We start from the raw sequence: 131,623 nt of genomic DNA, 5'->3' as shown, positions 1-131,623 counted from the left end.
GCTCGAACTGGTTTCTTTTTATTTGTAGAATGCTGAGAGATTTTATCAGGAATGGGTATTGATTCACCTACATCTACTTTCTCTACATCTATAAAGATGATCATGTATTTCAATTTTTTTTCTTTTTAGTTTTTTAATATGATGACTTACATTGAATAGGTATAAAAGGTTAAACCAACCTTGGTTTGTTGGGATTTATTATCATTTTAATACGTGGCAGATTAATTCTGCTAAAATTTGGCTTAGGAATTTTGCAACTACGTGTATGAAAGATATTGTTATGTAATTTGCTTTTTGTGTAAAGGCTTTGTCTGGTTTAGTTTTGGAGAATTCCTCCCCTGTGTTAATTTTCTGGAAGGTTTTGTGTGGAATTGGTACTATTTGTTCATTACGTGTTTGGTACAGTTTATCATCACTGAGGTCATCTGGACATGGGCTTTCTTTTTTTTTTTTTTATAGTTTTTTAACTATAGATTCAGTTTCTTTAATGGATGTAATGCCATCCAAATGATTCTTTCTTGCGGGTGGTTTGTTGGTTAGTGTCTTTCAAGGAATTTGTCCACTGTATCTAAATGTTTAATTTTTTGGTCTAACATTTTTCTTTATATTTTCTTCTTATCATTTTATTTTATTTTTTAATGTTTATTTACTTTGAGAGAGGGAGAGAGCCCGCGCACATGTGTGCCCAAGTGGGAAGGGGCAGAAAGAGAGGGGGGAAAGAGAGACTCTCAAGCAGGCTTTGTGCTGTCAGCACGAGTCCGATAGGGGCTTGATCTCACAAACTGTGAGGTCATGACCTGAGCCGAAATAAAGAGTCAAGAATCGGATGCTTAACCAACTGAGCCACCCACACTATCCTTTTTTAATATCTCTAGAATGTATATTAATGCAATCTCATTCCTGAAATTCTTAATTTTTTGTCCATTTTTTAGAATAAGTTTGGTTTAGAAGAAAAAGTTCATTTTTCTTCTTGCTGAAAATATGTTTTTTTCATTGAATTTGGTTGTGTTTTTTTTTAAAGTCTATTACTTTTTTGTTTTATATTTTATTAACTTCTACTTCAACTGATTTTTTTTTTCCTTTCTTGTGCTTAATTACATTTCAATTTGTCCTTCTTTTTGTAGTTGAAGATGAAATCTCAGTTCATTGATTTCAGATCTTTTTTTCTTTTTAAATATAGGCGTGTGGTGCTACGCATTTCCCCTTAAGCACTGCTCTATTGGTATGCAACAAATTCTGATCCCCCCCTAACCCCCCCCATATTCTCTCAGTTCAAAATGCTTCCTAATTTCCCTTTAATTTCTGTTGTCTCGTACCCTTCTTGGGAGCCTCCTGGATGAAATCTGAAGTTGCCCCCACACCCGTCAGAGGGCAAGGGGAGACCAAAGAAAGAGGCAGGCCGTTCTAGGTCAATAGGTGGCAGGTTCGATAAGCAAAGGAAACTTACATACAACTCTTGTCTCGGGTGGCAGCAAGACTGGTTAATTTCCCACCCACCCTCCCAATGTTAAAAATTTATGCAGGGGACTTAACTAGGCTCAACCATGTATGTAGTGTAGGTGTTTTCATCACCACATCACTATCTCAAGGCTATGTCCTTGGAGCAGCTCTCGGGAGCAGGAGAGCCAAGCAGAACCCACATTTGAAGGACTGGGGAAGGAATGAGGAAACTCTGATTGCCAATCCAGCTCACGGGGCTAATTGGAGGTCATGTCTTTTTGATGACCTTCCCCAAAACTCCACCCTTCATGACTGGCTCTTACAATCTCATGTGCCCCCCTCTTCCACAATGTGCCCTGAGCAGTCAACAAAGAGTTTCACCAGTATGGAGGCAGCTCCTTGGGTGGCCAGCTGGCTGCATTGGAGGCAGATGCTATAGCAATAATCCTGGCACACGTAAGAGAAAACATAGATTAAGACAATGATTCCAGGGTGCTTGGGTGGCTCAGTCGGTTAGGCACCCGATTCTTGATTTCAGCTCAGGTCATGATCCCATGGTTTGTGAGATCGAGCCCCTCATCAGGGTCTGCATCGACAGCGTGGAGCCTGCTTGGGATTCTCTCTTTCCCTCTCTTCCCCTGCCCCACTCACGCTCGCTCTCTATCTCAAAATAAATGAAAACATTCAAAAAAATCTTAAAAACAAAACAATGCTTTCAAAAATCAGTGACACATTTTTCTACCAAGAGACTCAATGATCCAAACCATTGATTTATTAAGTCCCCTGAGCTGGGGGGAGAGATCACTCAGGTTATTTACTTGTGTTGTTTTGTGACTTAATAAAGATGATACATTAGCAGATTTATTAGGTATGGACACATAGCATTCTGTTTGGATAATGACGTAGGTGCCTCCGTGAGAGGCAGTAATAATGTCTAAGGCCATTCTATTTTGGAAGATAGCTCTTCTCATTAGAGTCTTGTTGGGTGAGTTTAGCAAGGGCTTCTATATGTGCTATAACATCCTCTAAAACAATGCGGGAACAAAGACAGCAGCCAAACGTTGAACCAAAAAACAGAATGTGCCCACCTGGCCTTGAGGAGAGGGAGGTTGGCAGTTTTAGGAACTTGACCTGGTTGTACATATCATGTATGTTCACTGGGGAAGGCAGTGCTGTCAGACCTGAGGAGAAGGACTGGGGACAGGACCCATATCTTCTCTCTTCCGATGGTGCACATTCCATTCCGTGTATAGTGCATTTCAACAGGTCCATCTTGCAGCAAGACAACAGAATTTCAGTGGAGATTGAATAGTTTCCCCTCACCCAGACGGTGCAAACTAACCCACCCATCTTGGGGGAATGTCCCATTGCAAATTCCAGTAGATCATTTTTTTTTTTCCCCAGTAACGATCAGGAGCTTTGTGCTCTCAACAGCATGGAACATTGATCCTGAGTGAGAGTCAGGTCACGGCTGTTTCCCAAGACCTCCAGCAGGGAGGATTTGTGCCTCAGCAGGGGTCCTCAGTCTGGCATGTGAGCAACGGGCCCTTGAGGTTGATCATTCAAATGTATCAAAGCCTGGGATAGTACTTTAGTCGATCCAGTCAAGATGGTTTTACCTCTTAATAATTTAATTTGCTGCTTACCCGTTTATAGAGGCGATGGGACACCCAATGTCAGTTCTTTTGTCCAGTCTTATACATCATGACCTTTGACTTGTGACCCCTCACCACTGTCTATGGTACTCAGCTTCTCTCAAACCTTAATGGTAGCAGCCTGGTTTGCACAGTGACACGGGAAAGTTTGGGTTAGGTCAGACGCAGGGTCCGCACAAACCATGGCATATTTAGAACCCTCACTCAGAGAAAAAGGGCCAATATAATCAATTTGCCAATCCATTACTGGCTGGGAACTTCAGTGGAAGGTCCCAGATTCTTTTGGCAGTTGTCTTGGGCATTGCTTAGAGCACACAGGGCATACTATTACCGCATTTAACCAAGTCACTGTACTTCAAGGGCAGTCCAGCGTCCTTGGCGATATGCTATCCCCCCAGGCACTATGGTGGTCCCTGTTTCTACGCACCCAATCAGCTGTCATCTATTGAAAGGTCAGTAGATAGGGCTTGTAACTAGGCTAGAGCTTCACTTTCTGACTGCCAGGGAGGGTTAGGCATTATGAGCTGGGACGTAGGAGACAGTGTGTAGAAGGCAGCGAGGACTGCTTCAGGCTCTTGCAGAAGGACCCAGATGTCTATCTGCATATCCTCTCCTTGCAAGGGCTTATTTATGACCAGCCGCCCCTTGGCTTCCCGTTGTCCAAGCCATAGGGGTTAATCCCTCTAGAACAGCCCAACTGTCAGAGCAAAGGGTTAATGCCCAGGACTCATGAGTGATCACTAAGACAGACTGCTTTGAACTTAGCCCACTGGCTGCTCTACTGGCTGCTGTGTGAGAGGCTCCAGAGCTGGGACCAAGATCCTAGGGGCCTCTTCCCTTCTGTCGTGTCTCTTCCACAGTGCTCAACCCGTCCTTTCTGGAGTCATGCACACATGAAACTCGAATGGTAGCCCTGCTTGAGAGCTGCCCAAAGCTTTCGTTTGTTCAACTAGAACTTCTGCCTCTCATGCTGCTCTGATCCCCAGTCCCATACGCACTTTCTGTACCAGGAAGTATAAGGAATGGCGGCACGGTGTCGGGTGGAGAACAAAAGTCCCCCAGAATCCCATAATCCGTAGAAAGGCTTGTACCCTAAAAAGCACAGCTTTTGGGATAACATGGGTTTCACCCAACCAGGCAACACCCAAAACCTTACAGTAGGGCCTAGGCCTTGGATTTTCTGTAGATCCATTACCCATCTTCTTCTCCATTACAGATGTTCCAGCAAAGCCAGCAGGGCGCCCTGGGGCAGAGACAAGTCTCCCCATGTTAACATTGCATCATCCACGTAATGGGCCCATTATACTGATGTGGGGAAGGAGAACAGGGACAGGTCGCAGCTACCATCCCATGACATATGGTGGGGCTATGTCGGTGACCTTGGGGAAGTACTTGAAAGGGTCATCACTGTCCCTCTTACACGTAGGCACATTTACCTTAATTATCAGATACCTGTGCTCATCAAAGACTTTTCCGTAAATCTCCTTGAAGATAAAGCACTTTTAAGGGATTTTTTTTTTTTTTTGGCCAAAGCATCAGAGTAAAACAATAAGCAATAACTAATAACTATCTGCAAATGACAAAAGACTTAAAAATGGCCTTGGCTCAAGATTTGATGGGAGTATATCATAGTGAAATTGACAAGGCAATTTGGTTATTTCTATGACACACATTTTACAATTGTGATTGGTAACATTATGCCCGGACATTATCAGATATTAGGAATGTTATGTAAATATATCCTAAAGAAAGTTTAGCATCACTTCTTATTTGACGGTGTTTCTCATGAAATTTAACATAGACAAAAAGTCATATAGTTGTAAAAAAAAAACAAAAAACAAAAAAAACTTGTCTCTTTTAATAGAGAAGACTCAGTTTCTTAAGTAATAAAAAACCTAGTAAAGACAAAACACAGAATCTTTATTTTCTAGGCAAATTACAATAAACATAAAGGAAAACCTTTGTCTACAATTTATTATTAAGATCAAGCTAATAATCTAAGGAAACTTTGTCCTCATAATGGAGAGAAAACTAAATTTTCATTTTATTACAATGTACTTTTGATATCAAAACTCTCCTTTAAAAAAAAAACAAACCCTCACATAAATCCTTTCCAATCTTAGCTTGACTGTAAGTAAAATTCTTTTCTCAACATTCCTCTTCCACAAACCTTTGGAACTTTCTACATCCATTCAGGTTTCATTCCAAAACTCCAGCCATGAATCGGGTACCCACTGCCATGACTAAAGTTTTCACTGATACTTGGGATCTTTTGGAGACCATAGACTAGATTTGGGGCAAGGTCATGTCTACAGCATGGTGTATTATTTTCCAAATTTTTTAATTTTTAAAATTAATTACATAATTTATTAATTTATTTAATGTTTATTTCTTTTTTGAGAGAGAGACAAGGTGTGAGCAGGGGACGGGCACAGAGAGAGAGAGAGACACAGAATCAGAAGCAGGCTTCAGGCTCTGAGCCGTCAGGTCAGAATCCAACGGCTGGGCTTGAATTCACAGACTGAGATCATGACCTGAGCCGAAGGTAGATGCTTAACTGACTGAGCCACTCAGGCGCCCCATTGTGTATTTTTTTTTTAAGTTTATTTATTTATTTATTTTGAGAGAGACAGAGACAGAGAGAGCGTGTGCAAGTCGGGGAGGGGCAGAGAGAGAGAGAGAGAGAGGGAGAGAGAGAATCCCAAGCAGGCTGCATGGGCCTGATGCCTATGACGGTCTCCATCTCAGGACCATGAGATCATGACCTGAGCCGAAATCAAGAGTCAGAGGCTTAAAGGACTGAGCCACCAAGGTGCCCTCCAGGGATTCCACCTCTCAATCAGGCTCTGCCACAAATGCCCGGATCTTCATCAGTGGCAGCGTGCACCCTCCTAGCTTTGCACCCAGCACCCTAGGGTCTCCAACGGACTACCCTGCTCTCCCGCCCTGTCTGCCAGCCTTGAAACTAGCAGACTGGTGGACGCCCCCACATCCCTCTCTAACCTCAGCTCTTCTCACCTTCTAAGCCGAGCTTCGGTCTCTGGTTGGGCCTGGGGGCCAGTGAGTTGCCCACAGTAGAGGCCAGCCCACCGCGGCAACGATGTGCTTCCCTCCTCCCTCACAGTGTGCCCTGTGCGGCTTCACCAAGTGCATTATAGCAACCTGTGTTTTTGGGGTGTCCCTGGAGTCACGCGGTGGTCCACAAGCATCTAACACGGGGGCCACTCCTCCCCACCGAGAGGTTAATAACCAACTCAGGATTTCCCTCAAGGATCCGCTTTTCCTAACTTAAGAGGCTTGTGTGGACCGCCCCTCCCCACATAGAAGTCAATGGCCAAGGTGGGATTTCTCCTGAGGATCCCTCTTTCCCATGGCTAGTTTCTTCAGTCTCTCAGCTGGCTTGCCAGAGGTTGGTTCACAAACCTCCCGGCAGTTTCCTGGGTGTAACCAGCCCCACACTCACAGGGGAGGGCAGAGACGGATGAAGGAAAGAGGCAGGCCTTTCCAGATCCGTAGGTGGCAGGTTTAAGAAGCAAAGGGAGGGGCGCCTGGGTGGCGCAGTCGGCTAAGCGTCCGACTTCAGCCAGGTCACGATCTCGCGGTCCGTGGGTTCGAGCCCCGCATCAGGCTCTGGGCTGATGGCTCGGAGCCTGGAGCCTGTTTCCGATTCTGTGTCTCCCTCTCTCTCTGCCCCTCCCCCGTTCATGCTCTGTCTCTCTCTGTCCCAAAAATAAATAAACGTTGAAAAAAAAAATTAAAAAAAAAAAAAAAGAAGCAAAGGGAACTTAGATGCGAAATGTGGCTTGGGTGGCCCAAAGACAGTGAATTCCCACACCCACCCATTTCGAAATGTACGGAGACGCCTTCACCGGGTTCAGTCACCTACGCTATGCAGGTGTTCTCAACACCACATCACTATCTCAAGCCTTTGTCCTTGGAGCAACCGTTGGGAGTGGGAAAGGCAGGAGGAACCCCCATTCTGAAAACAGAGGAAGGGGTGAGGAGCCTCCCAGGGGTTAGCTCACAGGCCAGTTGGCAGTTCCTTTTTTTTTAGTAACCTTGCCCAACAACTTCTTCCTTGATCTATTTGGTGATGTAGAAGCGTGTTATTCAGTTTGCAACTGAAACTGAATATTTGGGGATTTTGCAGAGGTCATTGGGCTATAGGTTTTCAATTTAATTCCACTGTGAGCAGAGAACAGACTTTTTGTGACTTGCTCTTTTGATTTTATTGAGACTTAAATTTTTCACGAATACTTAAGGAGAATGCATATTTTTTTATTTTATTTAAGTAATCTCTACACCCAAAGTGGGGCTTGAACTCATGACCCCAAGAGCATGAGTCACATGCTCCTCTAACTGAGCCAGCCAGGCACCCCCATGGAGAATCGGTATTCTGCTGTTGTTAAATGGAAGGTTCCAAAAATGTCCATCAGATGAAAGTGATCGATAAGTTGGTTCAAGCCTACTATATCCTTGATGATTTTGGGGGAGTCTATTAGGCTATCAATTATTGAAAGAGAAATATCTAAAATTCTGATGGTGATTATAGTTTTGTCTCCTTCTCTTATAGTTCTATCAGTTTCTGCTTCATATAATAGAGGCATAAAAATTGTGGATTGTTGGGGCGCCTGGGTGGCTCGGTCGGTTAAGCATCCGGCTTCGGCTCAGGTCATATCTCGCGGTCCGTGAGTTCGAGCTCTGCGTCGGGCTCTGTGCTGACAGCTCAGAGCCTGGAGCCTGCTTCAGATTTTGTGTCCCTTTCTCTCTCTGCCCTTCCCCTGTTCATGCTCTGTCTCTCTCTGTCTCAGAAATAAATAAACGTTTAAAAAAAAATTAAAACAAAAATTGTGGATTGTTATTCCCTCTTGAAAAATCAACCCTAAATTAGTATGAAATGCACTTTTTTATCTCTGTTAATAATGTTTGCTATGTATCCATTTGTCTGAAATTAATATAACCATATAGTCACTCCTGGTTGTCTCTGAGTAATGTTAACATATATCCTTTTCAATCCTTTCACATTTAGCATATATATTTTTATACTTAGAATGTGTTTCTTTTATGTAACATTTAGTTGAGTCTTGCTATTTTATATGATTTGACAATTTCAGTCTTTTGGGCATTTAAACCGTTTACATTTAATGTGATTTTGATATAATTAGATATAAATATTGTTGATGTTTGTTTTCGATTTGTCTCAAATTACCTTTGCTCCCTTTTTTCTTTTCCTGCCTCCTTTTGTGTTAATTAACTATCTCATTTTATCTTCCCTGTTGGCTTATCAGCTATTTCTCTTGATTTTGTTACTTTTATAGTTCTTGCAGGATTTATAATACACATCATAACTTATTGTAGTCTACCTTGAAGTGATATTATACAACTTCATGTAAAGGAAAAGAAAGTTACTGCTATATACTTTCATTTCTCTTCTCCCAGACATCATGCTAATGTTACCATACATTTTATTTACACATATATATTGTAAACACCAAAATACATAGTTATTTTTTAAGTTTATTTATTTATTTTGAGAGAGAGAGAGAGAGAGTCTTAGTGAGGGGAGGGGCAGAGAGACGGGAAGGAGAGAATCCCAAGCAGGCTCCACACTACCAGCACGAGTCCGATGTGGGGCTCGATCTCACGAACACTGTGAGATCATGACCTGAGCCAAAATCAAGAGTCAGATGCTTAACTGACGGAGCCACCCAGGCGCCCCACATAGTTATTCTTTTTGCTTAAAGTGTAAAGGGGCGCCTGGGTGGCACAGTCGGTTAAGTGTCCGACTTCAGCCAGGTCACGATCTCGCGGTCCGTGAGTTCGAGCCCCGCGTCGGGCTCTGGGCTGATGGCTCAGAGCCTGGAGCCTGTTTCCGATTCTGTGTCTCCCTCTCTCTCTGCCCCTCCCCCGTTCATGCTCTGTCTCTCTCTGTCCCAAAAATAAATAAAAATGTTAAAAAAAAAAGAAAGTGTAAATTATCTTTTCAAGTCATTTAAATAGTTAAAAATCTGCATACTTACCCATATACTTCCTATTTCTGATGCTCTTTCTTTTTTTCTAGATTCACATTATCATCATGTGATATTTTAATTTGCACTGAAGGATTTCCTTTATCATTTCCTATGGAGAAGGTCTGCCTGCCTGTCAGGAATTCTTTCTGTTTTTTGACCAAGCTTGGCAAAATTTAAGCTACCTAGCTATTATTTCTTCAAATGTTTTTTCTGCTTCACCTTTCTGAAATAAATAAATTTTAAAAAATAAAGTTATTTCCTCTTCATGTTTCATGTTTGATAGTTTCTATTGTCGTATCTTCAAGTCCACTAATCTCTTCTGCTGAGTTTCTGTCATTAGAATCTTTCAGTGTGGTTTTCATTGCACACGTCATAGTTTTCATTTCTAGAAGTGTGCTGTGTTGTTGTCGTTTTAAAGAGTTTATTTTTTTTTATTATATGAAATTTATTGTCAAATTGGTTTCCATACAACACCCAGTGCTCATCCCAAAAGATGCCCTCTTCCATGCCCATCACCTACCCTCCCCTCCCTCCCACCCCCCATCAACCTTCAGTTTCTTCTCAGTTTTTAAGAGTCTTTAAAGAGTTTATTTTTAAGGAACCTCTACACCCAACTTGGGACTTGAACTCACAACCCCAAGATCAAGAAGCACAGGCTCTCCTGCCTGAGCCAGCCAGGCACCCCTGGTATTGTTTTTAAAAAAATATCTTCCATGTCTTTACGCAGCTTTTAAAATATATGAATGTATTAAGAACATATTAACTGTTTTGTGTCTGCATCTTTTCATTCTAACCTCTGAGTTGGTTTTACTTATTTTTCTCCTCGTGACCTCATCTCCCATGAGGGTCATGTATTTCTGACTCCCGGCATGACTGTTAATCTTTGATTGAAAGCCAGACATCGTTCATGTTACCTAAGCCGATGCTACATATTTTTGCATGCCTGTGAACATTCCTGCATTTTATCGTGAGATGCATTTGAGTTAGATAGAAACAGTGTGATGTTTCTGGTTGTTTTATGATTGTCAGGCCGTACCAAGGAAGTTCTCAGGCTGGCGTTAACTATTCTCCAAAAAGAAGGGAAGCTTTTCTGAGTATTCTTCCCAACAGTCTCTGAACTGTGCTCTTTTCCAGACTTGCTCTTGAAAAGGGGCATTATTGCCTGTGCTGAGTGAACCTTGGGTGTTGTTTCCCTGTCCTTCTTGGATGGCTCTTACCCCACTTCTCCGGTAGTTCCCTCACAGCCTCTGATCTGTCCCCTGCTGACTGCCCACCGAGGACCCTCTGTGAGCAGATAGCTGGGGTTTTCTCCCTGTGCGGTTCTCATCTCTTTTGCACACTTCTCTGAACTCCTGCTGCCTTTGTCTTTCTCAATTCAAGTGTTTTCCGGTCCCCTCCTCAGTTCCCTTTCCCTGTGTGTGGCCTGCAAATTGTAAACAGGACAGGCTGGGGCAATCACAGAGCTCACCTTGTTTGTTTTTTCCATCTCCCAAGGATCAGGGTGGTTGGTTGTTTGATAAACAATGTTTTGAAAACTGCTGCTTTATGTATTTGCCAGCTTTTTGTTTGTTTCCGGTTCAAAGGTAAATCCATCTCGGTCTTCAGCAAAAGTCCAAGAGAAGGATTTTATAATTAAGTACTTAAGTTTTTCTTTCTGTCAGACCTACTGATAGCTCTGAACAAAGAGGGGCTGAGCTAAAAGAATCCCTAGGAAAAACATTCTAGTCCAAGCCTGGAAGATGAGCTTTTTGCTTCTGGGTTGGTATAGTTTCTATTCCAAGCTGATGACAGCACTGTCTTTGTTAGCCAAGATGACGGTGCCTATGAGTCACTGTCCAGTCACACTTGTCTATTTCTGTCCCCAGTTCTTACAGACATTGGTGACTTGTCTTCCTAAACCTTAGACTCAGAGGCAATTGACCTAATCTGATCAATCTTGGGGATCTCCCGCTCTCTCTCTTAGTTTAGGTATTGTTTCTTGTTCTTATCCTTGTTATTTCCTTAAATTACTTTCAGCAATAAAGTTATTGTTAAACCGCTAGAACTTTTGGTCTACAGCCTATTTACATATACCCTGAAAGCAAAGGTTGGATTTTACATTCTTAAGGGTTTACATTCTTAAAGGGTTATTTACATTCTTAAGGGTTTACATTCTTAAAGGGTTATTTAACAAAGTATGCGGCAGTTGGTGGCAGTTGTGTTGATCATACATCATACATCAAGGGCAAGATAACTATTTTCAGAGGTTTGTCTTCAAGACACCTTCTTGTTGTGGCACAAAGTCTCAAATATTTACTCTCATTCTTTTTTTTTTTTTAATGTTTATTCATTCTTGAGAGAGAGAGAGAGAGAGAGAGAGAGAGAGAGGACACAAGTCGGGGAGGGGCAGAGAGAGGGAGACACAGAATTCCCAAGCAGGCTCCAGGCTCCGAGCTGTCAGCACAGAGCCCGCTTGGGGGGATCAAACTCACAAGCTGTGAGACCATGACCTGAGCCAAAGTCAGACACTTAAGAGCCACCCAGACACCCCTACTTTCATTCTTTTTTTTTTTTAATTTTTTTTTCAACGTTTATTTATTTTTGGGACAGAGAGAGACAGAGCATGAACGGGGGAGGGGCAGAGAGAGAGGGAGACACAGAATCGGAAACAGGCTCCAGGCTCTGAGCCATCAGCCCAGAGCCTGACGCGGGGCTCGAACTCACGGACCGCGAGATCGTGACCTGGCTGAAGTCGGACGCTTAACCGACTGCGCCACCCAGGCGCCCCGCCCCTACTTTCATTCTTTGCAGGAAAAAGTTTGCTGATCCCTGATGTAAATAATTTATGGTTTATGCTATGTTTGTTTCTCATTAAAGATGGGCACAAGGACTCTGAATTTGGACTACCTGAGTTCGAATCCCAGTCTATTATTATACCTGTTGTTTAAGATACATTACTTAAGGGGTGCCTGGGTGGCTCAGTCGGTTAAGCGTCCGACTTCGGCTCAGGTCATGATCTCGCAGTCCGTGGGTTTGAGCCCCACGTTCGGATCTGTGCTGACAGCTCAGAGCCTGGAGCCTGTTTCAGATTCTGTGTCTCCCTCTCTCTGTGACTCTCCCCCGTTCATGCTCTGTCTCTCTCTGTCTCTAAATAAACGTTAAAAAAAATTTTTTTAAATAAAAAAAAATAAAAAAGATACGTTGCTTAATATCTTATTATTTTGATTTCCTTAATTGAAATTCTTCACTGGGTATCTTATTACCTCAATTTTCTTAATTGAAAGATATGAATAATACTAGTAGCTCATAGATCTTCGTTTCACATCTAATAGGTCACAGAGAATTTAATGGAATAAAGTTTATATAATACTTTATATAGTGCCCAAGATTTGGCAAGAGTTCAAGAAATGTTAGTTATTAATACTATTTATGTTATCATTTTCTTCCTGTCTTTACAAAGCCCCACAAGAGTTTCTGTGTTTCAGGGGCACCTGGATGGCTCAGTGAGTTGTGTCCCACTTCGGCTCAAGTCATGATCTCACGGTTTGTGAGTTTGAGCCCCGCGTTGGGCTCTGTGCTCACAGCTCGGAGCCTGGAGCCTGCTTTGGATTCTGTGTCTCCCTCCCTCTCTGCCTCTCCCCCACTTGTGCTCTGTCTCCCTCTCTCTCTCAAAATAAATAAAATGTAAAAAAAAAAAAAAATTAAAAAAAAGAGTTTCTGTGTTTCATAGTAGATTCTCAACCCGTTGCAACAAATTGACCAAGTAACTTAAAGACCTTCCTAACCTAGGTTGAATTGTGTTTGCAAACACTGCTTAGAATTCGTTGCTGCTGTCGAAATCCTGTGCTGTGGAATGCACCCTGACTTGGCATTTGTTTCCTTAACCACAGCAAAATTATCGTTCAGCATTTCTTCATTTCTACTTTGTAGAGATTTTCTGAGTTAATTAGGGCTCTCTGCAAGGCAGTTGGGTCAGTGTGGGAATAGACGGTATATAAGCAGATATTATTTCAAATATTGGATTACCTTAGAGTATTTCACAGAATTAGGCTGCGCTGGTTTGAAACCATGAGCAGAATATGCACGCTGCCCTGAATTTATCATTCAAGTTTCAAGATTTTCAACCTTAGCAAGTAAAATGAGGAAATTTTAAGTATCAAATCTTCATACCTTAGTGTCTCCAAGGGCACCTTTTTCTCACCTCCGTTTACTCCCAACCTCTGCCTCTCCGTGATCATTCATGATCACCCTACAGTGTGCACCCCGCAGTAGTAACCTGTCAAGGATGCCATGGACCAGAAAATGGATGGGCCACAGGTTTTCTGAGAGCAAATTTTAAAAATGAGACAGAAGTAAGTGGTTCTAAGCGTTTGCGCAGTTGGGGAACTCAGAATTCTAGGTAGGACTGTTAGCCATTTGGCTTGTACCTGGACCATGGGAAAATCCAAGTGGCTTTGAAAATTATTCAATTAGCCCTTGGTTGGAACACGTTTAAACTTAATGGTCCATGTTATATATCAGTAAACAGTTACATGTCTCAGTTCTAACTTTTTACTCCAGTCAGAGCACAGCTGACAGATGATTTATCATTCTACCATTAGAGAGGAAACAATCCAATAATCGTATTAATTATTTAAGTTCGATAAAGCACACTATAAGACTGACGGCAAAAATATACCTCAATATTGTTCATAAAGGTCAAACGACCAGCCTTTGCTAAGGTCTTTTCTGAGATGCTTGGATAGCACCAAGTCTTTTACTCGTTTACAATAAATTCCAAACGTTAAAAAAAAATTAAATGAGCACTTTTTTTCTGAATATTATGACCATCATAGTAAGCATGCGTATTACATTTTGGAAATGTATATAGGAAATAATGTAGGGTGCCTACTGTGCGATTTTAAAATAGGTGATTACATAGTTCAGTAACTTAGGTACCAAAATAATACTATCAGGATATTCTGCTTTCTCCACACTATTCTAATTTACTTTTACAGAGAGATGGGTATTAAATATTTTTCTCACTTACTTTTGTGTGTGTGTGTGATCACTCATTCGTTGAGCAACTCTCTCTCGAATGCCCCTTTCGTTGGCCCTTTCGTCTCGAGTGCCACTCATTCGTTGAGCAACTCTCTCTCGAGTGCCCCTTTAATACTAAAGGGGTAAACAGTAGTGAATATACACAGAGCCTGTTCTCATGGTGTTTATACTCTAGTGTGGAGGAAGAAAGTCAAAAATTAAATTTAAAATAGCTATGTGGGTACAATTTTATTTACTTACTTAATGTGAGCAAGTAGTACTCTAGGCATTGGGAATAAGTAGTTAAGACAAGATTCCTGTCTTCTGGGAACTTACGGTGGCAGAAATTAAAAGTTAAAAATTAAAGAAACATATGTGATAATACTATAGACGCCTTTAAGGATTTTTATTATGAACCTTCAGTTTTAGAGTCAGAAGTGGATTAAAATGGATTAACTTCCTCTAACTTGTCTTGAAATTCCTAAGAAAAGCAGTAGATGGCACCATCGCCTCGTTCACTCCTGCCTGATTTTGCCAATGTTCTTGATTAATTTTACACTGAATTCCCTCAGATCACACAACCCAGCGAATCTGTTTTCTTGTTTCATTATCCTGGACTTCTCTTATTCACCATCCAAGGATCCCAAGAGAGAGTAAAACCCATCATCATTGTACTGGTGAGGAAACAAACACAGGAAAAAAAAAATTAAACAATATATGTAAATAATCACAACAAACAAACATAGAAAAAAAATTAAACAATATATGTAAATCATTATTCAGTCAATCAGTAACGGAATCAGGAGCAGCCAGGCAACACGATGCATCCGTCACATAGAACATGAACTTTGAATCTAGAAGTCCTGCCGATAACTTAGAGATTGTTTTCGCCCTATGCAATTCAATTGCCCTATCTTGGGCTGTTTCCTCTCTTTAACAAAATGAATGGGATATACCAGGCGAACAGCTTCCTGCTATTTTGTTGGTTCAATTGCTTTTCTTCTAAGTGAAATCATGTATGAAATAACTACATATAAAACAAGCAGAATTAGAGATGCTCTGGGTGTTTCAGTACCAGGGCAGTCTAGCAATTTTCTCGTTTCACCTGTCCTGTATCACATTTTGCTTCCACATTCTTTCTTCCTGTTAAAGATGGTGCTAAATTTAAGGATACAGGAGAGAAAGGAAATACAGCCAACACGCTCATGTTCGGCCAAAACGTAGAGCAACAAAAGTAAACGCAGTGGAGAAAGAAGAGTCGCTACGGGTGGAAGAAAGAGGGACAGCGCCACAGGTGACCTAAAACAGATGCATAAACATACCAAAACCACTTCCCGTTTGAAACTGACACCCTCTACCCTTTGCTTGCCTCTGCTCTCCAAAGGAAACTTAAAGACAACTCGGTTGTGATTAGGGACTAGAAATTAGAATTACCGATAGTTTGGTTCTTTCATAAGGTGTATAATTGCCTGTTTTCTCTTTTTTCCCCCCAATTAGGCACTATAGCAGACAATGGATACAGAATACCTATAAAGACAGAATTCTTGTCTTTTGGGCGTTTATAAACCAAACCAGACAATAGAACTGGATAATTTTAGGCTATAATATATGCGATATATTATATATCATCTATATCTATCTATCTATAGATACTTATATCTATAGATATATATATATCATCTATATCTATATATCATATATATTACATATATTATTACTTTTAAAGGTTTTTAATTAATTATTTAATACATTAATTAAATTAAATACATTGACCCAATACATTGCTAATGTACAGTGAATCAGAAGTTGGGGTAGGTTCTTGGGACATATCAGTGAACAAGACAAACAAGATTCTTGACTCCTGGAGTTTGTAAAACCTGTGCACGGGATGAGTCTAATTATAAACAGATGAGTGATATTCAAATAGTGTGAAGTGCTTTGAAGAAAACAAACAAAACTCTATGATGTGATTCAGAATGCTGGGAAAGCACCCTGGTTGTATTCGGTTTCAGATTCAGCAATCAGGGAAGACTGCCCAGAGAGAATGGTGTTTGAACTGAGAACCGATTATCAAGAAAAATCCCGCATTCAAAGTTCTGAAGGCCAAGCAGTTGGCGACAGCGTAAATGCAGAGTCTCTAAGACAGGAACAAATTGGTGTGTTTGGGTGATAAAAGAGGTCAGTGTTCGAGACCGTGAACAGTGAAGGGGAGATGGTTAGGAAATAAAATTAGGAAGACAGTCTAGCGTCTGATTATCTAAATCCTCACGGGGCCGGGAGAGAGAGCCAAGCAGGCAATATGGGGGTAGTGGATCATCTGCAGAGAACTAAAAAAAAAAAATATTAAAAGTCAGTCTGAGGGGCGCCTGGGTGGCTCAGTCGGTTAAGTGTCCGACTTCCGCTCAGGTCATGATCTCGCCGTCTGTGAGTTCGAGCCCCGCGTGGGGCTCTGGGCTGACAGCTCAGAGCCTGGAGCCTACTTCCGATGCTGTGTCTTCTTCTCTCTCTGCCCCTCCCTGCTCATACTCTGTCTCTCTCTCAAAAAAAAAAAAAAAAAAAAAAAAAAAACTTAAAAAAAAAGTCAGTCTGCTTTTTATCATCACTAGCGACACCAAACAATGCCAATGATCAAATATTCCCTGAAAATATCTTTTGCTGCCCAAAGTTTTGAACAATTTTCGTGATTATTGTTTAGTTTTAAAACTCTGTTTAGCTACTTATGTACGCAGTCAATTTTTTTTTATATAAAATTTTTTTTTCAACGTTTATTTATTTTTGGGACAGAGAGAGACAGAGCATGAACGGGGGAGGGGCAGAGAGAGAGGGAGACACAGAATCAGAAACAGCCTCCAGGCTTCGAGCCATCAGCCCAGAGCCTGACGCGGGGCTCGAACTCACGGACCGCGAGATCGTGACCTGGCTGAAGTCGGACGCTTAACCGACTGCGCCACCCAGGCGCCCCCGCAGTCAATTTTTAGTATTCATGGTAGTTGATGAGGGAGCATAATGCAAGCTGAGGGCAAAGTACAAACTAGCACTCCCCTGCCCCCTCCCCCCCACCCCCATTCAATGTGTGTGATATTCCTCACACACTCCTGACTACCCAAGAACAAAGGAAAGGGGTTTTAAGTGCTTGCCATGGCGATGGGGGAAACTAAGGCAAATGAAAAATTAAATTCCCTTATTGCCTACAACCCATTGATAAATCCTTCAAACAGGTAAAGTGATCTCCCTCTAGGAGCTCAGCTGCTCTGCTAGGGGCAAAAGGGAATCTTGGCTTAACATTGTCCTCACCCTCCAGGATCTTGTAAGTGTACTTTAAAATATAAAAATTCCTTTGAAACTTCCTGTATCTCAACTCCCCCAAGATACATGCTGGCCATCTTAAGCCGTGTTTATGGCCCCCGGTTATGCATCTGAAGAGTCTCATGATTGAGGTTTTACTAAATGGTAACAAAAGGCGGTTTTTAACAACACCTAGCCCCTCAAGGTCCTGGAAATCTGGCTTCCAAAATTCTTTAAAGACTTAACTGTCCCTAAACCCCTTCCAACCTGAGGGTATATAATCAGTTACCTGTCACAACCCCAGTGGAGCTCTTTCTGTCCACGGGTCACATCCCTGTGCTTTAATAAAATCACCTTTTTGCACCAACGACGTCTTCACGATTTTTTTTCTTGGCCGTCAGCTCTGAACCCCACCATCACCCCAAAATCCCATCAGTTGTTACGTTCTACGAAGTCACGGAGAACACTGACTATTGCTTCAAGAGGAAATACAGGGTTAGGCTCCTGGAAGCATCTGGTCACAACATTTTCTTGTCAACCGAAGAATACAGAACTTTGTTTTATATGTTTCTGTTAAAAAACACCTCAGCAAACATATAATGTTGATACATTAACATTGAACTCCTAGTCCGCAACACTGTAACTCATGCTCGAGCAAAGCTTATCTAATACACATAAGGCACATCACAGCCTTCGTGATCTTAGGGACACTAGACAGAACTTCAGCGCTCTGTTTGAGGACATTGCAAACCGTGGAGTAACCAACAAAAAGTGCAAAAAGAAAAAAAAAAGAAAAAGAAAAAGCGCTAAATGGATTGTAAAAAGGACACTCTTCTAGGGCATGAGGGCCAGAACGAAAAGGCAGTGTCGCTTTGTTCAAATTCATTTGGTATCAGGCATGTTGGAGGTAGGGGCTTCCCGGGCAGGCTGCTCCCACACGGGCCACTTTGGCATAAAGATTATTTTCAGTTAAAAGCAATCAAAACCCAGCAGATGCAGGAAAAACTATGCCTCCCCCACAACCGCCTACATTTACATTGGAAAGAAGATCCTGAAACAGGAAGAGAAGAATTAACAGACTCCTCTTTCCAGAAGGAGCTTAGGGGCATAATAAGGCAGCCTTCTTTTTCCAAACATCCCCTTTCACCTTCCTGCCAATGGCCTTCCTCCCCTTTGTACCTTCAGACCCCTCCCCCTCTCCTTAGCTCAAATAAGCTTCATATGCTGCCGCTTTTGTCTTCTGAGTCTCACGTCCGGTAGGTACACCTGTTAAATGTGATTTTCGCCTTTTAGTCTGTCTCACGTCGGTTTGATTCTAAGTCTAGAAGGACCATAGGGCCGAGGAAGTCTTCCTCCCCAACAGGGTGGATCAGATTTGTCACTGTTCTGCTCATGCCGGTGAATCATCATGAAAGAGCCATAATTATTGACTTGGAATTGCAATGACGTGTTAGTAAGTAGGCACATTTGCAATTCTGGAATCCACGAATAATGAGGATCAACTGTATCTGTGTATATATATCTATATTTATCTCTCTATGCACTTCAGATTTGCAGGTTTATACCTTTTCCTTCAGTAAATGTATTCTACATGGAAGTTAATTCACAGGATTCCTCGTTAACACTGACACATGCTGTTGTAGACCAATCTGGAATGGTTTGGAATTGCTCAAGTTCACTCAGAGTACCTCTTGGTTTACGTTGCTTGCAGTTACTCATTATGGAATGTTTTGGGGTTTAAACTATAGATTTGAAATCGACATCAATTGCATTGCCCAGTGATTATAAAGTCAAAAAAAAAAAAAAGCCCAAAACACAAAAAACAGAATTTGAACTACTTCTATTGTCCTTCTATGTGACAGTTTGCAATTATTATTTGTACTTATACAATTGTTCAACCTGCAGAGAAATTTGAAAGTTTCTAAAACTGATCCTGAAAAAACAAAGACACGGACAATACTACATTTTCTCGAAAAATTGTGAAACAGGATTTTTATAAATCTTTGCCACACACATCCTATGTGTAAGTCTTTTTCCTATTTATATACCTGTTGCTTCGGTGAAAAATTTTTCAAAATTAAAATGAACAAAAAAAAGATGGTCTTAAGTCAATCTTGAACAAAAATGAGTTGATTATGTCTGTATACAGTCCACTTAACACGAACATGTAATAACGATTAATTTTGACAATGTCATTGACAAATTTGGAGAAGATAAGGGAGCCAAAGAGAAATTATAACATTATTTATTACAGTGACATACCTATATATAGGTATAAATTCCTCTCCTTTTCCAAAAAAAAAAAAGGCATTAATATAATGGAAAGGATTTTATTGATTTAATTGAGTAGTTTGTACAATATTTATTTTTATTTTCATAGACCTATTTAAATACATATTTTAATTTCGATTGGCATTATTTTATTTGCAACTTCCAACGAAATATATTCCCTACCTGCATTTGTTTTCCGACCATTATTATCATTCGTTCCATTTCATGATTATTACTGAAAACTATATTGTTGTATAGAGGAAAGGAAAGTAAACAAAATAAAGCAAAGGAAAAAATAACAGTCTGGGTGTTAAATATGCTGGGTACAGCATTGCTCAAGGACACAAGGATAGCGAGTAAAACTGTTATAAACATCTCACAATTAGAAAATGACACAGAAATGCATTTTTTCCTTGGGGAGACTGGGAAATTTCAAAAAAAAAATTTCTTTTTCAACGTTTATTTATTTTTGGGACAGAGAGAGACAGAGCATGAACGGGGGAGGGGCAGAGAGAGAGGGAGACACAGAATCGGAAACAGGCTCCAGGCTCTGAGCCATCAGCCCAGAGCCTGACCCGGGGCTCGAACTCACAGACCGCGAGATCGTGACCTGGCTGAAGTCGGACGCTCAACCGACTGCGCCACCCAGGCGCCCCGAGACTGGGAAATTTCAAATACAAGTGCCATAGCAGAGTGATATATATGCACATTATGTATACTTCTCCCTATTAAAATGGAAGAAAAGAAGGTGACTCAGTCAGTTAAGAGTCCAACTTCGGCTCAGGTCATGATCTCACAGCTTGTGGGTTCGAGCCCCGCGTCATGCTCTGTGCTGACAGCTCAGAGCCTGGAGCCTGCTTCGAATTCTGTGTCTCATTCTCTCTCGGCCCCTCCCCTGCTCCTGCTCTGTCTCTGTCTCTCAAAATAAACATTAAAAATGGAAGAAAAGAGGGGCAAAGTAGGAGGGGTAGTAGACGTTCCATGTCGAATGTGAACAATGTAGCAAATTGAAACCATGAAGCTGTGGGAGCAATAAGGTAGCAGGAGCCTGAACAGAATCAGAAAAGAGAAGGTGGACTGGGAAAAAGTGGTGAAAGGCACATTTAACCATGAAGGATTTGCTGATTTTAAAGAGAAGCTTTGGTTTAATTTAAAAAAAATTATGCCCTCTAAGAAAGGATCCTATGTCAACTACCTCATTTGTAGTAAGCCTGAAATTAAAACTGGGAAGAGTGCTGGGAATAAAGCAAAGGAGTTTTTGTGGGCCGCCCAAACCAGAGGTGCTTGAACAACGTAAGTGATTTTTCTCCCCTTTATTCTCCAAATACAATGTGAAACCAGTTGGGAGGGGGCCTCATGCCTCTTTGTATCCAGGCATGGATACAAAAGAGAATACGGTACAAAAGAGAATACGGTACAAAAGAGAATACGGTAACCGTTCAGTAGATGTTTAACTGCTTAATGGATAGAAGGGGGGGGGGGGGAGAAAGGGGGGTGGGGAGAGGAAGGAGGAGACCCAAGCTAGCATTCAAATTAGAGATGAAATTTTCAAAGTTTTTTTGGAAATTTGTGAAATGGGGAAGGCACTTGGGAGAGTTGCTATCTCCTGACGATTTATTTATTTATTTTTTTACAACGGTTTTAAATGAATGCTTAGTTTGTTTTAAATAATCTCGTTTTCTATTTAATCCAGTTAGTCATCTATTTACCTATTTATCTATTCATATGCATTTCTTTCTATAAGTTTTCCAAAAAGTCACACTGAACACATGCCTGGGGCTTTTCCTGTTTTGCTGGCCTGACACTCATTCTAGTAAACCCAGCAAAATAGGTATTTGATTAGGAAGGATATTTTTCGAGCTTTCTTTTTTTTAAGTTTATTTATTTTTGAGGGACAGAGAATGCATGTGCATGGGTGTGCCCACACAAGTGGGGAAGGGACAGAGAGGACAGAGAGAGAATCCCAAGCAGGCTCTGAGATGTCAAAAGTCAGATGCTTAATAGACTGAGCTACCCAGGCACCTCTATTTTTTGAGCTTCAATTCTGGGAGTGAACACTACTGTTTACAACAGCTAAATAAATATAGAGAGAAATGAAAATTCGGACAGGCTAATTCAGGTATTCTGAATTCAGTGCCTTAAGTAATTAACTAATTCATTAATCTGACTCTTGATTCAACTAATTGTATTTTTGTTCGTATTTATTTACTTTTTAAAGTTTCTTTGTTTTGAGAGAGAAAGTGAGAGATGGTGTGCATGAGGGGGAATGGGAATGGCAGAGAGAGAGGGAGAGAGAGAATCCCAAGTCGGCTCTGTGCTGTCAGACCAGAGCCCGATGCAGGGCTCGAACTCACAAACCGGGGGATCGTGACCTGAGCCGAAATCAAGAGCAGGACGCTCAACCGAATGAGCCACACAGGCGACCCCCTCAACTAATTGTATTTCGAGTTTATAAACTGTGTTTCATTTTTAAGGATGGTTTGGGTTTTTGCCTGTTGCTTACTTTAATGTGTAACCAGGGGTGTTTTTCTCTGAATACATAGATTCTTCTCCTAACCCCCTCCTGTCCCTTGAAATACTGAGAGTTTTTTTTTTCTTTTTTCTAGTGTGTCAATGGTTTGTGTAATTACTGTTCAGTTGTTTTAATCCCAGACAAAAAGAGATGACTAAAGTTTCCATTTATGGAAAAATCGCTTTGACAGCTTAGAAAGCCCAACTGTTTTTGTAGGATTGTGATTAAATAGAGGAAGGAACTTCTAGAAAATAAAAGTTATTACACAAAGTTCTCCCAATGGGGGGGGGGCCTGAGTCCACAGCAGAAAGCTAGTTTTTGTTATTGCCTGGAAGGTGCGACCCTCATTACTGTCCTGTTTAGTCAGTTGACCTTTCTTCTAGATGCTCATTCTGTGAAAAACCCCCTGTTGTCCAAAGGCTGCATGATAAGACCTGGAACACTGATGGACATTGAGATTGGGATCCACACTACTACTTTGCAATGTGTCTACAAAGAGTTTTTCACTGACCCTTGGAAAGGAAATCTACTACCCGAAACTATTTCTTCGAGAACCTGAGAGCCATCTCTTTGAAAGGCAGACATTCAGGGAGTTAGGGAGATAAGTCTCACTCTCCCAGTCCCTGTGGGAGGATAAGGGTCTAGCTTCAGTGGGGGCACCACCTTGCTTTAACATGTGCCACTGCCACCTGTCATAGAGATAGGAGAAGTTTATTTCTCTTCTAGATAAGCACTAAGAAACAAATCTTCACTCGGATTAACATCCGGATTAACACAGATTAACATCCGGATTCACACAGATTAACGGTCTTTCTGTTAGCACACCTTTAAAAAGTCTTCAGTCTTTTGTTTTGGGGAAGTTGAGTTCCTTCATGCTGGTCCCTCTTTTTTTTTTTTTTTCAACGTTTATTTATTTATAGGACAGAGAGAGACAGAGCATGAACGGGGGAGGGGCAGAGAGAGAGGGAGACACAGAATCGGAAACAGGCTCCAGGCTCTGAGCCATCAGCCCAGAGCCTGACGCGGGGCTCGAACTCCCGGACCGCGAGATCGTGACCTGGCTGAAGTCGGATGCTTAACCGACTGTGCCACCCAGGCGCCCCTGGTCCCTCTTTTCTATTGTAACAGTGTTACTGAATGAAATCTGTCCTCACTGCCTTAATGAGCGTCCGGCTTCATTTCTCTTTGCTGTAGTTGGATGTCTCCTTTATTCTGCTTGCCTCAAAGTCTTGTGAGTGGATTGGGTAACTGTCTAGTGTCCAGTAATGATAAGTGTTTTCCATATCTCGTTAATTTGGGTATTTTGCATAATATCTCAGTCCCAGAATTCTCCATAAGCCATTACAGTGGTTTCTTCGTATCCTGGGGGACATATATGTTCCAAGATCCCCAGTGGATGCCTGAAACCAAGGATAGTACTGAACCCTGTATATACCGTTCTTTCCCCCTATACATACATACCTATAATAGAGGCCTTGTGACGCAGGGTTAAGCTACTATTGACCTTCTGATGATACATCAGGAGAATCATCTGCTTCCTGACCACAGTTGACTGGGGGTGACTGAAACCATGGAAAACAAAACCACAGATAAGGGGGGACTACGTCCTTGGAATACAAGTGTTTAAAAAGATCATGAGTTAGGCAGCAAGAGTAGACTTTGGTTTGACTCTGCTTCAATATTTTTATTAGCTTCTTAAAACTGAGCAAAGGGCTAACATTTCTATATGTCATTTTCTTCATTTGAAAGTAAAAAAAAAAAAAAAAAAAAAAAGAAAAAAGAAAAAAGAAAAGCATCCCATCCGGACTTGTTGGAACATTGAGATTGACAAAACATGGGCAATGGGTAGTACCTAGTTCATAGTAATTGTTCAATAAATAATTACCACTTCGAATTATCAATCCCTAGCGAATCCTGAAGAGATTATTTTTTTCTCCTCTCTGTTGTTACAACAATTGCTCCTATGGCATCATTTATATACCTATCTGTAGGTTTCCTCTATTAGGCAGTGAGCCGGTTCTTCTTTTTCTTCTTCTTCTTCTTCTTCTTCTTCTTCTTCTTCTTCTTCTTTCTTCTCCTTCTCCTTCTCCTTCTCCTTTTCTTCTTCTTCTTCTTCTTCTTCTTCTTCTGAAGGGCACTATGCTTTTTGAGTAAAATTTATTTAATTAATTAATTTTAGAGAGAGATTGTTCTCGCACATGAGTGGGGGAGGGGCGGATGGAGAGAAAGAGACGTGGAATCCAGGGAGAAAGAATCCCAAGGAGGCTCCACTCTCTCAGCACGGAGCCCCACGCGGGGCTCAATCCCACAGCCCAGGGATCATGCCCTGAGCCGAAATCGAGAGCAGATGCTCAACGAGTTGAGCCACTCAGGTGCCCCAGGCCATGAGCTTCTTCACATTAATCCTCTATCCTTGTATCCCCGGCTCCTGCCAGTTGAAAAGTTGCACATTTGATAAATGTTTAGTGAATGAGCAAACACATGAATAAATGAATGCATGTATGAATTCGTATTTCATTTTTCTTATATTTGGCCTGAAACAAAGATTTATCTATTGTGTTGCGTTGTCATTTTCTTAAGAGTCATCAATTTTAGAAACAGAAACTAAAGGTACAAATGGGAACTCAACACAGCATGGTTTTCATTCCCTGCCTTTGACTATCTGATTGGACTATTCAAGCTCAACTTGTTAAAACTCAGTAAGTGCCTATCCCACATGATTTGACTCATACATCCTCTTTTGTCCTCGGGCAGTTGTCTTAAGAAAAGAGGAAGGAGCTCTCAAATGCTGTGTCAATTCAGGGACTCAGTAGAACAATGGAATACCGTTCTGAGGTAGAAAATTTGGATGAAGATGGTTATACTCGTTTAGACTTCAGCTCTCAAGGCGTCACTGGGAGACATGCGGTCTCAGAGAAAGGTATTTTTTCTTTCTGCCTTCATCATTCTTGTTGTCATCAACTAAAACACTTACGTGGGGAAAATTTGAAAGATTTGTGATTTGTAGGAGGAAAACCTTTTAAAAGGTTCTCAGACATCACTGAGGATATTTGAAAGTGTACTAAGCCTTTCCTCATGGCAAATATTAGGTGACTATTAGTATTTAAAATAATTATTATGATGACAGAAGATACCTACAATGTCTCCGTTCTGTAGAAATAGACACTTCGGCACTAAGGAACTGTACATAAGTGTGATGAATGCAAAGATGAAGAAATTTTAGTGGGAGTGTCTTGTTGCTTGATTGTCAGAAAGGAGTAAATTGTAGAATGGAGGTCATGGAAACTTCGAGAAGTATATGTCAACAACATCAGAATATTGAAGAGAAGAAAGAGAAGAATAAAAAGATGGAAGATAGACAAGAAAAAAATCCAAATATTTGATTTAGTGGTAAAGGCAAGTTGGAAGTCATAGGGTTTGGAATCATGAATCTGATGTGGTATTTTGTGACAAGAAATTGATTTGGATTTTTTTTTTATCAAAAGTGGGGGGTCTTTGTATACTAGCGTTAGAAAATGTGTGTTAGATGAAAATGTGTGTTAGGTGAAATGTGTGTTAGATGAAAAGATCCTATGAACAGGATATGAGCGTTAAACGTAATATAAAAAGAGTGAAAATGGTGAAAGACATTGAAACATCTCTCTCTTCACAGAATGAACCATTTAGTGTCCTCTATGGTTCTCCTATTATACAATTCTCTGAAACACTTAGACTGCTTATTCTCAGTCAAAGGCAGAGCTATAGTCTTTGTTGCAGTGCATTAACATAAAATAAGTTTCCTGTTATCAAGAGAAGATTTTTGTCACAAGTTTTGACATGAGCATTTGCACTCCTCTGCTTTCTGGTCATTCACCTTGCTCATTTGCTCTTTACCACTTATGCAATTCTTTTCTTGCTCAACTGGTTTAAGAGGACTGGCAAACTGGATGATGTAAGAGGTAGGGAGTCAGGTACAAGTTTCTACGTATTTGTTGACAAACAGTGAGTTATGTATCATGACCTAGTAGTCTCTGGACGAGATGCTTTTATGTGCTAGCCCATTTAGTTCCCACAATGATCCTCTGAGGTATTATTACCCAATTTTTCACAAAGAGAAATGAATAAGCAGAGGGAGTAATTCACCCAAGGTTATGCAACAAATAACTGAAAAGAGAAGGTTGCCCTAAAGGACCCAGGCTATTTCCCCACATTAAGCTGTTTTTTATAAAAATGAGTGGGATTTCAGGGGCGTCTGGCGGGGGCTCAGTCGGTTAAGCATCCAACTTCGGCTCAGGTGAAGATCTCGCCATTGGTGGGTTCGAGCCCCGCGTCCGGCTCTGTGCTGACAGCTCAGAGCCTGGAGCCTGCTTCGGATTCTGTGTCTCCTCCTCTCTCTGACCCTCCCCTGCTCATGCTCTGTCTCTCTCTCTCTCTCTCTCTCTCTCTCTCTCTCTCTCTCAAAAATAAATAAACATTAAAAAAAATTAAAAGAAAACGAGTGGGATTTCAGAAATCCTGATCGTGTCAGGACCTATAGACGTCAACGTGAAACTAAAATTAGGAGTGTACAGATGTCAGGGCATGTGCTGAAATTACAGTTCTGGCATCTGAAGAGGTATGATAAAGGAGAGAGAAAATTCAGATAATCCTAGATGACTAGATTATTTGCGTATAATGGTTCACGTCAGAATGTGCCAGATTTTGATGAACTGTAGAACTGAAGTGCTGTGTGATTTACCCTACTTCTTCATTTAATTTCTGTTCCTTCTGGCTTCCTAGGAACTTGTGCTACGTCTCCTTATTGGCGTCCCATTGCCGTGACCTTGGGAATCCTATGCTTGGTAATACTGGTGACAGCTGTGGTCCTGGGTACCACGGGTAAGTATTTGGTGGGGGGAGGGGGGGGAGAAATTAACAACAACAACGACAACAACAGCAGACATTTGATAAGCATGTATACTGTACCAGACACACTTTTAAGAGCTTGACATGCATAATCTAACGTAATCTGTGTATTAGCACGTGCTGTCTCTCTCTCAAAAATAAACATTAAAAAATTTTTAAAAAGAGACTATAACTATTTTTATGAATCTTATGATTTAAGGAAATTGTTTTGTACCTGATCTTTAATCTAAGTTCCCTTGAATAATATCAGGAATTACCTGAGGCACTTACTAAACAGACATTCTGTGATGGGTGAACGAGTTCTTTTAGATTTTATATCTCACAAATTCTATTGTCAATAACATATTATTGTGCCTTTGGGGTTTTTTCAAGGAGCTCTCATTTTTATTTTTAGTTTTATTTTTTTTTAATTTTTTTTTCAACTTTTTATTTTATTTTTAGTTTTGGGACAGAGAGAGAGAGAGAGCATGAATGGGGGAGGGGCAGAGAGAGAGGGAGACACAGAATCGGAAGCAGGCTCCAGGCTCTGAGCCATCAGCCCAGAGCCTGACGCGGGGCTCGAACTCACAGACCGCGAGATCGTGACCTGGCTGAAGTCGGACGCTTAACCGACTGCGCCACCCAGGCGCCCCTCTCATTTTTAAATAACAGAAAAAGGATAGATTAATTACTATTTCAAATCTGTCATGCTCTAATTGACTCTATTTCATTTGCCTCTTGCTTTCTCTTCCATACTCTTTCTTTACTTGTTTGATTTTTTTCTCGTTTTTACTACGCCTTCATGGAAGTTATTTTTTTTCTTTCCATCTATTTAATCTATCTATCATCTATTCTATTATCTATCTATCTATCTATCTATCTATCTATCATCTATCGTCTATTTATTTATCTATCATCTATCATCACTATCTATCTATTATCTATTATCTATCTATCTTGACCTCTCAATCAGCAATGTGTTCTCTATTTATCATGAATCAAGAATATATCCCTTTGTGTTCCAACAAAAATATGGGTTTGGGAATTATATTTTCAAATATAGTAGAATGACTTTTTTTTTCTGTCACTATAATTGTTGTTGGTATATGAAGCTATTTGGAGACCCAATTCAGAAAGCAACCCATTGAAGAATGACAACTTTCCATCAAGAAATAAAGAGAACTACAGTCAACCCACACAATCATCTTTAGAAGACAGTGTGGCTCCTACCAAGGCTCTCACAACCACAGGCAAGGGCAGAGTTAAAAGATGAGTGGAATCCTTAATCCAGAAAGGTCAATTATTGGTGCTAAGACCTGGAGTAGGGTGGGTAAAGAGACCACTTTTACATGCAGGGATTGTGCATTCAGGGAAAGCACATATCAGTATTATCTCACAATAGTATGCCCCTATCATATATATAATAAAGTGATATAAATATCCCATGCTTTTGGCCAGGCATTGCTAAGTTGGATTTTTTTTTTTTTGAAATCAGTAACTAATTGATCACTTTCTATGTATTTCGATCTATAGATGATGGTATAACTTGATGCAAAGGAAAGAAATGTGTTCTCTCCTCTTTCAGAATTGACATTAAAAATTTTTTTTTAATTTTTTTTTAACGTTTATTTATTTTTGAGACAGAGAGAGACAGAGCATGAACGGGGGAGGGTCAGAGAGAGAGGGAGACACAGAATCTGAAACAGGCTCCAGGCTCTGAGCTGTCAGCACAGAGCCCGATGCGGGGCTCGAACTCACGGACCGCGAGATCATGACCTGAGCCGAAGTCGGACGCTTAACCGACTGAGCCACCCAGGCGCCCCCAGAATTGACATTTTAAAGGAATGTCATTAGAATAGGAAATAGGATGTCAGGAAGAAAGGCAGAGAAAAAGGAAAGAAGGGAAAATGTGCTAAGAATGAAGAGGCTAAATTGAGCACATGCCAAAAAGATAGACCTAACAGATATGTTCTTGAAAACTCCAGTTATATTTGTTTTTCTTTAATCATACAATTTCATTCATTTTATTACAGTTTGATATGCACTTTACCCTTATTTCTAATTGCATCATAATCGACTGTGACAATATTTTGACTTCAATTTTCCATTTCTGGACCCATATCTTCTCACTATTTGTATCACGTAGCTAAAGATAAAAAACAGAGATATTCTATAATATGAATCATTGCTTTTATACTTTTCTGCTTTGGAAAGCTGTATTGTTAATTGGATCTCACACCTCTAAAAGAAGTTAACGTGAAATTACTGTATATCTCAAAGATTGATTTAAGTTGATTTGTTTTAAGAATTATCATGAAGAAAGGGAGGTCTGGACGGAATTTGAAAGAATAGAATACAAATCAAAAGGGAAAGGAGGACTGACTGTTTAAAACACTGTTTATAATTATTCAATTTATATTTAAAGTTTAAATGAATGGAGGATTTTATTATGGTCTCTTATATAAAAATTGTATCTCTATTGAGGTGATTGGGTGGCTCAGTTAAGCATCCAACTCTTAATCTCAACTCAGGTCATGATCTCATGGTTTATAAGATAGAACCTCTCATCAGGCCCTGTGCTGACAGTGCGGAGCCTGCTTGGGATTCTCTCTCTCTCGCTCTCTCTCTCTGCCTCTCTGTCTCTGTCTTTCAAAATAAATAAACAAACTTGCAAAACTCATAGCCCTATAGTTTGAACTGAAAATGAAATATATCACTGGCAATTCATTGATTATTAAGTGTCCACGGGATGAATGGTCGCTTGCACTGAAAGAGTAAATTGGTATGATATGAATGTCATTGTATTTACTTTTTCTTTCCAGGAGTTTTTTCCAACTCTTGTCCTCCTAACTGGATCATACATGAGAACAACTGTTATCTATTTAGGACATCATTAGCTTCCTGGAATAGCAGTAAAAAACAATGCTCTCAACTGCACTCTAATCTCCTGAAGATAGACAGTGAAAAAGAACTGGTAAGTGTAGACTTCAGTTGTAATTATCTGTGGTCTCTACTGAGCAGAAAAATAAAGGTAGATTCCAGATAATGATAATTTTCCCTAAAAGAAAGTCACTTTTCATATCCTCCATAATTATAATAATAGCATATATTAAATGGGTAAAATATATAGTATGTTTATTTATTATTTTATACATATATATATATATAGAGAGAGAGAGAACAAGCATGGGACAGGGACACAGGAAGAGAGAAAATCTTTAAAAAAAATTTTTTTAATGTTTATTTATTTTTGAGAGAGAGTCAGAGCATGAGCAGGGGAGGGGAAGAGAGAGAGGAAGACACAGAATCTGAAGCAGACTCAAGGCTCTAAGCTGCCAGCACAAAGCCCGTTGCGGGGTTCAAACCCACGAACCATGTGATCATGACCCGAGCTGAAGTCGGACGCTCAAACAACTTAGCCACCCAGGTGCCCCGAGACAGAAAATCTTAAACAGACTCCATGCTCAGCCCAACACGGGCTCGATCCCACAACCCTGGGATCATGACCGGAGACAAAATCAAGAGTCAGACAGACAACGAACTGAGCCACCCAAGCGCTCCTATGTGCTTTTTAAAATTAATTAATTCTAAAAGTAAATACGTTTCACTTTAAAACAAATCTGTTCAAGTACACTCCAAGTTTGCCTGACTGTAATAATCAGACCACTCCTCATTTTTGTGGGTTTGGGTTTCAGTTCTTCAAGTTGGTGGAGTAAAATTGAAAATTCCCTCCCTTGTCGGCATTATGATCAAGGAAAAATAGCAGTAATAATAATATGCATTTATAAATCATTTACTCCTTGAAATATCCTGGGAAAGGAAAAGAGGTTTAAAAAGCAACCTTGCAAGTTCAATGCTTACATAGTTTGTAAGAAGAAAGTAACAACTCAACAGCTGCTAAAAGCTAAATATCGCGTATTGGCAATAGATGACATAGGAATTCAGAGACATGCCAGTGTAGATAAAGTTTTACAGAAAAAGTGGGACTTTAAATGCATCATGAATGAAGGGTAGGACTCAGTTGGGCTATGAGTAGGAATTAATAGTCAGGAAACACTCCATACATCTAAACAATCTATAACTTCTACCTTTGCTTTCACTTCCTCTCAATTTTTGTGTTTCTGTCCCACATCACCTAACGGTTGTAGTTCACACGAAAATGAATGGAAGTAGATTATGGCAAGGAAGGAGAAGGACACTGGAAGTTGGTCCGGCTCATAGATGTTTCTCTCATTTGGCAACAATTCAAATGTCGTCATCAAAACTCAAATTACTGGGGCGCCTGGGTGGCTCAGTCGGTTGGACGTCCGACTTCGGCTCAGGTCATGATCTCACGGTCCTTGAGTTCGAGCCCAGCGTCGGGCTCTGTGCTGACAGCTCAGAGCCTGGAGCCTGTTTCGGATTCTGTGTCTCCCTCTCTCTGACCCTCCCCCGTTCATGCTCTGTCTCTCTCTGTCTCAAAAATAAATAAACGTTAAAAAAAATTTAAAAAAACCCTTCAAATTACTTATTCATAAAACACGCCGTGGAACTAAATTATTTTTATAGGTTTTTTTTTTAATCTAACTCTGCAGAGCATTTCTTGACAAAAATCATATCAGTTCATATAGTCAATCTGAGGAGAAGATAGTGGCTTGTCATCCAAGAAAATTGCGGAAGGGCTCTGTCATCTTTGGATTTTGTTGGGCAAGTTGGAAGGAGGCTGTACGATTTTGACGTTACGGATCAGTTCTTCATTGGAAAATTAAACAATAACGACTCTGAAGGAGTGAAATATGCTTCTGGAAACACCCAATGGCATTCAATGGTTGGCACTTTTCTCTAGGTTGATGCCAGCCTGTGCATGCATTCTTTATCAAAGCGATTCAATCTGCTGTCTCTATTTCAACGTCTGTAAGAGTTTTTCCCCATCTATTTTGTCTCTCATCTCTGTCTATTCATTCTCTCTACCACTCTTGGACATGCGTTTGTATTTACGTTTCCCTACAGGAATTCATAATGAAGCAAGCGTCTTCTCAACCCGATAATTCATTTTGGATAGGGCTTTCTCGCCATCATACTGAAGGACCATGGCTCTGGGAGGACGGCTCGAGATTATCTTCTGACTTGTAAGTAACTGGAAAGGCAAAGCTTCGTGCCCTTTCTCAGAAAGCTAAGAGCATGCCAACCAGTTAAGAATCTGATTTGTGGGCCATTGATAAGAAAGAGAGGCAGAAAGAAAAATGATAGCGAGAGACAACCAGTGAATCAGGAAAAAGAAAAGAACACAGTAGAGGAGGACTTTACAGTCAAAAAGAGTTGAGTGGTCATCTAGTGTTACTAACACAAACGTGCCTCAGCTTTCTTATGAGGAGGGCGTTTGCACATGTCGGCAGCTGTCCAGTTAGGGGGAGCTGTCACTGTTAGTATAAAACTCTGGCTACGAGCATGGGCTTTGGAGTTGGCTCTCAGCTTGAGCCAACGCTTGGTCCGCTCACTGTGTGAAATTAGGTAAGTTGCTTAACCCACCTGAGCCCCTTTCTCCTCATCTATAAATGAGAATGAAAATAGTACCTACCTGGTGGGCTTTTAAGGTAAAGAAAGGAGATGAAAGTAACATCACTTAGCACAGTGTCCCGTGCCTAGTAAATACGTGGGCTGTTATCCTTAATTGTAAAAGCAACACATTTTACATTTTACAGAGTTCTTTGACACACAGTTTGCATTTGCTTAGTTATAAGTTCTTCCTTGTTGTGTGTGTATCAGCCAGAATTCTTTAGAAAAAGATCTGTGTAGATCGCCTGTTGGTTCTGAAGAACCCTGACTGATACACGTGACATTGAGGAATAATTTATCCATGGAGATATACTATCGGGAATTGGCTCATGTGATTAGGGAGACCGACAAGTCCCACAGTCTGCCATCTGCAAGCAGGGGACCCAGGAGAGCCTGTGGTCATAAATTCCGTTCAGGTATGGAAGGCTGCTAACAAGGGGAGCTGATGGTATAAAACCTAGTACTCGGGTAGAGACGAGCTACCCTGAGATGTCTCAGTTCACACGGTGAGGCAAGAAAAGGCAAACTCTTCTTCTGTAGGCTTCTTTGTTCTATTTCAGCCCTCAGTGGATTGGATGATGCCCACCCGTATTGGGGTCTGCGATCCGCTTTCACGTATCCACGGATTCAAATGCTAATTTCACCCAGAACCACTTCCACAGATATAATTAGAAATAATGTTAATTTGGGTGTGGCCAGTCAAGTTAATGCAAAAAACTAACTATCACAAAGTGCTGAGGTCTTCTTCACTGTAATTGTCAGTTGGTTTCTTTGTCATATCTGAAGAATATGGAATTATATTTTCCTTTTCAGTTTCTATGATTAGTGTGTGTGTGTGTATGTGTGTGTGTGTGTGTGTGTGTGTGTGTGTGTGTGTATAAGAGAGAGAGAGAGAGAGCAAGCCTGTTTGTTTTCCTATTATTTTCAGGTGTCTTTTCCAATTCAATTTCTCTTTTCAAAGAAAGAAATTTCGGCTTTGTTGATTCCTCTGTGCCTTTAAAAAAATTTCTTTTTAAAAAATTTTTTTAAAATTTTTTTAATGTTTATTTATTTTTGAGACAGACAGAGACAGAGCATGAACGGGGGAGGGTCAGAGAGAGGGAGACACAGAATCTGAAACAGGCTCCAGGCTCTGAGCTGTCAGCACAGAGCCCGACACAGGGCTGGAACCCACAAACCACGAGATCATGACCTGAGCCGAAGTCGACCGCTTAACCGACTGAGCCACCCAGGCGCCCCTAAAAAATTTTTTTATTAATTTCAGTTCTCATCTTTACCACTTCTTTCCATTCAGTTTCTTTGTGTTGAATTTCTCTTCTGTCTCTAATTTCTCATATGAATGCTTGACTTATGAAATCCCTCTTTCTTTTTCTCAAATATGTGCATTTAAGGCTACAATTTAATGTATTTTATTGTCATTGAGTTCAAATACTTTCTAATTTCCATGCCGAGTCCATAGGTCCACAGGTCCGTAGACTTAGAAATGCATTTCTTAATTTATAAATACCTGTGTGTTTCTATAATTATCCCTTTGCTTTGGGTTGCAGCTTAATTCCATTATGGTCAGAGAACATACTCTGTGTGATTGCAGTTCTCTGGTTTTTATCTTTTATCTTCTTTCCCTACAGAGAGAAGTATATTAAAGTCTCCCATTGTGATTCTACTTACCATTCCGTAACCATTTTAGTTGATGCGCCGAAGCTGTATTATTAGGCACATTTAAATTTAGAATTTTTGTACTGTACAGGTGTATGGTCCATCCTATGAATTTTTTCTTTTCTTTCTCTCCTCTTTTTGAATTGTTTAAGATTTTTATTGCTCCATTTTTCTTTGATTTTTTAAAAATGTTTATTTGTTTTTGAGAGAGCGAGAGAGCGAGAGAGAGACCATGAGCAGGGGAGGTCAGTGAGAGGAGGGGGCCAGAGGATCCAAAACAGCTGTGTGCTGACACAAGCAAGCCCGATGTAGGGTTCAGACTCATGCACGGTGAGATCATGACCATGGATCCAAAGTCAGGGCCAAAGTCAGAGGCTCAACCACTAAGCCAGCCAGGCATACCCTACCCCATTTTTTCTTGTAATAATTTAGAATTTACTCTTTCGCTAATTTTTTAGTAGTTGTTCTAAAGATTACAACAAATATCCTTCACTCATCAAAGTCTAATATTAATTGTTTGGTTTATTTTAATAATTTTTTTTAACGTTTATTTATTTTTGAGACAGAGAGAGACAGAGCATGAACGGGGGAGGGGCAGAGAGAGAGGGAGACACAGAATCGGAAGCAGGCTCCAGGCTCTGAGCCATCAGCCCAGAGCCGGACGCGGGGCTCGAACTCCCGGACCGCGAGATCGTGACCTGGCTGAAGTCGGACGCTTAACCGACTGCGCCACCCAGGCGCCCCTGTTTGGTTTATTTTAAATGTGTGTGTGTGTGTGTGTGTGTGTGTGTGTGTGTGTGTGAGAGAGAGAGAGAGGGAGAGAGAGAGAGAGAGATTGAGAGTAAGCAGGGGTGAGGGGCAGACAGAAAGAGAGAATTCCAAGCAGGTTCCATGCCATCAGCACAGACCCTGACACGGGGCTCTATCCCATGACCCCTGAGATCATGACCTGAGCCAAAATCAAGAGTCAGAAGCTCAACCGACTTGAGCCACCCAGGTGCCCCAAATCTTAATTGTTTTTTAATGTTCTTCCCTGGCAATATAAAAAATACTAGAATATTACTTTACTCTGTGTACTCCCTCCTCAATTTACATGCTATTATTTTTGTGGAGTTTATTTAATGCTCTCACATCATTTTCCACATTTTAATATCTCTGCAATTGGCACCTGTCTTACAAATGCTGTCCTTTTATAATCACTGTAGGTCTCAGCTGAAGTTCAAGTCTGTCAAGGATTAGCATTTGTTTCTGCCAGTCAGAGAGAGGCACCACAAACGTGAGATTACTCAAACACTCTACTTGGTTCTTCGTTTTGTTTTGTTTTGTTTTGTTTTTTTAAACTACACTGGTATTACGGATTCAGATAGAACTATGTAAGTGCCAGTTACTTCTGGGCAACTTCTTGGGGAATATAATTTTTTCTTCCCATCTTCCACCTGGTGGCGAGACTGAGACATGCACTTCTGACAGTCTTTCCTGTGCGGTATTTTAATTTTCATTGACTTCTGCACCGAATGAGTCCTTTGTTTTCCAGTTTCTGCAGGGTTCTCTATTAAATTCCCATCTTGGATGGATTTATTTCACAGTATTAGGTCAATAAATGGCCTATCAACAATTGATGACCCTCTTGGATTCAATAAAAAAATATAGCCCTAACAAACAGTAGATTTATATCGTCATCTCCTCTAGATTTTTCCACATATTTATGGTTTGTAATGCTTTTTATTTTCTTCTGCCTCTCCTACCAACCATTTTTCTTACCCTGAAGAATACTCCCTGATTCCTTTTAGAGTGGAAATTTGAGAGTTTAATTCTCTGTGTTTGTCTAAACCTGTTTCTATTTCAATTTTTCCAAAAAAATATTTTCTTTGAGCATAACATTGAAAATTTGTTGTTTGTTTCTCTTGGCCATTCAAAGATATTGCCATGTTTTTCTTTTTTTTTTTTTTTTTTTTTTTTTTTGGTTTGGTGTTTTGAAAGGTCATCTAGTTGAAGGTTAACGTATGTTTAATATCTGATGTCTTCTCAGCTTTGGAAAATTCTCAGCCATACTTGCTTGAAATGTTGCTTCTTCCCTTTCTCTGGGATTCCAGTTATATACATTATAGACCCATTCTCAATATTCTGTATGTCTTCTCTGCTTCTTCCTGGATCTTTCAGCCTTTTTTTTTTCTTTAGATATTTACTTCTCATATATCTTTGAGTTCACTAGTTTTTTTTTTCCCCATCTATGGCTAATCTGGTGTTAAAAACCTCCATTAAATTTTTAATTTTGTGCCGTGAATTTCTCAGTTCTATGATTTCAGTTTGGCTCTTTCTCAAATCTAGTCTGTCACTATTTATAATTCCTGGCTTTCTTCCACGAGGCCTAAATCAAGGCTGTTTCCTGCTTTAGCCTAGTCATTTCTACAAAAGAATTCTCTCAATCCTCCAGCCTCAGGGCCAAGAAGAGATAGATACACAAGATGAAGAGTACCAGTCTGTAGCTGTTATGGTGAGGCTCAGTGATGCCCTTCAAGCTTGACTGATAAACGCCGCCCTTTCAGGAGAACTCTTCTATTTCAGCAAAGAGAACAGGGCCATACACCCACTTACCATGATAATTATCATAATTGTCTATCATGGTATTGTAATACAACTCTGTCTTCAGAATGAATTAAAATACATAATGCTGTTTTCCCTGCCTTTAAATGGGCTCGATATCTATGATTCTTCATTAGTGCTAGGTATTTCTCAATAATAGCTCCTCTGATTGGTCTGTTCACTAAATACACCCAAAGATAATTTCACTAGCCTGTTGTTTCATTTGATAAATATATTTCTAGGTGAGAGGTTGAAAGATCAACAAAGAACTTTCTATGGAATACTGAGTGATTTTTCTTATTTGTCAGGAGCTTTATTTCATTTTATGTAACAGTGTTTTTCTTAAAAAAATTTTTGAGTCATTTTTATGCGTTAATAATGAAGCCTATCCTGTTACCATTTGAAAACTAATGCAATCTAAATTCAAATTTCCTTTTGCAATAACATGGACACTTCAGAAACTCTTTTCACAAGATCCTTGCCAATTTCGTTCAGCGTTGTATAGACAGTAGACAGTGTTTCTTATGTTCTTTCTAATCACCTCTTTGTATTTTAACAGGTTTCAGATCAGAAGCACAGAAATTCAAGAAAACTCATCTCACGATTGCGTGTGGATTCACCTATCAATAATTTATGACCAACTTTGTAGTTTGCCTTCATACAGTATTTGTGAGAAGAAGTTGTCAATAAAATGACGAGGCTGTTGATGTAAAGAACAGAGAGAAGTATGTAACAGCCAGAAGGGCAAAAAGAAAACAGGAAAGAAAGATACTGGAGGTCAGAATAAATGCTAAAAATAATCAAGAGAGCTTAGCCAACTTCAGTCTTAGCTGAGAAATGGTTTGGAGAGTCTGTGATGCTGTACTTTTCAACTGTTTTGGCAGACCAGCCTTACGTTCTAGTTAACAGAGCCCTACATGTGGAGTAGGAACAGCTGAACTTCTAACTCCATTCTACCATTGACTTAGTATTAACCTGGAGTTAGCCACATATCCGTGGTGTTTCAAAAGGCTCTTTATTTCTGGGCCGACCAGACTCATTTTTTTGTCCTTAAAAAGTGCCCCTGGAGTACATGTGGTGCGTTCCCATGATGCTTTCCTCCACTTCTAGCAGTTTGCCAGACACAGGTGGAAGGCAAAATGTATTTCTGAACAGCTGAATGAAGAAATGAGAAAGAACGTCTTCACTACAATCAGAGCTATTCCATCATCTTGTTCATCAATATGGTCACGGTTATGATCAAAAGCATCATGAGGGGCACCTGGGTGGATCAGTCGGTTGAGCGACCAACTGCAGCTCAGGTCATGATCTCACAGTTGGTGGATTCAAGCCCCATGTCAGGCTCTGTGCTGACAGCTCAGAGCCTAGCGCCTGCTTTGGATCCTGTGTCTCCCTTTCTATCGGCGCCTCTCCTACTCGCGCTATGTCTCTCTCTCTCTCTCTCAAAAATAAATAAACATTTAAAAAAAATCCTTTAAAAATTTTTTCTCTGTCCCTGGGGCACGTGGGTGGCTCAGTTGGTTAAGCATCCGACTTCGGCTCAGGTCATGATCTCACAGCTCATGAGTTCGAGCCCCACGTTGGGCTCTGTGCTGACAGCTCAGAGCCTGGAGCCTGCTTTGAATTCTGTGTCTCCTTCTCTTTCTGCTCCTCCCCCACTTGTGCTCGGTCTCCTCTCTCAAGAGTAAATAAAAATGTAACAAAAAAATTGTTTTGTTTTGTTTTTTTTAATTTTTTTTTCAACTTTTATTTATTTTTGGGACAGAGGGAGAGAGAGCATGAACGGGGGAGAGGCAGAGAGAGAGGGAGACACAGAATCGGAAGCAGGCTCCAGGCTCTGAGCCATCAGCCCAGAGCCTGACGCGGGGCTCGAACTCACAGACCGCGAGATCGTGACCTGGCTGAAGTCGGACGCTTAACCGACTACGCCACCCAGGCGCCCCACAAAAAAATTGTTTAAAAAAAGCATGAAAAAGCAGCAACTCAATCTTATTTATTTATTTTTTCGTATAAATAGCTCAGAGAGTACGTCTGCCACATTTCTAATAAGATTTTGTATAATGTGAAGTTGTATGGGAACTGCTCTTACAAGAAAGATTTCTCCTTTTTAAATACTATCAATCAAAAAAGATCTGGTAATGAATATAGAAAAAAAAATCCCATTGCTGTGGTGTTAACATTCTGGAAGGCAAAACGTGTCGTACAATTTTTGATGATTAACATTTGGAAGTTTTTAGCACTTTCTCAATAATGCCTGTAAGAAGGTATTATTGGAACATGTTTCCTCATATGAGGATTTGTCTCTTTTTTTGTCTCTTACATTCTCCCACTGGTGCTATTTTTATTCTCAAAGGGTCTTCCTTTTACTAGTGGAGAGGGAGTTACAACCTTCCCATGGTTATTAACAAGTGAACAGAAATCATGCCAAGTTACTGGATTTTTCACTTTAAAATGTGTAATTGTATGTTATGTGAATCACTGTAATCAAAAATGTTAAAGAAACTTCTGGCTTCCAAATGCTGTGTGTAATAAACACTATCGCAATACGCCCTCTCCCCATCGGAAAATGATAATGATTCTGGCACTGGGGAGAAGGTAGTAGAGTCATTTTAGATTGAAGAATAAATTTGGGTTCTCAAGTATTTAAAAATCTAAGAGAAGACGCTAGAGATTTTTGGTGAAATTTCCTCATGCCTTTTATTTTATTTTATTTTTAATTTTTTTTCAATATTTATTTTTGAGACAGAGACAGAGTGTGAACAGGGGAGGGGCAGAGAGAGAGGGAGACACAGAATCCAAAGCAGGCTCCAGGCTCTGAGCCATCAGCACAGAGCCCGACGCGGGGTTCGAACCCACCAACCGCGAGATCATGACCTGAGCCGCCCCTCCTCGTGCCCTTTAATAGGCAAGCTTGTGTATTGTCAACACATACCAAAAGAAATGTGGCAAGGGCAAAGTTAATTCAGGTTAAGAGTTAAATTAAGGCAGAAGGTGAGATTTGGAAGATTTTGTATTTTAGTTTTGCTTTTGGCTTGATCCGAGCCTCCTGAGTCCCAAGGACAGAGTGAATGATTTGAAGAAATCATAATCATCCAGAAAAATAATTCCGGGTGCTGAATGTCCAGCTGTACTTAGAGCAGACAGGTTAGGCAATGATAAGCTGTGATTTAAAGATAAAAGTGTGACTGTGACACAACTTTGGCATACAGGAAGATGGTTCTAGGTTTTCCAAAGCATACTATACCTGACTCGTTAATACATGGTTATACCACAGTTTACATGGACACGGACGTTGGAATGAACACAAAACATGCACCTGTTGCAAGAGACAGAAAAGGGAGGATGGCTGCTAACTGAACTTAGGTCCAAAGGGTAAATTCAAGGTGGGTAATGATCACACTAGAGGAAACACTTTCCTGTTCGACGACCACCATCTTCTCTGGCCTGAGGCACTGCAGTAATTTTCGGAGTAATCTCCCAGTGTCCACCCTTGCCCTTCTAAGGTCTTTTGCCAACATGGCAGAGTGATTCTTCTAAACTGAAAACAAATCATGTCAAGCCTCTGCTAAAATTCACCTCACTTCCCACGTATCTCAGAGTAAAAATAAATATAGGTAAATCAAAACAAAAAAAGAAAAGACCTTTTCAATGGCCTGTGAGACAATTACCGTGGGCCACTTTACTTCTTTGACCTAATCTACTTTTCTCCTCTTCATTTATTCCATCTAGGACACTGGTTTCTCTCTTGTTTCATAATAACTGGCATGCTTCGAGCTTTCTGTTCCCTTAACCTGAATGATTCTTACCCTAGATAATCTGCAGGATGCACTCTTTCACTTCTTTCAAGGCTCTGCACAAATATCACTTTCTTAATGAGGCTGACGTCAACTGCCTTATTTAAAATTACCAACCCTCCGGGAGCCTGGGTGACTCTGTTGGGTTAAGCATCTGACTCTTGATCTCAGCTCAGGTCATGATCTCGTGGTTTGTGAGATCGAGCCCCACATCGGGCTCTGTGCTGACAGGGCAGAGCCTGCTAGGGATTCTCTCTCCCTCTCTCTCTCAAATAAATAAGTATATAAATAAATAAATAAATAAATAAATAAATAAATAAATAAAATTATCAACCCTCCTTTCTGTATATTCTCAATCTCCCTTACCTTTCAACATATTTTCATAAGTCTTGTCCTAGTCTAATATACTCTATTATTTGCTTACTGTCTTTCTTGTATATCCTCTGTCTTCCTCCTAGAACATAGGCTCCAAAGGGCAGAGCATTTTTTTTTTACAAAACTAGAATCTGAGACTAGCATCTGAATTAAAGTAGGTGTTCAAAAGATATTTTTGTCATTGTTGAAAAACAGTAAATGTTTAAGGACAGGTAGGAGAAATGGTAATGTAGGTTTTGTGGCAAAAAGTATCAAGAATCTACTTGAAACAGTGAATGGAGAACAGTTTTAATTGATATTTCAGGAAAATCATAATTATTAACACCTTCTAACTTTATTTTTTTCAGGTCCCAGCTGTTGCAGTTTCTAATATTTGATCTTCCTGCTTCTTTCTACTGTGTGCTTCACTTACCTCTCCTTTCAAGTTTATTTAAATTAAATTACCGGGCGCCTGGGTGGCGCAGTCGGTTAAGCGTCCGACTTCAGCCAGGTCACGATCTCGCGGTCTGGGAGTTCGAGCCCCGCGTTGGGCTCTGGGCTGATGGCTCAGAGCCTGGAGCCTGTTTCCGATTCTGTGTCTCCCTCTCTCTCTGCCCCTCCCCCGTTCATGCTCTGTCTCTCTCTGTCCCAAAAATAAATAAACGTTGAAAAAAAAAAAGATTTTAAATTAAATTAAACTATTTAAAAAGTTTATCCATTTATTTATTTTGAGAGAGAGCATGAGCAAGGAAGGGGCAGAGAGAGAGGGAGAGAGAGAGAGTCCCAAGTAGGATCTTCACTGTCAGCAGTGTCCAACGCAGGGCTCAATCCCATGAACTGTGAGATCATGAGCTGAGCCAAAATCAAGAGTTGGATGTTTAACCTACTGAGCCACCCAGATGCCCTTCACTTCAAACTTTTTTACTGCCTTAGCTCCTATACCATTTTCTAATACATCAATCCAATGCAAATGACCAAATTAATTTGAGTTTACTACTTTTTTTTTTTTAATTTTTTTTTCAACGTTTTTATTTTATTTTTGGGACAGAGAGAGACAGAGCATGAACGGGGGAGGGGCAGAGAGAGAGGGAGACACAGAATCGGAAACAGGCTCCAGGCTCTGAGCCATCAGCCCAGAGCCTGACGCGGGGCTCGAACTCCCGGACCGCGAGATCGTGACCTGGCTGAAGTCGGACGCTTAACCGACTGCGCCACCCAGGCGCCCCTGGGTTCACTACTTTTTACAAGGCATAATGCAAGAGAAAATGTCTTTACGTTCGTTTTATCTAGAATAACTTGATGAACAATACACGGTTGGAGACACATGATAAATCTAGAATGTGTGTTTCCTAATCCTGCCCTCATAGGGCCTGCCCGACCCCACCCAAGCATCTTCTCCACTTCTTTATATTTATTATGCTTGATTTAACCAAGTTGTCAACTAAAATATAGAAAAGTATTGGTAGAATAATATAATTATATTGTATTGGTTCAGAAAGGATTTTTGGACATTATCTAAAACAGTCTTCTCAGGTTAGGAAATTTAGGCAAAAATTATTACCCGGCTTCCTGGAGTCACATAAAAAATCACATGTAGTTAGCAATAATTGCAAAAGTCCTGACTTCCAGCTAAATGTGTGATTGTTCATGATCATGGTGTACCAAATATGCTATAAAATGTAAAACTGAGCTCATATACTGTAAGAAAAAAAGATGATTGAATTGACAACAGAAGAACCCTTTTTTTAATGTTTAATTATTTTGGGAGAGAAAGAGAGAGAGAGAGAGAGCATGTACATGAGCAAGGAAGGAGCACAGAGGGAGAAAGAGAATCCCAAACAGGTTCTGCACTGATTACTGTTAATCCCCTTCACCTATCACCTACCCACCTCCTGTCTGGTAACCATTTGTTCTCTGTAGTTAAGAGTCTTGTGGTTTGTCTCTTTCTTCCCCCTTTGTTCATTTGTTCTGTTTCTTAAATTCCACATGTGAGTAAAATCATATGGTTTTTGCCTTTCTCTGACTGGCTTATCTCACTTAGCATTATACCTCTAGATCCATCCATGTTGTTGTAAATGGCAAGATTTCATTCTTTTTTTATGCTTGAATAATATTCCATTGTGTGTGTGTGTATGTATATATATACGTGTGTGTGTATATATATACACACACACGTATATATATACATATAATTCAATTCATTCAATACATATATATATACATATAATTCAATTCAATACATATAATTCAATATAATATTCCATTGTGTGTGTGTGTGTATGTATATATATATGTGTGTGTGTATATATTATATATATAATATATACACACATATATATTATATATATAATATATACACACATATATATTATATATATATATAATATATACACACATATATATATACATATATATGTGTGTATATATATACATACATACATATGTATGTACATATACACATATATACATATGTATATATATACATACATATATATATGTATATGTGTGTGTATGTGTATATATATGTGTGTTTGTATATATAGTATATATATAATATATACACACATATATATATTATATATATAATATATATACACACATATATATACATACATATGTATGTACATATACACATACATACATACATATGTATGTACATATACATATATACATATGTATATACATATACATACATATATATATATTATTTTCCATTTATCTACATTTATTCCAAATTTGCCAGCTTCCATAATTTGGCTTTGTAAATAATGCTGCAGAAAACATAGGTGTGTATACGTCCCTTCAATTTAGTGTTTTCATATTCTTTGCGTAAATACCCAGTAGTGTGATTACTGGATCCTAGATTAGTTCTGTTTTTAATATTTTGAGGAACCTCCAGACTCTCTCACAGTGGCTGCACCAATTCATTCCCCAACAGTGCACAAGGGTTCCTTTTTCTCCACATCCTCAACCACACTTATTGTTTCTTGAGTTTTTGATTTTCGTTATTCTGACAGGTATGAAGTGTTCTCTCAGTGTGGTTTTGATTTGCATTTCCCTAATGATGAATGATGTTGAGCATCTTTTCATGTGTCTCTTGGTCATCCGTATGTTTTCCTTGGAGAAATGTCTCTTCATGTCTTCTGCCCATTTTTTAATTGGTTTTTGGGTGTTGAGTTGTATAATTTCTTTCTATATTTTGGATACTAACCCTTTGTTGGATATGTCATTTGCAAATATCTTCTCCCATTCAGTAGGCTGTCTTTTAGTTTTGTTGGTTGTTTCCTTTGCTGGACAGAAGCCTTTTAATTTGATATAGTCCAAGTAGTTTAATTTTGCTTTTGTTTCCTTTGCCTCAAGAGACATATCTAGAAAAACATTGTTATGGCCAATGTCAGAGAAATTTCTGCCTATGATCTCTTCTAGGACTTTTACTGTTTCAAGTTTCACATTTACGTCTTTAAACTATTCTGAGATTTTTTTTTTGTAAAGTTTAAAAAAGTGGTCCAGTTTTGTTCTTTTTCATGTAGCTGTACAGTTTTTCCAAAACCATTTGTTGAAGAAACTGTTTTTTCCCCATTGCTTTTTCTTGCCTCCTTTGTCAAAGATTAATTGACCATATAATTATATGTTATTTTCTGGGCTTTCTATTCTGTTCCACTGATCTATGTGTCTATTTTTGTGTCAGTACCATATTGTTTTGATCTCTATAGCTTTGTAATATATCTTGAAGTCTAAAATTGTGATACCTCTAGTTTTTTCTTCTTTTTCAAGTTTGTATTGGCTAATTGAGTCTTTTGGGCTCCATAAAAATTTTAGGAATGTTTGTTCTAGTTCTATGAAAAAAACTGTTGGCATTTTGATAGGAATTGACTTAAATCTATAAATTTCTTTGGGTAGTATAGACATTTTAATGATATTTGTTCTTCTAATCCATGAGCATGGAATGTCTTTCCATTTGTTATATTGTGTTTTATTTCTTTCATCAGGGTTTTATAATTTTCAGAGTATAGGTCTTTCACCTCTGGTTAAGTTTATTCCTAGGGATTTTATTATTTTTGGTGAAATTGTAAATGGAATTGTTTTCTTAATTTCTCTTTCTGCTACTTCATTTAGTGTACAGAGATGCAACAGATATTTGTACATTGATTTTGTATCCTGCAATGACTGAATTCATTGATCACTTCTAGTAATTTTTGCTGGAGTCTTTAGGGTCATATATATATATATATATATATATACATATATATATATATATATATATATGTATATATATGAACTGTGAGATCATGACCTGAGCTGAAGATGGAGGCTTAACCAACTGAACCACCCACGTGCCCCCATCTTCTTTGATTTCGGATTTTGTTTGAGTCCTCTCTCTAGAGGAGTATCAATTATATTGATCTTTTCAAAGAATCAGCTCCTGCTTTCATTGATCTGTTCTATTGTTTTGTTTTGTTTTTAGTTACTATATCATTCACTTCTGCTCTAATCTTTATTGTTTGTTTCTTTCTGCTGGTTTTGGGTTTTGTGTAGTCTCCTTTCTCTAGTTCCTTTAGGTATAAGTTTGTGTTAGGTTGTTTATTTGAGATTTTTCTTGCTTCTTGATGTAGGCCTGTATTGCTCTAAACTTTCCTCTTAAGACCGATTTTGCTGCATCCCAAAGATTTTAGACTGTTTGTGTTTTCATTTCATTTTGCTCCATGTAATTATTTTTTAATTTTTATTGTATTTTTGAGAAAGAGAGAGACACACACACAGAGCATGAGTGAGGGAGTAGCAGGGGGACAGAAAGGGAGACACAGAATCTAAAACAGGCTCTAGGCTCCCAGCTGTCAGCACGGAGCCTGACACAGAGCTTGAACTCACGAACCACGAGATCGTGACCTGAGCCAAAGTAGGCACTTAACCAACTAAGCCACCTAGGCAACCCCTCTGCATATAATTTTTAATTTCCTTTTTTGCTGTTGACCCCTTCATTGTTTAGTAGTATGTTATTTAACCTCCATGTATATGTGGTTTTTCCATATTTTTCTTTGATTGATTTCTAGTTTCATTACATTCTGGTCAGAAAAGATACATAGTATGACTTTGATCATTTGGAATTTGCTGAGACTTGTGTTATTGTCTAATATGTGATCTATTCTGGAGAAGGCTCTATGTGCATTTGTAAAGAATGTGTATTCTGTTGTTTTAGGATGGAATGTTCTCATATATCTGTTAAATCCATATGGCCCAGTGTGCCATTCAGAGCCACTGTTTCCTAGTTGATTTTCTGTTTAGATGATCTATTAATGTAAGTGGGGGGTCTTAAAGTCCCCTACAATTATTGTATTGCTGTCGATTAGTTCTGCTTGTTCTTAACTGTTTTATTTATTTATTTAGCATTATTAATATTTGTTAACTTGTATTTTTTTTTTTGAGAGAGAGAGAGAGAGAGAGAGAGCGAGCATGAGTGGGAGAGGAGCAGAAAAAGAGGGAGAGAGAATCTCAAGCAAGTTCCATGCCCAGTGTGGAGCCTGACACGGGGCTTCATCTCATGACCTGAGTGGAAATCAAGAGTCAGATTCTTAACTGACTGAGTCCCCCAGGAGCCCTGATTATTAACCATTTTATGTCTTTGGGTGCTCCCCTTTTGTATGCAAAACTATTTACAGTTGTTATATCTTCCTGTTGGATTGTCCCCTTAATAGTCACATAGTGTCCTTCTTTGTTTCTTGTTAAAGCCTCTGTTTTAAAGTCTATTTTGTCTGATATAAATATTGCTACCTTGGCTTTCTTCCATGATACACTTCCATGATAAATATTTCCCCATCCTCTCACTTTCAATCTGCATGTTGTCTTTAGGTCTGAAATGAGTGTCTCATAGGCAGCATATAGATGGGTCCTTTTTTTTTTTTTAATCCATTCTATCACCCTATGTCTCTTGATTGGACTGTTTGGTCCATTTACATTCAATGTAATTCTTTTTTTTTTTGATTTTTAAATGCTTATTTATTTTTGATAGACAGAGTGCGAGCAGGGGAGTGGCACAGAGGGAGACACAGAATCCAAAGCAGGCTCCAGGCTCTGAGCTGTCAGCACAGAGCCCGATGCGGGGTTCAAACTCATGAACCATGAGATGATGACCTAAGCTGAAGTCGGATGCTTAACAAACTGAGCCACCCAGGTGCCCCATTAATTCTTGATCCGTATATATTTATTGCCATTTTGTTACTTGTTTTGCGGTTATTTTTGTAGCTCTCTGATTTTTTATCCTCTTGCTTTCTTCTCACACAGTTTGCTCATTTTCTTTCGTGGTATACTCAGATTCCTTTCTCTTTATTTTTTGCTTATCTATTACTGGTTTTTTATTTGTGCTTATCATTAGGCTTGTATATAACATCTTCTGTCTATGGCAGTCTATGTTAAGTTGATGGTCACTTAAGTTTGAACCCATTCTTTACTCCTTTCCTCCCCACGTTTTAGGTATATAGTGTCATACTTTATATCTTGATTTTGTGACTCCCTTGACTGCATTTTACAGATATACTTCTTTTTACTGTCTGTGCTTCCTGTTTTCTAACTGTTACTTATGGCCTTTCCTTTCTATTCAAAGACTCTGCTTTAACATTTCCTGTAGGGTAGGCTTAGTGATCATGAACTCCTTTAGCCTCTGTTTGCGTGGGAAACTCTTTATCTCTCCTTATATACTGAATAATATCCTGGCCGGATAGAGTATTCTTGGCTGCAGATTTTTTTCTTTCAGCACTTTGAATATATCATGCCACTCCTTTCTGGTCTGCAAAGTTTCTGATGAAAAATCCTCTGATGGCCTCATAGGCTTCCCCTTTTCCTGCTCCTAAAATTCTTTTTCACTACTCTTTGCCGTTTTAATTACTATGTATGTATATATGTATCTTGGTGCGGACCACCTTGGGTTGGTTTTGATGGGGTCTCTGCCTCCTGCAACAGATCTGTTGCCTCCTGCAACAGATATCAATCTGTTTCCTTCCCCAGATTAGGGAAGTTTTCAGCTATTATTTTTACAAATAAATTTTCTGTAAAACCTTCTCTCTCTTCTTCTTCTGGGATCCCTACAATGGAAATGTTATTACACTTGATGGAGTTGCTGAGTTCCCTAAGTCTATTCTCATTTTGCGTGTTTTCCTTCCTCTCTCACCTGCTTAGCTCAGCCGCTCTGCATTATTCTGTCCTCCAGGTCTCTAATTAGTTCTTCTGCTTCCTCTAGGCTGCTATTTATTCCATCTAGTTTATTTTTAGTTTCATTTATTATGCTCTTCATCTCTGATATGTTATTTTTAAACTCTTTAAGGGTCTCACTGATACCCTCCACATTTTTCTGAAGTCCTATGGGTGAAGTTATGATTATTACTTAAATTCTGTCTAAGGCATATTACTTATATCCACTTTGCTTAGATCTCTTGTTGTAGTTTTGTCCTGTTCTTTCATTTTGGACATATTCCTGTCTCCTCACTTTGTCTAATTCTCTCCGTCCGTTTCTGTGTGTTAGGGAAGCCAGCTACATTTCCTTCTCTTGAACCTGGTGCTTCAGGGGTATCTCCTATGTGTGCTGTGTGGGCTTTGCTGTTGAGTCTTGACTGCTTTTCTTTCAGTCCAGTCATCTGCAGTGGTTTTCTTTCCATGTTTGGGGCAGTGTTTTGTCTCTGTGGTGTTAGTGGACCAGTCTGGGGCCACCTTGGGTTCGAGCTGAGTCTGACCAGGCATTTGCCAGAGATGCAATAGTAGCAAATTGCGGGGCACTTTCCCTGTAGTGTCCCCTAAGAAGTTTTCTTTGGTGAGTGGGGCCTACAATCTCACCCGCACACTACAATCTCACCCAGCCCACTGCCGGGGCAGCCTTCTAACTGGCATGTGTGTTTATCTTCCTCTCATCCCAGGGCAGGAGTCACTTTGGAGTGATGCTGGCCCCTATTGGGGCTGCTTGCACACTGTCAGCCTTGGGACCCCAATTTGAATAGGCTATGCCCAAGAGTTTTTTGGAACAGGCATGCCACTGCCACAGACATGGGACTGGCCAGGGTAGGATCCACAGTTTTAGTAAGGCGCATGCTGGTCTGCTTGCAAAATGAGACCTGCCACCACCACCACCTTTACAAAGCCAGATCTGCAAAGCATGTATGGGCAGGGCACACAGTTTCAATAAGGTGCCTGCCAGCCCTCTGTGCGACCCACTGCCACCACTCTGACTGCCAAAACTGGCCCGGGACCCTGCAAAACCTGTGGGGCGGAGGACTGGGCGTTGGCAAGGTTTGCACTGGTCTTCTGGGGGGAGGGGACCTGCAGTGCCAAGACTGAGGCAAGCATAATTGGAAAGGGCAGATCTTCTGAAGCAGCATGGGAAGATGGGGGTGGGGGGGTGGGGGCTGGTGGTGTGTATTAGCAAGTTAGGTAGTGAATCGGCACGGCACTGGGTCCTGCAGGTGGTTGCTGTTTATGTTGAGGGGCGGGGGAGGGAAATGGCACCTGCCAGTTCCTTTGTTTTTGGAGAAGTCCAATAGGGGAACACTTGTAAAGCTAATACTGTCCCTAACTAGCTATATGACTTTACAACAACCACTTCCTTCAGCTCATTGGACTTCAATCTCCTTTTTCTGTAAAATGGAAAAGCACAATCAATGAGATGTTCTCGAAATAGTTTCTGGGCTGACATCCCACGTATATGACATTTCATACTACACAATATGCCCTCGTGGAAGAGGGAGGCCCTGTGGGCTGTTCTCTTTTCATAAAGGCACAGAAGTTAACCTTCATCTAAGTGACTCAGTGAGTGTATGGTAGATAAGAAACAGGTGATACGTATCTCTTCGGCCGATTATTACTCTGCAGAGCCTGAAAGAATCTGTGTGTGATTATAAGGTCTTGCCCCCCCCCCTTTTTTTTGCACTGTACTTACACAGGAAGTATAAATACATGAACAAAAGGGATCCGAGAAGTGCAACCCTTCGAAAATTGTTCAGACGGAGACCGCCCAAATGAAAAACACATGCTATTTCCCCTCTGCCTGAGCAATTTGGCATTCCGCGTACAAGTTCCCAGGAGAGGGGCTGGGCCTCTCCAGGCAGGAACTGGAGCCAGAGGCTTCCCCTGCTACTCGCTGGGATAGAAGAACATCAGGAATGACTTTCAGTGCAGTAGTTCCTGTGGTGCTCGCAGAAGCCACGCGGCTTGGGTGCAATCAAACTGCGGCCCAGCCTCATCCCTGCAGGAATCCAGATGCAGGCCAAGTACAGCAGCACAAGGGACATGCTGGATGACGATGGGGACACCGTCGTGAGTGTGCATTCTCGAGCCTCGTCTCCAAGCCAGCAGCCAGAGGCTGGACGCAAAGGTACTCTGCCTCCCGGAGTGCAAATTGGCAAGACCCTTGGGCGATGCATGGGATGAGCTCTGTCTCTGGGGAATGTGCCACATGAGGGAAAGAGAAAGCGTTTCCATGATTGATAATTACCTGTCACTGTGCACTTTCCACAACTTGCGTGCCTTGTATATGAACGTCTGAAAAACTAAGCTCAGTACGAACAAAGATGTTTATTTTTCTAAGATTCTATCGTGAGCACAGTGGTTTGCAGTTAAGGGTGTATTGTGTTTACCAAGTAGGGATAAGTATACAAAGGTGAGATTGTATGTGGAATTAAAGCAGCATTTCTTCTCTTTCCCGGCTTCCCATGAAGGCCAAATCCAATGCTGTTCTATTTACCATCTGCGATCCGATCTGGGAATTCGCTGGTTTGGGACTCGAGGCTTTAGAAGGAGTTTTCCCAGCAGACACAGCAACCTGGGTATTTTGTCATAATTCTGCATCTTGAAGTTGTGAGGCCTCGGGAGAGTCATGTCAACATCAGGTGTTGGTTTTTATCATCTGTGAGATGACGTGGGATTAAAGTAAATGCTTTCTAAGGTCCCCTTAGCTTAATTCGGTGATTCGATGATCTAAATAGTGGCCTCAGATACAATAACATCCCATTCCCTTCCCTTTTGTTCTACTTACTACCAGAATATTACTGAGATGGTTGAAGTGAATTATAAAAATATTTAATCTTAGTTACATTTCTACCTTAGTTAAGTTTCTACCTTATGCTTCTATTTCCAATAACTCACTTTCTGACATAGCAATAAAAATATTTTTTTTCAGTCCATAGAATTCATATACAGAGAGAAGGATCTTATATCCTGGGCAACTCAGTCAATGTAAGGCGAAATGTGACGAGTTCTAGTGGAAAGACCTCACAGCGTAACACAGAAAGAGGTTCTTTTTTTTTGTTTTTTGTTTTAATATTTACTTATAGGAGACAGAGGGACAGAGTGCAAGCAGGGGAGGGGCAGAGAGAGAGAGAGAGGGAGAGAGATACAGAATCTGAAGCAGACTCCAGGCTCCGAGCTGTCAACACAGAGCCCGATGTGGGGCTCGAACCCACAAAGCGGCAGGATCATGACCGGGGCCGAAGTGGGATGCTTAACCGACGGAGCCACCTGGGCGCCCCAGAGCCAGGTTCCAATATCAGCTGTGCTGCTTACAGACTGGGGTATTGGACAAGTCACTTAAGTATTCTGGGGCCTCAATTCCTTCATTTATAAAATGTTAGCGACAGTAAACACGTATACAGTGAGCGTTGTGTGCCTCAAAGTATTTTAAGCACTTGTGTATATGAAACTTCTATTTTATAGAGTGGCTGGGGTTTAAGGTTGAGAAGTTATGTAAAGTCCTTGGCATACCACAGACATACCTGTGTGTTTCTTTTCAGTATGCCATTCCTTGAGAATTCCTAAGTGTTCTGTTTAACATTTTTGTGTTAGTCTGCATCAGAGAGATTCTTTTTTTTTTTTTTTTTTTTTTTTTTTTGAGACAGAGAGAGACAGAGCATGAACGGGGAGGGTCAGAGAGAGAGGGAGGCACAGAATCTGAAACAGGCTTCAGGCTCTGAGCTGTCAGCACAGAGCCCGACGTGGGGCTCGAACTCACGGACGGCGAGATCATGACCTGAGCCGAAGTCGGAAGCTTAACCGACTGAGCCATCCAGGCGCCCTTGCATCAGAGAGAATCTTAATCAGTGACGGGATCGTAGTATGTCCTTCTCTTTTGGCCACACTCAGGTTTTCTTCACTTCTATAAATCTGGACACATATGTTTTCACCGTTCCCTTCCACTTCTCCTTTATCAGATAACTTTGAGGTTTTCTTCCTTTCCTTTATTAAACCTTTCCATTCAGTTTCTGTTCATTGAATGATCACCACCTGAGACTCACTAATGTGACTGTATCTTATTCTTTTCTTTCTACGACACTATGTACTAAGTTGTAAGAAGATACTGGGGACTTCTAGCCTCCTTGATGTGAAGCAAAGTGACAACTTTGGGATGTCAGTTTCTGTAGCCACCGATTATGAGCCGCACGATCCGATATGTTTTCCTCCAACAAATCCTGTGAAGAATCAGCTTTCACGGCTGTGGTTTTAAGTGGCTTGTGTATAACTTCAGTTTTCATCTTTAACTAGAGCCAGGAACTCACAAAGATCAGTGATCAGCATAATCAGGAACAGGGTGGACAAATAAGTTCTGCCGAGCTAGGGGGTGGAGAGGTAGGTGGGGCAGGATAAAACACTTAGTGAAACATCTGGCAACCTTTCCCTTAGAAGGGGAAACTGAAACAGTAGGAGTAGAGGTTACAAAGAAGTGTCTTGAAGACAAATCTCTGAAAATAGTTATCTTGCCCTTGATGTATGATACTTCGTTTTTACCTTGTGCTGATGCAAATATTTAAAGGGATGTCACGGTTGAAGTTTAATTATTTCTTAGGAAAATGATCTGATATAATTTTACTATTAAAAATAACAGAGCAAAGGAAGGGCATGTGGGTGGCTCGGTTGGTTAAACATCCGACTTCGGCTCAGGTCATGATCTCGTGGCTTGTGAATTCGAACCTGCGTTGGGCTCTGTGCTGACAGCTCAGAGCCTGGAGCCTGCTTTGGATTCTGTGACTCCCTCTCTCTCTGCCCCTCCCAGCTCATGCTCTGTTTCTCTTTCTCTCAAAAATAAACAAACATTAAAAAAAGGAGAAGAAGGAGGAGGAGGAGGAGAAGGGGAAAAATACCAGAGCAAAACTCACTCCGGGAATATTTTGGCGATGCAGAAGATTTAAATTCTTATGATTGGAAAATTAATTTTTTTCTCTAAAATCAATAAAAATAAATTATGTCCACTCGTTTATTTCCTCGATTTTCATTTTTTTCAGTATAAAAGTTATGTTCATCTTAAAAAATGCTAAACAATTCAGAAGATAAAAAGGAAAAGTGAAAGACAATGTCCTCATACCTTCTTTCTAAAAACTTATGTTCAAGGTTACGTTATGCCAGGCATATTGCAAGGTATGCCAAATACGATATTGCAAAGTAATAGCAAATATAATATGATCCCTGTTTATGAGGAAACTTAAAGTTTTGTGTCTTCTTCAATTTCTATCATACACTTTCTATAGTTTTCAGTATCCAGATCTTTTACCTCTTTGGTTAGGTTTATCCCTAGGTATTTTATGGTCTTTGATGCAATTGTGAAGGATGCAATAATGCTGACTTGAAGGAGAACATGCACCTCAATATTTATAGCAGCTCTATCAACCACTATCAACCAATTTGTTGATATTGGCTATCGACCAAAAGCCAAATTATGAAAAGATCCCAAATGTCCATCAACTGTTGAATGGATAAAGCTGTGGTTTATATACAGAATGGAATACTACTTGGCAACAAAAAAGAATGAAGTCTTGCCATTTGCAACGACATGGATGGAACTGAAGGGTATTACATTAGGCAAAATAAATCACTCAGAGAAAGACAGAGGTATTTCACTCGTATGTGGAATGTGAGAAAGCCAACAGACGAACATAGGGGAAGGGGAGGACAAATAAGATAAAAAGAGAGAGGGAGGCACACCATAAGACACTCTTTAAACACAGAGAACAAACTGAGGATTGCTGGAGGGGAGACAGGTGGGAGGATGGGCTAAATGGGTGATGGGCATTAAGGAGGGCACTTGTTGGGATGAGCACTGGGTGTCATATATGAGAGATGAATCACTGGGTTCAGTTTCTGCAGCCAAGACTGAGCTGTATGTTAACTAACTTGAGGAAAGAAAGAAAGAAAGAAAGAAAGAAAGAAAGAAAGAAAGAAAGAAGAAAGAAAGAAAGAAAAAGGAAGGAAGGAAGGAAGGAAGGAAGGAAGGAAGGAAGGAAGGAAGGAAGAAAGTTCCACATCATATGAAAACAAAGCTGGGAGGGTTTAAGGGGTTAGGGGCATGATAGGCAGACAGACACATGACAGAAAAGCCACGGAGGGCATAAGTAACTTTGTGTTTTCAGAGATCTGTAAGCACTGCGTTCTGGCTGACGGCTAGAGTTGGAGAGAGGGGAAGCTGACAAGAGCTAGTATGGAAAGGTTAAAAGGGCCTGTTATGTCATATTGAGGTATTTTCATTCCAATTCAGTACAATAAGCTCACAGAAGGATTTAAACAGGGAGTAACGTAATCAGTTTTGTGTTTTTAGAAAACCATCTAGGCTGCAAAGAGGTAGGTGCATTGCAGGAGTACGAAACTGCACGAGCTAATACCTAGGTAGTTAGCATTAGCTAAGTGTGAGATTAGAAGAACCTAAACTGAAGTAGTGTGAGAATGAGAAGGGGGAATCAGACGCTGAGGAGATAGAGTTTAAAGAGTTGGTGACTGGTTACAAGTGGAAAGACAAGGAAAGAAAGAGCACAGGCTGATTAGGTTCCACCGATGTTCTGTAGATGGTGTTGCCAACAATTGGGGTAGAAACTCCGGGCAGTTGGAGTTGCCCAGACACTTGGATGTGTTGCAAGTGGGGTGCAAGTAAGGATTTTGAGCTACATATGTATGTGAGAATTGTTGACATCTTGGTTAGAATTAAACTTTCTGAGGATGAGCAAGGTCACTGAGAAGGAGAATGGAAAATGAAAAGACAAAAAAACCCGAAGGAATAGAGTTCCGAGGAGAGAATCAGGGGCAGGATGGATGAGACGTTCCAATAAAAGCTACTGATAATGAATGGTAAACAGTGGCAGAGGTGGACCAGCAGAGAGAGAGACATTAAGGAAGCCAACAAACAATAACTTCAAGAGAAATGGAAAAGTCAATGGTGAATTTTAAAAATAATAAATAATAGGGGCGCCTGGGTGGCTCAGTCGGTTGAGTGACCAACTTTGGCTCAGGTCATGATCTCATGGTTTGTGAGTTCGAGCCCCGCGTGGGGCTCTGTGCTGATGGCTTGGAGCCTGGAGCCTGCTTTGGATTCTGTGTCTCCCTCTCTCAGCCCCTCCCCCACTCATGCTCTTTCTGTCTCTCTGTCTCAGAAATAAATAAACACGAAAAAAAAATTTAAATAATAAATATTGCAGAAAATGCAAGCAAAAGGAAGGCTAAAAACAATTTATTGTTTTAGCAATAAGAAGAAAAATAGATTATTGGTAATTTTTAATACCAGGACTTTGGAAGGAACCTAGTTAAATAGGAAAATAAACAATTTGTCATTTTCCTTTTTAAATATTTCTCTCTTTTTGAGGAGTTAGCTGTAAAGAGAAAAGATCAAGTGTCAGATCTGAGGTACTATGAGTTTGCGCAAGTGCATTTGAAAATTATTTATTATTATTATTATTATTTTTAAGAGTCCAGTGAGGCATTTTATTTGCATGAACGTATTCCATCCCTAGAAGAAGAATCCCAGCATTTACCCTCCTGTGTGTTTTCATCATGCTTCCTCTGATAGGCCAACGTTCCAACAGAAGACTATAAACCTATCAAAAGAAACTGAAGACGTATTAGGGTTTAAGAAAAAAACATAAAAACACTTTAATGATACATTTATGTTCTACTTTACCGCTGCTTACGTTCATTACAATATTCTCAAATTTTTCTAGCTTTTTAGCTTCCCTTCCTCAACTAAAGTGTCACTTACGTGCCATGGCATAAATCACATCTCACTGATCCAACAAATCTTTAAGGCATACCTATTTAACATCAAGCAAGATGGTAGGCATGGAAGGCTATTATTATTATTATTTAAGCGAAGTATCGTCGACCCAAAATGTTTCATCGGTTTCAGCTGTGCAACTTAGTGATTTGACAAGTTCACGCTCTGCTCCCCACAAGTGTAGCTGCCATCCATCGCACACGATGCTATTGCAATCGCACTGACTGTGTTTCCCATGCTGTCCCTTCCGTTCCTTGACTTAGTCATTCCATAACTAGACGCCTGTACCTCCCACTCTCTTTCACTCATTTTGTCCACCCCGTCACCTGCCTCCCGTCTGGCAACCGTTTGTTTTCCGTACATTGATGAGGAGAGCCGATTTTTAGGTGCTTGGAGAAGTGGAAGGAGTAATGGGCATCAATTACAAGAAAATGGCAGGTAACGCTATTGAGGATGTGTAGAAGGCCACCAGAGCAGATAGGGATGAACAAGTTCCTGACTGTGTTTACTCATGTGAATATCCTTGAACGAGGTGACGTTTGCTCTTGGCAGAGCAAGATGGGCACTAGTAGTGAGGAAGACGCAGGCAGGGACAAAAGCAGATAGGTAAGAGCTAGCCTGGGGCAGTGTATTAGTGAGTAAAATTAAGAAAGGCAAGAACTCAGAGGGAAAAGGTGAAGTATTACTTTTGGATGGGAATTTAGATCAGGATAAGATCATTGGGGGAATCACCCGCAGAGTCAAACGCAATGAGAAGGTAGATTAATGGGCTGAGACATAGTCTTCAAAGAAAAGGGGCATATGAGGAGGGACCTTTGGCAGATGAAGCTAAAACGTTGGATGGGATCCTGCTACGCAGGGTCTTTTATACCAAGAAGACTTGTTTTTCCTTTAGGAAGAACTTAAACTTGCATTTGGTGGCCGAGTGGGGAAGGTATGATTTAAGGTGGCTATTTCTGAGGTGTTTCACAATAAAGAAGTGAAAAGTAGTAGGTGGTAAAACACTAGAGTCTTTCCATAATTCCATACGGAACTGCCATATAAGGACAAATATTGATGTGGGATCTGTTGGGAGGCTAGGAAGATGATTTTAAAATTTCAGCCAAATTTCATTGGCTCCTTCACTTACTAGCTGTGCAAACTTAAGCAAATTTAGCAACTCCTAGATACTGCAGTTTTTAAAAATCCAAAGGAAGGTTAAAAATAGTGCCCTCTTGGGTAGTTTTTGGACGAGTCAAATGAAATATGACCACATAATACACTCAGTAGTTGTCATCATCAAAAGCTGTGTGTCCTTGGGTAAGGGGACTCGCCCCTCTAGGACTCAGTGACCTGCCTGTAACACGGGGATCATGAGGAGTATCTACTCACAGGGGGTTGTAAGATATGAGATAATGCATAAGGCATTTATCTTAGTAACTCAAGGAGTGTTAGCAATCTTTATGAGTAGCGATGTTATTTTTGAATTGTGTTTCATAAGTGAAACTTCTTAATTAAGATATAAAATTGACTCACCTAAATTTTACTCAAAAACATATGTGTAATCGACTTTCTAATTGCAGTGAGTTAAAAACTCAATGATATTCTGCAAACAGGTTATACATTTTTAGATGCATATTCTTTTGAAATGATAGGAAGAATAACATCCATTTACTTTTAGAGAGAATGAAAATATTAAATAGGATTTGAAATAAAATCATAAGATAATGAAAAACTGCGTTTTCATGAACACTGAAAAATATTCTCAACTCACGGCCCCTCAAATATTCTCCCAGAGGAGATTTATTCTGTGCCCAATGGGAGGAGTAAGGAAACAAAAAGAAGTTGCTAAAAAGACAACATTGGAAATTTGAAAGTCAGATATCTAAGCGGCAATATCTCATGATTAAAAAACTTTAAAAGTAATTTCTGAAAGATGATGCACCTTGCCACCGGTCTAATTCGCCTCCGTTATGTCTGTGAGTCCCGGTAAAGGAGAAGTCTACAAAGTGTGCTGTTAAGCATGATCATGTAATCCTGTCTCTGGCCCTAGTTTGCCATGTGGCTTTGTGCAAATTATTTAGATTCTCTGTGTCTTTTCCAGCTTTTATTATGCTTTTTCTTTCAGAGGCATACTAAAAAACTACATCTGGTAATACAGGTGTCATTTCTTTTAAATTTTTTTTCAACGTTTTTTATTTATTTTTGGGACAGAGAGAGACAGAGCATGAACGGGGGAGGGGCAGAGAGAGAGGGAGACACAGAATCGGAAACAGGCTCCAGGCTCCGAGCCATCAGCCCAGAGCCTGACGCGGGGCTCGAACTCACGGACTGCGAGATCGTGACCTGGCTGAAGTCGGACGCCTAACCGACTGCACCACCCAGGCGCCCCCAGGTGTCATTTCTTATAGGCCCTGGGAATGGAGCCTTTCTTTCAAGGGAAACTCCCCCCTTCTGATGCCTGATGAAAAAAGAGTAACTAACCGGTCAAGGATGCCAACTCTCTTCATCTACAACGTTTCTTATAATTACAAAGGAATTTGCCTTCCAAACTTGACCTCAGCACTGTAGCCTTTCATAATATAGTTATAGTAAAAAGATACAGGAAAGAGGTGTTTGTTTTTTTTTTATATATATATCTCATTATTCTTAAGGATGTTTATACCATTCCTTGCCCTGTCCACACCTTTTTCTAAACATGCCTCAGGGGACAGCACAGGGGTTCTCTTCCAAAAAATAGAACCACGATAAAGCCAAGCCAAACTGAAGCACCTCCCAGGCAGTTGTTTTTTTTTTTTTTCTTATTTCAGGGTGGAGGTGGCCCCTAGAGACAGACCTCATTTTATGATCAAGACACTTGGAATAAAACTCAGGAATATTAAACTTAGAAAAATAGAGGGAAATATAACATCAAAAAAAAAAAAAAAAAGGAAGGAAGAAAAAAAAAGAAGTGGAACTTTCAACTCCAAGGGCTTTCCATTACGGAAGCCCGGTTTCCTGGGAAAAGAGCATACCTCCTGTAGAAACTCCCTAGGGTTGTGTTTTTCTGAGTCTTGAGATAAACAGGAAGAGATTGTGAATACTGAGAGAGGGAGGCAGGGAGAGAGAGGGAAGGAGGGAGGAAGGGAGAAAAGGAGGGAGAGAGAGGAGAGTCAGAGTAGAAAAATTTCCAAATGACCAGGGAAAGATGATTCTTTAGAAGGGAATTTTTATAACCTTGTTCCTTAGCAAAAGATATAGACTCCTGCTTTTGTCTTCTGTCCTAGAGACAATCTTAGGAAAGGTGATGTATTTATTCTTTACATGGATATAATTATTATTAGATAATATTCTAATTTGTTAAGTCCATGCCCTCGCTTTACAGTAAAGGTTTAAGATTCTTCTTTTTTATTCTTTCAGTAGAAGATCAACACCTCTCTTGGGCCCCGATATTATACAAGGAAGAGCAGGTTTCTTAAGGGATAGTTTGGTTGATTTCTATAGTTTTTCTTTCTGTTTACCTTCTTATTATTTATAATTTGGACCAGGGAAATATTAGTCATAAAAAAGGAACAGCATTTAAGAAATAGTTTATGCCTTTCAGAGTGTATTAATATAAATAGGTTTCAGCAGGAGTAGATAGGTATATGACAGATATTTATATATAATCTGCACCTTCCTTCCTTCCTTCCTTCCACATTAATTGAGCTGATTTCACCTGATGTTCTAGGTGCTAGAACTGATGTTTTTCTAGTGACTAAATAGACAATAATCTTCTTCAAAACGGAGCTTACTTTCTATTGGGGTAAGACAGATATAAACCGACAGAAACGAGTAAGATATATAATATATTTGATAGTATTAAGATATATAGAGAAAAATAAAGCCATCATGGTGGTGGGTGCACATATGGGCTAGTACCTCTGGAATCCAGAAATCTCCACTTATTTAAGGTTTTTTTGGCCATAAGGAACTTTAAAAAGACTTAGGGTTTGGAGAGGATGTTGAGCATCAGCTATATTCTGGCTTCTGATAGCGTTCTTTTATGTTCTGTTGATTTGAGATACTCTTAAGTCAATGCCCTGACAGTCCAACAATTTCCAGGAAAATTTAGACCAAATCACATAGGCCAGTTAATCAAAGGAAATGGGGAAGAAAGCACATCTCTCCAATATCTGTTCCTGATTCAGAATCTCACACAAGTCAGTGAATAGAAACCAGTATGGCTAGAAGATGAATTTAGCTGAGTCCACCTTCTGCTGTCAGAAATATGGCTGAAAACGCAATAGATTTTTAAAAATCAACAATGTTTAGGGTGCCTGGGTGGCTCAATCGACTAAGCGTCTGACTCTTGATTTTGGCTTAGGTCATGATCTCCCTGTTGGTGAGTTTAAACCCCCCCTCAGGCTCTGTGCTGACCTTGCTTGGGATTATCTCTCTCTCTCTCTCTCTGCCACTCCCCTGCTTACACTCCGTCTCTCTCAAAATAAATACCTAAACTTAAAAAAGAAATGAACTCCTGGACCTCTTCCAAGGGTGCATCATCTAAATGGAAAGTTGAGGAGCAGGGAGTAGCCTGCCAATTAATTATGCAGGAGCAGAGGCGGAGCTAACACAGGTTAACACAAAGGACAAGTTTGTTTCAAGGTTAAACAGAGGCCACTGTGTGTAGAATCTTTGAATGAGGGGAGAGTAGTTCAGAAAAGAATGAAAGAACTAGGTAGGGTCCGGAAGAACAAGACTCTTGTAGAATTTTATTTTAAGTGCAAAAAAGCTATTGGAAGCTTTTAGGTGGGGAAATAACATAATCCAATTTAATTTTTTTAATTTTTAATTTTTTAGTTTTTTAAATTTTTTATTATTTTTTTCTTAACGTTTATTTATTTTTGAGACAGAGAGAGACAGGGCATGAAATGGGGAGGGTCAGAGAGAGAGGGAGACACAGAATCTGAAACGGGCTCCAGGCTCTGAGCTGTCAGCCCAGAGCCCGACGTGGGGCTCGAATCCACGAACCCGGAGATCATGACCTGAGCCGAAGTCGGATGCTTTAACCAACTGAGCCACCCAGGAACCCATAATTTTTTGTTTGTTTTTAAAGAGCAATCTGAGTCTTCATGAAAAGTCATTTGAATTTTATTCTAACTGTAATGCAATTCAGTGGAAGTTTTCATGGAGGTGATTGTTAGTAGAAAATAAGATTCACAGTTTAAAATATACCAATACCAATGTCAAAACAATTATCTATCTTATTTTGAGAGACAGACAGAGAGAGAGAGGATCCTAAGCAGGCTCTGTCCTGCTAGTGCAAAGCCTGAAGCAGGGCTCACATTAGGACCTGAGCAGAAATCAAGAGTCAGATGCTTGACTGGATGAGCCACCCAGCGCCCCACACATTCGCTAGTTCTACACCATCATTACTACTTATCATTCCCTACTTGGAAATAAGGTGTAACACAAATTACACCTAGAATACACGACCTAGAATACATGACATGGAGGACTGTGTCAAAGAGGAGATGAATTCAGATGTCTTCAACCTTTTTGTTTTAGGACCTGACCTAACATTCCCAATGAAGGGAAACACAGTTTCAAGGAAGCCTCAGCGTTTTATTGAGGGTTTTGCTCTTTCTTTGTTCATTTTAATCACGATGCTAGATGCCACACGTTCGGGGGGTGGGGGGGGGTGGGGGGGTGGGGGGGCAGCGACTTCCTTGTAGGATACCACAGGGGTCATTCCGATCCAGAGCTAGCCTCAGCAGGTGACGGGTTCCCTGTCGACTCAGTAGCTCCTCTGCAATTACCACAAAGCACGACTGTGGGGGTGCAGCATTTATTATTTAACTGTTCTAAATTGAGATAGCTTAGACTCATCCTTGAGCCCCTGATGATCACGTTTCTTGACGGTCCATTTTGACAGGGATACAAATGAAGTGAACGAACACAATCCTTACAGGAAAGGGGCTTTCAACAAAGAAATCCCCGAAAGCAAACAGTAAAATGATCACTTCTCATTAGTCATACGCAGTTTGCTTTTCAGAAGAAACACGATGCCGGAACGTGGGGGGAGGGGGGGGAGGGGCGATGCGTCGCGAAAGTAACAGCACGCTAATTTCACCTCTCCTCTGCTGGTGTGAACAACAGTTCCTCGCTGAGGCAGTTCCATGTCTTTCATAACTCTGATTTTGGCAAAAAGAAGGTTACACAAACCAACTGATAAAAGATACTGGCAATGCGTTGCTCGATGCAGCGCAAAGTAGAACGGGCGGGGGGGGGGGGGGGGGGGGGGGGGAAGGGCGGCGGAACTCAGTGGGGCCGGTGAAGGATTCCCGCTGTGTAAGTGAGGCTTGGCAGTGAGCCTTTTAACAGCATTCCTGAGGATGGAGGGCGTGTTATCTAGTCCCTGGTTACTGTTTTCCTGCAGAAGGGGTTCCTTCCCAGAACCAGCTCTTCTCACTTGCCCGCTGGTGGCAGAGATCCCGAGGAACAAAAAGCGAAATCCTGCCTTTTCCTTTGTTCCCTGCAGGGCACCGGCCTCCCTCTTCAGTTTGGCGTCCAGTGGCCCTGACCCTGCTGACTCTGTGTTTGGTGCTGCTGCTTGGGCTGTTGGCCCTGGGGCTTGTGTGTAAGTCTGCGCTCTGACGTGGGGGGAGGGTCTTGGTTCTAAGGGTTGTCTGGGATGAGAAATACTTTTATGATTTTTTTTTTACTTTAATTCTAACCCTAACCCTAACCCCATGAGTACTTCAGTGTACCTTATTCTCAAGCACCCATGTAAATGATGAGTAGTGAAAGAAACATTAAGATGCAGCAATCGCTTGCCAGCTAGACTTTTACATTCCGTTTGAGATCGAGCAGGGTTTTGTCCGTTTCCATGCCGATATTTAAAATCAGCAATTTTTAATGCATGCATGATTTAACCCTCTTTTATCCTACAAAAGAGTAGAGGCAGTGGTTTTTGCTCTTAGTAGGCATGACTCAGCAGGCTAATACAGAGGGAAGAGATTTCATTGATGTCTACCCCCTCAATATAAGGAGGACAGACTAGGTCCTTAATGACCACAGTATTTTTCAGAAAGCCCAGGAAGTTATAGAATCATTTTGCAAAATCTTGTGAAAACCAAACAAGGAAACATGCGTGTGGAAAAGTCTTGAAATTTCAAACCAGGAAGGACAAGTTCAAAAACTAAAAAAGCGAAGTGGGTGAATTTGCTTCATGAGATTGAGACCCTATAGTAAATGTTTCCTGAGCAGTTGAAGAAGGTGATTCAAGACATCGTAAGTTTTTAAAATTAAAAAAATATATATTTCTCTTTCTACCATGGCCTCCAAAGTTTTAATTCATTTTGATATAATTTGTTTCATGACCGCCATGACTTTTAAGGATATGAAGCAACTTTCATGATTCATGAAGGACTTTTCTACTTAGATTTAGAAATCTGAAATCTGGAGTTTAAGCCTAAGGGTTGGTTGAAATTTTCTAGACAAGAGATATTAAGGATGTTGCTTGTTCTCACTGAGCCCAGTGGGAATCCATAAAACTATGGAAATGATAATAGGACTACTTTAATGACTGAATGAGATAACAATATATGCTGATTGTCCATAGTCAACATACTAATCATTAGATGAGTGGATTTGTGGTTTCAGGTTAAGCAGTGCTATAAGTGTAGGCACAAAATATTTATTGAGTAGTGAATATGGGTGAAGATTTTAGTCCTGAAGTTAGAAACCGTTATTATGATTCTACATTGTCAGATCAAAAGACGGAGTTTGAGAAATTAAACTGCTTGAGACAATGCAATTTATTGTGTACTGCAGTTCAAACTTGAATGCACGCGATATGAAAGCTCAAAGCATGAGATCTTAAACGGTACAATGTTTTTTCTTCCCCATATGTAAAAAGGGGAAGTAGAAATGAAGAAACCAGCTGTCCAGTCTGACTTGGTAACTCGGGTTAGTTTTCCAGTTCTACCAGCTTTCCAACACTCAGCAAGACAGCATTTCTGACAAGGAAGAAAGATTGGCGAATCTCTCCCGACAGCTGCAGTCTCTCCAGACAAAGAACAGGAAGCTTGCAGAAATTCTGCAGCGCGTGGCTGAAAAACTGTGTCGTGAGCTCTATAACAAAACTGGAGGTGAGTCCTGTTCACTAAGCTCCCTCCGCCCTCAGGATATCTGTCATGGTAGAGCTGACTTTCCCAACCATGTACCTGGGAGTCACATAATATTCAGTTTGTTGTCTGGCAAACATAATAAAGAATTTGGGTGCCTCCCATCCCCAGTTACTGGATCATTTAGTTCAGGTACCTCTGTGTTATAATATTAAAAAGATTCTTCAAATTCAGACATTTAAAAAAACATTTTTTTAACGTTTATTTATTTTTGAGACAGAGAGAGACAGAGCATGAACAGGGGAGGGGCAGAGAGAGAGAGGGAGACACAGAATCTGAAACGGGCTCCAGGCTCTGAGCTGTCAGCACAGAGCCCGACGCGGGGCTCGAACTCACGGACCGTGAGATCGTGACCTGAGCCGAAGTCGGACGCTTAACCGACCGAGCCACCCAGGCGCCCCTCAAATTCAGACATTTTAAACAATAAAAACAATTAACGTTGAATAGCCAAGATAATAGTGCACGTAAATAAAATACAGAGTTATTTCTTAATTTACCTTGGCACATAAAGAGCTGAGAGTAGTATACATTTCGTAATGAGTTTATAAATCTTTTCTCACTGAGAAGTTAATGAGCTCGTAACTATAGTTCTCCCATTTTAAGAACCACACTGGCATCAGGTTAAAAATGCTGATAAACGGTATGGGGGCACCTGGGTGGCTCAGTCGGTTAAGTGTCCGACTTCGGCTCAGGTCATGATCTCATGGTTTGTGAGTTCGAGCCCCACGTGGGGCTCTGTGCTGACGGCTCGGAGCCTGGAGCCCGCTTCAGATTCTGTGTCTCCCCTTCTCTCTGCCCCTCCCATGCTCATGCTCTGTCTCTCTGTCTCTCAATAATAAATAAACAATAAAAATTTTTTTTTAATTTTTTTTTTTCAACGTTTATTTATTTTTGGGACAGAGAGAGACAGAGCATGAACGGGGGAGGGGCAGAGAGAGAGGGAGACACAGAATCGGAAACAGGCTCCAGGCTCTGAGCCATCAGCCCAGAGCCTGACGCGGGGCTCGAACTCACGGACCGCAAGATCATGACCTGGCCGAAGTCGGACGCCCAACCGACTGCGCCACCCAGGCGCCCCAACAATAAAAATTTTTTTAAAAATGCTGATAGGCTGAGTCAAATCACAGTCATTTAAATCCACTCTGCCTTGTCTGGGTACCAGAAATCTGCATTGTGGTGATGATGACAATGCCAGTGATAGATGAGCCATGCTTTGATGACCACAAGACCGGAAGCCTCATCTCATTCCCAGGCCTTTTTCTCCTGTCTTTTTTGGGTTTCATCATGCCTAACTCTATTCCAGTTAGTCTTCTCTTCTGTTCTCATTGTGTGAGCACAGGAAGCAACCCACATTTCGAGTCTACTTTTTATTTTTCTTTCAGGGACTTTACATTGGGTTGAAGTCTTCCTCCTCCATACGGGTATCACTTCCCACGCTAACCAGACAGCCAGACTGCGTGGTTAGCCAGTAAATGGCACCCACGTGCACGCCTCCATTTCTCTAGGCGACTCTTTTCCGCATGACTCATGGCCTCACTGGTCACGATTTTCTTTCTTTTGTTTTTCTTTGTTAACTTTCCTGAGGAATAGTTGACAAATGTAGTTGTATGTATTTAAAGTAGATAACGTTACGGTTCGAGGTACACATACATTATGCAATCATACTCAAAGTCAAGATGATCAGTGCGTCTAACCACCTCATAGAGTCTTGATTTTTCCTTCTTGTGCTTCCGACAACCCGCTGTATGTTGTCTTCTATGGTGGGCACTGTGCCTTCGAAAGGTAATCCAAGTTTCTCTGAAACCGGTGGTTTCTGGGATTTACCGCTAGCTGTATAAAAACAAACAGAAAGCTGGATATGCAAGTAAACCATGCCTCCCTTAAATATAAAATCTACCCGCCATCTGTTAACGGTATCCCTTATTGCCATGAAAATGTCCATATAGCTTTGGTTTGATGTTCGTTCTCAGTTTTATTCTGATGCTCTCCATTCCTTTCCCATTATCCATCCATCCATCCATCCACTCTCCCATTCAGCTAAGATTTATTGAGCACTGACTGATGCATGCCATGCAACGTATACACAGATTTCTGCCCTCGTAGACCTCTTGCTCTATTGGGGTGGTGGTAACAAATAGACTTAAAAACATAAAATAAGATGATCAACTTGTCCCAGTGTGCTGGAAACTTTTCCAGCTTTAGTACTGAAAGTCCCACATTTTGGGAAAGCTCAGGTTTCAGGCACACAGGAAAGGGTTGGTCAAACTAAACATAATCTATAAGAAGGTAATCAATCCTATGGAAAATAAAGTAGATAAGGCATGAGGCATCAGGGATTTAGGGATGGTGGGTTGCTAATTAAAGTAGGGAGACCCTGAATTCCTAATTAAGGTGAGGGTATCGGAGCAAAGATTTGAAGCGTTGGGGGAGTTAGCCATGTAGATAATATGGGGAAAGCACCAGCCAAGGAGGTTCTGGAAAGAACCGGAACAGGAAGCGCAGGAGCCCTCAAGTGAATACAACTGCCTGTTCAGGGAATGATAAGGAGCCTGTGTGCCCAGGGCAGAGTGAGGGAGCGGAGAACTAATAGGAGATGTGGTAGTGATTATTTATGGCGTTAGGTGACATGGTAAGGGGTTTGGCCTCTATTTTGGGCAACATAAGGATCCACTGCAGCATCTCCGGCCAAGGAAATATATATCTGACATGAGTTTTAAAGGCTAACTCTGCAAATATGTTGAAAATAGACTGGAGGAAGGAAGAGTGAAAACAGAGAAATGACATCAGAAATGGCTTTTGCAATCATCCAAGAGAGCGATGATGGTTCCTCAAACTAGGATGTTATTAGTGGAGATGAATGAAGGATGGGATAAAATGGGAGGTGAGAGAAATAAAGGAGTCAAGGATACCTCCAGAGATTTTGGACAGTGCAATTAGGGGAGACGTGATCAAGTGAGATGGGGCAGAATTCTGTAGTTACGAGGGGGAAGGTTAGAAACCAAAAGAACACTGTTTTGGGCCTGTTGAATTTGAAGTATCATATGGATATCCAAGTGGAGAGCTGAGTAAGTAGTTTGCTATAAAGTCTGGGCCAGAAATATCCACTAACTTATGAAAAATCTCCCAAATTATTTACTTATTTAAAACTTTGTTTTACCTTAAGAAATATTTCACATATACACACACAAAAAAAATGCAAACAATAACATCATACCCATTAGCATATTGACCATTTACATTGTAACATGTTAACATTTTGACACTGGGTTGTTTTTAAAATAGATATATTTTTATGGAATGATTGAGTTCCCATACCTCCATAAGGATTGTGGTTACAAATATCTGTTCTCAAAAGCCCAAGGCCATGTACCCTCACCAGTGTTAAAACCATGGCTTTCAGGGAGTAGTTCCTACACTTATAACCTCTACCCACATAGTCCTTCTCACCCTTGACCTGTGCACTTACCTTTTCCGACTGTGGGGCCCATCTTAATTTCTGACATGTGGAGATTTACCCTTTGAATTCATACTTTGCTTAGTACTTATGCTTTTTTTTTTCTTAAATTTTATTGACTTTTTTTAGAATGAGAAAAGAGTCCATATCTTATTGGTATATATTGCATTTAAAAAAAAAAAGCCTTTGGGTGCCTGGTTGGCTCAGTCGGTTAAGCATTGGACTCTTGATTTCAGCTCAGGTCATGATCTCATGGTCATGATCTCATGGTCATGAGCTGAGCCCCTCGTGGGGCTCTGTGCAGGGCATGGAACCCGACTGGAATTGTCTCCCTCCCTCTGCCCCTTTCCTGCTTGAACACGTGCATATGCACATGCTCTCTCTATATAAAAAAAAAATTTTTTTTTTACAATTATTCAAGAGAATTTTGAGGAAGAAAAGTATGGAAGCTTCAGTTGTTTCTTAAATACCATGCATAATGAAAAGCTCTTTATGAAACTGAATATTCTCTGTTACATATGGCAAGAAGCAATTCCAATCATTCATTGCTAGGTTCCAAACTCCATGAAAGCAGGTAGTGTCTGTTTTCATTTTTTTTTTTTTTTAGTTTTTTTTTTTTTAACGTTTATTTATTTTTGAGAGCGAGAGAGGGAGACGGAGAGAGAGACAGAGAGAGCACAAGCAGGGGAGGGGCAGAGAGAGAGGGAGACAGAATCGGAGGCGGGCTCCAGGCTCTGAGCTGTCAGCACGGAGCCCAACGCGGGGCTCGAACTCACGGCCCCGGGAGATCATGACCTGAGACGAAGTTGGATGCTTAAGCAACTGAGCCACTCAGACGCCCCTGTTTCAATTCTCACTGGATATTCTCAAATTCCACCGTATATTCAGTACCAGTAACAACTCGTGGCACATAGAGGGTGTTCGGTAAACCTTTGTAGTTATCATCACCTGGGTAACTAAATAAGAGAAAGGGCATCAATTCTCTCTGGAGTCATCACGTACTATATAACTTCAGGAAAGGAAAGAAGGTAGACCTGGCTAGAAAAATAACGTATCAAAATCGGTTTCTTTCCAAGAACACAGATGCAGCCCTTGTCCAGAAAAATGGAAATGGCATGGGGACAAATGCTACCGATTCTGTAGAGACAGCAAGAGTTGGCAAGGCTGTGAATATTTCTGCATTGCAGAGAACGCCACCATGCTGAAGATAAACACGCAGGAAGTGCTGGTAAGATCCTGAGGCTTAGTCGGCGTGTGAATTGTTTGTAAAAGGAGGTCTTTCAAAGCGCCGTATAGGAAGAATCTAAGGAGTCAATGCAATGACCGTTATGTATTTATCATTGGTTTAGCGGAGGTCTCGGCCCAGAGTAAGTAGTTTATCCACAAAGGATTATTTAATTGAAATAAAAGGCCACCTCACTATGCAAACTCTTAACATCCCTCTGGTTACACCCGAATTCCTACCTACTTTCTGAAATCTGTGATGAATAGAACTCTGCACTGTCTCTTATCCACTAAAATAATATTTGTATCCTTTCTTGACAGCTCAATTTAAGCAGAAAGGGAGGTAACTTTATTTGACTAAGACAATGTGTCCTACCATAAGCCCATCTAATTTTTCTTATTCTGTTTGTTTCCCCCACCTCTTGTACATACTGAGGACTCAGGTATATAATTGAACTGTATTATATATAATGGTAGGCAATATCGTGAAAGTTATACAGTGATTTTTCTCTCATGCTTCATATCCTTGTATATATTTAAATCATTTCCATGTGATTTATATTCAGAACTTTTAATTTGAGGGATCTACCCTTCAGTCGGAAGTATTTCAACTACACTTCTTTCGATAGGCCTACTCGATGACTATTACTTAGTGATAGTTTCGCATACACTGCCAATAATCTTTTCTTGAACAAACATGTGCCATTAACTAACTGAAGGGTTGAAGACATAAAAAAATGTGTGTGTCCTTAAGGAACTCATAATATAGTGGAAAAGAAGGACATAAAAATGGATAATTATCACAAATTTATATAATTTCTATGCTATCAAGAGTGAGACTAGATAGAAGGAAGTGAATAACTTAAAAACATTTCAGTATAGGGGTGCCTGGGTGGCTCAGTTGGTTGAGCGTCTGACTTCGGCTCAGGTCATGATCTTGCGATTTGTGAGTTTGAGCCCCACATCGGGCTCTGTGCTGACGGCTCAGAGCCTGGAGCCTGCTTCAGATTCTGTGTCTCCCTCTCTGCCCCTTCCCATGCTCATGCTCTGTCTCTCTCTGTTTCTCAATAATAAATAAATGTTAAAAAAATAAAAAAATTTCAATATAGATATTAGGGAAGAAATATATATGAGTATATATGTATATATAAATACTATACAAAAATATAAATAGACATACACATATGAAAAATTTCTCTGCCCTTCCTTGTCTGAGACATAAATCATCTTTCCAAATTTTCTCTTACATCTTTTTGCATTAAATTATATTCATTAGTCTTTTCTCCTTCTGGGTCAGTCCCTGTATAAAGGTTATTTTTCCCATGTTTACACTTGTCCTTCCATATTCTTCCATTTCCCAGAATTACTCCCCATCTCTTTGTAAATCTGCCTCTCATTTTTTTATATAAGCCTTAGTATTTGTGACTTGCAAATAATGGGTCATTTATAAATCTTGGTTGATGCGATTCATGGTTTCAGAATATCAGTATATATTCCATAATTATTTTTTTTTAATTTTTTTTTAACGTTTATTTTTGAGACAGAGAGAGACAGAGCATGAATGGGGGAAGGTCAGAGAGAGGGAGACACAGAATCCGAAACAGGCTCCAGGCTCCGAGCTGTCAGCACATAGCCTGACGCGGGGCTCAAACTCACAGACCGTGAGATCATGACCTGAGCCGAAGTCGGCCGCTTAACCGACTGAACCACCCAGGCGCCCCTATTCCATAATTATTAAGACAAGATCAATTCTTTAACTTGGCCAAATTGACCTCCCCGCAGACACTTTTTCTCTCAAGGGCACTATCACCTATGTGGGGCAGGACTCATGTGTTGTTCTTGTATTAAAAGTGTTGGCTGGCCCTACACATCTCTGTGTATAGGGTGTAACATCTCTAAAGCTAAAGATTTTCTTGTGTGCCTTTCACAGGAGTTTGCCATGCCTCAGAGCTACTCTGAGTTTTTCTACTCTTATTGGACAGGGCTATCCCGCAATGGCAGCAGACAGGCGTGGCTATGGACCGATGGAACCCCGTATTCCTCTGAACTGTAAGCCTTCAGACCATTTTGTGGGAAAAGCATTTAATAGAGAGGGTTTGCTTGCGTCACAGGGTCCAACAATTGGGTTCAATCAGCATTAGTCGAACATCTGCTTTGCACTGGGTGCGGAGTTTGTAAGAGGATGGACCAAGACGTTCAAAAATAAAACATAGTGCTTGCTTTTCAATGGCTTATAAACCAGTGAAGGAGACCTACAAACTGTTAGTGAAACAGTGGGGGCAGTTCCCCGTCTGGATGCTTTCAGAGTGTTTATCTCAGGGCCTGAAGTCCCTTGGAGTTATCGATACCCGGAGACAATATAAGACCTCAGATTTCTTGGCTTTCTGGGTAGTGTAATAGGGAGCGCATATTTATTTATTTATTTAATTTTATTTTTCATTTAATTAAATTAATTTATGTTTTTAATATGAAATTTATTGTCAAATGGGTTTCTATACAACACCCAGGGGAGCACATCTTTAAAAGTACAGTTTCTGAGACTAGATTTGCTGACGTTGTAAGAGTAATATTATCAAAAATTACTTTTACTTATGTGAGCACTTAGATAGGATTGTCGTGGTATCTTCTGAAACAGGTAAATGTAATACCTATCCCCAAATATATTACAGTCTAAAGCCACGTTCGGACAGATACCTTTCCTCTCTCTATATCGTACAGGATATCTTCTCCCAGGAGGTAGGACGTAATCAGTGTAATCATTTTTTTTTTTTTAATTTTACAGTTAATTAAACTGAGTCGCAGATGATTTCTCAGATGGTGGTAAAATCATAGGATAAATTTGATGGATTGTAGCATGCATCCTAGTTTTAATTAGAAACAGCTTTTGTTGCTTTAGATAAACGGATGCTTCCAAGAATGAGTATGGAAATTGAGGGGCTGAAAGTAAGAGCTTGGTGACCCCGTCTTCGCAGTAAATTCATTCTGCGTGTCTATTCTACAATTTTGTCAAGCGAGGGATACTCCCTATGTACTCTCTGGGTATTTAACATTTCACTTTAGAAGTAAACTATGATTCAATTAACCTTTTTTTTTTTTTTCTTTCTTCAAGGTTTGAGATTAGAATAGATTTCACCAGCCTAAGAAGCAGGGACTGTGTGACCATCCTCAATGGGAAGGCTTTCTCAAAGGACTGCAAAGAGTTGAGGCGGTGTGCGTGTGAAAGAAGGGCTGCAGCAGTGAAGCCTGAGAGCCTCCATTAGCCTCTCTGAGCCATTACGTGGCGGTGATTGACTCTTCCGCCATAAAGGTGATGTCAAGCTCCCTTCAGGGAAATTGAAGATCAGAACAAAAGTCAATTTCTTTATGGGCACCTGTAATAATTTGGTTTCAGTTCCTTTTTTTCTCCTATTGGAGCCGTGTTTGTACAACAAAGCAGCAAAATGATTTGAGCCAAGCAAGGTCATTGCAAAGGATATTCGAGACGTTGGGAAATGGGAAAAAAGGAGGAAAGGCAGTTTCTCTGACAGGTACAAGAAGCACTTGCCTGTTTCCTGCTCAAGATCGCCAGCATTTCTGAGCTTGGGTTCATGCAAATGTTTATGAGTCACAAAGAAGTCCTATCTGCATACCACCCACCGGTCGCAGACTTTCGTAAAGTTGTAATCTACCTTCTTGACCTAGAGATGCTTTCCAGCGTTCTTCCTTCTCATCATCTAATATCATCTGCCTTTTTCCATGTCTTCCTTAATATTTGGAGAAGTGAGAAACTTACAGAAGTAGAGGAAATAAAGGTGTGTAACATTCTTTACTCCAAAGGTCAAGTAGACCATGAGAAATTAGCAGTCATTTTCTATACAACGTTCTTAAATACAGAACTAATTCTTTCTGTTTCTGTTTGCTTCAGTCCGTACTTTTCCCTTCCTACTCTCTCAATAAAGCCCCCATCTGCCATGTCTAGGGCTTGCTTCCCACTGGGATAACTCTCTTTATTAGAATCTTAACTTCTTATGAACATACCTCCCCCTGTTCACTTAAGACTCCAACAATTATCTCCTTTCCTGAGGAATTTCTTCCAAGAAAGAAATATTCTCAGCTCAGTTTTGTATCCCAGTTACTGCCCCGATCCTCCCTTCAGAGAGATTGAAGACCAGAACAAATGTCAGTCTCTTTATGTGAATCTAATCATGTGAGTCTTTAGTCAGTTCCGATTTTCTTCCATTTGATCCATGCTTATGCCTTTCAGGTACTGAAGATTTAATAATAATAAATGTAAATAATGTGAAATGTATGTGATTTGAGAATAGATTTGTGATTTGGGAAATTTTCAGCGTGGAGATGTTCTTCAAACTATGATAGCAACCTGTGTTTTGGTTGTTTGTGCCTTACAGAGAGTTTGTAGGGACTGTACAAGAGTACTGATTATTTGATCACTGGAAGAAGATAAGTCCTTGAGAGGCACACTGATTTCAAGAAGGTGATTTTAGCACTTTCCCGAGATGAAATCTTTTGAGGCAAGCTGGTCATCAACACATGACTAAAGATAAGTCAGGGAAATTTTAATAGGTTGAGTTATCCAATCAGGTCCTGGAAAGGGGAAGAGAGACTGTGACATTTGCACACATCACTGGTTTGTTTTGTAAGCATTCCTTTCTCAGGAAGCCAATATGCACAATCATAACAGGGGTCATGGTAAATAACACCATCACAACCACTGACTGTTGGTGTATGGAAAAATCAATTTTAAGGGTTTAATGCTAGAAAGGATCATCTATTATAAATCTTTATTTGTCAGCAGTGGAAACTGGGGTGTTTTAGTTTTATTTTCAGTAAGCATCTATCTATCTCATGGTAAAATGATATTAAGTTAGCAATCATGATAAAGAGAATATTTCTGTATTCATTTTCACAAGACTGCATTACTTAGCAATCACTACTTGTGGATTTCTTACTTATGAGTTAATTTTCTTTTCAATTTTCTGTCGATTCGTCAGGAAATGTCTTCAGCGTTGAACAAATTTTGTCTTGATTTATTGTGTTGTGCAAAAATAAATGCACTTGGGGCCATAAAATGAGATGTTTTAGATCCCCTATACTGATTCATTATTGGGCAAATCACTTTACCTCATGAAGTTTATTTCATTAAGTATGAAGTGGAAATGTTTGTAATTTTCTCGTGGTGCTGTTGTTAGCTGAACTGGGGTAAATATGAAATTAGTTTTACAATCTTAATGGCAATATGAAATGTAAACGACATTAACAACACGTAAAAAAAGGATTTAGTGTTTTCTTTTAAAGTTTATTTATCTATTTTGACAGGGACACTGCGAGCGGGAGTGATGCAGAGAGAGAGAGGAAGAGAGAGGATCCCAAGCAGGCTTTGTGCTCTCAGCAGGGCTGGATCCCATGAACCATGAGATCATGATCTAAGCAGAAACCAAGAGTCGGATGCTCAACTAACTGAGCCATCCAGGCACCCCTATTTTTTTTTTACATAAGGGACTACAAAAAAGCATAAGCAACCCTTTTTGGATATCTGTATTCTTTAGTAAATTATCGAGAGGCACTTACATTAGGAAGATGTGGATATTACCAAATGTTTTTTATGATGAGTGCAGATATTTAATGAATGTGATTAAAATAGGAAAAAAGGGAAAAAATAGCATTTATTTGACATTCTTGCTATTCTTAACCCTATTTCTCTCCTATTTGCCCTCGGTCCCATCATCTGTATCACAAAACTTGCGACACTGATCACAATATGAGCAGATATTTCAAAAGAACAGAAACATAGTAGGGCACAACATTTTCTCCCCATTTTAAAAAATATTTAAGAATAGGAAATAGGGGCTCTTGGGTGGCTTAGTTGGTTAAGCATCAGACTCTCGATTTCAGCTCAGGTCACTATCTCATGGTTCATGAAATTGAGCCCCGCATCAGGCTTCCCGCTGAGAGTGGAGCCTGTTTGGAATCCTCTTTCTCTCTTTTTCTCAAAAAAAAAAAAAAAAAGAAAAGAAAAAGAAAAAGAATAGGAAATAATCATGACGTGAACTTAGACATGTGATTTGCTAAGACATGTTTCCATGGATAATCAGAAAAAGCAGCACCGCGTGAATTAATTTTTGGCTCGTGAAAACTTTTTCTCTTCCAGGCTTTTGTGTGGTTAGTTAATTCTGAAGAAATTTCAGGAAAAGTCAAACGAGGAACATAGCCTTTCCTGGTAGATCTGAGTTCCCTAGGGTACACAATGAGTTATTTCTTTTCCTGAGGATATTGAACCGCTTTTAAAACTTATCAACAGGAAACAGATCATGAGCCCTGTAATAGCAGGAAGAGTGAGAAGTGTAAGGGGAGCTTTTACATTGGAGACATAAGCGCTTATGAAATAAGGAGAAGACTCTAGTAGATTGCCTTGGGTTTGGCCTTAATATTTGTTATTTATTTATTTATTTATTTTGAATACGAAATTTATTGTCACACTGGTTTCCCCATGACACCCAGTGTTCATCCCCACAGGTGCCCTCCTCAATCAACTACTTTGTAAAGGGATTCTTGTCATTTTCGCAGAATGCAAAAGCCATCGTGATTTTATTTACAGTGTACATAACTTTTTTACAAGGTGCGTTGTATGAATACGTTTTTAGGATCTGCTAATATTATTCTGTCAACATTACTATTCTCATGTTTTCCTTTTTATACGCTTAATGTACTTTAACCATAGCTTGTAACAAAGCTTCTTTACATTTATAGGACAGGGTTTTATGTTTCCTTTCCTCCTTTTTCTTAAAGCTAACTTGGATTTCAATGAGATGGATGAAAGATATCCAATTGAGTATTGGTGAGACCAACATATAAAACTCGTTATCTCTGTGCCAAGGCCCAATCCCTTACCAGTGCCTGGAAAAAGACCTTGATATTCTGGGCCAAAAGCAATCTGCAAGAAAAAAAAAAAATTCCACCCGTAATATCTATGTGCAAAGCAGTATTGCCACTGAGGAAATTTGTAGGGTCCTATGCCAGCTGCACTGTAGACAAGATTCTGGCTTGTAAATTATGCATCACATATTGATGGAATGACATCAGCTGAAGGATGTTTGCCTTTGGCTTCATTGTACGTTTTCTTAACAGAGTTATTAAATGCTTCCTATCCTTTCCGTAAACAGAGTTCCATGACAATACTCTGAAGAATCTTGAGACAGTCAAATTGTTATTGTTTCTCGTTTATTCCAGGTTATTATATTCAACCGCCAGCTGTCAGCTGTGAAAACCAAACACAGGACTCAACTTATACTGTGTTTTCTGTGCTATTTTCCTTTTCCAGGTTCAGCAGAAAATTCGAGAAAAATCCCTGTTATTGAAAAGCCCACCGTTTAAACTCCAGGTCAAGGGTAAATTAAAAAAACAAAATAGGGGCGCCTGCGTGGCTCAGTCCAACTTCGGCTCAGATATGGTCTCACGGTTTGTGAGTTCAAGCCCCACGTCGTCTCTGTGATGACAGCTTAGAGCCTGGAGCTTGCTTCTTGTCTCCCTCTCTCTCTGTCCCTCCCCCCACCCAAAAAATAAATAAACATTAAAAAAGTCAAAACAAAACAAAACAAAACATGAAAACATGCTCTTCCCATCCTTAAAGGACCTTATCCTTCAGAGGTCACCTTTTACAATAGACTTCTAGGTTCATTTAAGTTATTTCCACTAGCCTCAGTGGATTTATTTTGTTTCACTTTATTTAAGCGGTATCTTTATTGTAAAGAGAGATGCGAATCTAATGGAGCTCAGCCAGTCCTTGTGAAAAATGAAAAGTTAAATAAAATTATATTGAATTTAGCAGGTATTTGATGAGAATTTACTGTGTAGCAAGTTTTACTAAGGATGGTAAACAGAAGTAATGTAGTAATAATTGGCGAATTTTTCTTTCCTGTAGATTACAAGATACTTTCATATCTTGTGTCTTGGCAACCAGCTGATCTATGTACAAGGAGCCTGCAGACCTGGGATTCAGATTGTCTATAGATTTATTTGAAGAGAGTCATTAACTTTAAAACAGATATTTTGTCTAGACAGTTGCTGACATTTATATATAAACTTTAGCTTCTCAACATTCCTGTAACCCGAGCAGGAAAAAGGGTCATGTTGATCTGGACTACATTAATAAAGTTGATGCCTACAGATGACTAGTAATTTACTCCAGATAATAATAATGAGCACTGATATAGTGTCAAACTCTAGGAAAGGCAATAGTTTCAGCAATTAACATACATTAATAATTTAATTCTCAAATAATATTTTGAAATAAGTCCTATTACTATTTTACAATGAAGAAATTGAGGCACAGAGAGATGCAGGAACAGTGGAATGTTACTTGTCCAAAAAAGACCTCCAGATGGCCAGCAGACATGAAAAGATGCTCAACATCACTCGTCATCATGGAAATGCAAATCAAAACTGCCATGAGATGTCACCTTACACCTATCAGAATGGCTTAAATCAAAAGCACAAGAAACAAAAAATGTTGGCAAGGATATGGAACAAAAGGAACCTTCTTGGGGCGCCTGGGTGGCGCAGTTGGTTAAGCCTCCGACTTCAGCCAGGTCACGATCTCGCGGTCCGGGAGTTCGAGCCCCGCGTCAGGCTCTGGGCTGATGGCTCGGAGCCTGGAGCCTGCTTCTGATTCTGTGTCTCCCTCTCTCTCTGCCCCTCCCCCGTTCATGCTCTGTCTCTCTCTGTCCCAAAAATAAATAAACGTTGAGAAAAAAAAAGATTTAAAAAAAAAAAAAGGAACCTTCTTGCACTGTTGGTGGGAATGCACACTGGTGCAGCCACTTTGGAAAACAGTATGGAGGTTCCTCAAAAAGTTAAAAATAGAACTAGCCTATGATCCAGTAATCATGCTACTAGGTATCTACCCCCAAAATACAAAACACTAATTCAAAGGGTTACATGCACCCCTATGCTTATAGCAGCATTATTTATAATAGACAAGATATGGAAGCAGCCCAAGTGTCCATTGATTAATGAATGGATAAAGATGTGGTACACACATACACACACACGCACACACACAATGGAATATTATTCAGCCATTAAAAGGAATGAAATCTTGTCATTTGCAATGACATGGATGGAGCTAGAGAGTATAATGCTAAGTGAAATAAGAAAGTCAGAGCAAGACAAATACTATATAATTTCACTTATATATGGAATTTAAGAAACAAAACAAGTGAGCAAAGGGGGAAAAAAAGAGACAAGCCAAGAAACAGACTCTTAACTACTGACAGGAGACTGATGGTTACCAGTGGGGGGGGGGGGGCGTTAAATAGATGATGCGGATTAAGGAATGCACTTATCATGATGAACACAGGGTGATGTATGGAATTGGTGAATCACGACATTGTACCCCGGAAATTAATACTACAGTGTATGTTAACTATACCGGAATTGAAATTTAAAAAAATAAAAAATGCTGGAGTGTTAACCTTGAGAGTCCCAGCCTGAGTCCTTTGATTTGTGAGTACTAGAGACAGTCAGAGAGAGGAAAGAAGGAAGTTCACAGCTGTCCTTTACTGGAGATGCACTGGTACTGATGGCCTAACTACTCCTTCTACTTATATAAAGTGCTCGTAATGCAAGTGTCCAGTAGAATTCTGCAATCCTAAAAGGGTATTGTCTTACAGGCAGCAGATAGCTGTCTGTCTTCTTCCTAATATGAAAATCCATATCTCTGTCCTACTCTCCTGCAGATTCAATAGTGGAATGCCTGGAAGCCTAGAAAACATGCAAAGAAAGATCTGGCAGGCAGAGATTTTAAAAGCCTACATTTATTTATTTATATATAAAAAAAATCAGCCAGCTAGAAAGGCATCATTCCCCCAGGGGTTTATAGATTTTTGTGTGGAGTTTATAGTCACTCTGGATTAGGGGGGAAACAAAAGCACAAGAACATGTTTTTTCTTCAGTTTGTTCTCAGCGTTTCGGGATTTTGTCCTCAGTAGCTCGAAGTCACTTTTATTCTTGGCAATTTACACAATGTCAAATGAAGGTCTGGAAAGCATTGAAGGAAATTGCCAAGTGTAAATGCAGAGATAGGTTTTGATACCTACCTCCCGGGTAGGTAGTTTAATAGCCCACACATAAGCATACTTCACTTGCCCCTTGGAATTTTGTGGCAGGTTTTCCAATGGTCTGATCAGCACACTCTTGCAATAGATCTCTTCAAGTGCAATTTTGTTCAGGTAGAGGATCATAATGCATACTTCTCACAGATAAAATATTTCCAAATGCTGCAGTTAGCGGAAGACAGGGACTTGTCCTTGAGATATCCGCAAAGCTGGTTAGTTGATTGGAGTGTCTTTACTGGTGACCTGGGGAGGCAAAGTCAGTGAATCTGACTTTAGGCAGGGGGCTGACAGTGATGGTCTTGTGGGTACCTAACAAGAGGTGGGTAGCTGTTTGTTTTGTTTTAATATGGTATCCTCCTATGGCACCCTCTTTCTTCAGTAACAGAGCAGTTTTTGCTCAATAAAAATATGCTACTATAATAGCAAAAAGCCTCATATTAAAAGAAATAGAGACAGAAAAGTTGGCTCTAACTTAGGATTTCTCTCCCGACTCTTAACTCTCAAAATACTAAGGCACCTAATCCTGTTCACCAATCTCCCTAGTTCTATCTAAAAACCTTAATATGGAAATCGCTTAATAATCACCATAATGTCTTTCCCTTAGTACTCTAGCCATTAAACGGTCCACAGGAAATGTCATGATACTGATAAATGTTGTTCATGCAGTGTCTCCAATTTTGATGTGAATGTGCTACGGGTGATGGCAACAGGACTGAGAAGGAGGAAAACTTGGAAGCCACGAAGCTACCCTTCAATGACCTCAGCTTTGGTTCCAATAAAAAGCCTGTGAAGCTATCATTGCTGGTTCTGTCTTCTGGAAAAACTCTGAGGTATAAAATAAAAGGAACGTCTGAATTCCCTCAGGTTTCTAATTTTTCTTGTAACAATTCCCTCAGACACTTACAGGTCAGGGGGAGGAGCGGAGCCATCTTGCCAAAGCCACGATCTGCTGAGACCATCCTGAGACAGTCCCACCCAGTAATCATAGCCACTTTTGATCTTCCTCAGGCTGCCAGTGATAAAGTCCTAGAAGCAACAAGACCTCAACAGTGAACTAGGGGGAAAACAGCAACAAACTATGATGAAATATAAAGTGTGACATTTTGCCTAGATGGAAATTGAGAAAGAATAAGACAGAGATGGTTTTAAAAGAAGGGATACATTTCATAGATTTGTTTTTATTGTCATACGATAGATGGGGTCTTAAGGACTCTAAGGAAAATAAGCATCTGGCAATAAAATAATCTTAACAGATTCCGAGTTTGACAGTTAATACATGTCAAAACAAGGTGTGATACTAATGAGGAAGAGTAGAAATATCCTTGACATCAAAGACCGCATAGACCATTCTTTCCCAGTATACTTCAATACGAGAAATAATTTAGAAGATTCCAGAGGCAACTTAACTGTAGGGGTATTCTGTTAGAAAAAAACATGACTAGCTTTTGTCACCAAATTTGCACAGAAAAAATAGTGGAAGCCTATAATTGTAGTGAGTTCAAGTTGTCTTGGTTTACCGCGTGTCCTTAACATATCGTTAAATTGTTCTCTCATTGTTCTTGGAAAATTGAACGTTAGCTAATTATTGAGTATAGCAAGCATACATTGTTAATAAGGTCAGAAATGTGTCAACTCTGTATTCTACTTCATACATATTTCCATAAATATGTAAAATGATTTCAGGGAAACACTGCTTGTTAAGATGGTAGTAAACCAGACTAAACGTTTCATTTAGCAAATGCTTATTTTCATAGACCTCTCCATTTCATGACGTCACTTCCTTTTTTATACTTCCGCTTTTCCTTGGTAATTACAGAGCTGTGATTGGTTGTTATACTTCCCTACAGTATTGAAAGCGATGACTCTGAACCACACACAACTGTAATATATGTACATCTTGGAGTGGATCAACAAGTCATAAAATAGTATTTCCTTTACCGCCTCGCCTTTTTGATGAACAAAGGACATACAGCTAACATATTCTCGTTGATTTCTGGATAGCTTCCTGCTTTTGTTTTGTTTGTCTAATTAAATTTTTTTTTCAACGTTTATTTATTTTTGGGACAGAGAGAGACAGAGCATGAACGGGGGGAGGGGCAGAGAGAGAGGGAGACACAGAATCGGAAACAGGCTTCAGGCTCCGAGCCATCAGCTCAGAGCCCGACGCGGGGCTCGAACTCACGGACCGCGAGATCGTGACCTGGCTGAAGTCGGACGCTTAACCGACTGCGCCACCCAGGCGCCCCTTGTTTGTCTAATTAAAGGGAAAACAAACTTTGGCAATTCCCACTCCGTCTCTTTGAAACCTTTGTTACGTACAACAAATATACTACTCTTGTAGAATATTAAGGAGTCCTGTCTTCTTAGAATCAGTCCTTTCTTTTAACGTATCAGGGTATTTTCAGAATGATAGGAAACCACGAGGTAGTGTTTACCATTTCCTCTTTGCTGTCTATTTGTAGAAGATTAGAGCCCTCCTTCAAACAGTCCTCTTTACTGGTGTGCCAGATTTTCCAGTTTTCAAAGACATGGTAGCAACTTCCACCATTCTGAATCCAGTTGTTTGGACAAGGGCTGCAGTTATGGGCTTTGAATATAAACATACCTTGTTAAATTTATCAGGAAAATATCAGTAGCACATCTCCCCAAAGGAACCCCTTGTCTCACCCCCAGTGAAACTGAGCACTTTTAACCAAGTGGTTCGTATGAGGCAGTACTTACCGTAGTGAGATTTATATAATTATTTCCAACTGCAATAGGTCTGTAAGAACTAGTTTAAGATAAAATTAACTTTGGGGGGCCTGGTTGGCTCAGCTGGTTAAGTGACCAACTCTTGGTTTCGGCTCAGGTCGTGATCTCACGTTCGTGGGTTTGAGCCCCACATCAAGCTTCAAGCTGACAGTGCTGAGCCTGCTTGGGGTTCTCTCTCTCTCTCTCTCTCTCTCTCTCTCTCTCTCTCTCCTTCCTTCTCAAAATAGATAAGTAAACTTTTTTTTTTTAACTTAAAATTAGCTTTGGGATGTCTTTCCCCAAATTGTTCCTCTTCTATAATAAGTGAGCTGATTGTTCTAGTTTTATAAATATTTCCCTTCTTTAGGTTGACATCATTTATGTCTTCATTTGTTTGCTTATTGTTTCATGTCTGTTAACCTCACTGTCCAATCTAATTGGAAATATACTGGACCATTAGGCAAGTTGAGTAATAAGTTTCAAGTTGATGTTTAAATTCTGAGAGTTAAACATGAACGTGTTTTGTATGTAAGGGAGAGAACAAACATTATGAACCCTGTCTTAAAGAATGTATTCACAAAAAAAGTGTGCTCAAGAGTATAAAAGGGGAACCGAAAAGCAAGAACTTGACCGTTTCTTGCACAGTTTTATAGAGGGAAAGACACTGGCATTTCCAGAACTCTAGTTTCTAGACAGAGGACTTCTACTGAGGGTCACAAATAGTTCATTATCAGTTTCCATGGATCCAATGTTGAGTTATTTAAAGCTTTTCATTATCCTTCATTTAGAATCTATGCTGATCAGTGTCTTGTCTATTGTTAAAGTTATAGCCCGAGTGGCATTGACAATGGCAGCTGAAAGGTTGGAGGACATGTTAGATTTGTAGGTCTCCAAAATGGATATTGTCATTGTCTCGAGGTCGGTGGCTCAGATGTGGGCCCAACTCATGGTTGCAAAAGCTTGATGTATTTAAAAACACTGTGGGGCACACAGTGATTCTGTAAACATTTATTTGACTACATTTTAGTCAGAAGGAGCTATAGTAGGTTTTTGATCTCTCTCATTGGTGATTCTTTAAACGGTATTCACTCCAAGGATAATTAATGCCAATTAGGTAACCATAGAATATTTGACAAACTACAAAACAAATAGAAATAGGCTGTTTTAGGTTTAAATGCTGTTTTAGGTTTAGGGGAGCAGCTTGGCTGGCTCAGTCGGTAGAGTGTGACTCTTGATTTCATGGTTGTGAGTTCAAGCCTCAGGTTAGGTGTGGAGCCTACTTGAAAAGAAATGCTTGTAAGAGATGTAAAAGGTAAAACTGAAATAACTTCATAGAATATTTAAAAAGAGCTGAACCCTGCATTGTTATAATTTTTGTGGTAAAGACTCTGATTTCTAACATGATTTTTCTGCCCAAAGGGATATCTAAATTTGAATCTAAAGCAATGTCTCAACTAAATATATTGAAGAATTTAGAACTATAATTAAAGATGCACTTACAGGGGCGCCTGGGTGGCTCAGTCAGTTAAGCGTCCGACTTCAGCTCAGGTCATGATCTCACAGACTGTGAGTTCGAGCCCCGCGTCTGGCTCTGGGCTGATGGCTCAGAGCCTGGAGCCTGCTTCCGGTTCTGTGTCTCCCTCTCTCTCTGCCCCTCCCCCGTTCATGCTCTGTCTCTCTCTGTCTCAAAATAAATAAACGTTAAAAAAAAAATTAAAAAAAAAAAAGATGCACTTACAAATTGGAGTGATTGGGTAAAACATCAAATGCTGCTTAAAAAAAAAAATCTGATCTAATCCTACACATTTCCCTTTGAAATTTGACTATATGCTTTTTAAATCTGCATTTCGTGGGACCTCAGTATTTTCCACGTTCTATGGTAATAAATAAATAAGATTGAACTGAAGTGTGGATCAAAATTACGTCCCTCCTAATTTAAAGCTCTGACTGTAGTTCTGCAGAGAGTAAAATGTATGTCACTGTTTCTTTTAAGGGATTGGTGCCTGCACTTGTATCTGCACAGTGGAAACTGATTTGATATCAATTACCTGAAACGAAGGAGTTTTGCATCAAGGTTTGACAGTATTTCATCTGAAGGTTATGGTTTTTCTGCCATCGTGTGAAATTCCACATTGTTCTCTCCTGATGGATGAGTTTTTCTTGCTGCTTCATTGCAATAGTGGACACCTGGAACACTTCAAACAATAACAATCATTCTTAATAAAAAATACTAACAAATTATTGCAAAGTAGTTTTTCCATACAGACTAAGTACAGCTGCAAATTACTGATGATCTTTGGGACTTTAATTCGCATTAAGTTTTTGTTTACAATTTATACCGTTCAAGAATCAAAAACTTCAAAGGAGACAGAGCAAAAAGCCACTTTATCACCCAGTCTCCTCATGCACCTGACTTCACTCCCCAAGAGCAGTCAGCTTTACCAATTTCTTTTTTCTCTTCCATATATATTTGCTTGAATTTTACCAGCAAATGCATATAAAATGCCCTCTCTTCCCTTTGTATGGACGGTAGCAATCTGTTTATATGGTTTTTCACCTTTTATTTTACCACTTAAAATATATTTGGGGGGCACCTGGGTGGCTCAGTCAGTTGAGTGTCTGACTATTGGTTTCAGCTCAGGTCATGATCTCCTGGTTCATGAGACTGAGCCTCGCATCGGGCTCTGTGTTGGCAGTAAGAAGCCTGCTTGGGATTCTCTCTCTCTCTCTCTCTCTCTCTCTCTCTCTGCCACTCCTTCAATCATGCTGTCTCTGTCTCAAAATAAATAAGCAAACTTTAAAAAAGGTAATTATAAAGTACATTTTGGACCTAATTCCATATCAGTATATAAATAGCTTTCTCATCCTTTCATTATAACTGTATTGAATTCCGTTGTCTGGATATATCATGGTTTATGTTAGACATTTTCTATTGACTTTTAGACTGTTTGTAATCTTTTGGCATTCCAGAAATAAATACTGTAATAAAGAACCTTAGTCATACATAATTTCACACGTATGCAAGCATATTTTTAAGATAAGTTGCTTGGTCAAAGTTTATGTACATTTAAGTTGTATTACATATTTCCAAATTACCCTCCATATATGCTGTTGCACATGGTATCTCAATATCATTTGACTTTGCATTTCCCTTTTTTACATTGGTGTCGAAACTTTTTCTCGTACATATAAATGTCATTTGTATTTCCTTTTCTATGAAGTGTATAATCATATATAATATATAATATATAATTACATACATAATTATAATTTTTCTCGTTGAGTTTCTACTCTTTCCTTGACTGTTTTATATGAGGTGCTTATTGTGCTGAGAATTCATTCAAACAGGCCTGGGATCAGCCTGACAGTGTCTGTAAAGTTTCTGCCTGGTACCGACCTCTGGACGAGGTATGAGACATACTGATTAATAGTGTCGCTTTGCAATCATCAGTCTGAGGATGTTGGGGCCAGATTATACTAGCTTGTCGGCATTCTTTACTGACGCCATATGACCGATGATTTGCCCCTGATTACAAGGAGGTCCTGAGCAGGGTCTGCTGTTGAAGCCGGTTACCTTACAGAAGTATGCCTATGCGGTCAGCAAAATATAAAAATTCCCAAGCAAGACTCTATTTGGGGTGCCCTGGTACCAAAGTATTCTGTGTATACATTGGTGGTTCCTGACTGAAGAGAAGAACTGTGTTCCGAAAGGATAGTCACAGAGGGAGGATGAGACACCTGTTCGTACCTGGCCTGTCCGGATCCTTCATTGTAATACATATCCTTACTTTAATGTGGTCGTTAAATTGTACCCTTTTCTTATGGTAAACCGTCCATTTGTCAGCCCTGGCATTTGGGGTCGTGTGACTCTTCTTCGGCAAATCAATCTCGTGTAACGGGTTCTGTTAGTGCATTTGTACTTTGGTAAACTGAACTTTTCTCTGATACGGGCTGCAGTTACACTGTCCCAATGTGTCTTTTGACTTTGCGTGTGGTAGTTTGCCCCACGTACATCAGATGCTTTTTAAAATTTTCGATTTTGTTTAAATCCAAGGTAGTTAACATACACGGTAACAACGGCGTCAGGAGTTGAATCTGGCGATTCATCATCTACCTTTGGTAGTCAGTGCCTATCCCAACAAGTGCCCTCCTTAATGCCCAGCACCCATTTAGCCCATCCCCCCACCCAACACCCCCTCAGCAATTCTCAGTTTTGTCCCCTGTATTTGAGGGTCTCTTGTGGTTTGCCTCCCTCTCTGTTTTTACCGTATTGTTTCCTTCTATTCCCCTATGTTCATCTGTTTTGTTTCTTGAGTCATTTTCAGTAAAAAATTTGCACTTCAGATTATACTTTTGTAAGTATAGTTCATTTTTCCATATTTGGTAGCTGGAATTTATTTCGTTGGAATTTATAAGGTATGACTTCAGCCTTTCTCCCCCAGATGGCTACATTGTGTGTGGTCTCATATCCTTTACTGAATGAAACCCCTCCCCATTGTCTTGGTTTTTTGTTTTTGTTTTTTTTTTAATTTTTTTTTCAACGTTTATTTACTTTTGGGACAGAGAAAGACAGAGCATGAACGGGGGAGGGGCAGAGAGAGAGGGAGACACAGAATCAGAAACAGCCTCCAGGCTCCGAGCCATCAGCCCAGAGCCCGACGCGGGGCTCGAACTCACGGACTGCGAGATGGTGACCTGGCTGAAGTCAGACGCTTAACCGACTGCGCCACCCAGGCGCCCCGGTTTTTTTTTTTTTTTTAAGTTTATTTATTTTGAGAGAGAGAGAGTGCTGCATGCATAAGTAGGGGAGGGACTAAGAGAGAGAGAGAGAAAGAGAGGATCCCAAGCAGGCTCTGCACCATCAGTACAGAGTTCCTTGTGGGTCCCCGAACTCAGGAACCATGAAATAATGATCTTGGCCGAAGTCCGATGCTTAACCGATTGAGCCTCCCACGTGCCTGTCCTCCCCATCCTCTTTTACTTGCCATCTGTAGCTGAAGGGATAGAATAATAGGAATAATATATTTCTATTATTTTAGTTACATTCGATCCGCCTGCTTCTCGGCGGAATGAACCACACAGCCTTCGTTACTTTAGATTTATAATTTTATTTCAATATTCGGCAGGGCCTGCCTTTCTCCCATTTTCACATTACTTTTATATTATTTTTTGTTGCCGTTCTTTCCTTCTAAGTCTGACTCGCTTTTTAGGTCGATTCCTTTTAAAAATCATATTATAAAGTACCCATCTATTCCTAGTCTATTAAATAGTTTTCTTCACATGGATATTGCTTTTCTTTGTGCCGTTTGGTTTTTATAGAACGTCTTGAAACCCGCGGCTTAGTGTTTCTGATCAGTTTGGGAAAACATCCATCCAATAGGTCTTAAAATAATACCACTTTTATCGAACTATCTCTTCTACTTTGGGGTCTATTATTACACATATGCTAATCTTTCTCAATATGGTCTAGGACTCTTACCCTCTTTTCTATATTTTGCTCAAGAGCTAGGGACTAGATATGCAATGGATGGTTTATACCTTGTCCATTGGTGGTTCAAGTAACCTCGGCTGCTAGTGGCTTGGATTATGTTCCTTCTTAGCAAAAGGCTAGGTATAACCAGAGTGGGGAGTAGGACAGTGATGTTATTTATTTTATTCTATCTATAATCTGACACGTTTAGAGATTGAAAATAATATTTTTTTAGGAATTTGAAGTATTATTCCAGAAGTTTAAATTTCGATGAACTCTTTCTAGATTAACCATATTCTTGAGGTTATTGCTGTTGTGTTTATTACCATCTGAAAAGGTTGTACTGTATAAAACTGTAATAAAACTGGAGAAAGAGAAATGAGACTTCTCTTTTGTTCCCCCCCAAGTGGGAAGCAAAATACAGTGTTGGGCTCGTAATCAATTTGCGACAAGTGAGGAATAAAGATTAAACAATATATTTATTTGGGGGAATATAAGACAAATGTTTTTAAAGCCCCCCAAATAAAAGTATCTTGTAATTATACGATGTCGTATGATATACTTAGTGGATGAATTAAGAAAATGAAAAAGAAGAGTAAAAACAAATGAAAAAACTTGATGTTTTAGAAAATATTTTGCACTACAGAGCTTTCAAAATAGAAACTAGCATAAATCATTTGGTAGAAAAAAATAGAAAATACAAAATAGCAGGAAGAAAGCAAGAAACTGCTTTTCCTTACATGTAAACCCGCCATTCAAATAGCAGTTGTTAGCATTTAGTTTATATCTACTAAAACTTTTTTCCACATATGCATGTAAAACCCCATCTATGTTACGTATAATTTTTATAAAACTGTATTTTTCCATAAGTGACTTTTAAGTCTGCTTATTTCATGGGAACTATTGTGTAACCATATCTCCATATTAACAGCAACAGTTCTAGAAGACCTCTTTAAATTACTGCAGTGTATCCTTTTATATCAACGTACATGATTAATTTTACCAGACATTTTTACTGTCAGATATATATGGATGCATTTTTAATGGTATACAAGAAAAATTTGTAATTAACCCATGCATTACTTTCATATTGAAACAGGATATAGGGGCGCCTGGGTGGCGCAGTCGGTTAAGCGTCCGACTTCAGCCAGGTCACGATCTCGCGGTCCGTGAGTTCGAGCCCCGCGTCAGGCTCTGGGCTGATGGCTCAGAGCCTGGAGCCTGTTGCCGATTCTGTGTCTCCCTCTCTCTCTGCCCCTCCCCTGTTCATGCTCTGTCTCTCTCTGTCCCAAAAATAAATAAATGTTGAAAAAAAAATTTTTAAACAGGATATAGATTTCATTCATTACTCTTTGTCAGAAACATGTCCCTGTTTCTAATATGTATATTAAATTATATAGTATATAATAATTTAAATATTAATATTGGCCTTTTTCTTACAGTGAAAATTTTCACGGAGAGAATATTTAACATTCTTTATTAAGTGGAACATGATTAAGGTGAGATAATTGTTAGAAATTAAACATGATTTTTTACAACTCAAAATATACTGGCTCTAAAATAATCTATAACTAGAAGGACAGCGATAAGTTAAGAAAGTCTGAAGTCAACAAACCACTTCTTGTTTAGCACAGCTCTTGTTTCTGTAACTGGCTTTTACTTAATAAAAGCCCGAAGAATGTTTTGAGAGTGTAAAAGATGATCTTGGCCAATGGCACTATTGGTAGCAAAAAACTAAAAGCCACTATACATGAAGAAAAGCCACTAGTAAAAATATTTTACATTTGTATAGTGCTATTTATAAGTTTTAAAAGTAGGTATTTGTAGCTATTAATGCAAAAAAAAAAAGCCAAAACTTGTATTTGTAAGCATTTTCCAGAAATTACTGAAAGTTTTAAATACTTTATTTTCTAGCTAGCTTTCCTTTATCCTCCTGGAAGTATTTTCTTCCCATATTTTTTGTTTTGGGATTTAAAAAAAATTGTTTCATACAGACTACATCCATGGGATTACGGCATTAAAAAAACAACAAACAGCAATCACTGATGTTGTCACCGTCTATCTTACGTTCCTGACCCTGTTTTTAGTTACTTTTGTATCCTTCCAGTGTCACTCTGTGCATGAATTCTTGTACTGTCGTCAGAATGGAGCTAGACAATATTCCATTCAAAGTGCCCAGGTTTTACAGAAGAAACTGAATTATTCGAGGTTAATTTACTTCTCTGTTAGTTCTCTTTCAACTCCTCAATCTATTTCCAGTGTGTCTGTTTGAGAAATACACATTTAAGTGTGAGCTTCCTAAAAAAAACAGACTTGCGTTTGATTTAAATAACGTTTTTATATGATACCCAGAGAGAGTAGACAGTGAGATAAGGAAGGCTTTCGCAGTGCTAACATTTGTTGTGAAATTTCTTTTGAGGTGATAGACAAGGCAACAATTACTTATTGAACTTCTAGTAATTCTTAAAACAATTTTCTTTTTTTAAATTTTTTTAATTTTTAAAAAATTTTTTTTTCAACGTTTATTTATTTTTGGGACAGAGAGAGACAGAGCATGAACGGGGGAGGGGCAGAGAGAGAGGGAGACACAGAATCGGAAACAGGCTCCAGGCTCCGAGCCATCAGCCCAGAAGCCTGACGCGGGGCTCGAACTCACGGACCACGAGATCGTGACCTGGCTGAAGTCGGACGCTTAACCGACTGCGCCACCCAGGCGCCCCCTTAAAACAATTTTCTAAGAACAATCAGGAAAATAAGTTCATTGCTAACATGAACAAGATCAAGTTTCTTGTACTTTGTGGAAGCAAATCTGAACCCGTCTCTTCTTCATTCTAGAACTCATAATTCTCATCAGCTAATGTCTGCTAGATAGAGAAATGTTTTTCCAGAGCATATGAAAAGGAGGAATTATCTGGACAATAAACTTTCTCTCTGTCTTTCTACATATACTTCCTAGTGCTAGCATGAGTGATAATCCAAGTTGTTGGTTGTTTTTTTGTTTTTTGTAAACTGCAGCTCTGTAATTATTATATTTTATAAAAATTTCACTAGCCAGATACGAAAACATGTCTTAAAATTTGGACTAAAGAAATGTGATTAATTATGGCCCAAATAAAGTGTTCAGGTTGCATTAAGCTTACTATCTTGTACTTTGCCTCATATAAAGTGAAAAGCTCTTACTACAATAATCTGCATAAAGTCATATTTAAATTTTTTTTTCAACGTTTTTCTTTTTATTTATTTTTGGGACAGAGAGAGACAGAGCATGAACGGGGGAGGGGCAGAGAGAGAGGGAGACACAGAATCGGAAACAGGCTCCAGGCTCCGAGCCATCAGCCCAGAGCCTGACGCGGGGCTCGAACTCACCGACGGCGAGATCGTGACCTGGCTGAAGTCGGACGCTTAACCGACTGCGCCACCCAGGCGCCCCATAAAGTCATATTTAGAATACATGCATATTTAGAAAAGAAAGAGCATTATACTGAAATCTTTCAAGTTGCATCCTTTGGCATACCAATAAGAGTCACAAATTGAATCAGAATGTAAGTCATTATTTGCATTATTTTCCCCAAAGAGACGATGGCATTAGAATTGAGTTAAACAATTAACTCGTGCAGATGAGCGTTAAAAGTTATCAGTAGCATCCCAGTGCTTAGAGAGTTACATAAATGCCCCATGACTTAAATTAGTAAGCCATTATTTTACATCACTTATATGCATTTACAGGTTTCTCACTGATTGGTTTATCTATTTGTAAACTATGACATTTATTTATAATGATATATAGAATTGTCTATAAAGCTACATGCAGCGTATAGGCACATATGTATTTTTATAATGTATAATTATATGTAAAGTATATGTAGTATGTATACAGAGAGGTTATTTAGAAGATACCCTTTTGTACTTACACTTGATGCCCAGGAAAACGGAGGTTGTTACTGAGCCCACGCAGAAAATACATGAAATCACCACCAGAAGGCACCATGTTCCTGAGCAGGGAATAGGGCCAATGATACTGAGTTAGAGAAAGTAGACGAAAGACATGGGCTAAGAGCAGGCCGAGTGAAGGAAAGAATTTGCATTCTTACTAGAGAATCCCTGAAGCCCTGGGGACTGTGGTAACAGGAGAAAAGCACTCTGAACTTTTGGAAATGCAAGTTAGATTTGGAAAAATGTCAAACCCAATAGGTTAAACAACATACTTCTCTTAACGGTATATGATGCCGCAATCTTACTACCTAGTTTTCTAGTTTTCTCTTCCAGCAATCTTTTAGAGCAAACCGGGTAGTAAGCCTTCATTTTTGAAAGCAAACATCCTCATCTCTCTCCAGTGCCACTTGAACAAGATTGGTTCAAAGATATTTCTTTTATTAAAAAAAAATTGGGGCGGGGGGGGCGCCTGGGTGGCTCAGTCGGTTAAGCGTCTGACTTCGGCTCAGGTCATGATCTCACGGTTTGTGAGTTCGAGCCCCACGTCGGGCTCTGTGCTCACAGCTCGGAGCCTGGAGCCTGTTCAGACTCTGTGTCTCCTTCTCTCTCTCTGCCCCTCCCTGGCTTATGCTCTCTCTCTCTCTCTCTCTCTCAAATACAAATAAAAGTAAAAAAAAAATTTTTAATAAAAAAATAATTCTTTTTAATGTGTATTTATTTTTGAGAGAGAGAGAGAGAGAGACAGAAACGGAGCATGAATCGCAAAGGGGCAGAGAGAGAAGGAGACACAGAATCCCAAGCAGGCTCCAGGGTCTGAGCCATCAGCACAGAGCCTGGCGCGGGGCTCGAACTCATGGACCGGGAGATCGTGACCTGAGCTGAAATGAAGAGTCAGACACTTAACTGAGCCACCCAGGCACCCCCACAGATATTTCTTTTAAAATATACAATTTTGGCTGAGGGACATTTTGTTTTCCAGGTAATTTGCATCTATTCAGGAAGGAAAAATGAAGAATGTATGATTTGCTATATTCTTAACACTAGCCAGAAAGAATTAAAAGTTATCTTTGTTTGGATTATGTGGTAGGCTGAATAATGCCACTGCCCCAAATGCCCATGTCCTACTCCCTGGAACCTGTAAATATTACCTTTTGTGGTAAAAGAGACTTTAAATTAAGTGAAGGATCTTGGGATGGGGACTTTATCCTGTTTAATCTGGGCCTTTATAAGTGGGAGGTCAGGAGTCGGGGTGCTGTATGACAATGGAAGTGGAAAGACACTTGAAAACATAATGCTACTGGCTTTGAAAATGGAGGAAAAGGCCATGAGCCAAGAAAAGCAAGAAATGCCGCTCTAGAAACTAGAAGACACAATGAGATGTATTCTCCCCCAGAGCCCCTTAAAGGAACGCACCCTTGCCAACGCCTTGCCCAATGAAACCAATTTTGGACTTCTGACCTTCAGAACTGTAAGATAACAAATTTGTCTTGTATTAAACCCCTCGGTCCGTGTTAATCTATTATCAAAATAATAAGAAGCTAATACAAATGTTAAATAATAATACCAGCACTGATCACTGGAGCAGAGCGCTCCAGACTGATAAGATTTTGCCAGGTTTTCAACCCATGTTTTCTCTTTATTTCCTAGTATTAGTCAGGTGATTTTCAGGGTATTTTATGCAGGAACCAAACTAATAAAAAAAATATATATGATTTCTTTCATGTATCTACCAAATTTGGGAATTCGTTGTCTTTCCAGCAAGAGAGAGGGAAAAGGGTTACTTTTTTGCCATAGGTTACGTATTTGTCATAGCCATTGCTCTTTTATTTCGCACCTTTACTTACTCTCCCATATCACTTCATTTTTAACGTTAGCGTATCATGCACATTATCAGATGCATACGTGAGTAATCTCATTAGAAAAATCACCTTGGGCTCATCGTAGGCCAGGAAACAAAATGTAAACTGCAAAGTCTTGGATTAAATAATCAGAACTGGTTACCTGAACATTTGGTGGAAGACAGATGTTTCTGGTAAGGGCTTGGTGTTGGATTATCCCACTGGAGTGAGTTGTATGTCCCTTCTTCCTGCATGTCTGAGATGCTTCGACAGGTAAGGCAGTCTCCAGGAGAAGGCGAGGCAAAATATCTCCTCTTGGGGCAGGAGCAGGCTGGTGAAAGAATTGAAATTGACTACTTCTCACACCGGTGGGAAACTACGTTTGGGTTTAAGGAATAGCATCGATGCATCTTCATCTAGAAAGTAGAAGTTTGTGAAGTTGAAGCCAAAGTAGAACTTGTTAAAGAAGGAAATGAGAAAGAACCTGAACTTGAAACGGCCGATGGTAGAATAGATTATTGCTCTGGTTTCGAAAGCACAGCAGATGTTGAAGGTGACAGCACTAGGTTATTGTCAAGATGAAAAGAATAGAAGTCCAAACAGCACCCTTCTATTTGGTGTAGGAAGCATTTGGATGACCTAGGGAGCAAAGAGCCAGGGTTTGCTCACCTGGGACAAACCAGGATGTAAGGAACTGTGGATCACTGTGTATCCTTAAAACAAACAAGATAAGGAGGGATTTCATCTCTAAAATCAATTTACCTGCTGTAGTAGTTAGGGTAATGTAGTGACAAGTGAGTTTCAGAAAGCACACTAAAGATTATTTCTTGCTCACATAACAGTTTAGCTTGAGTAACCCTGGTTAGTGGGTCAATTTCTTCCAAGGGGGACCCAGGCTCCTTCTATCTCGTGAGACACCGGAGTCCCTTGGAAAGGGAAAGAGAAGATGGCAAATCCACATCTGCTCGAAAAGCCATAACCTACATGTAGCACATCCACACCCACTAATGTAATGCTTGTGTTTGGATCTAAAAGGCTGGGCCCGATAAATGTGATTTTTGCCTGGCCAGGGAAATTTTTATGACAATGTTACTCTAAATGGGAAGCATGAGTTATTTAGTGGATAGGTGGCCATTTCTGTCACATCCTGTGACTATAGCGTTGGTATTAAGAAACTTGATACTTGAATCACCATTCACATATTGGCCATTTGTCCTTATGGCCAAAGGTCATGTCTTAGTAATGCATAGTTTGCAAATCTCAACAATCTGCCAAATTGCAATGTTCCCTTTTGTTTCAGTGTCCCCTTGCATCAATCATTGGTCTCTGTAACAGAAGAAAACAAATGGCATATTCAGAGAGTAATCTAAGGGCATTGAATAAGGGCACTGTTGGGGGAAGGATTAATGGATCCAAAAAAGGTGGTGAGATATGCATTGGGATACTGTTATCACCCCTAGGCCTGAGGAGTTAAGGGGAGGGTTTTGAACTCTGTGACTTGTTTGATAGGGGTCATGGCCTAAGATACCGAACTTACAGCCTTTCCTTTGCCAAACCATGTCATGGTAGGGAAGACCCAGGGACTGAATACCTTGACCACTGTCTCATTTCAACCTTTGATCACTGCTAGGACCTCCCAATAGCTAAATTAACTGGAAGCCAGGGGCAAGTTTCCCCAAATAATGCTGGTTATTTGAGTTCTGCCTCCCAAGACACAGGGTGGGGCTGAGAGGATCTCAAGAGGTAAAGGGAGACTATCCAGCAAATTCTCTGAATACTTCTAATGGTTTTCATGTGACTTGAGATTCTGATCTGAAAAACAATGTCACTTAACTCTGTAGCCTTTTTAATGTAGTGATTTCTATCTTGAAGAGAAGAAGAGGAAGAAGCCATAAGCATACCAAACATGCATCAAGACTAATGTCAGGAGCACAGGAACAGGAAGTTCAATGAGTTGTCATTAATTTCCAGGTGCGCTCACATTTTATCAGGACTAAATATCAAGCTTAGAAAGATCTAGTTTTCTGTAACACAGTATACGCTCTGATAAATTTCTTTAGGGGAAACACTGGGCTCTCCCAATAAAGAATTAATAGGTTACTTGTATCGCTTTTGATGTTTTTAATCATACCACCTTTTACTGATTATTCATGACTTTCCAAGTAGTGTTTCAAAAGGCTTTTATGTGAATTATTTTGATTCTTAGAACAGCTCTATGAAACAGGCACTGTCATTAGCACAGTGTAACTTCGTTGTAAATTGAAGTGCAGAGAAATCAAACTATTTACCGAAGTTCACTTGGGTAGTAAGTGGAAGTCAGTATTTGAAATTAGGTGCTCTGATCACAGAGCCTGTGCTATTAAAATCTGTGCTATTCTGATTATTTTGATTTGAGGACCAGAAAAAAGAATCTTTGGAGGCACAGTTTGATTGGTTTACATTTTTTAATCGCATTTTTTCCGGGACCTAAGATATCATATTATTCTTTGAAATTTACTTGTGCCACAGTGATGTATAAATATATGTGTTTGTTTCTTGTTTGTTTTTGTTTTTGTTTTTCCATTTGCGGGTGATAAAACCCTAAAGTCCAGAGATATGGTTGATTTCTGGATGATTTTCTCAAATATTGGTTCCTATTCCATTTCTCTAAATCAACAAATAAAACAGTAACATAATGATACTCTGCCCCCAAGACCATAATTTCAAGACATTTGAAGTAGAAGCGAAACTTGAGGTATTTGTGTTATTTTTCCTGTCTCTCCGAAATCTGCTTGTTTATCGATAGTCTAAGACAAGAAAAAGATCCAAGGGTCTTTGGGTATTAGAGCACGAAGGTATAAAATAATCCCTATTTGTTGAGTATTTATTACATGTTTGGTACACTGCTCAATGTTGTATATGTCATATCAGATGATCCCATTACCTGTGAGTAAAGTAATAATATTAAAACCATTTCACACATGAGGAAACTGAGAGTAACTTACCAAAAGCCACACAGGGAGGAAGTTCTAATGTTGTTTTTCTCACAATGTATTAAAACCTACTTGTAGCAGAATCGAGCCAGAGTGCTTCTTAAAAGCACAGGACTCAGCGTCTTCTCAGCCTTCCAACTGAGAACCTTGAGTATTTGTGTTTGCACCTCTGCAGGGTTTACCAAACCTCTCAGTTGAGATGTTTGAGAATCCCATTCACAAATTTTATTACCACCAATGTGAGAAGAAAGAGTGGCTTCAAGGAAGCTGTGGGAAAGAAATGCAATGTTTGCCTGTTATCCCGTGAAAGGGTGCCTCCCCACGTATCTATAAATACTTCAGGAGTTATTCGGCAAAAACCAAGCATAGAACTGTCAGGAAGAGATAAAACATTTTTACTTGCCGTTTTGTCTGCTTGCCTACGGGCCTTGTTAAGGAAGCATTTTCTTATTTTTAAACCCCATCAGCCTTCTTGCCCAGAAACTTTTATTTTCCTTGCACAGAAAATTACAGAGGTTGAGTCTGACCAAAGCAGACTCAGAATCCAAATTGTAATTCTGTGATGTTTTACAGATTGGGGTGCTTTTCACGCGATGACAAGTGACTATTTGTTTTTGCTTCCCGTGAGCCACAAGGAGCCGTGCTTAATGCTGGGCGTGTAGGAAAGTCATGGTGTTTGCCTTCATGGAGTTATCGATCTAGTTAGTACCCTGACCTTTTCTTAGGTTGTGCGAGCGTGAGATAATGGGTGCTATTCTATTTGAAGTATGAGAAAAGGAACGTTAAAGGGGCCACACTACTATTTGGTCCACGGTTGTACTTTAGTTAAGTCATTATCTACATTGTTCTACGGAGTCCAAGTTCAATTTTCTTTCCACTACCTTATGTTGTCTTTCAAACGTAGATATCTTGCACAGCTTCGGTTGGTGAAAGCCTAGCCGTTCTCATTCCAATTTAAAGTGTTTTTTTGTTTGCGTCTGAAGATGCAGTGAATCATACTGCGTTGACATAATTATGAGGAGAAGACAAGAAGAAAGAAAACCCATGGAAACAGAACAACTGAGAACAAATGATCAACTCACAGACTGGCTTCCGGATGTATAAAGAAGGGATTAAGTTATCCCTTAGTATGAAGGGATAGATAAAGGAGGAATGAAGCGGGGTTGGTAGAAAAGATAATGTAAAGATGACTCCAAGGGGGATGAAGGGAAAAAATAAACAATTTTATGTCCAGGAAGTCCTTCATCCAGATCTGTCACTGTACAATCAAGCACCTGTCTGTGACATCCTTCCCATCTCTTTGCATTACAGGAGTGTGTCCACCTTTGTCATGCCTGCCTTCCTCTCACACATTAAGTAATGTTTGTCATTACAGAAGGTGGGGTAAATTTTCCCATTATAAAAATAGGCACAATTCATATTGTCTCCTCCATTTCCAGAAAGCTCAAACCTGTGAATGGAAAAGGGAGAATGAGTTCCCGTGAAAAACGATGTCAACAATCAACGATCAAACCCTGCGTGCAAGTATTTTGTGGCACAAAGTGGAAAAAAAAAATGAAAACACATATTCAGATCATTGAGAAATTTTCACTCTGCTCGGGAGTATAAAGTATGCACAGATGAGGAGCTCCGTAGCGATTTCAAACAGCATCGATTAAGTAGTAAGTGAGCAGTAGGCACCATTAGAGTCCAGAGAAAGAGACGGATATGGATGGGATCTAAAACTATGGAGAAGGCTTTATCTTTTCATCTTTTCATAGAAGAGCACGCTTTAGCTCTGTCTTGAAGGGAGGATAGGATTTAGATAGACAGAGAGGAGTTAGAAGAACCCCGTAGGACAAGTAGCTGCACAAAATGGGAAGGAGCTCAAGGAAAAGTAAGTTGATCAGACATTTTTTTTTTCAACGTTTATTTATTTTTGGGACAGAGAGAGACAGAGCATGAGCGCCACCCAGGCGCCCCTGATCAGACATTTTTTTAAATGAGGATATGTGTTACAAACTAGCAGATATAAGGCTAAGCACACTCTACCGTGATTGCCTTACCTTGTCTTTATTCCCTGCCGCACTGCTCGTGACAAGAGAACAAAGAATGTATACATCTAATTGGTTTGCCAAACATCTGTAGGATACCTACCATGTGCCAAAGCTGTTTTATGTGCTGATGATAGAGTCAACAAGGACACGATCCCTTCTATCAGGGAACTTACATTAAATGTAAGAGGATATTGGTAAGAAGCCAACAAATAAAACATTTCAGAGAGTGGTAAGAGTTACGAAGAAATGAAACGATGTGATAACGGACTCGAGCGGATGTGGGGCTAATTTAGTTTCAGTAATTGAAGTTGACCTCATTGAGGAAGTGAGGTTTAAACAGACATGTGAGGGGCGCCTGGGTGGCGCAGTCGGTTAAGCGGCCGACTTCAGCCAGGTCACGATCTCGAGGTCTGTGAGTTCGAGCCCCGCATCGGGCTCTGGGCTGATGGCTCAGAGCCTGGAGCCTGTTTCAGATTCTGTGTCTCCCTCTCTCTCTGCCCCTCCCCCGTTCATGCTCTGTCTCTCTCTGTCCCAAAAATAAATAAACGTTGAAAAAAAATTTTTAAAAAAAATAAGTAAAAAATAAACAGACATGTGAGTCACAAGGGGGAGCCCATCATGGAGTTTAGGAGGTGGAACATTCCAGAAGAAAACAGTAAATCCAAAAGCCCTGAGACAACAAAACAGGTTGAGCTTGTTGAAAGCACAGAGGGTTCACCCGTTTGCCTAGAGTATTGGGAATGAGGCAGAAAATGACAGGAGTTAAAGTTCAAGACCTATGAAGAAATTTGCTTGTACCTCCGGTGTCCTTTGCTCGTCCCCATAGTAAATACTCAGGATCTGTTGAATCAATTAATTGCAAATTTTGGTAACGACCAGATTGTACAAGTTTTAGTTATATGGTTTACATTTTAACCGGAAAGACAGAGTTTTGACATACAAAGTGAGCAAAACTCTTGAGGTTGGAAACTGGAAAGCTGTGTTAACTATTAAAATGCAATTGGCTCCTTTGCCTGGCTTGTCTGTAGAAGGATGGAGCCTTATGATATGAACATTGGAACCACCTTGTAAACGATGTGCCTGATTCTTGGAGAACCCTGGCGTGAAAGAGTAGGTAAAATGATGCTGAAAAGTCCAAAGAATCCTCAAAGTAATCACTTCCAACCACAAAACAACAAGAATGATAATTTTGTTCGAAAAATATGTGAAGAGAATCGGATCACGTTAAATGCATTCACACGCGCGCACACACACATGCAAATATCACAACGGTAAATTTGAGGGTAGAAATGAATGGGGAAAAATATTGGAAGTAGAGGTTGGTTGTGACACAGATAGAGAGCAGAGGTGTGGGAGAGTAAGGAAGGTAGAACTGTCTTATTACCCGTGGTCACTTATTAGGACTCAGGTGTCAGTGACTCAGCTACTGCTTATGTAACACACAGAAGGGTACAGAGCCACCTCCCAACTTTCTTTTTTCATTTTTTTAATGTTTATTTATTTTTGAGAGAGAGAGAGAGAGAGAGAGCGCACAAGTGGGGCAGGGGAAGAGAGAGACGGAGTCATGGAATCCGAAGCAGGCTCCAGGCTCTGAGCTGTCAGCACAGAGCCCGATGCGGGGCTCGAACTCGCAGACCGCGAGATCGTGACCTGAGCCCAAGTCCGACGCTCAAGCGATTGAGCCACCCAGGCGCCCCAAGCCACCTCCCAACTTTTAAGTAACTTGTCATCAAGACAGCAAAGGTTCTCAGGAATAAAATTTGCTAGTTGTATTCCAAAAGTCCAGTGACTTACACATCTTTGGAGGGCACTGAACCATCTTCCCACCTCCAGACCTCATTAGTGTTCTTGCGGGACAGTCCAACCCAACGAATGAATCCAGTCCTAGACTTCATGTATTCCTATTGCAAACACAAATAAATAGAACGGTCAGCACGCTTTCACAGGTCTTGTAATGACGTAAAGACAAAGCTTCTTGGTAAGACCCTGAACAACAACAATAAATTAGATTACACGTCAATATGAATATTAATTATATTTGGTGTTTAGAATTGTGCCAAGTTCGCTTGTTCCAGAATGAAAAATTGCTTGTAGAATACAGGGAAAAAATGTTCACAAAAAGCAGATATTCTTCAACGTTTATTTATTTTTGGGGCAGAGAGAGACAGCATGAACGGGCGAGGGGCAGAGAGAGAGGGAGACACAGAAACGGAAACAGGCTCCAGGCTCTGAGCCATCAGCCCAGAGCCTGACGTGGGGCTCGAACTCACGGACCGCGAGATCGTGACCTGGCTGAAGTCGGACGCTTAACCGACTGCGCCACCCAGGCGCCCCCAAAAAGCAGATATTCTAACCTCCTCTGTGTTTACCTTTCACTGACAGAAGACTAGAGTCTATTGTAACCACTTCAAATAGAGTACCAAATATGGCTGTTAAATAAGGTAATGGCAAACAACTGGAGAAAAAACATAAAAAAGAAATATATTGCTGGCGAAACTATTATTCCCTAGGTTTAACCTCTACTTGGCTTTGGTTTCATCGCTTAGCTTAGTTTTGTAGTAGCCTACAAAATTTACATATGGAAGTATTAATTTGTTTCAGTTGATTGAGTAAAAGGGAGTTATATGAGGTCTTTCTCAGAGGGATTACGAACAGCGTCTGCTTTATCTAATTTGCCTTTTTCTTTTTTTTTTTTAATATTTATTTATTTATTTTGAGGGAGTGCACAAGCAGGGGAGGGGCAGAGAGAGGGAGACAGAGAATCTGAAGCAGGCTTCGAGCTGTCAGTGCACAGCCTAACACGGGGCTCGAACCCATGAACTGAGCCGAAACCAGATGTTTAACCAACTGATCCATCCAGGCGCCCTCTAATTTACCTTTCTCTGCCTAGGAATGAACACTACCCACCATACGTTATGGGTCATTGCCTATTGCCCCAATTAGAATATAAGCTCCCCAAGGTTAGGGACTTCTGGAAGTTTTGTTAACTGCGTAGGTTCAGATTCTGGACTAGTTTCAGTGCATATCTGTGGAATTGATGGATCAATCAATCAATCAATCAATCTATGGGTAACAAAATTAAAAGGAGTCAAATGTTCGTATACGCTCATACCTCTCAGAAAAAACAGGTGAGAATGCATTCTTGACAAATAAAAAGTGACTTGAGCTTCTTAACAGATGTGAGACACAGACTGGCATTCCATTAGAGACAGTGTCTGAAAGTCACCTTTAACCGCTTATCTTTTAAAGCTTCAGCCATAACTCACCTTTCTGTTAACCCCCTGTTCTTTTTGCTAAAATACACCCACATTGTATACTTCACTCTACAAAGTATAGTCCACCTGCCGTTCAACTATTCTTTGTTTCTCAAAAATGACATTGCTTCCTCTTTCATTCGTAAGTCTCCAATCTGGCATCAGCTTAGGGTAGCAAGATTCAAGACATGTTTCCATGTCTCCCATTAATCTCTGGCTGTTGAAGTCGAGGTTTTCGGGCACTCTCTTCTTTTGCCAGATTGGAAAGAAAATTAATGTATTTATCCGAATGCCGTCTCTGAGTTTCAGTCCACAACACGAGTTAGTAGATGAAGCAGCAAGTTAGTAGATGAAACAGCGCACACAAAGGAGCATGCGTGTCAGTGGAATGTTCTCCTCATGTCTGATCCACTTCTGTGGACTCCAGTGCAGGAAAGTAGATGTCAGTTTTACTGATCAACTATGGCAGTTTTGTAGACTATGACTGGCTTGAGCATTTGCATTTGGTTTCATCTCTGCACACAACCCAAATCCTGATCTTGTATTCGAACTTATACTTGCGTTCATGTTTAATATACAGAATATGATAGTTACCATAATAGAAGGCGTAGGATGAATACCATAAATACTTTATGCCTTTAAAAAAACGTTTCAGGGGCGCCTGGGTGACTCAGCCAGTGAAGCGCCTGACTCTTGGTTTTAACTCACATCATGATCATGTGTTCGAGCCCCACATCAGAGTGGAGCCTGCTGGTGACGGTCTCTCTCCCTCTCTCACTGCCCCTCCCCTGCTAGCTCTCTCTCTTTCAATCTCTCTCTCTCTCTCAAAATATTTTTTAAAAATTAAAAAATGTTTTAATAAACGTATTACTTAAAAAAATAAAAAAAATTAACCTATTATTTGGTGGAAGGGAGACTCTAAGGCGTGGTTTCTGGTTTGCTTCCAGGATTCACGAAGAAGAGAAAAGCTATACTAAAGAATAAACAGAGAGTGCATGAGTGGACGTGAACATAGTTCGCTTGAAAATAGAGCCTTTGGGGCGCCTGGGTGGCTCAGTCGGTTGAGCGTCCGACTTTGGCTCAGGTCATGATATCGCGGTCTGTGAGTTCGAGCCCCGCCTCGGGCTCTGTGCTGACAGCTCAGAGCCTGGAGCCTGCTTCGGATTCTGTGTCTCCCTCTCTCTGACCCTCCCCCACTCATGCCCTGTCTCTCTCTGTCAAAAATAAATAACCATTAAAAAAAAAAAATAGAGCCTTTGTTAGAAGCTGTCTAAGAGGAAAATGTGGAAGAGGCAACGCGTTTTGCAGAAAAATTTCAACTGAAATCCTGTGTTTCGCAAATGAGATTGTTCCCCACCCTACCGAAGAGCCTGTGAAACGGTGGAGTTTGTATCATGGTTTGTTCAAGTTCAACTGTTGGACAACTTAGCAGGACCCAGGGAGCCATGTACTACTGAGACGACATTGTTATTTATATTTTACAGTGATATTGAGCTGCTGAGTTTCTTTATATTTTCAGATTCTTTTGTGAATTAGTAAATGGAGTTAAGAAAGCTGAGAAAGCTTAAATGACTTGTCACAGGAGTAAGACCAGAATTCGAAGTCTCATTAGTTCATTTTCACACTTTTTACTCTCAGCTGTGGTCATTTCTACTGGGCTTGATAAGGTTCTTAGATTAGTACAAACTGTAAGACTCGAGAAACGTGTGTGTGTGTGTGTGTGTGTGTGTGTGTGCGTTGTGTGCATAAAATCAAATGCTTCACTTACAATTTTGCTCCGCATGACTCCAAAATATTTGAGAGAAGAATCTCCTTACCAGGACTTTCTGGCTGGTGATCTTCAGCAAAGTGGCGTTCACGTTAACACAGTACTGTTTACTCTCTTCCCACGTCAAGTTGTGCCTGAAAAATCCATAGCAACTATCGCCGTAGTATCTCCAGTTACGGTCACATGGGCTGCATTTATGGCCTTAAGGAGAAACCCAGCATAGGAATCTTTACTTTCTACTTTTCCTTTTTCCCTATATTCAATGTTGCTTGCAGATCTCCAGATTCCCTACGGATAACATCACAGAAATACTCCGCGGGGGGGGGGGGGGGGGGGGGGAGAGGAAGAGGTTACAAAACCATACTTACTGACGCCGCTCTTTTGTTCGGATTGTTTTATTATATACTGGCAGAACTGCTGTGCCAACCGGTGCAGAGTGCCTGAGAAATTTTTGTTCTCCACTTGTAGGTAGTTTCGCTCTGTGGCAGCTGGATGTAAACATTGGGTAATAATTTGTCATCAGGATAATAACGGTGGTGCAGAGACCTTTCAATGAACTCTACTTTCAGTAGAATTGTCGAACTGAGTGGTTACTGGATACACATGAATAAGCGAGGACTGCAAAGGGTCTGGGGACAAAGGGGGAAGGGGACCCAGAGCAAATTAAGAACTGCGCAAAACTGACACCTGGTGGTCATCCAAAAGAAGTTGAGTTATATGAAGGAGACCATCGCAAAGTAAGAAAATGCCCTGATCAAATGAGGTGCAGGTTTTGAGATTTCCTTGAATGCAGGTTGCTAAGCAGATTTCAAAGGTGGATGGCACGTTACTTTGTTTTTCACGTCATGCCAAAATCTCTTTTGATTTAACAAATACATTATTGATTTCTGGTTGTGCTCAAAATATTGTGATATTCGGGTGAATAAAAGATGGCACAGGAGGGGCTCCTGAGGGGCTCCATGGGTTGAGCTTCAGGCTTTGGCTCATGATCTCATGGTCTGTGAGTTCGAGCCCCTTGTGTGGGACTCTGCTGTCAGTAGAGAGCCTGCTTCAGATCCTCTGTCCCCCTCTCTCTCTGCTCCTCCCCCACGCATTGTCTCTCTTTCTCAAAAATAAATAAAACATTTCAAAATATTTTTAACACTACTACTCACATTTTCTTTTTTTTTTTAATTTTTTTTCAACGTTTTTTACTTATTTTTGGGACAGAGAGAGACAGAGCATGAACGGGGGAGGGGCAGAGAGAGAGGGAGACACAGAATCGGAAACAGGCTCCAGGCTCTGAGCCATCAGCCCAGAGCCCGACGCGGGGCTCGAACCCACAGACCGCGAGATCGTGACCTGGCTGAAGTCGGACGCTCAACCAACTGCACCACCCAGGCGCCCCTCACATTTTCTAAAAAAAAAAAAAAGACGACAAATGAAAGATTCTACAATATCTTATGAAAAATAAACATACCAGCAACAGCTACATCATGGGCTTTTAGATTTATAAAAACAAGGGCTTTTAGACTTCTAAAAAGAAAAAAATGATAATTTTTTTTTGTGTGGGACACAAATTGTTTCTGACTGAAAATAAACACATTCATTAAACACAATGGGAAGGAGGGCTTTTAGGAAGAGGGACTAGAGGGAGCAAACTCTCAGGCGGGGAAACCGAGAAAGCCCCATGTTGGTCGGGGCATGGGATATGCGAGACAGGAAGAAAAAAAACTTGAAAAGATCATGGGGATCTAAACCGAGCAGGATCTCCAAGACCAGTTTAAAATTCTTGAAAAGGATTGTAATCAATAAATCAGCAAAGTGATCGTAAACAGAAGGAAAAAGTCGGAGGTCTCCTTCATTGAGAATTTCTTGGCAGCCACGTAGAAGATGATTGCAACAGTAACAAGTAGACCCACAGTGACAATTTGGTTCAGGGGCATCCACCCGGACCCTCAGGTGTTGCTTTCTCCCGGTCAACTCTTTCCCAATGAGTCAATACTTACACATCATCCACAAAGCCACCAGCCCAATAACTAACCCCACGCACAAGGTCAGCAGAATCAAAGCCATCACACGCCACAAAGGTGAGGAAGCAGAGTCAACTGTGGGCACACAATAAAGATGTTAGGGGGCGGGCTATGTGGCAGTGTCACCTCTGCCCTTGCTCTCTCAAGGTTATCTGAGTGCTATAAACAGATTCATTGCCAAATGTTGCTAGTGTTCTTTTGGTGATCATCAATAGCGAGCATAACCCATTCCCCATGCCACGCACCCATCTTTTTCCAATGGATTTCGACTCTGAGTCAAAAAGGACAATTAAGGGTTTTGTTTCTTGGTCTTCGTTGTGTTTTGTACCCACCCCCCTAAATGATGGCTTCTATAAGCCACAGCTGGAGAATCATACCCATTGGCTGACATCTTCGAAAATGAGGTTAGAAAACATTCTTTCCCCTTATCCTCTTGATTTTGATTCCTCCCAGCAAGAAACTGTGTAAACCTTAGGGTAACGTTCCCTGCTTTTATCTTCTATTACTGATATTCTAAATAAGTCTGTCTGAGCCTATGTAGGTATTAGTCAAATTCTGAAGAGAAGGAAGGTCATCCGGAAAATGAAACTACACGTGCTACCCCTAGCAGAGAAGGGAAACTCCGACTGACCGATTTCAACAATTAATTTCCAAGTTGCTGGCTCCGGGCACTCTTACCTGAGGTGAGAGCCGGTTTTCGACCTTTAATATTTAAAGTGACATATCCATCTTCATCCTGCATGGCTTCCCTTGGACTACGAGTGAGCTTAGGGTCCAATGACTTTGCAAACTTGTAATGTCCACTCTTGACGATTTCAGTGTTGGTGAGTCGATGATCCTCCTCTCTCTGGTAAGGAGGAGCCATAGGAGTTGGGGGACATGGTTGTTTTGTTTTGGTTGGGTTTGGGTTTGGGGTTTTTTTTTTTTTGGATATTTTTTCTTCCAGGAAGCCCTTTCCTAGCTGTTCAGAGATACAAGGACCTTGAACGTAAAAACATACAAATAATAACTTGCCGTGAAGGAGGAGATATGGCATTTGCTTCCTGTTTTCTTTATCTTCAGCCCTGAATGAAGGAACATCTCCTTATGTGTATCCTTTCAAAGAACAAAAGTTCATGCCTCATCTTCGCCTTAGTGGAGCCTAAATCATGTTGTTGAAATGAACCGCTTTGTGATGAAAATTTCCTGGGCAAAACACGAGCAGATACACAGCCTCCTCCATGGTGAGGAGAAAGTCTAACATAATTTGATCTAATATGAGCTCTATGAGACGTTTCAGGGTCTTGTGTTAGAGGGCAGCATTTCTAACTATAGCCTACACTTCATCCAAATGCGTGCATCTTCCGCAAATTATATTTTTCAAAACTTTGAGGACTCTGCAGGAAGCAGGCTTCATACTGCTTGGGTTTAGGCATCAGAGAAAACCCACCAAATAAAGTGAAATACAGCCGAGTCGGGGATGGAGGCACTGCCTTTCAAAGGTTTTCACTTTAAAATGAATTTCCAGCAAGGGGCAAATCATCATGAAGCGAAATTGTGTAATTACAGGTACGGTGGTGCTTCGATGAAGAGCTGTTTGTGGAAGGGACAGGTTCCTAGTGCCCTGCACATCGGAGTGTGATATGTGTTTCCACGCATTTAACTGTATAAAATGGGTTTTCAGGTTGTTACTGTGGCTCACACTGAAAGGAGTTGTAAAAACAGCCAGAGAGAGCTAGTTGCTGTGCTAATGTAAGAATATTAGTGAGGACGCTATTTTGTCATTAGGGTAGCTTTTATATAGTTTTATAGCAGACATATATAAGTATATATATAAATAATAATAATATAAATATACTATACAAACATACATATAATATAAATAATACTTATATATAAATATAATATAAATAATACTTATATCTAAATATAATATAAATAATTATATAAAAATATAATATAAATAATAATTATTTATATATAGAATAATACTATATGTACAGTTAAAACTTCATGGCCAGAAAAGCTTCCCTCCTTCTAAGTAACTTCTAGGCATTAATCTTATAAATAATCTTCTTTTTTTTTTTTCTCTAGTTAGCTGAGTGTCAGACATTACTTTTTTTTTTTAATTTTTTTTTTCAACATTTATTTATTTTTGGGACACAGAGAGACAGAGCGTGAACAGGGGAGGGGCAGAGAGAGAGGGAGACACAGAATCGGAAACAGGCTCCAGGCTCTGAGCCATCAGCCCAGAGCCCGACGCGGGGCTCGAACTCACGGACCGCGAGATCGTGACCTGGCTGAAGTCGGACGCTTAACCGACTGCGCCACCCAGGCGCCCCAGACATTACTTTTCAATACAGTAATTACATAAGATCTCACGGCAGGTATTTTGTTTACTAATTTTCCTTTGGGGACATCTTGTACCTATTTCTTTTTCCCTTTCTGTTATCTCCTTCCCTCCGAATTCTTTGTCAAATTCACTTAAAATAATCTTTCATTTTGGGGCACCTGGGTGGCCCAGTCGGTTGAGCGTCCGGCCAGCTCAGGTCACGATCTCATGGTTTGTGAGTTCGAGCCCCGCGTCGGGCTCTGGGCTGAGGGCTCAGAGCCTGGAGCCTGCTTCCGATTCTGTGTCTCCCTCTCTCTCTGCCCCTCCCCCATTCATGCTCTGTCTCTCTCTGTCTCAAAAATAAATAAACATTAAAAAAATTAAAAAAAAATTATCTTTCATTTTAAAATTTCTTTCCTTACACACCTCACCTAATTTTAAAAGTGAGGTAAAGAATAAACAAAACAACATGGGAGGCATTGCCCAGGAATTACTCAGACCCTCTTTCTTTGCTTCTGCTGCCTTTATTCACACAACATTCCTGGGGCTTTCCCTCCACCTTCACTCCTCTGTTCTGTGTTCTTTCTGTCACTGCCTTACATCAGCTTTCTCCCTCCCCCCAAAATATACAGAGACACTGAAAAATAATTGTGACATAGTGACAGAGAGAAAAGAACGGAGGAGAGTGAGTTCAAATGACACTTTTTTTGCAAATCTTTGCTCTGGTCTTAGTAGCCCAATAAGTAACTTCTGAAAATTTACAGTTAAATTAAATCAAATATGTAAATGTAAGGTTCGTAGGCATTCAAAAGCCTTTGTAATTATTGCAAACGTTTTCTTGTTCAATTAGCAGAAATTTTCAGGAAGTATGAAACATTACAATCAGCTTGTTTTTTTGTGTGGTTTCTACATTCTCTAGGTCTTGGGTAATTGGTTGAGATATAAAAATATCGCGTTTATTCTTCTTGGAAATTGCCAAGAATATGTTGGGCTTACTTCCTGATTCACGAATGCTTAAAACTGTACATTTAACACCAGAAATAGGAAAGCTGAAATGTAAGCCTCAGGTGACATTCCTTTCCTATAGCTCAGCCTCTGGACTTTCTTTGGTTTTTGTTTTCCTTTTAATGATTGTAATACAACTTTTTTTCTTTTCTTTTTTCTTTTCTTTTCTTTTCTTTTCTTTTCTTTTCTTTTCTTTTCTCTTTTCTTTTCTTTTCTTTTTTTTTATTGTTGATAACACTAGCCAAAAGCTGAGGGTCTTAGGTCCAGATCTATGTTGCATAAAAATATATTTGCCTTTATTTGTATCACTCTAACGTGGCTTGGAGGGTGTAAACATGCTGGGTAAGTACAGAGTTTCTCAGGGTCAAAGGAGCCCTTGATAACATTAGTCTTAATTCTATTTTCTTCCTCTACATAGCCTATAAATACAAGCTGAGTTACTCAGCAAATTAAACAGAGAACTGCAGGAAAAAGAGATAGAGATAACACACTTTTCTTTTTCCTTTTCCAAAATCCAAAGACTTTGCAAGATCGCGCGTGCGCGCTCTCATTTTTGAGTAAACTTTATCCCCAACGTGAGGCTCAAACTCAGGACCCTGAGATTAAAAGTTGCATGCTCTACCCACTGATGCAGCCAGGTGCCCCTTTGCTCATCACCCTACAAGACCTGTCATTGACACGTTATTTCTGTTTTTATATTTTATTGTCCCTCTTTTCTCGTCTTAGTAGAGTAAAACTAAAAAAGTCCTCTACTGCGAATATTGGGATAAGTTTGAGTTACGAATAAATTCTTTTTATTTGTTTACTATTTTGGAGATTAAGAGGCACTTTTCCATAGGTTACCTTTTTTGATTTTAAAGCAAATTTCTAAACTGTCTTGGACACTGAAATCAGCAGTGAATATCCACGGGGAAAGTCATTGTCCTAGTCTTTGTGGAGCAGTCTTAGGTTTTTGCTATCTAACCTTTGTTCATTAGTGTGTAGAACAACTTTCCTAACTCCAATATACACCAGCCCACATTCCTTTCCCTCTTTCTTGTTTCACTTTTTTCCATTACACTTATCATTCTCTGACCACCCCCCACCCCCCCACACACACTCACACACACAGGGAGGCATTTTTGTCATGTATCCCCAAAGAATGTATTCTTTGGCTCTAAAATAGTGACTGACATAGAGTTATCATCCAATAGGTATTTGGTAAGTGAATGAAAGGGTATTTTCATCCTGATATTGCATGTGTAGAAAGAGAAAGTTAAGGAACGTGGGGACTTTTCTGTGTTCACACTTCTTGTAAAAAGCAGTATCATTTCCTGGTTCCCAAGTATCTTTTCCTGGTTCCCAAGTTCTTTCCCAAGTTATAAAGTCTTCCACATTTAAGTATTGTCCAGACTCCATTTCAGTTTATAGCTGAAGAATGAGTAAAAGACACTAGAATCACAATGACAAGGTATAGATTCGATAGGAAATCAGTCGAATTCATCACATTGTGGATAAAATTGTTTAATATATAATGAGGGCTAGTGGATATGTATGAGAGGAAGACCAAAGGAAAATCACGTTGACTATTATGAATGCAATAATGATGTCTTTAAACTGAAAACAAATAAAGGAAGGGAAAATTTTGCAGCTGGTGGTATCTTTTTTACAGACTTCTTAAGGCACGTCACCTTTTCACTAACCCCTAGGACATTTATTGGTGATATCCTGTTCCCTTTAAGTCTTCTGCATTAAGATCGTTGGTTCACCCCTGACTTACTAGCTTTCTACAAATACACCAAATACTGTTTATCTTTGGAAAAGGCTAGGATTTCCTGTCATGAAAAAAAAACATTATTAGTATTTTCTTTAGTTTTCAGCAAGCTTAAATATGTGGACTGAAAAGTGCAGTGCTTTATTAAAAATTAATGAACTACACAATGCATAGCTATCAGACAACAGCCGTGGCAAAGCCTTTTGTCAGACAGTAGAGAAAATAAAGGGAAACGTGTCAAATATCAACCGTCACACTGAGAGGTTTATCACGCACATGCCCACAAAGTATCTGTAAAGGTAAATAAGAATCAAATGGAATCCGTAAGCCTCTTGAGTTAAGATTTGAAGCAAAGGCAAAGAGAAAGGAAAGGAATACTTTTGTCGGGCAGGGCAAACATCTAAAAGCTATGGAAGTATGAGTGAGTATGGCGTGATCCAAGAATGCAAAGTGATCAAGCATATTCGAACTGAGGGTTCGTGTCACAATATATTGGGATATAAGGTATCCTATTTTTTTTTAATTTTTTTTCAACGTTTATTTATTTTTTGGGGGACAGAGAGAGACGGAGCACGAACGGGGGAGGGGCAGAGAGAGAGGGAGACACAGAATCGGAAACAGGCTCCAGGCTCCGAGCCATCAGCCCAGAGCCTGACGCGGGGCTCGAACTCACGGACCGCGAGATCGTAACCTGGCTGAAGTCGGACACTTAACCGACTGCGCCACCCAGGCGCCCCAAGGTATCCTATTAAAATCACTACTAAACGTATCTTGCAGGGGTAACTAATCAATTATTTAAATATATATTTATCGATCTCTGTATGTGTATAGTATTCTATTTTCCGGGATGACGTGGTGAGCAAAACATACAACAGTTGTGCTCTTATGGATCTTATAATCTAGTGGAGGGCGATGAACACAAATAGCAAAGAGGCAAAAGAAAGAAAAAAAGCAAGATAATTCCAGATCGTAAGTGCAATGTAAAAAATAGTGTAATAGATCTTTAGGGGCGGAGCTTGGGACAGGCCCTTGTGTCCATTTCACTGGACAAGTAAATGCTGCTCTGAGAGTTAAAGCAATCAATCTGTCAGCATAGCCCTTTATTGGAATCAGGATATTTGATTATCCGGATTGGTTGAATATACATTTCAAAATAAATTCTATCATGTATTTATCCTCCAGCTCCTCCTTGTGGCCATTTTCTTTTTCTCTCTGCTTTTATCTTTAGGTCTTTGATGCCTGAGGATTTAATCTTGACTTTTCTCCTTCCCTTTTTGTAAATAGTGTTGAATGAATTTCCATTTTGCCCATTCTCTAAATACTATCCAATTAAGACCCCTCTTTAAAAGTGTTCTCTGAAATGGGCACATGATATGTGGGAATGGAATGATCATTGAAGAGTGGAGTTAGAGTATCTGATTGTGTAAACTCTATTTCTTTTAATGTATCCCAAATCAACAATACTTCCATATTTAATACGTGCCTCCCCTTATTTCCCACAATGAACAGTACAGTCTGGGAGATTTAATTCATGTGACAGCAACACAAGAAGTCAGAGCTGATTCTGAGTTTTGGGCTAAGTGAAGTTTTCATTTACTGAAATGGAGAAGCATACAGTGACACAGCTGGGAAAGCGCTGTTTATTTTTTTGAGGTGTTAAGTTTGAAACTCCTATAGCATATCTAAATAAATATTCCAAGTCGTCAGTCAGATGTACGGACCTGGTGATCAAACCCTGGCCTGAAGACATAGGTTTGGAGATCACCTACGTATGGCTGTCAGTATCTCCGGATGAGCACAAACAGGACAGAGGGCCGGGAACTGAACTTTGGGCCACAGCAGTATTGTGAAGTCAGATAAGGAGGAACCAGAAAATCAGAGGGAGTGTTAGGTAGTGAAGTAGAAAGAAAAACAAGATAATGGTGTCCTGTAGAACAGAGTATTTTGAATTTTTTTTAACGTTTATTTATTTTTGAGACAGAGAGAGACAGAGCATGAACGGGGGAGGGTCAGAGAGAGAGGGAGACACAGAATCGGAAGCAGGCTCCAGGCTCTGAGCCATCAGCCCAGAGCCCCACGCGGGGCTCGAACTCACGGACTGCGAGATGGTGACCTGAGTTGAAGTTGGACGCTTAACCGACTGAGCCACCCAGGCGCCCCTAGAACGGAGTATTTTGGAGAAGAACTTTAAGTTAAAGGGAACAACCAATTACATCAAACACTGCTGATAGGCCGAGTAAAATGAAACTGGGGAAAGAGTCACTAGATGGGTTAATGTGGAGGTTGATGGTGATTTAGGAATGCTTTTGCAGATAAAGTGAGGGGAAAAGCCTGATTCAAGTGGATTCGGGAAAAGTAGGAAGAGATAGAAGGCATACAGAGCTTTTTGAACTCCTTTGTTGTTAAAAGAATTCGAGAAAGGGGGTAATTGTGTGTATATTTGTGTGTGGAAGGGTGAATGAAACCTTTTTTGCTTATTTTTAAAATGGGGGATAGTATATCCTACGTGTAAATTAAGGTGAGTGAACCAGTAGAGATGAAACAAGTTAAAAATCGTTGAATACTAAGATGGAATGGATTCAAGTATGTATAGATGGAGATTGACCATGGATAAGAGTTTGTACAATTTGTACAAATGGTTGTACAAATGGATAGTGGTTGAAAATGACATGGTTTGACATACAGATACGACTTTCTTTCCTTCCTTCTTTCCTTCCTTCCTTCCTTCCCTCCTTCCTTCCTTCCTTCCTTTCTCTCTCTTTCTCTTTCTTCTGTCTTTCTTCTTTCTTTCTTTTTTCTTTCTTTCTTTCTTTCTTTCTTTCTTTCTTTCTTTCTTTCTTTCTTTCTCTTTCCTTCTTTCTTTCTTCTTTCAGTATATTTGGTCAGTGGAACAGAGGAAATGTACTTTTGATGTTTATATTTTCTCAGGATAAAAAGAAGTAGGTCATCAATTGAGTTTGAAGAAAGAGAGAAGAAATTTGAGAACTGAGAAATGAGGAACTGGGAATAATCTTCTAGGAAATTCACAGAATAGATTGGTTAGCAACCACGCTGAGAAGTTATAATTTAAAAATATAAAATAAACCCAGTTGATACGGTCACAGTCAGCTTTGTATGCAAGGGGGAGAGTAGGTAGAGTTGAATTTGACCAGGCTGCATCTTCCAGATGTGTGTGATCAATGAAGGAGTAAGCAATGAATTTGTAGTTGTACGTAAGGAAATGATTATTATAATTGACCCTCACAAATGGCCCAAGTCAGAAAATGGGAAAAGAGACATGAGCGATTCATGACAAAAAAGAGGTGGTATGGTCACCAAACTTGATATCGTCGTGGGCATCAAAGCACTGAAGGCTATAGAATTGCCACAGAGAGAGGGCTGGAAGGATAAGAGGTGGAGGTTGGAGAAGAGAATTTCTACAACTGAAGAATTAGAGGAGTTGCTTATATTGGCAATGAAATTGTCAAGACCAGCCTAGTGCTGCCCAGTAGGATTTTCTGTCATAATGGAAGTTGTATATTTGCTGATGTGTAAGGAGTACGACTGAGGAAACGAGTTTTCATTAAAAAATATTTTCTTCATGTTTATTTTTCAGAGAGTGAGAGGGAGAGCAGGAGAAGGGCAGAGAGAGAGAGGGAGTAAGGTAATCCACAGCAGGCTCTGCACTGTCAGTGCAAAGCCTGATGTGGGGCTCGAACCCACAAACCATGAGATCATGAGCCGAGCCGAAGTCAGATGCTCGACTGACTGAGCCACCGAGCTGCCCCCCTGAGTTTTTGCTTTCATTAATTTAAATTTAAATAGTCACGTGAGACTAGTAAATACAATATTGGAGGGCATAGTTTTCAAGTATGATCACAGTGGGGGGATGCCAGGTGGTGTAGTCGATTACCGAGGTTATTCCAGGGACTGAGAGTCCAGTATATTGGAATTGTCATCTACATAGATATTGGAATCAGTGCTAATCATGACAAGAGTCGAGATTTAAGAGATTCAAGACTATTGAAAAAATGGTAAGGAAATGAGGAGAAATTTGGCGTATGACTATAGTAAGGTGTGGTATATCATAGCGTAATCTGTCAAAATGAGCTAGAGAGATGCTGGAAGTTTTGAGGGAGATGAGCATAAACAGTGGTTTCTAAACTAATACAATTATAAAGTAATAATAGATAATAAAGCCTTTTAGCATCATAATAGCAGAAAACGTGTAAGACGTGTAACCAACCCTTTTTCTTTTTCTTTTTTTTAAGTTTATTTATTTATTTTGAGAAAGAGAGAGAGAATGGAGGCAGGGGGAGGGGGAGGCGCAGAGAGAGAGAGAGGGAAAGAGAGAATCCCAAGCAGGGTTCATGCTGTCACCAGGGAGCCTGACAGGGGGCTGGATCTCAAGAACTGTGAGATCATGACCGAGCCAAAACCAAATCAGATGCTTAACCAACGGAGCCACCCAGGCACACGGATCATTTTTTTTTTTTTAATTTTTTTTTTCAACGTTTATTTATTTTTGGGACAGAGAGAGACCGAGCATGAACGGGGGAGGGGCAGAGAGAGAGGGAGACACAGTATCGGAAACAGGCTCCAGGCTCTGAGCCATCAGCCCAGAGCTTGACGCGGGGCTCGAACTCACGGACCGGGAGATCGTGACCTGGCTGAAGTCGGAGGCTTAACTGACTGCGCCACCCAGGCGCCCTGGATCATTTTTCTTATAGAAATTATTAGCCACCAAGTGGGATTCCGCATCATGGTTTTAAAACCCAAGTATAATTTCATATAATACTGTAAGAGGTTAAATGCTTTCTTAGGGAACTTGAGGGTATGAAAGAATCAGGGCAATGAAAATGAATGCTCAGCCTTTGCAGAATGTGGTGAAAGACAAAGACCAAAGGAGAGAGAGAAAAACATCCTGAGTTTTCGTTTTTGTAATCACCTGTTTAATTTAACTTTTCTTCGTATCGATGGCCTCTGCCTTTGCCTGTTACATAGAATAGTAAACAGAAACGTAAATTTGTTATTTACTTCCACATTTTTGACAGGGGAGTTTAACTGATTATGACTCAGAACGTCGAGATAATTATTTTTTTTGATTGAGCATTGCATCATTTTGAAAAAACAACAACAACAAACCAAAGAACAGGAACAAGAAATACATGTGCATTCGTGTGTTTAGAGATCAGACATAAAAGTTTTCGAAGAATCATTATCTTCACATTGTCTTTCTGCAACCTATTGGATATTCATTCACACCCATGACATACGGGCAGTTTATTCTGGAGAACTTTGACGAAGATAATCTTCACACAGAGGTGGACCTTGAAGGTTCTGGATCAAGTCCTTCAGCCATTTGAAAACAAAAACCTACACCAAAACACCCCCCACCAGTACTGTTATGTAATCTTTTCCTTCTTACCCCAAAGGAAACTTTAGAAAAGATTTCTTAGTTCCCTTGCTCATATATAGACCCCCCCAAAAATTTTTTTTGGGTCCTGTGTGAGTTCCCTCTTGCTGCTTTAGCAAATTCTACAAATAGAGCAGCTTCAACAACGCAACTTTAAGGTCTCTCAGGTCGGTGGGTTATTAATCTGACATGGATCTCACGGGGGTAAATCAAGGCTGTCAGCGGGGCTGTGTTCCTTTCTGAGTGCTCTGTGGGAGCACCCGTTTTCTTTCCTTTGCCTCTTCCTTGGTTCCTGGCCCTCCTCCTCCACCTTCAGCCAGCAATGTTGTCTCTCTCTGCCCGAATCTAGGAAAGGTTCTCCACTTTGAAGGGCTCGTGAGCTTAAATTGGGCCCGGCAGATAACGCAGGCTAACTTCCTCATCTCAAACTCTGTCACCTTGGTCACATCTGCGATCCCTGTTGCCATGCAAACTACTCTATTCAGAGGTTCTGGGGAGGGGAAGGTGCACATCTTTGGGGGAGGGCTGTCATTCTGCCTTCCACAGGTTCTCCACAACAATTATTTTTTCAAATATAAATTAGTGAATTTTTATAAGAAGCAATGATGGGATTAGAAGTAAATGCCGTGCCTGGAGTCTGATGCCGATGAACTAAATGACCAACCGTAGGTGAGAGGTGCTGTTTTTTTTTTTCTCATGTTCTTCCAGATAATAGCCAGAACACTTGCTATATCAATTGTCTGCTTTGGGGCCCCTGGGTGGCTCGGTTGGTTAAGCGTCTGATTCTTGACTTCGGCTCAGGTCATGATCTCACAGTTGGTGAGATGGAACCCCATGTTGGTCTCTGGGCTGACAGCACGGAGTCTGCTTGGGATTCTCTCTCTCTCCGCCCCTCCCCCACTCTCAATCTCAAAATAAGTAAATTAATTAAAAAAAATCGTCCACTTTCTTGCTCATAGGATGTTGTTGAAACAAAGTATCACAGTGAAATCTTTGTGCAGTGGGTTGACTTCAGTTTCACTGGAAACACCTTTTCAGGGCATTTTGAGTCCTAAGAAAGAGAACACAGAGCTTGGTTATTTTATCAAGTTATTTTTAAGATGAGATGTATATAACTTGTAGCTCAAAGAGGCTTCAAGGCATAAAGATTCTCTAGAGATTCCCCGTTTGCAGTGGTCCCCGTGACTACCCAGCACTGTTTGTTCTTCCAGTTGCCCCAAACTCCAGTCTTCGAAATTTTCAGACCTGAAAGATGGCGTCTATTCTCTAGGAGTTTTAGCTGCCCCACAACAACGACTGTTGGCTGCCCGCAGGTTAAAAACCGACTAAATTAACACATTAAAAACAAAACCAAAAGCACCACACCATGAGCCAGCCCTTTTGTCCCCAGAATCTGCCTGCTTTCTTTCACTATCCCGGAACTTCTGGTAGTTGCTTTTTAAATCTTGTCCTGAGTATTAGTTGTTATTTCCAGAGGGATTATTCTGTTTGGAATTTAGCCATGCCAGAGGGACCTGCCATGGGTACGCAGTTTTAACAGCTATCAATTTCTTCTTTATGTTCCATTGCTAGTACTGCCACTCTCCCCTCTCCACAATCTGTCTTTCTCTGTCACACACACACACACACACACACACACACACACGTATTTCTTAAAACAGCAGCTAAATGTGGTTGGTCTTTACCTACACGGCTTTTTCTGTCTTGCACGGGTCTATCTGATATGAGTGAGTATAAACGAGATCCGATGTCTTCATACAGGCTTAGCTGGTCTTTGACACATGTAAACACGACAGTCGGACCCTTTACTGAAACATTCAGATCCTCTACCTGAGGATCATGGGAATTCCCCCAGGAAACTGCCATCCGGGCTCTGCTCCAAGTACCCCTATTGCTTCACAAGAAGCAGTGCAGAAAGAACAGACGGATTGAGATCTTTTTTATTCTGGTTTCTAAAGAGAAAGGTACTTGACTTCTCTTTCTACACACACACACACACACACACACACACCACAAACAAAAACGAAAACAAAAAACAAAAAACTGATTGTCATTCTGTCCTTCCAGAGGGGCGGTGGGGTGTGTCCTGGGTCAGTAGAGTGTGTTTATAAAAGCTCCCAGCCTTGAGAAGAACACCCTGCTCCTGAGCCTGAAGACATTGCAACATTGAGTAATTTACAGTAGCGCTTTCTTCTACAATGTCTGACGAAGTGACTTACGCGACACTCACGTTTCAGGATTCTGTTGGAGCAAGAAATAACCGGGACAGAAATAACCTAAGGAAAAGAGGTAGGAGTTCAGAGACAGCAAGATGTTGACCTTGGGGGATGCACAGGTGTTAAATGCTTTGAGGTCGATGCTAAGGAGAAGTGTGCTGCAGAATCTCCGAAACGGAGACAAAGTTGTGGGATGCGTTAAGTGGAATGGATGTTCCCAATTTGGGGGAGAAAACATGTACCTTCCTAGATCTCTTTAAACGTGTGGTATCACTATGTTTCTTGAGGCTCTGTGCCGTAGTGAAACATATTGGATACGAGAGAAATCGAATTTGGGGATTAATGGATTTCTTTTTAAAAGTGAAGTCGTGATATTGACACCTTGTGAGAGATGCCAGGCAAATATTCTTTTAGAAGTCAGATGGGAAACTTCTAAAATAGAGAAAGTGGAGGAAATTTCTCTTTTTTAAAGGTACAAATAACTGAAGAGAGGAATGGGAAGATGAGTGAGTCAGAAATAGACAGGAGATCATTTCTGTTTTAGAAGTTTAAAAAAACTGTTTTTAGAAGGTGGAAATTCCCAGTATAATTCGTACTGTTGAATCAATAATAACAGTATCTGTATAGTATTTTATATGCATTATATCATATTTTTCTCAAAATATAATTGTGAAGTAAATGGAATAATATTAGCAAAGCTGAGGCTGAAACAAACTAAATGGTTTAGCCAAGTTCCTACAACTAGTATGTGGAGTCCAAACTCAGTTCTAGTCTTTAGCTCATTCCCTTATCCCTTGTTGGAAGAAATATAAATCTCTGTGGTCAGGAATCCAGGTTAGTATATCAGACTATATTCTTAATTTTTAATAATCCGTTGACAGTTCAGCTTGTCGCCCAAATCATCTGATATATAGGAACTACTTTCTCCTCTTTGGATTTGTTTTTAAGTGTGTGTGTGAGTGTGTGTGTGTGTGTGTGTGTGTGTGTGTGTGCACGCGTGCCTGTGCGTGGTATTAGGGCGATATGCAAAGAGGACGGGAATAGGTTTGTCATGGGCTCTAATAAAACTGGTTATACATTTTCATTTATTTGTTTGTTTAAGTTATAGCTGTAATCCTTGAGAGAAAAGGAGTTGTGGTTGTGCTGTATGTGACAGTGCACCTGGAAATTTGCATTAATCTGTCTGAAAATGTTGGGCTAGGTGCCATTAGATTCTGAATAAAGAAATATCATAGGTTAGACTACATGTTAATTTTGCCTTTCATTCAGTATTCATTCATTACCTACCAGATGCTAAATAGAATGTAATTGATAAAAGTAAAATCCATAATAATCCTAGCCTTGGGGAGGTTTTGTGACCTCAAAAACTTGGAGTCTCCCCTATTGTCCAGATCATCCAGAGAAGCATTTTTTTTTATTTATTTTTTTTTAATTTTTTTTTCAACGTTTATTTATTTTTGGGACAGAGCAGACAAAGCATGAACGGGGGTGGGGTAGAGAGAGAGGGAGACACAGAATCGGAAACAGGCTCCGGCTCTGAGCCATCAGCCCAGAGCCTGACGCGGGGCTGGAACTCACGGACCGCGAGATCGTGACCTGGCTGAAGTCGGACGCTTAACCGACTGCGCCACCCAGGCGCCCCCAGAGAAGCATTTTTCACCACATCTCATACATGCAATTGGTAACCTTTTTTTTTTTTTTAAATGTTTATTTATTTTTGAGACAGAGAGAGACAGAGCATGAACAGGGGAGGGTCAGAGAGAGAGGGAGACACAGAATCTGAAGCAGGCTCCAGGCTCTAAGCTGTCAGCACAGAGCGCGACGCGGGGCTCGAACTCACGGACGGTGAGATCATGACCTCAGCCGAAGTCAGACGCTTAACCGACTGAGCCACCCAGGCGCCCCTGCATTTGGTAATCTTAAAGAAGGGTGTTCAATGATATAAAACACAAACCTAAAAATTAGGAGACACTCTTAAAGGGAAAGAGAATGGTGGGAAGAGAAGTGGGGGAGCACTGATGGTAGAGATCTTACCGCACATCATTTTAGGTATTTTTGAGAAAGTAAAGAGAGAAAGAAGAGGGAGATTTTAGGAAGCTGGGGAAGCTTCCTAAGTGGGAGAAATAAAAACTCATGTGCAACTACAATTTCTCTGTTGGCTTTCTTCAGGGTGTCCAGCTCCCTCCCCCATCTGGCGCCAGGCTGCCCTGAGTCTGTTAACTCTTTGTCTGATGCTGCTGATTGGGCTGGTGACCTTGGGGATTATGCGTAAGTATATTTTCATCGAACCCAAGAAAGGTGATTAGGAAACACATTTGTAAACTATGCAGACTCAGGTTTGACAATATTATATGATCACATCTCTTTCATTCTTCCAAGTCTCTAAGCTCAACAACCAAGGGACAGACTTTATGATTATGAGGATTTTGGAATTGGATTTTATCCATTTCCTCTTAATAAACCAGACTGGATTATGAACACGGCTTTTGTTTTTCCTCTTTATTCGTTGGAATGGGGAGCTTCTTTTCTGCATAGAGGCACATCCACCTATTATCCCAGTGGTGACCAACAGGGAGCCAACAGAGGGGGACTCAAGGAAAAGCGTGCCGTTTCATTCACCCCAAAGACTTAGTACAAGACTGGCTTAATCTGCTCACTCAAGACCTTTCTAGTGTAGAAACAGCCTGCCTGCTAGAAATGAAAAAGAGATAAAAACAAAGAGGATAAGTTACCTGGGGGACCTTACCCTGTATATAGAAAGTTGAACCACCTCTGCGTAACAATGGAAGTTCCAGTCCCAATCACAATAGCCCCCCCCCAAAAAAGAGTATTCCCTTGGTTCTGACCCATCCTTGAACCGTCAGGGTCGGACAGGATAGGGAGTTGTGGACTAACATTAAGTGGAAGAACATCCTGAGAATACACACTTTGTAGGGTGTCGTTAAGTATATGATGGACAGAGCAGTATTCCCTTTCAGGGGACTTGCAGGCAAGAAAGTTTATTTTCTGGAGGATGCTAGCACCTTCCATGCTACGTTCTTTCATTTTTACATTTGAAAGATTTCATGGGTAATTAGAATTTAGACATACTGGTTTGAACATTTAACTAGGAGCTAATGATGTGGCTTTAGCCTTTTTTCTTTTTAGCCTTCTTTCTTTTAGAAAGAAACATGATGTTCTAGCAGCAGTCACAACTATTCAGTAGCCAATCATTAGGGATTAGCAGTTGATCTTCTACAATGATGTGTATTTTAAAAATGAAGATGCACTGATGCATATTCATTGGTTCACTATAGACGGGTGAAGGGTTTTTTTTTTTTTTCCTGAAGGGCAGTGACTCTTAAATTTATTGTGACGATGAATCACCTGAGGTGCTAATTAAAGAGGCTGATTTTTATGGATCCAGGGCCAGAAATAGTCTGGTGTGGCATTAAAATCTGCATTAAAAATGTTTATTTACTGGGGCGCCTGGGTGGCTTGGTCGGTTAAGCGTCCGACTTCGGCTCAGGTCATGATCTCACGGTCCGTGAGTTCGAGCCCCACGTCGTGCTCTGTGCTGACAGCTCAGAGCCTGGAGCCTGTTTCGGATTCTGTGTCTCCCTCTCTCTCTGCCCCTCCCCTGTTCATGCTCTGTCTCTCTCTGTCTCAAAAATAAACGTTAAAGATTAAAAAAAATGTTTATTTACTTATTTTAAGAGAGAGAGTAGGGGAGGGGCAGAGATAGAGGGAGAGAGAGAATCCCAAGCAGCCTCCCAGGCTCCACACTGTCACTGCAGAGCCCTGCACAGGGCCCGATCTCGGGAACCATGAGATCATGATCTGAGCTGAAATCCTCAGCTGACTGAGCTACCCAGGTGCTTCTAAAATCTGCATTAAAAAAAAACAAATATATGGATGATTCTGATAAAAGTGGTCTTCACACCATACCTATTGCCTTAAAGGATTCTGTTCCCATGAAAACACCAATTACATGAACCAACTCCAAATAGGAAAAAAACCACACTAGACGAATGGCAAAATGGCATTGCCTTAGATGAAATAACAAAGATATATAATCATTAATTCATTCATTTAATACAAGTATAATCAGATGCAAAATCTCAATACAATTATAAAGGATGAGCTCCAAACAATTTGGAATAGCAAGGCAATCGTGTGTGCTTCGTCCACGATGCTTCAATTATTGAGAGCCACTAATACATACGACATGATGTAAGAAATATGGCTGTGTTAAAAGAATTACCCCTGGCTGAGAATAAGAGGATATGTGAACATGTATCCTATTATGTCTTGGAGTTTTGCAGACATCTCATGAAATTAACTCAGATTCAGAGAGATTAAGTCAACTGCAAAAAACCATCCACCAACAGCAAGATAACTTCTCCCAGCAGCTGAGCGACTACAGGAATTTTCCCACCGGGGAGGAGCATCTCAAATCCCAGATCTCCAGTCTATTGAAGCGGCAGGAACAGATGGCCATCAAGCTCTGCCAAGAGCTGATCATTCGCACTTCAGGTAATCAGGACCTACCGTCAGGTCAAATCTGTTGCCCCAGTGGGCACTGATCACATGAGCCACCTTGCAGTATGAGAAAGTTATGTTATCCAAAGACTCCTAATGATGTCGCCCTACATTTCCAGGGGACAAGGGAAGATAGGAATTTATTTAACATTTCTGAAAACACAGAGGTGAATTTGGGGAGCATCTTGCAATGATCCCAACCTCGATTCTTCAGCCTCTTAATGTGTGAACCATTTTTAGGTGATGCTGATGTTATAAGAAGTTAAAAGTGTAGCTGGTAACTCTGAGGCCAGAAGACTGAGCCCTGGAAGGAGAATTTCGATCACTGTTGCCCCAGCCCATAATTGGGGGGTGATTTCATTTAAAAAAAAAATTTTTTTTCAACGTTTATTTATTTTTGGGACAGAGAGAGACAGAGCATGAACGGGGGAGGGGCAGAGAGAGAGGGAGACACAGAATCGGAAACAGGCTCCAGGCTCTGAGCGATCAGCCCAGAGCCTGACCCGGGGCTCGAACTCACAGACCGCGAGATCGTGACCTGGCTGAAGTCGGACGCTTAACCGACTGCGCCACCCAGGCGCCCCTGGTGGGGGGGGGGGGGTGATTTCATTTTCACAGGCTCCTAAAGCGGTATGTTTTCAGAATGCTGGGTCTCAGACCCTATCGTCAAGTTCAATTACTTAGTTCCCAAATCCTTTCCCAGTCACGCCAGGATTATTTAATTTGTGCTAATGGGTGTAATTTCTTTTTCAGACCACAAATGCAATCCTTGCCCTAAAATGTGGCAATGGTACCAAAACAGCTGCTATTATTTTGCAACGAATGAGGAAAATACCTGGGTTAACAGTAGAAATAACTGCCTGGACCAGAATTCCACCTTGGTGAAGATAGAGAGCTTGGAGGAAAAGGTCTGGCTGAATTTCTTTCCCTGGTTATAGACATTATTCATATGATGGAAAGTAAATACGTGGAATTTCTGACTCACACAGTGGGAATTCGGGCATTTTGAATGGGAATGAATATCTTAACGTCTGCAAACCAGAATGTGGCTCTGCCATCATATTTTCCCCGTTGTCTCTCTCAGGATTTTCTCAAGTCACAGCCATTACCCAAGTTTTCTTTCTTCTGGTTGGGCTTATCATGGGATCCGTCTGGAAAGAGCTGGCTATGGGAGGATGGCTCCATTCCGTCTCCATCCTTGTAAGTTTCAACTGTCGGGGTGATGGGGGGCGGGGGGAAAGCAAGCGAAGAATCCTAAGAAATGGAACACTAAGAAAATCAATGTTAACTGTAAGAATTATAAATCTAGATCCAAAAAAAACAAAAAGAGTACAATGTACAAAGAAAAGAGAGCTTCAGGAAAAACTATTGAGAGCAAGACTACCTAATTTCATGTATGTGACAAACTCATGGCAAAACACGGAAGCTTTTCTATTAGTTGAAATTTCTTTTTTTTTAATTTAAAAAACAAATAATACGCTTTGTTTGAAACAGTTGATAAATATTAGCCCTATGATAAAAGCACTGTTATAGTCCTATTTTAGGGATGAAACAATTGCCATAGAGAGATTAAATAACTTGCCTGAGGTCACTGAGCTCCTAAGTGGCAAAATCAGGACCGAGTGCTTTTGCGATCATGACCTTGGGCTCTCTGCTACCCTGGCTGCCCAACACTTACAGTCCAGAGGGTGGTGTTTATCATGGACATACATTAACACATTTATTTAAATTCCAATTGTCAACCACTTTCTAACAGCAAGTATGTCTAAATTGGCGAATCAGTTTAATAATTAGTTTTTTTCATGGAATTTACCAATTAGATTATATGGCAAATGTTTTTCATGACTTAAAATGAGCGGAATTCAAGGTTTTGAGGAAATATTTAGTGTACCTATAGAATACATGATACTTTGAAAATTACGGTTTTTGCAACTATTTAAAGTTGTGAAAAAATAGATGTCAAAAATATGTCAAGGAACACAGTCTTACAAAATTCTCTTAGTGATTACAAATCAAATATTTTGAGGAACACAGCTCATCACAACTATATCAAGACGATACAGTTGTATTTGTACTTTTTAAAAAATTTTTTTTAACGTTTGTTTATTTTTGAGACAGAGAGAGACAGAGCATGAATGGGGGAGGGTCAGAGAGAGGGAGACACAGAATCTGAAACAGGCTCCAGGCTCTGAGCAGTCAGCACAGAGCCCGACGTGGGGCTTGAACTCACGGACCACGAGATCATGACCTGAGCTGAAGTCAGCTGCTTAACCCACTGAGCCACCCAGGCGCCCCAATGAGCCACCCAGGCGCCCCTGTACTTTTAATATAATACATGGTATTTGTACATTACATGAAATGTAAGGTCATTTGGCACATTTCTGGGTGTGGTGGGTTTTTTCTCCACCTCCCTTCCCATCAAGTTATTCACCCATTCACCTCACTCCTGTTTTACTCCTTAATGCATGTTGTCCAAATTTCCTTTTTTAAAAAAATTTTTAATGTTTATTTTTGAGAGACAGAGAGAGACAGAGAATGGGCATGGGAGGGACAGAGGGAGAGGCAGACACAGAATCTGAAACAGACTCCAGGCTCTAAGCGGTCAGCACAGAGACTGATGCGGGGCTCGAACCCACGAACCGTGAGATCATGACCTGAGCCGAAGTCAACCAACGCTCAGCCGACTGAGCCACCCAGGCGTCCTGTCCAGGTTTCCTTAAACTGAGTGATAATCACTCATTTTCCACCAAGGGTACTGTGCTTCAGCGGTGGCTCCCCACATTCCCTGAATAACAAACAATGACAGGTCTGCACTTTTGTCCCCAGATAGATGTCATCTTTGTCCATTTCCCACCATTTTGTCAGGGTGGGACACACCATGACAATTTTGCCCTCGCTAATGACCACTACCAGTCATATTAAATCAACTAGTCTGGTTTCGCCCAAATACTCACGGCGAAGAGCATGTGCAAAGTAACAAAAACACAAAGATGAGAGTCACTTCTTTGCAAATGGAGCCATATTGGGCATGAGATGATAACACACTAATCCGGAGTGTTGCTGCTAGACTGAGGGTTTATAGCACGCGCCACCATACCCTGGGAAGTGCCACTGTTTCCATTTTGGGCTTTACGAAGATGAGTCCCTTCTCCCAAAGGACTTTTCATTATCCCAGGCCCCTCCGCTCACTCCCGGTTAAAATATGGAGGAGATGGTCCCTGCAGCAAGGTGGGGAGTCTGACGTCACTGATGCCCTGAGACTGTGGCTGTTATCACGCAAGGTGCCGGGACTGAGCTTCTGAATCACACAGCCGTTTCCTCCCGAGTGAGGCTAATCTCAGCAAGCGCAGAAGCCAAGAGGAAGATTTAGTAAGCCCGGCCCTGAAGCCAGAAAAGAACACTGCAGTTTATGCAGATCATGCGAGTAAAAAGGCACACAGGAGTTGAGACCGGCTGAGCATGATTTGTAATGACGTTATTCAAGAGTTACCACCAATTCCTTACGGAGGAACTAGGGACCGGTATCAGAACCACATCGATGTAGTCACTTATATTCTCCCTTAACCCTTATCGTGTTCTTTCTTCCTCCTCCACACGTGTGTGTATATATATATACATAACACAAAATTATATACGCACAAAATTATATTTGTGCATAACAAAATGTAATAACTGTCCACCCAGAACGTGATTTCACTTGTCTGTTTTCCTTCATAAAGTTCCAAAGTAAAGAAATCCTAGTACTTCTAATATCATATGTGCTGGGTAGTTTCTACCACGTTAATGGAGAGGTTACAAATTCTCAACCCAGAACTTAAGTATCCTGCTTAAATAATTCTACCTGGGATTATGATTAACTTGAAATGGAAAATCTCAGATATGCCAGCTTGAAGAACTTTGATATGTTGTGGGGGCGCCCGGGTGGCTCAGTCGGTTGAACCTCCAACTTCGGCTCAGGTCACGATCTCACGGTTTGTGAGTTCGAGCCTCGCATCGGGCTCTGTGCTGACAGCTCAGAGTCTGGAACCTGCTTCGGATTCTGTGTCTCCCTCTCTCTCTGCTCCTCCCCCACTCACACTCTGTCTTTCTCTCTCTAAAAAAATAAATAAACATTTAAAAAAATTAAATAAGAAAAAAGAACTTTGATATGTTGTGGAACCAGAAGTCTCTCAAAGTTCCGATAGATGGCTTTTGGTAACTGAGAACCCTGAATTGTGATCAAATTTCAAATATGAAATTTGTCTTTAATTTTAAATGGATGCCTTTCCAGATTCAGCCCTAGAGAATACACCCAGATCAATGGATCCAGAGGATGTGCCTATTTTCAGAAAGGAAAGATTTATCTTTCCCGCTGCAGTGCTGAAATTTCTTGGATTTGTGAGAAGACAGCTACATTAGTGAAGATCGAAGATCTGGATTAATACGCATCTTCCGAATTCACCAAGATGTAAGGGACTTGTGATTACGTTCATGTGAAGAAAGAGAAGCCTACCCGACCACAGCCAAAAACATGAAAAGATGACGGTGTACGTAAACTATCAGGCAAATAAATTTCACGGGACATCCTCTGCTTCATCGTCTGATGGCTTCTGATCTGATGTTCTGGTGACTGCTGGGGACCTCGGGGGAATAGCCACTGTATGGCCCTGTTATTCTATCTCAGCATCATTTCACTGGATTTCCTCCCTCAAATAAAAGGCTCTTTTCCTGCTCTGTCATCACACATGCACAAGTGTACAGGGGTGGCGTTTGAATATTTAGCAGCCAGCAGCCCTGGAACAACATTCAGGAGGCCCCGTTGTGACAGAGATCTGGGGGATTCTGGGATAGGGGTGCTGGCGGCTAGGGCAGCAGCATTATACCAACTGATTTGAAAATATTTTAGTATCTTGGCAAATTGTTTGCTCGTACCCTTTGTACGAGCTTTGTCATATAGGTGGAGTAGCACATCATTTAGTATTTATACTATCATTTTTTTAGATCAGTAATGTTGAGGTTATTGCTTGGGTAATCTGGGTATTAGAAATTGTGTGAAGATAGTAGAACCATTGTGTTCTATTTTTCAGAACTTTCCTGCGGCATAGCTGGTCAGCGTCCCTGCACGGTAGTCGCCGAACATCGTAAATCTAGCTTGAACGTTTTTCTGGGACAAAATTGCTTATTCGGTGAAGGAGATGGTTTTTACTTGCTCCTCATATAATTGCGCAGCTGAGTAGAGCCTCGATAGAATGGTAAACTAACCCACAATACTGATCTGGCCAAACCAGAGATCTAGAATTCACTGGAAAAACTGACATGATCCGAGTTCTGAGCTAGGTGCATTTCAGACTACTTTGACAATCCTTTGAAAGAACATCACGCTACATCCAGTAGCCTTTTACTCTCTAAAGATTTAAAATTGAGAGCTGATTGAAATTTTACATAGGCACTAACAGAAACTCTAGAACAAAGGAATCAAAGTCTAATGTGAAAATGTAGTGAAAATTATGAGCAAAATATACGTAAGCACAAATTTGGAAACATAATTATTTCATCATAGTTCAAGTGAGCAGGCTTTACTAATTATCATACAGGACTGAAACACAAGTCTAACACAGATTAAAAAAAGCAACTTTACTCTTTTATTTCTTTAGTAGCTTTCTCTCACTGTCATTCGCACAAAGACAAAATTATTCCTCAAAGGTCAACGCCTCTGCACCTGACTCCCACACATTTGAGTTTTTCTTTATTCCCCTGGGAAAGATCATTTCTTCTTTTATTCCTCTATTTCTAACCATCGAAAGATCTACGATTAGTGTTAAAATATCTTTGTTGGTTATTTTGTTCCTATCAGGAGGTTACAAGTTTCTTCCCTGGTGTCTTGTATCTTTTAACTCTTTCTCCTGTGCACTCTTTCACCCTCACTGAAAGAGGACGTTTCTGTTTCTGACCTCACAGTGGCTCTGGAATTTCACCAGATTGTATTGCTCATAGACGTCTTCCCGCTTCCCTGCCATCATGATGTCGTCCCTGGCAGCCTTTGCAGTGGATGAGTAAACCCAAAGGTCTTCTGGAAGATCCTCCAACCCCTTATGTTGGAATAATTTATTCCTTGCTGCTTTCTGATACCTTGGCTTATGTTATGAGACATGCCATATGCCAGGAGTCAATCTCTCTCTCTCCCCACTATTGAAAATTTCTGGGAGATATCACACAACACACACACACACACACACACACACACACACACACACTGTCAAAAGTCCTGGGGAAAGGCCATGGTTTGTATTTATTTTGGATAACTGTCCTTCCCTCATTGAAGAGTTATGTAGTTTCCAAAGCTGTCTTCGTGTAAGATTTATACAGGTAGTCCCCTTAAAAGGACAGATTCCTGGGCTGCACCTCAGGTCTAAAGACTCAAAATGACTGGAGGGCAGGACTGCGGAATCTGCAAGTTTCACAAACGCCACTGGAGATACTTATTAACTCAGCCTGGATATTCGCCAATGTTTGAATAAATGGCCTCAATACTAGCTTCCCTGAGCAAGCATATTCAAAGGCAAAGGTGGCGGAACCATCCTCAAAGCGAAAACTCTTTCTTTTCTGTCTTTAAAAACATTTTGCTTATTTATTTATTTTTAATTTCATTTTGCCAGCTTTACTGTGATATAATTGACATATAACATTGTATAAGTTTCAGGTGGATAAGACAACGATTTGATATATGTATTGTGAAATGATTTCCACAAGAAGCTGGAACATTATTTTTAATGTGTATTTACTTTTGAGAGAGAGAGAGAGGGCGCGCGATCCAGGGAGAGGCAGAGAGAGAGAGACCAACAGAGGATCTAAGGCAGATAGCAGAGAACCCAATGTGGGACTCAAACTCACGAACCGTAAGCCAAAGGTGGACACTTAACCAACTGAGCCACCCAGGCCCCCACAGTAGGTTCAGCTAACACATTCATCACCTCACTGGATGGCTCTTTCTTCAGTGTTAGCAAAATTAGTTTGGCTCGTGCAGGGCGAATTGGGTCAGGACAGGTCAAAACTGGGACAGAAGTAATTACAAACCTCAGCTATTTCATTTTTGTGAGCTCGTCCCACAACTCTTTAATGAGAAGATTGGTTGGGGTGGTCAGGCTAGACAGGTAATATGCCATTTGCTTTATCTGGCTTGGTGGACATACTCAGTTTAGCTGTGCGCTGAAATTATACTGAGAAGCTTTGAAGAAACACTGATGCCTGAGATTATTCCACCTCTTAGGACTCTGATATAGTTGATCGGGGGTGTGATTAGGTTATGGAAAAAAGAATTTAAGCTACTCTTAGGATTCTAATTTTCAGCTAAGGTTGAAAACCACTGGACTGAGATCATTCTAGCGACCATTTTGTTGGCGTAGGGCTACCATATTGGTAAAATAGCCAGACGTCCATTATATATGAAGAGAGAAGGTGAGCTAGTCCCATTGGTGAGGAGTCCATGGCCTTGGGACAGTGGGCATGGTGACTGTGATCGGAAGCTAGGGTTGTTGGTATATTCGAGGCTGTATACTGATTACCCTAAGTGAATCATGCTTGTTATGTTTGCTTATGTGTGGAGAAAGATGAAAGGGCACATTATTAACACTCTTTTCCTCAGGGCAGGTGTGATAGTAGTAAAACTGGACAGGAAGAGGATAAAATTAACTTTTAAAACTGAGAATTCATTGTGAAGCAGAGGACTGAAGAGGTGGTCAAATTTAATAAGACGATCCTGAAGCCAATGGAATTCTGTTCCTCAGGTATGTTAGTCTTGCCGAACAAGTAACTTGAAGAGCTGACATGTTTTTCCCCCCCTCTCCTTCAAGGTATATAATATTATAAAGATAATAAAGTGCATCTCCCCTCAGTTTTCTCTAAATATATCTTAGCATGTTTTTCAATAATCAACAAAGACTAGGATTAAAAGTAGAGCATACTGGGCCTTGAAACGTACTGGTTCACCCATTAAGCCATTTTTTTTTAATTTTTTTTTCAACGTTTTATTTTATTTTTGGGACAGAGAGAGACAGAGCATGAACGGGGGAGGGGCAGAGAGAGAGGGAGACACAGAATCGGAAACAGGCTCCAGGCTCTGAGCCATCAGCCCAGAGCCCGACGCGGGGCTCGAACTCACGGACCGTGAGATCGTGACCTGGCTGAAGTCGGACGCTTAACCGACTGCGCCACCCAGGCGCCCCTAAGCCATTTTTTTTAAGTTTATTTATTTTTGAAAGAGAGAGAGTGTGTGCACGTGCACCTGAGTGGGGGAGGGGCGGAGAGAGAGGGAGAGAGAGAATCTCAAGCAGGCTCTGCACCACCGTCAGCACAGAGCCTGTCACAGGGCTCGAGCCCACAAACCTGAACCGGAATCAAAGTTTCAGATGCTTAACTGACTGTGCAACCCAGGCACCCCCAATAAGCCATTTTCAGTGGTCTCGCAGATCATTTCTAATGTTGTTCCCTATGAATAATCTACGTTCCTCTTTCCGTTTTCGTAGTCATGGGGTCTAACGGCCTTGAAGCAACACCTCTACCTTGATGCCTATTATGTAGCTCCCCAGCGATTCTGGAAAATATTTGACATGAATGGATATTTTTGGCTATCTTGAGGACCAGAAAAATGTGATGTTTCTGTAGGCGATTTTCGTCCATTCTCTGCCTAGAGTATGGAGGTAGAGAAACTGTTCTCTTCACGTTCAGGTTCACAGTTAGAGGTGAGAGTGCCGTGTGTCCTCTCAGTTGCTCAGCCAGCTGTAAGACACGGCAAGAGGTGTAATACTAGAAATAGGGAATGAGTGCTATATGTGGAAATACTGAAGAAGGAGTGGTAACGTCGCTTTCGGTCTATTTACCCAAAAGCTGCTCTGTGTTTTCTTCATGTTCTAATTACCTTCTTTGGGTTAGGATGCATGTTCTACTTGTATACTCAATTGTAATTTTATTTATGGACAGAGGTCAAATCTGTGTAAATAATAAAATACGCTGTAGCTGATCTTCATGCTTCCCAGATCTGTTTAGACTGACAAAAATTTCTTAAAATTCCTAAAAGAATCGTGTAGGTGCCTGTGAAACCAATTGTGATGACGACGATAATAATTAATTATAACAACAATAAAAAATATTCAAATCCTCTGAGGAAAAGGCCATCTGTGAAATCAGGGGACCCATTCTGAGAGAGGACGGGAGGATTACGTTTAACGTCCTGGTTTGGGCACAGGGTTGGTTGGTAGAAGAGTCCACGGCACAGGTGGACGTAAGCTTGCAGTCTCTCTGCCCGGCCCCTGGGACCTGGAAAGTGTCCCTGAATAGCACTGTGAGCTGACAAGGTAAATCTCCATTTTAAGGGCCAAAATAAGTAGTTTCTGGGAGGCCAAACATCTGTTTTTAAAAAGGCACACCTGGTGGCTCAATTAAGCGCCCAGCTCTTGGTTTCAGCTCAGGTCATGATCTCGCAGTTTTTGTGGGTTCGAGCCCCATGTCAGGCTCTGTGCTGACAGTGTGGAGGCTGCTTGGGATTTTCTGTCTCTCC

At 40.4% G+C, this 131,623-nt stretch overlaps 5 protein-coding genes and 1 long non-coding RNA gene across 21 annotated transcripts; 4 read left to right on the top strand and 2 right to left on the bottom strand.

Annotated features, from left to right (window-relative positions):
* Positions 1–20,720: 20,720 nt before the first annotated feature.
* On the top strand, positions 20,721–37,560 carry CLEC7A (C-type lectin domain containing 7A). 4 transcript variants are annotated; one of them, XM_006933509.4, is made up of 7 exons: positions 20,810–20,953; positions 24,927–25,092; positions 26,931–27,029; positions 28,148–28,285; positions 29,858–30,009; positions 32,025–32,143; positions 37,369–37,560. In XM_006933509.4, the coding sequence occupies exons 2-7, from the start codon at positions 24,990–24,992 to the stop codon at positions 37,502–37,504; spliced, it is 747 nt and encodes a 248-aa protein (XP_006933571.2). In that variant the 5' UTR covers positions 20,810–20,953; positions 24,927–24,989; the 3' UTR covers positions 37,505–37,560. The 4 variants fall into 4 exon arrangements, with proteins under 4 accessions (XP_044917292.1, XP_044917291.1, XP_006933572.2 ...); XM_045061356.1 differs by lacking the exon at positions 24,927–25,092 and having other exon boundaries at positions 20,727–20,953; XM_006933510.4 differs by lacking the exon at positions 28,148–28,285 and having other exon boundaries at positions 20,807–20,953.
* A 12,426-nt stretch (positions 37,561–49,986) lies between these two features.
* On the top strand, positions 49,987–76,928 carry CLEC1A (C-type lectin domain family 1 member A). Of its 12 annotated transcripts, XR_006600534.1 has the most exons (9): positions 49,989–50,309; positions 62,440–62,538; positions 63,875–64,051; positions 68,618–68,769; positions 70,696–70,814; positions 71,875–72,556; positions 75,279–75,381; positions 76,084–76,150; positions 76,684–76,928. XR_006600534.1 is itself a non-coding variant. In XM_019834497.3 (7 exons), exons 1-6 carry the CDS (start codon positions 50,195–50,197, stop codon positions 72,023–72,025), a joined length of 813 nt encoding a protein of 270 aa, XP_019690056.1. In that variant the 5' UTR covers positions 49,987–50,194; the 3' UTR covers positions 72,026–72,072; positions 76,084–76,928. The 12 variants fall into 12 exon arrangements, 5 of the variants coding, with proteins under 5 accessions (XP_019690056.1, XP_011282081.1, XP_023112537.1 ...); XR_006600536.1 differs by lacking the exon at positions 75,279–75,381 and having other exon boundaries at positions 49,987–50,309; positions 71,875–72,072; XR_006600535.1 differs by having other exon boundaries at positions 49,987–50,309; positions 71,875–72,072; positions 76,084–76,928.
* Positions 76,929–78,557: 1,629 nt separating this feature from the next.
* Positions 78,558–93,179, bottom strand: CLEC9A (C-type lectin domain containing 9A). Its single transcript, XM_019835818.2, has 6 exons — positions 93,012–93,179; positions 90,989–91,069; positions 83,656–83,802; positions 81,313–81,464; positions 79,782–79,903; positions 78,558–79,120 (listed from the first exon to the last, which is right to left on the bottom strand). Exons 1-6 carry the CDS (start codon positions 93,100–93,102, stop codon positions 79,000–79,002), a joined length of 714 nt encoding a protein of 237 aa, XP_019691377.2. The 5' UTR covers positions 93,103–93,179; the 3' UTR covers positions 78,558–78,999.
* A 2,094-nt stretch (positions 93,180–95,273) lies between these two features.
* Positions 95,274–106,090, bottom strand: CLEC1B (C-type lectin domain family 1 member B). Its single transcript, XM_003988398.5, has 6 exons — positions 105,569–106,090; positions 104,867–104,965; positions 103,247–103,366; positions 102,928–103,079; positions 99,651–99,757; positions 95,274–97,270 (listed from the first exon to the last, which is right to left on the bottom strand). The coding sequence occupies exons 1-6, from the start codon at positions 105,924–105,926 to the stop codon at positions 97,126–97,128; spliced, it is 981 nt and encodes a 326-aa protein (XP_003988447.3). The 5' UTR covers positions 105,927–106,090; the 3' UTR covers positions 95,274–97,125.
* Positions 106,091–117,461: 11,371 nt separating this feature from the next.
* CLEC12B (C-type lectin domain family 12 member B) lies at positions 117,462–126,809 on the top strand. 2 transcript variants are annotated; one of them, XM_003988397.5, is made up of 6 exons: positions 117,462–117,643; positions 119,740–119,838; positions 121,867–122,085; positions 122,845–122,999; positions 123,176–123,291; positions 126,362–126,809. In XM_003988397.5, the coding sequence occupies exons 1-6, from the start codon at positions 117,553–117,555 to the stop codon at positions 126,510–126,512; spliced, it is 831 nt and encodes a 276-aa protein (XP_003988446.1). In that variant the 5' UTR covers positions 117,462–117,552; the 3' UTR covers positions 126,513–126,809. The 2 variants fall into 2 exon arrangements, with proteins under 2 accessions (XP_003988446.1, XP_019690055.1); XM_019834496.3 differs by lacking the exon at positions 117,462–117,643 and adding an exon at positions 119,137–119,251.
* A 2,109-nt stretch (positions 126,810–128,918) lies between these two features.
* On the top strand, positions 128,919–131,087 carry LOC111561473. Its single transcript, XR_002744109.2, has 2 exons — positions 128,919–129,854; positions 130,593–131,087. It is a non-coding gene; the product is annotated as an uncharacterized LOC111561473 (long non-coding RNA).
* The last annotated feature ends 536 nt before the right edge of the window (positions 131,088–131,623 follow it).

Source organism: Felis catus, chromosome B4 (assembly GCF_018350175.1).
Source record: "Felis catus isolate Fca126 chromosome B4, F.catus_Fca126_mat1.0, whole genome shotgun sequence".
NCBI lineage: Eukaryota > Metazoa > Chordata > Mammalia > Carnivora > Felidae > Felis > Felis catus.
This window is presented reverse-complemented; position numbering and strand designations above follow the sequence as displayed.

Coding starts and splice junctions, on each gene's coding strand:
- CLEC1A (XM_019834497.3), top strand. CDS start 50,195: ATGCAGGCCAAGTACAGCAGCACAAGGGACATGCTGGATGACGATGGG. Junction 62,539..63,874: donor GTTGGCCCTGGGGCTTGTGT/GTAAGTCTGCGC, acceptor AACTCGGGTTAG/TTTTCCAGTTCTACCAGCTT. Junction 68,770..70,695: donor TAAACACGCAGGAAGTGCTG/GTAAGATCCTGA, acceptor TGCCTTTCACAG/GAGTTTGCCATGCCTCAGAG.
- CLEC9A (XM_019835818.2), bottom strand. CDS start 93,102: ATGCAGGAAGAAGGGACATACAACTCACTCCAGTGGGATAATCCAACA. Junction 91,070..93,011: donor GTCTTCCACCAAATGTTCAG/GTAACCAGTTCT, acceptor TTCCCTGCTCAG/GAACATGGTGCCTTCTGGTG. Junction 79,121..79,781: donor TCCGCTCCTCCCCCTGACCT/GTAAGTGTCTGA, acceptor TTGCCTCCCCAG/GTCACCAGTAAAGACACTCC.
- CLEC7A (XM_045061356.1), top strand. CDS start 20,845: ATGTCAACTACCTCATTTGTAGTAAGCCTGAAATTAAAACTGGGAAGA. Junction 20,954..26,930: donor ACCAGAGGTGCTTGAACAAC/GTAAGTGATTTT, acceptor CTGGCTTCCTAG/GAACTTGTGCTACGTCTCCT. Junction 32,144..37,368: donor TCGAGATTATCTTCTGACTT/GTAAGTAACTGG, acceptor GTATTTTAACAG/GTTTCAGATCAGAAGCACAG.
- CLEC1B (XM_003988398.5), bottom strand. CDS start 105,926: ATGCCATATCTCCTCCTTCACGGCAAGTTATTATTTGTATGTTTTTAC. Junction 103,080..103,246: donor CGAACAAAAGAGCGGCGTCA/GTAAGTATGGTT, acceptor TTTCTCCTTAAG/GCCATAAATGCAGCCCATGT. Junction 99,758..102,927: donor TCACCAGCCAGAAAGTCCTG/GTAAGGAGATTC, acceptor TGTTTGCAATAG/GAATACATGAAGTCTAGGAC.
- CLEC12B (XM_003988397.5), top strand. CDS start 117,553: ATGTCTGACGAAGTGACTTACGCGACACTCACGTTTCAGGATTCTGTT. Junction 119,839..121,866: donor GGTGACCTTGGGGATTATGC/GTAAGTATATTT, acceptor TATGTCTTGGAG/TTTTGCAGACATCTCATGAA. Junction 122,086..122,844: donor GCTGATCATTCGCACTTCAG/GTAATCAGGACC, acceptor TTTCTTTTTCAG/ACCACAAATGCAATCCTTGC.